The following is a 144,179-nucleotide window of genomic DNA, read 5'->3' as shown; positions in this document are numbered from 1 at the left end:
CCCTGCTAAGGCAGCGGGAGGTGTAGATGTCCATCAGGGAGGGGAGAGGGCAGCCAATGATCCTCTGCGCTGTCCACTACATTCTGTGGCAGAGAATTCCAGAGATTCACCACTCTCTGTGTGAAAAATGTTTTTGTCATCTCAGTCCTAAAAGACTTCCCCTTTATCTTTAAACTGTGACCCCTTGTTCTGGACTTCCCCAACATCGGGAACAATCTTCCTGCATCTAGCCTTTCCAACCCCTTAAGAATTTTGTAAGTTTCTATAAGATCCGCCCTCAATCTTCTAAATTCTAGCGAGTACAAGCCGAGTCTATCCAATCTTTCTTCATATGAAAGTCCTGACATCCCAGGAATCAGTCGGGTGAACCTTCTCTGTACTCCCTCTATGGCAAGAATGTCCTTCCTCAGATTAGGAGACCAAAACCGTACGCAATACTCCAGGTGTGGTCTCTGTAATACTCCAGGTGTGGTCGGCTGCAGGAGGCATCCCCGGGACACAAAGATGGCCGGGCGGGGCCGACCAGACTTTGGACGGTGTCAAAAATGGCGGCATCCACATGTGTAATATATGCAAAAATAATTTTACCGTGCAGTTGCATATCTGACAAATGAAGCTCTATTGAATTCTATTGAATTAGAACCAGCTGGTGGTCTAGTCAGTATATGTTTCATTGAGCAGTTATGTGACAACAATTAGTTATACTTGTACCTGCCGAGAAATCGAGTGAAGCTCCTTCAGGCTCATTCGCACTTGGTTAACGTCACCCATTGAACGTCATGTTGGATGGACGGCTGCAGCAAAGATCAGTCGCCCATGAGGCCCATGTAGCAATGTGCCAGGAAATAGTGGACCCGGCAAACTGCTGATGCTCGTAAACCAAAGACATAGACTGACGAGGTGTCCCACCCTGAAACATTCTCTCCACAGATGCTGCCTGACCTGTTGAGTTATTCCAGCACTTTGTGTTGTTTTAGCCAGTAACTAGGCCTTAAACCAGTGAGGTCCTTCCCCATTGAAGAATGGTGATTTTCCCTCACCATGGTGCACACCCACTATTCCACCCCTCCCACTATTCCACCCCTCTTCCCACTATTCCACCCCTCTTCCCACTATTCCACCCCTCTTCCTTCCCCCACATCCACTTCCACCCATATCCCTTCCTCTGGCTTTAAATTTCACTCCCATTCTCTCCTAATTTTTTCGTTTAATTTAGAGATACAGTGTGGAAACAGGCCCTTCGGCCCATTGGGTTTGTGCCGACCAGCAACCCCCTCATATTGACACTATCGTAGCTACACACACTAGGGACATTTTTTTTTAACATTTACCAAGCCATTTAACCTACAAACCTGTACGTCTTTGGAGAGTGGGAGGAAACCGAAGATCTCGGAGAAAACCATCGCAGGTCACGGGGAGAACGTACAAACTCTGTACAGACAGCACCCGTTGCGAATGGAGGCAAATAGTTAATCGATGATTGGGAGAGTCAAGGACTGAGGAGATATGTTGAGCGTTGAAATCTGGGTAATGCAGGAGGCTGGAGCTTGAGGAGCAGAAATGAACCTTCATCACCAAGCAGCTTCATCAGTGAACGTAGCCAATACATGATGCCAGGTACAATACAGCTGGCAGAGATTTGGATAAACTCACGTCTATGTAAGGTGGTAGGGAGGCAACTGTGGGAGTATTAGAATGGTCAGAATTAGAGACGTCAACAGAGTGGAGTGACAGATAATCTAAGGGTTATGGGGAGATGGCAGAAGAAAAGGGTTGAGAGGTAAAGATAAATCAGCCATGTGGCATCAGCCAAATGGCAGAGCAGATGATGGGCCAAATGGCCTAATTCTGCTCCTAGGAAATATAAACTTATGCACTTATGAAATGGTCAAGTTGCCTGATGTGTGGCAAGTAGAAATAGTTGGGCTTGGTCACACTGGAAATAGGATTTTGGAAAATCTTTAGGGTGAGAGGATGAGAAGCGAATGTTTGTCAGATACAATACCAATGTTGCCTAAATACATGGTACACAAAAATGCTGGAGAAACTCAGCGGGTGCAGCAGCATCTAAGGAGCGAAGGAAATAGGCAACGTTTCGGGCCGAAACACTTCTTCAGACCTTGCCTAAATACATCATGTTGATGAAAAATAGAGGGAGATACAACACACAGTTCAGCCGTCACAAATCAGCAATTCAGTCTCATATCTGTCTAATTTATAACACAGTGACAAATTCAATTGCATATTTGTTTATTGATCTTTTCTCCAAGATATATCGTCATGTTGGCATAGTGTTGTAAAGAATGTGACAAGCTTAATTTAAAACTACAGTGGATGAAGGAAAAAAACTCTTGGGTAACATGATATGAAATATTGACCAGGTTAATACTCCTCCATCTATGATAGCATTGGCCAGGTAGAGAGCATTAAAGTCAGTGAGGATCTTTAGGCTTTCCATGTAGGTGCACAATAAGATCAAACCTTACCCATATGCACCGTGAAAGGTGCTCAACAATGCAGTTTTTTTTTAAAATACGATGTATTGGAGCAAGACTGGGTCAGGCAGCATCTCTGGAGGACATTGGCAGGTGATGTTTCGGGTCAGGACCATTACTCAGATTGATTGTGGAGGGGGGGGAGAAAGCTGGAAGAGAGCTGGGGGCAGGACAAAGGTAGACTAGTGATAGGTGAAGACAAGTGGGGGGGGAGGGGAGGGGGTTAATTGTATGGGGACGCATTAATCAGCAAATGGTTGACGAAGGTCAGAGATGAAAAGAAGGCAAATCGCTTTGAAATAAGGTGAGAAGAAGCGTGAGGAAGCCAGAGGAAGGGGCATAGGTGGAAGATGGAATGGGGATGGGGAAAGTGGGACAGGTTAGTGGGAGAAATGGTTGTGCACCAAGGTAGCAAGGGGGTTAAAAGCAGGGTGGTGATTGTTGTTACGTTTGTCCGATACCCAGAGATTACATTTTGATTTTCATAAAATTGAATGAAAGAACTGAAGTTACAATTCTATTACTGGTGACAGGATAGAATGGAACAAATTAAAATGATAATTAAGATTTTATGATGAAACTAAGTAGAAAACTACACTTAAATGTCATTTTTTCCCCCATTGACACTGAAACCCCAAATATGCCTGATGATAATATTGCTAGCCCAGCCATTATGGACATCCATTTTGCATACAACATTCACCACAGCGGATGCCATAGTTATTGCATGATCCTTTTAGGTGATCAAAATAACATCCAAGACACAAAATGCTGGAGTTACTGGGCCTGTCCCACGGGCATATGGCAAGCGCGACCTAAAGGGCCGGTCCCACCAGCATGCACCTGCATGCGGCAAGCGCGACCTAACCAGAAGCGGGAGCCGCGCGGAGGTTGGCGTCGAGGTGGCTGCGTATATGCCCGTCGAGGTGGTGCGTACGGTGTCGAGGCGGCTGCGGGCTGCCAGGCCGTTGCCGCGCGGAATTCTTAAGCACGGTCAGTTTTTCAGAGCCCCGCGCGATGTCGGGACCAGCTCCGCACAACTCCATACGGCTCCGGCGATCGAAGTGGGACCGGCCCCGCGAGGCCGTACGGCTCAAGTGACCACGTTAGTTCGTGCTTGCCGCATGCAGTCAGTCGCATGCTGGTGGGACCGGCCCTTTAGGTCGCGCTTGCCGCATAGAATCGCATGCTCGTGGGACAGGCCGTTTACTCAGCAGGCCAGACGGTGTCTCTGGGGAACAATGGAGAAGTGATGTTTCAGGTCAGGACTCTTCTTCACCCTGGCCTGGTTTCTTCCCAAACTATCGCACCTGAACTCCAAGTTCAGTAGCACCATGATTATCACAGGGATTACGTGAGTTCTGCTTAGTTTAGTTTAGTTTAGAGATACAGCGCGGAAACAGGCCCTTCCTTCAGCCCACCGAGTCCACTCTGATCAGCCATTCCGGTACACTAACACTATCCTACATAGCAGGGACAATTTTCTATTTGCACCAAAGCCAATTAAACTGCACGTCTTTGGAGTGTGGGAGGAAACCCTAGCACCCGGGGAAAACCCATCCAGTCACGGGGAGAACGTACAAACTCCGTACAGACAGCACCTGTAGTCAGGATCGAACCCGGGTCTCTGGCGCTGTGAGGCTGCAACTCTACTGCTGCGCCACCGTGCTGCTTCTTCCACTCTACCAAGAGATCGTCATCCTGGAGTATTAACTCTACTTATCTCTTCATATCCGTCGCTTGCACTGCTGAGCACTTCCAGCAGCTTCAGTTTTCAGCTGTTTATTTACCCACCGTGATTTGTTTGTGTCTTATTCTCCCCCCTGCAATCTCCAGTCTGGCATTTTTAGATGTGAGGAGAGGTATGAACTTCAACTGTATATTCATTTTCACTTCCCTTCACCTCTAAACTCTGTGGCACCAATTTTGGTCGTGGTGCTGATGAGAAGGTCTGTCTACTCTGCATGAGAAAGAACCATTAATGCCGTCAACTGGCAGATCCATCAGCACGCTGTGTAAATACAGCAATCTCCATCTCAGAACTGCTCAGATGATTGATTTTTCTTTCTTCAGCTTGTAATGGCCTTTAAAAAAAAAAAAGTAGCTGTCATTATCACTCTAATATATAGCGATTTGATTGCTGGATGAGTGTTTCCACAGTCAGGCACTGAGGGTGAATGAACCAGCATTCCTCACTTCATCATCTAAATTACAGCAAGCACTGAGCTGGCACACTGCAGTTCAAGCCTTTGGCTTAGCAACTGTTCCAGCAATTATCTACACAGCTAAGTAATTGCACTGAACAAGTCGATTCTTTTAAAGTTGCCAAGTCATCACAGAATTACTTTCCCTCGCCTACACATCGTGAGAAATGAAGGAACCTGTTGAAATATAAATAATGACAATTTTTTTTTTAAAATGCGGTCAGTCATTCTTTCGTAGAAACGAGCAACTGCAGATGCTGGTTAATACAGAAAAGGACACAAAGTGCTAGTGTAACTCGGCGAGTCAGGCTGCATCTCTGGAGAAAAGGTGATGGTTCGGGTCGAGACCCTTCTTCAGACATTCTTCAGACATTTCAGTCTCAACCCCAAACATCACCTCTTCCTTTTTTCCAGCGATGCTGCCTGACCCGTTGAGTTGCTCTGACTTTTTGTGTCTGTGGTTGATTTAAATCAGCATCTGCAGTTCCTTCCTACACATTGCATCTCTGGATAGGTGGCTCAAGAGCCTTCTTCAGACTGGAGAAGGACATCAACCCGAAAACATCACCAATCCATGCTCTCCAGAGATACTGCCTGACCTGTTGAGTTACTCCAGCACTTTGTGTCCTTTCAGTCATTCTTTAGACTAGTTTAAGTGAAACTGAACGGGGAAAAGTCTTTAATCCAACGAAATTGACTCTTGAACGAACCAATGAGCTTATCCAAATCTCTGCCAGCTGAATTTTTCCAAATCTTCCAATCTACCTTGTTGGAGCACGTTGCATTTTTTTAATCTGCACTTCTCTGCACTCTCTCTGTAGCTGTAACACTATATTCCGAATGATCAGCCATGATCACATTGAATGGCGGTGCTGGCTCGAACGGGCCGAATGGCCTACTCCTGCACCTATTGTCTATTGAACGTTGCTTATTTTTTTTATTTCCATACTGCCTGCTGTGAGTAAATGCTCGGTACAATATGATTAGCCTGGATAGCACATTGTTTCACTCTATCGCGGTACACTTTGACTATAATAAACCCGCAGCAATATACAAGAACCATGACAAGAGCTGGGGAGGAACTTGGTGGCAGGAGTTAGTGCAGGATTAGGAAGCATTACAGTCTATTTGAACTCTGTACTTGTTGCTTGATCATGCTGTAAGTTGTGAGGGTGAGAGTGATTTTGTCTATTTAAAGTTGACTCAACAGGAATAAGTGGCCAGGCCATTACTGACATAGTATAAACTGATGTTGGAGATTTCCCTCACAACTGTTCGGGCATTGCTATCTTCCATGACTATGATGTCAATATATCTAGCTTTGGCTTCAATTAATGATGATAATAATATATTTTTTCAAATGTCCCTGCTAAAATTTCTTTAAACTCTAGACTTTAGAGATACAGTGCAGAAACAGGCCCTTCGGCCCACTTTGTCCATGCCGACCACCGATCACCCCGTACACTAGCACTATCATAAACAAGGGACAGTTTACGATTCTAATCGAAGCCAATTAACCTACAAACCTGCACGTCTTTGGAGTGTATGTGGAAACCGGAGCACCCGGAGAAAACCCACGTGGCCACAGAGGGAACGTACAAACTCCGTACAGACAGCACCCATAGTCAGGATCGAACTCTGATGCCGTTGCGCCACCGTGCTGCTCTAGCCGGGATTGCGATCCTGCCCAACCTTCCTAAAGGGGCTGAGTTGCTGGAGAGTAGGTCCATGCTTGTCAGCAGCTCTGAGGCATTTTTTTTCTAAATGATAAGTAAATGATTGATTCTGCTTAACTCTATACTGAAGAAGGTCCCAGCCCAAAACATCAAACTTCCCTCCACAGATGTGGCTCGACCCAAGCTGGATGGGGTGCAGAGGTGATTTACGAAGATGCTGCCAGGACTCGAAAGCCTGGGCTATAACAAGGGGTTGAGCAGGCCAGGGCTCTCTGCTCCTCGGAGCGCGGCTGAGGGGTGATCTAATAGAGGTGTACAACATCAGAGCCTCTTGCCCAGAGTAGGGGAATCGAGAACCAGAGGACAGAGTTTTACGGTGAAGGGGGAAATATTTAAATAGGAACCTGAGGGGTAACCTTTCCACACAAAGGGTGGTGGGTGTATGGAACGAACTGCCGGAGGACTTAGTTGAGGCAGGTACTATCACAACGTTTAAGAAACATTATGACAGGTACATGGATAGGACGGGTTTAGAGGGATATGGGCCAAAAGCAGGCAGGTGGGACCAGTGTAGATGGGGACATGTTGGTCGGTATGGGCAAGTTGGGCCGAAGGTACTGTTTGCACGTTGTGACTGGATAACTGGATGACTCACAGAGCTTCTCCGACAGATTAGTTGTAGCTTTCTTCCCATCTGATAGCCACAGGCACTTTTAAGCAGAGGTCACAGGGCAGCGTGCAGGAGTGTCAAACTTTTTTCTATATTCTGTAGATACCGAGGGCAAGTTTGAATGAAGGATGGATGCAGGGACCTTCAAGATCTGTGTGATTCAGTTCCATGCTAACGTGGGACTAGAATGACAGTGGAAATGCTACACTCTCTGCAAATTTAAAATGAGCTACACTGCCCAGAAAATGTAAGGCCTAGTTTGGTCTACACCGTTGTGCTGCCCCTATCCATGTTCGTGTCCAACAGGAAAATGGAACCCGATGCCCCTGTCCCACTTAGGAAACCTAAACGGAAACCTCTGGAGACTTTGCGCCCCACCCAAGGTTTCCGTGCGGTTCCCGGAGGTTGCAGGTGGTTGCCGGAGGTTGTAGGTAGTGGAACAGGTAGGGAGACTGACAAAAACCTCCGGGAACCGCACGGAAACATTGGGTGGGGCGCAAAGTCTCCAGAGATTTCCGTTCAGGTTTCCTAAGTGGGACAGGTAAGAAGCAACTTTTTTTTTCTCACAATATTGTCCCAGATTTATTTTATTTAGGTCAACTGTGTTTCCACTCTCACTAAACTAGAGCAGTGGCATGCTTACCATGAGAGAGTTATATACTCCTGATCCGTAGACAATCACAAACGGGCATTACTGCCTGTTCTGGACCTACATAAAAGACAGCTTTGTCTCCTCATTCCTTCACGTCAGCGCAGGTAGCTTTGCTTCACTGTTATCAGAACAAAGCTGGGGGCATGTTATAACCAAAGGGACATCGCTGCTGCAGACTCAACCTTTTAATCTTAACTAAGCCTTTGATGAAAGCTGGATGTCATTTCTCTGCCTAACTTTTTTGTGTTGGTGTGATGAGTTTAATGTTCACTCCTCATGGTCTGGGTCAGGTGGGACACCCTTTCTTTCACACACAATAATGAAATCTTCTTCAAGCAGGTGTGAGATAAGGTGTACCTGAGCTGAAGTCCAAATCGCACTGTCTTTTGTTCACTAAGCCGAGCAATATGATACAGTAAATAACCCCGGCAGATCGAGGTGGAGGAAGTATTGTCCATAGAGTGTGTAGCTCAAATTATGGCTTAGCCTGGTACTACTGGACAATAGACTTCTGATAGAATCCGTTACTCTAATTATCTCAAAGTAATCACTCTCAAAATACAATTTATACGGGAAACTTGCATTCCTGTTTTGGTTTTTCTTCAGTTTTAGAGATACAGCCCAGAAACAGGCCCTTCGGCCCACCGAGTACGTGCCAACCAGCCGTATAAATGCTATCCTAACACACAGTAGGGACAATTTACACATACGCTAAGCCAATTAACCTACATACATGTACGTCTTTGTAGTGTGGGAGGAAACCGAAGACCTCGGAGAAAACCCATGCGGTCACGGGGAGAACGTACAAACTCCGTACAGACAGCACCTGTAGTCGGGATCGAACACGGGTCTCCGGCGTTGCAAGCACTGTAAAGCAGCAACTCTACCGCAGAAATCCAGGCAAAGTGTTAGGACTCAAAGCGTGAGCTTGAAACAGGTCCACCGCCAATTTTACGGCAGCCTTGGTTCCAGAGCCTTTCTGGATTTGTGGAATTGTGGAATTCTTTGCCATAGGAGGCTGTGGAAGCCAAGTCAAAGGATATTTTTAAGGTGGGGATTGACAGATTCTTGATTAGTACAGGTGTCAGGGATTGTGGAAAGAAGGCAGGAGAATGGGGTTGAGAGGGAAAGATAGATCAGCCATGATTGAATGACAGAGTAGACTTGATGGGCCGAATGGCCTAATTCTTCTCCTATAATTCTTCTCATATGAATTGATGGATTATCCATTTTACCGGACCAACAGGGGGTGGAGGGGGGACTAATGAGTATAGCTTTTGCAGAAACAAGGAACTGCAGTTGCTGGTTTACACCATAGGATACAAAGTGCTGGAGTAAGTCAGCGGGTCAGGCAGCACCTCTGGGGCAACATGAATAGATGGAAACCTTACTATTGAATCTTCCTATTACAAATTGCTATGAACATATCATCTAAGCTATATTAACATAGAAACATAGAAACATAGAAAATAGGTGCAGGAGTAGGCCATTCGGCCCTTCGAGCCTGCACCGCCATTCAATATGATCATGGCTGATCATCCAACTCAGTATCTTGCACCTGCCTTCTCTCCATACCCCCTGATCCCTTTAGCCACAAGGGCCACATCTAACTCCCTCTTAAATATAGCTAATGAACTGGCCTCAACTACCTTCTGTGGCAGAGAATTCCAGAGACTCACCACTCTCTGCGTGAAAAGACACAAAGTGCTGGAGTAACTCAATGGGTCAGGCATCATCTCTGGAGAACGTGGATAGGTTTCCATCTATGACCCGTTGAGTTACTCCAGCATTTTGTGTCTTTTAATATACCTTTGGTGGTAGGTTCATAGCAATGTGGGTGTATTCGTGGCTGTCAGTGTGTGGGAGGGCATGGAAGAAGCATACTTGCTGATGGTAAGGAAAGCTGAGAACCACACCTGTTTGGCTGTGGTCTTGCCCTTTAAGTATGAACAGACTTGAAGCACGAGCAATCTCATTATAGACCTGGTGGAGAATGCATTAACCTATTTGTACCTGACACCTAACACCCTCCATCATAACCTGAATTGGGAATGCACTCTTCTTTTATGTGGCGAAGGTTTAATGTTGTAGTTCAACTTGGTTTAGAGATGGACTGCGGAAACAGGCCCTTCAGCCCACCGAGTCCACGCCAACCAGCGAGCTCCGCACACTAGCACCATCCTACACACACTAGGGACAATTTACAATTTTACCAAACCAATTAGCCGACAAACCTGTATATCTGTGGAGTGTGGGAGGAAACCGGAGCGCCCGGGGAAAACCTACCCAGGTCACGGGGATAACAACCGTTTCTGGACAGTTGGTTCAAAGAAGAGAACCTAATTGGGACAATTAAACCTTATATTTAACTTCTATCCAATGGATACAGCACTCTCTCCACTAATGGTATTGACAATCCCCCTCGCCAACCACAAATCTCACATCTATGATTCCACTGACTATGTCCACTGAACCTTCCTATGTCCACTACAACCAGAGAGCAGTCCTGACTTACCATCCACTTCATTGGAGACCCTCGGACTATCTTTGACCGGACTTTACTGGCTTTATCATGCACAAAACGTTATTCATGTTATTCCCTTATCATGTATCTGTACACTGTGGACGGCTCGATTGTAATCATGTATTGTCTTTCCGCTGACTGGTTAGCACGCAACAAAAGCTTTTCATTGTAACTCAGTACAGGTGACAATAAACTAAACTAAAGTAATAGTGGGGTCAAGATGTGGATGAGCAATTAGTATCGTTCAGGGGAGATATGTTCATGGCAATCTGGGGCCATTCTGGCCATCGCTGTATAGGAGGGCATGGAAGAAGGATGTTTGCTGACAGCGCATAAAGGGAGGATTACTGAGGACTGCGATGTTCAGCTGTGGCACGTGATATTGTCCATACATGCAATCAGACAACGCACAAGCAACCAGTTGGATGTGGTGGTGGAGTATGCGTTAACCTATTTGTACCTGAATTGAATGGACCAGACCCAGATCCCGAACTGCTCCAGTTGCCTCTGCTCCCACCTTGCTCACCTGATTCTCAGTGGTGCTGATACTCCACTCTTCGCACCCCCATCATCAGATGACTGCAAGCCTCTTCCTGACCCCAATTCTCTGATGACCAGTTCAACCATCTCACCTCCAAGGTCCGTTCAAGCCTCCTGCCCTCAATGCTTTCCCACCCCACCCACCCCCCAAAAACATCCTTGGTCCTGGAAGCGTGCGAATGATGGAGGGATCAGCAACGGATAATTTCTGCGCACAAGGAAACAGTTAACTGTTCTCCCTCTCCGGTATCCTTCCCTTTTCCTAGGACTTCCTCCCATTTTCTGTGTGTCCTTTGCAACCCTGAGCCCAAGCCAATTCCAAACTTCTCCAAGCTCACAGCTGGTTTGAATAAGAACATAAGGGTAAGGAGTGCAAATGCACATACGCTGATCCTAGATCTGGATCACAACTTACACAGCAAGATAAACAATTCGAATATTACAAATTCTCTTAACCCTCTCTTTCCTGAAAGATTTTGCTACTTACAAAGAGTAAACAAAATGTTCATTGTAATCTGCACGTAATTGCAGTTCAGAATGCTTATCACTTACCAATATCCCATTTAAATTGAAGTCTTGGGCATTTCAGCCGACATAAATGGGTGGCAAAGTACTCCATGCCACTCCTGACCTCCGATAAGTCACATTCTCCAATGTGTATTTCTCCAGGTCCTCCAGTTCCCGCACAGGTCCCAAAGACGTGCGTGTTGATAATTTATACACTGCTGTAAACTTGCCCGTTAGCTGATTGCCTCAAGCCAACCGGAGTTGTTTGAGACGACGTCATTGAAACATTGCTATGGGTCAGAAGGAAGTTGGGATCTACAGGGAATGTGGCCTGGTCCAAACTGGTGACTTTATCACCTTCCTCCATGGGACCAAGAGAGGGGGTGGGATGAGTTCCTCCGGGCACTTTGAGGAGAATGCCACCCCTCCCACAACCCTCATCCCCCAACTGACCTACACGTTGGCCAGCTGCCACAGGACATCCCGGTCCCCTGGAAACAGGTATACTTCACATCTAGGATCAGCGCAGATGGAGGTGGACCAGGGTGAAAGAGAAGCACACGAGATACATTTACTCACCTAACCCGATGGAACTTGATTCAATCTCCACTCCCCCTTGTAACATCAGCACCACAAAACACAGCAGATTAAGATTTAAGCAACTTCTACTATCAATAACAGACCCCCTGTGAAGAGACTGATAGCAATCCATTTTCAGGACTCAGATGCTAATATAAATATCTGCTAGACTTCCGCGTCATTTAGTTTAGTTTAGAGATTCAGCGCAGAAACAGGCCCTTCGGTCCACCAGATCCACTAATGCTATCCTATGCACGCTAGGGACAATGAACAATTTTACCAAAGCCAATTTTCACCTACAAACCTGTACGTCTTTGGCATGTGGGTGAAAACCGGAGCACCCGGAGGAAACCTACATGGGTCATGGGGAGAACATACAACCTCTGTACAAACAACACCCGTGGTCAGGTCTCTGGCCCTGTAAGGCAGCAACTCTACCGCTGTGTCATCTTGCCGCCCTTAAGATGCGATCCAAATGTTTTGCTTTGTCCATTGAGATGCTATTGACTGAGCATCATCCTGAATCCTCTACGTTACGTGATCCAGGGGTTTGGGTTCCATCACAAAGCATTAAATGCAGGAGTGGAAGATTGCAACCTTCACGTGGTCCGCCCTGTTTCGACTAATGCAATCAACTCGACGTGCACAAATGGAAGATCAAATAGAACAAGTTGTCCAACAGCTTTAGGCTGTGCACGCCACACGAAAGAAGAAGAAGAAGAAGAAGAAGCATTAAATACAGACCGAGCAGTTTCATAAGTTCATCCACCAACCTAAGGATTTGGCTGCTTTCGGCTCCTGGCTTCAAGTCAGCGTGGCCATGTACAAGAGCTCCCCTAGTGTTTCCAGTAGAGCCTGCAGGCACACGAGACCCCACACACGCAACATCTAGGTCATTCTGAGTTTAGTCCACTGCACCTCCCTCCTACCCTGGCCTCCGGCTTTCTGTGCTGTAAATATTAGCAACAGCCTGTTTATAATCCGAGTTAGCATTTAGAATATTCCTAGAGGTCAAGTGTTTCTTCCCAAAACTGTTTGTGACGCAGGCTGAGCATTTCTGGTGCAGCCAAGAGATTCACACAGTCACACAGAATTAATGCACACATATATCTTGGCTCCTTATGAAAGCTTGTTTTATTTTTAAACACCTCATTGAATATTTTTCCGTCTGAGTCTATTGGAAAAATTGTCTGCTGGTGAGGTGGGAGGTGCTGCCATTATAATGGGGGGTGGCTTATCTCCCACACACCATGTTGCTCTCAGTGTCGAGGAACTGTTCCACTCATTACTGCAATGGCTGTCACCTTGGCTCCATTAGTAACACTCTCATCTCTGAGTCTGCAGTTCATCTTATTGTAGGCGTGATTGCAAAATCGAGGCTGAACGTCAGAGCAGTACAAGAGAGTGCTCTATATTAACATAGAACTTAGAGCATACAACGTTACTGACACAAAATGCTGGAGTAACTCAGCGGGACAGGCAGCATCTCTGGAGAGAAGGAGTGGTTGACGTTTCGGGTAGAAACATCACCCATTCCTTCTCTCCAGAGATGCTGCCTGTCCCGCTGAGATACTCCAGCTTTTGTGTCAGTTGAAACCAGCATCCGCAGTTCCTTCCTACACAGCATGGTTTGTAGGTTAATTAGCTTGGTACATCTTAGTAGAACATTGCAGGTTGCTGAGACATTGAAACTATGTGCCGTAATTCATGTCTGCAGAGGGCTCTCAGTTAGTGTCTATCTTTGGTTTAAACCAGCATCTGCAGTTCCTTCCTACACATGGAACATTACAGCACTGGAATAGGCAATGCCATGTTAAACTAATCTGCCCATATCCCTCCAATTCCCTGCATATCCACATGCCCATCTAAAAGCCTCATAAATGCCACTACCGTATATCTACCTCCACCACCACCACCAATCCTGGCAGCAGGGTCCAGGCAGACACAGCTCTCTATGTAAATCATTTTGATCAGCTTATCTCCTTTAAACTTTGGCCTTCTCAATTTAAAGCTGTGCATGTTTCCGGCATTTCCACCTCGGGAAATCATTCGGAATGTCCACCCCATCAACGCCTCTCATAATTTTAGCCTCTAGACTTTACTTTAGACTAAAGTCAGATACAGTGAGGAAACAGGCCCTTCAGCTACCGAGTCCGCACTGACCAGCGATCACCCCTTACACTAACACTATCCTACACTCTAGGGGAGATTTTCTCATTTTACCAAAGCCAATTAACCTACAAACCGGTACGTCTTTCAAATGTGGAAGAAAACTGGAGCACCCGGAGAAAACTGACTTGGTCACAGGGAGAACGTACAAACGCTGTACAGACAGCACCCGTAGTCAGGATTGAAGCCAGGCTTCTGTTTCTGGTGAAGCAGCAACTCTACCACTGCGCCACCTCATATATACCTCTATCACTTCTACTCTGAAATGTTTTCAGATTTTAAATTAAAGTCCCTTTTGTAGGTTTGCCACTGCTACACGGGTGGGTTTAAACTAAATAGTGGGGGGGGGAGGAGACAAATTGGAAATACAAGGATGGAGTTAAAGGGAAAGAGAGTGTTGGAAAAGTTAAGAAAGACACCAGAATTAATGGGACAGAAAGCTCACAAAGGGATAGGAAAGTAGGGCCAAGTGAAATAGGAATTGATGTGAAAGGTGATGTGAGTAATGGATTAAAAGTGTTATAGATTAATGCACGGAGTATAAGAAGTAAAGTGGATGAGCTTGAGGCTCAGTTAGAGATTGGTAGATATGACATTGTTGGGATTACAGAGACATGGTGCAGGATGTGGGGTAGCTCTGTGAGTGAGGGATGAAATTCAGTCCCTTGCGAGGGGTGACATAGGGACTGACGATGTAGAGTCGCTGTGGGTAGAACTGAGGAATTGTAAAGGTATGATGACACCAATGGGAGTTAGCTACAGGCCCCCAAACAGCAGCCTGGATATAGGGTGCAAGTTGCAGCAGGAGTTAAAATTGGCATGTAACAAAGGGAATGCCACTGTTGTTATGGGAGATTTCAATATGCAGGTAGACTGGGAAATTCAGGTTAGTTCTGAACTCCAAGAAAGGGAGTTTGTAGAGTGCCTCCTAGATGGATTCTTAGAGCAGCTTGTACAGGAGCCTACCGGAGAGAAGGCAATTCTGGATTTAGGGTTGTCTGATGAACCAGATTTAATAAGGAACTCAAGGTAAAGGAACCACTAGGAGGTAGTGACCATAACATGATAGATTTTAATCTGCAATTTGAGAGGGAGAAGGTTAAATCAGAAGTGTCAGTGTTGCAGTTGAACAAAGGGGACTATGAAGGCATGAGAGAGGAGCTGGCCAAGGTTGGCTGGAAAAGGATCCTAGCAGGAATGACAGTGGAACAGCAATGGCAAGAATTTCTGGGCATAATCCAGAAGATGCAGGATCATTTCATTCCAAAGAGGAAGAAAGATTCTAAAGGGAGTAAGAGGTAACCATGGATACAAGGGAAGTTAGGGATGGAAAAAAACTAAAAGAAAAGGTGTAGCAAATAGTAGCGGGAAGCCAGAGGATTGGGAGACTTTCTAACGACAACAGAAGGTAACACAAAAGGGCAATACGGGGTGAAAAGATGAAGTACGAGGGTAAGGTAACCAAGAATATAAAGAAGGATAGTAAAAGCTTCTTTAGGTTGTTCAGAGATTAGTAAAGACAAATGAGGGTCCTTTGAAGTCAGAAACAGGTAAAATTATTATGGGGAACAAGGAAATGGCAATTGAGTTGAACAGGTACTTTGGTCCTGTCTTCACTAAGGAAGACACAAACAAACTCCCAGATGTACTCGAGGACGGAGGATCTAGGGAGAAATAAATTTGCATTTGGCGAGAAATAGTATTGGGTAGACTGATGGGACTGAAGGCTGATAAATCCCCAGGGCCTGATGGGCTGCATCCCAGGGTACTCGAGGAGGTGGCTCGAGAAATCGTGGCTGCATTGGTGATCATTTTCCAATGTTCTATAGGAGGAGGGTACCTAATGTAGCTAATGGATTGGAGGGTAGCTAATGTTATCCCACTTTTCAAGAAAGGAGCGAGAGAGAAAATGGGGAATTATGGACCAGTTAGCCTGACATCGGTGGTGGGGAAGATGCTGGTCAATTATTACAGAAGCAATAACGGCGCCTTTGGATAGCAGTTAAAGTATTGGTTCAAGTCAGCATGGATTTCTGAAGGGGAAATCCTGCTTGACTAATCTGGAATTTTCTGAGGATGTGACAAGTAACATGGATAAAGGAGAGCCAATGGATGTAGTGTATCTGGACTTTCAGAAAGCCTTTGATAAGGTCCCACACAGGAGATTAGTGGGAAAAAGTAGAGCACATGGTATTGGAGGTAGAGTATTGACATGGACAGAGAATTGGTTGGCAGACAGGAAACAGAGGGTAGGAATAAACGGGTCCCTGTCAGAATGGCATGCGGTGGTGAGTGGAATGCCGCAAGGTTCGGTGCTGGGGCCGCAACTATTTACAATATATATTAATGATTTAGATGATGGAATTAAAAGTAGCACTAGCAAATTTGCAGATGACACTAAGCTGGGTGGCAGTGTGAACTGCGAAGAGGATGCTAGGGATTTGCAGGGTGACTTGGACGGGTTGAGTGAGTGGGCAGATGCATGGCAGATGCAGTATAATGTAGATAAATGTGAGGGTATCCATTTAGGCGGCAAGAACAAGGGGGCAGATTATTATCTCAATGGTGTCAGATTAGGAAAAAGGGAAAAGGAATGAGACCTGGGTGTCCTTGTACACCAGTCACTGAAAGTAAACATGTCGGTACAGCAGGCAGTAAAGAAAGCTAATGGCATGTTGGACTCTGTAACAAGAGGATTTCAGTATAGGAGTAAAGAGGTCCTTCTGCAATTGTACAGGGCCCCGGTGAGACCACGTCTGGAGTATTGTTTGCAGTTTTGGTCTCCTAATTTGAGGAAGGACATCCTTGATATTGAGGCAATGCAGAGTAGGTTCACGAGGTTAATCCCCGGGATGGCGGGGCTGTCATATGAGGAAAGATTGGAAAGACTGGGCTTGTATTCACTGGAATTTAGAAGGATGAGACGGGATCATATAGAAACATATAAAATTATAAAAGGACTGGACAAGCTAGATGCAGGAAAAATGTTCCCAATGTCGGGGGAGTCCATTTAAAACTGAGATGAGAAAAAACTTTTTCACCCAGAGAGTTGTGAATTTGTGAAATTCTCAGCCACAGAAGGCAGTAGAAGCCAAGTCACTGGATGAATTTAAAAGATAGTTAGATAGGGTTCTAGGGGCTAGTGGAATCAAGGGATATGGGGAGAAGGCAGGCGTGGGTTACTGATTGTGGATGATCAGCCATGATCACAATGAATGGTGGTGCTGGCTCGAAGGGCATCTATTTTCTATGTTGCTATGTATGTTCAGGTAAATATCAACTATACATTTATTTACCATGGTTACAAATGATCATGAGAATTCGCAAGATTCATTGATGCTTTTCCAACTGATCCCAATGACTAGAACATAACACCTCACATTACGTCCACCCTCCGCTTTGAACTGTTTCTCCAGGTATTTCATCCAAGAAAGCAAGAAGCTCTCCGGGAATCCTGAACTGTTGATGATGTTCTAGCATTAGCTGAGGAACAAAACTAGTTCAGAATTATGTAGTTATGTATCTTGTTGCTTTTTTGGTACGACTGTTTGGTAAATCAGATTTCAATGTACCTTGGTACACGTGACAGTAAAGGGCCATTGAACCATTGAACATCACCCATCTATTTCCTCCACGGATGCTGCCTGACCCACTGCTGCACAGTGAACCTTGCTCAAGATTCCAGCATCTTCAGTGCCTTGTGTCTTCCTTCACTTCATTAATGTTTGTGGAATCTTGCAACTATCTAAATCAAAAGAACACTTTTTGCATTCCTGCCATAGCGTGAATCTCAGTAGAACATTCCAGGTTGCCTAGACGCTAATACAATGTGCCATCATTCATGTCTGAAGAAGGGTCTCGAACTGAAACATCACCCATTCTTTCTCTCCAGAGACGCTGCCTGCCCCTCTGAGTTACTCCAGCATTTTGTGTCTATCTTCGCTGTAAACCAGCATCTGGAGTTGCTTTCTACACATTAGAGGAAATATTTTCTTTGTTGGAGGAACCCAGGACAAGGAGGCAAATGATTCGAGTCCAACCGCCTGATAGTGAAAGCTGGAAGCACTTTATGTTGAAAGAGGTCGGGAAACTGGATAAAAAAAGTGGACGATAGGGGAAGTTCCTGACTAAAGGGGCAGATCAGTCAAGACCTATCTGCGTGTGTGGGAAGGAACTGCAGATGCTAGTTTATACCGAAGATAGACACAAAGCGCTGGAGTAACTCAGTGGGTCAGGCAGTATGTCTGGAGAAAAAGGATGGGTGACAATTTTGGTCGAGATCCTTCTTCAGAGATGCTGCCTGATCCGCTGAGTTGCTCCAGCACTTTGTGTCTACCCATTCTTTCTTTCATTTACAGGTTTTGCCGTGCTTTGGCTACCCATTGAGTAAATCCAGTATTGTGTGTCTCAGACCTGACTGCATTGTGAAATCAGATTGAAGCTTCTAATAGACCGCTGTTTATAATCCTCTGCCTCTCCTTCTCTTCGGGGGACGGCGTACATTCCACAAGCATCTCTCATCCCCCATGCGTAAGCCCATGAGGATTCAGGGAAATTGGAAATTTTAACCACAAGTAGAATACCAAAGTTCTGGAGTAACTCACTCGTTCGTCCCACTGAGTTACTCCAGCACTTTGTGTCTTTTTTTTATATAAAACAGCATCTGCATTTCCTCGTGTCTAGAATTCCAATGAACCAGGATCTGACACACACACACACGCACACACACACACACACCACACACACGCACGCACGCACACGCACACACACACACACACACACACACACACACACACGCGCGCGCACACACACACACACACACTCACACACACACACACACACACACACACACGCACACGCACACAAACCCACACACACACGCATACACACACACACGCGCACACACACGCACACACACACACACACACACACACACACACACACACACACACACACACACACACACACACACACACACACACACACACACACACACACACACACACACATTTTTTTGCGCGGTTGAGGCAAAACTTGCAGAACAGTCACTATTATCTCAGCAGACATTATGTGGACCTGATGCGAGAATCTACTGATTTTCATTCAGATGAATATCCACTAAGAAGGAATTGCCATTTCCCGTGCCTGTGGCCTCTGTTAATGATCAGTAATGCGTTTTCTTAACATGTTCATTGGGTCAGTGGTGAAGGGCCAGTGCTGTAATATCTGTAATACTTAACCTGTAAAGCATTTGACAGCAAATGTATTTAATAACTGGCAAAAGCTTAAGATCAGCAATTCAATGACCTTTCTTCATGGAAAGTTTTTAATCAAAACTTCACACTTTCAAATTACTTCACATTTTCAGAATGGTTACTCTCATGTTGAATTAATTGTAATATTTTTCCTTTGGCTGTGGGTGTTGATGCCAGAGCCAACATTGCCTTATCTTTAGTTCCCGGGACAAGAGGGTGGCACGGTGGCATAGCGGTAGTGCTACTGCCTTACAGCGCCAGAGACCCGGGTTCAATCCTGACTACGGGTGCTTGTCTGTGCGTAGTTTGTGTGTTCACCCTGGATCAGGGGATCTCCAGGGCTTCTAACATGTGGACCAGACTTTGGACTTTGGACTGCTTGTGTTTTCAGGGGTTCTGTTTGTCATTTTAAACGCGCCAAAATTGTGGCGACTGTGCATTTGAGGTCGTGCAACAGGTTTTCACTGTGCTGGGCATACATGACAATAAAGAACCATTCATCCATTGAAGATAGACACAAAATGCTGGAGTAATTCAGGACAAAATGCTGGACAGGCAGCATCTCTGGATAGAAGGAATGGGTGACGTTTTGGGTCGAGGCCCTTCTTCAGACTGAGAGTCAGTGGAGAGGGAGATGCAGAGATAAGGGTCAGGTGTGAAAACGAGACATCAAAAGAGATGGAGATCAAGGAAAATGTAGAATAGATCATTGTTATCTAGGAGACGGTGAATGAGCCATTAAACCATTGTGCCCATGGGATGAGCTGATGTCACTTCCTTCCAGGGAGGAGCAAAGAAATTAAAGAAACAAAATCACACATGCAGAAATAGATTTGAGCAAAGACTTACTCTGCTTGACTAGTTGTTTAAAAGCATTGGTGACAGTGGCACGTGATGACAGGGGCACCCGGAAAAGGGACCACATCACCCTGATCCTGGCCTCTCTCCACTGGCTCCCTGTGCGGTTCCGTATAAACTTCAAGATCCTCCTCTATGTCTACAAAGCCCTCAATGGGCTTGCCCCCACCTACATAAAAAGTCTTCTCACCCACCACTCCACCTCCAGGCCCCTCAGATCGGCCGACTTGGGGCTGCTGAATATCCCACAGTCTAGGCAAAAGCTCAGGGGCGACCGTGCCTTTGCGGTTGCAGCCCCTAGACTGTGGAACAGCATCCCCCTTCCCATCTGAACTGCCCCCTCCATCGACTCTTTTAAGTCAAGACTACAGACTTATCTATACTCCCAAGCCTTTCCTGACGTCCTCTGAGTGAGGGCTACATGTATATATGTATGTAGTTTGTTTTGTTGTGCTATTCTTATAACAAATGTAAAGCACTTTGGCCAACGAGAGTTGTTTTTTAAATGTGCTATATAAATAAATGTGATTTGACTTGACTTGACATGATCAGTAACCAGCAGAGAGTAACTCAATGACAAACTGGACTGAATTACTCCCCAGCATTGGCTCTTCTAACTATAAATGTACGCCCTTCATATTTCAGTGCACAAAAATGTCACATTGAAAGGTTACCGTGACATGGAAAATTGACTGGACTGTTCAGTGTCTGGATTACTATCGCCGAAGAGACTCTGTTCCAATATCAGGCTCAGACCTGAAGTTGTTACCTGTCACAGGAATCACTTCCTGCAAGTGATTGTGATACTGAAGCTCCACCTAATGGCAGACAATGAAACTACAGTTCAAGGAGAGATGAATATCAAAGCCTGCAGATGCTGGATGTGGAAAATAATACAGAGAATTTCACTTTTTAGTTTAGTTTAGAGATACATTACGGAAACAAGCCCTTCGGCCCTCCGAGCCGAGTTTAATAGCCTGATGGCTGTGGGGAAGTAGCTGTTCCTGAACCTGGACGTTGCAGTCTTCAGGCTCCTGTACCTTCTACCTGAAGGTTGCAGGGAGATGAGTGTGTGGCCAGGATGGTGTGGGTCCTTGATGATGCTGCCAGCTTTTTTGAGGCATCGACTGTGATAGATTCCCTCTATAGAAGGAAGGTCAGAGCCGATGATGGACTGGCCAGTGTTTACTACTTTTTGTAGATTTTTCCGCTCCAGGGCGCTCAAGTTTTCGAACCAAGCCACGATGCAACCGGTCAGCATGCTGTCGTACAGCGTGCACCTGTAGAAGTTAGAGAGAGTCCTCCTTGACATACCGACTCTCCGTAATCTTCTCAGGAAGTAGAGGCGCTGATGTGTTTTCTTTATGATTGCATCAGTGTTCTCGGACCAGGAAAGATCCTCAAAGATGTGCACACCCAGGAATTTGAAGCTCTTGACCCTTTCCACCATCGACCAGTTGATATAAATAGGACTGTGGGTCCCCATCCTACCCCTTCCAAAGTCCACAATCAGTTCCTTGGTTTTGCTGGTGTTGAGGGCCAGGTTATTGCGCTGGCACCATTTGGTCAGTCGGTCGATCTCACTTCTGTACTCTGACTGATACGTCCCACTACAGTGGTGTCGTCAGCGAACTTGATGATGGAGTTTGCACTATGACCGGCTAGTGCCACAGGTCGATAGTCATTGAGGCACGTCACCTTATTCTTCTTGGGAACTGGTATAATTGATGCCCTTTTGAAGCAGGTTGGAACCTCAGTCCTCAGAAGTGAGCGGTTGAAAATGTCCGTAAAATCTCCAGCCAATTGGTCCGCACAGGTTTTTAGAACACAACTGGGTATAACATCAGGCCCAGGCGCTTTTTGAGGGCTCACCCCTCTGAAGGATTTTCTGACATTGGCCTCTGTGACTGACTGAAAAACCATCACAGCGAATGGGGGCTCGAGAAGGCACATCAGTGTTCTCCCTATCAAAGCGTGCGTAAAACGCATTGAGCTCGTCAGGGAGTGATGTTTCGCCGACATTCGAGCTGCCTCCTGATCTCGCCTTGCAATTGCATTCAAGCCCTGCCACAGCTGCCGAACATCCTCCACAGTTTTGAGCTATCACTTATGACCTTATGACTTTATGTGCAATAAAACAGCATTAATGCAGTTTGATTTCCCCATATTCTCTACATTCTGCACACAAGGGATTTCCAGCTGCACACAAGGAACAATTTACAGTGGCCAATTAGCCAGCCAACCAACACCCGCAAGTATCTAGGATGTAGAAAGAAACAAGAGTACTGAGGGAAAAGTCACAGTGATCCCGATTCAGTCCTGACCTCCACACAAACAACAGGGGAGGTCAGGATCGAACCTGGATATTTGAAGCTACGAGGCAGCAACTCTAATGGCAAAAAATGCCAGAAAGACTCTGCAGCTCAGGCGGATCAGTGGAAAGAGAAACAAGGCTAGCTTTTCAAGTCAAACATGAACATGGAAGCTGAGATAAATGAACTGAGGCATACGATGACAGAGATACAAAAGAGACTGAGAAAGTGTTTGGGGCAGGGAGCATGAAGATGAGAAGCAGGGGGAAAAAGTATATGCAGTGAATGTGAAGTAGACAAAGATAGCAATCAGACAACTGGGTAGAGTTTAGCAAGGCAGGTCTCTATCGTGCAATTTTAGTGCAAAATCCTTTTAGATGCAGAAATTTATTATTTGAATTGAAAATATTACTTTGATGAAGGATCTTTGATCTGCAGCCAAAAATAAATATCTGAAGTAATATTCTAGATTAACCATGGCTGAAACTGAACTCAGCAGCGTCTGTTTTAATGTAAATTGCAGGACCTCTTGTATTCACTGGAATTTAGAAGGATAAGAGGGGATCTTATAGAAACATATAAAATTCTTAAGGGATTGGACAGTCTAGATGCAGGAAAAATGTTCCCCCATTTTAGGCCAGTTCAGAACCAGGGGTCACAGTTTGAGAATAAGGGGTAGGCCATTTAGGACTGAGACGAGGAAATTTTTTTTCACAACAGAGAGTTGTGAATTTGTGGAATTCTCTGCCACAGTGGAGGCCAATTCACTGGATGTTTTCAAGAGAGAGTCAGATATAGCTCTTAGGGCTAAGGGAATCAAGGGATATGGGGAAAAAGTAAGGACAGGGTACTGATTCTGGATGATCAGCCATGATCATTTTGAATGGTGGTACTGGCTCGAAGGGCTGAATGGCCTACTCCTGCACCTACTTTCTGTTTCTATGTTTCTATGACCCCTTCAAAGGTTCACATGGTGTGCATGGCACATAATCAAAGCTGTGGCAAAAATGCATTGGGTTCATTATTATTGGTGATGGGGTGAGCCTCATTACATATTCACAACAATTATAATAATTTATGCCAATCAGTGTTCAAAGCTGATTTGATGTCTGCTGCCATTTTGGAGCTGAGTCTCTTTTACACCTTGTCAGATGAATCTAGAGTCAATCGCAGATAATGCCAACCCCACCTCAACAGATTTATTAGCATTGACTAATTGCAGGTTAATTGGCGATTGGCTTTATAAAATACAAAGATTTTTTAAAATTATCCAACAACATCGCGAAACAGAGGATATAGGTTGAAGATGAAGGAGGCAAGACTTAATAGGAATCTGAGGGGTAACCTTTTCACACAAAGGCTGGTGGGTGTATGGAGCGAGCTACTGGAGGAGGTAGTTGAGGCAGGGACTATTGCAACATTTAAGAAACAATTAGACAGGTACACGGATAAGACAGGTTTACAGGGATATGAGCCAAATGCACGTAGGTGGGTCTTGTGTAGATGGGACATGATGGTCGGTGTGGGCAGGTTGGGGGGAAGGCCCTGCTTCCATGCTGCTTGACACCTATGACTTCTTCTTACAATTGCTGCAATTCTTCCGTTGTTTCCTGCAACACAACATCCCGATTTTATTCAAGTTACAGCTGTTACGGAGAGTGGAAAGGCAGCTAATATCATCAGAGACCAACACCACCCTAGCCACACTCTCATCATCTCGCTGCTGCCATTAGGAAGAGGGTATAGAAGCTTGAGAACAGTGACCTCCACATTCAACGGCTTCTTCCCATCAACTATCAGACTCTTGAAACACACTGCACAACCCTAACCACAATCCCACCTCAGCAAGATTCAAGATTCAAGATTCAAGATTCAAGAGAGTTTATTGTCATGTGTCCCAGATAGGATAATGAAATTCTTGCTTTGCTTCAGCACAACAGAATTTTGTAGGCATAAATAAATACATATTAGATCAGTTTGTCCATATACCATTGAATATATATATATATATATATATATATACAGACACACATAAATAAGTGCAATAGGCTATTAAAGTTATGATTTTTGTTTGAATCAAGTTTAATAGTCTGATGGCTGTGGGGAAGTAGCTATTCCTGAACCTGGATGTTGCAGTCTTCAGGCTCCTGAACCTTCTACCTGAAGATGAGTGTGTGGCCAGGATGGTGTGGGTTCTTGATGATGCTGCCAGCTTTTTTGAGGCAGCGACTGTGGTAGATCCCCTTGATGGTAGGGAGGTCAGAGCCAATGATGGACTGGGCAGTGTTTACAACTTTTTGCAGTCTTTTCCGCTCCTGGGCGCACAAGTTGCCGAACCAAGCCACGATGCAACCGGTCAGCATGCTCTCTACTGTGCACCTGTTTATTATGGACTTTGTTTAGGTTGTACTGCACACTTTGTTTTGCACTAGGATAGTCGGGTTAAATACAATACCGTTTATTTGTCATTTGAACCTCACATGAAGTTCAAAGGAAATTTGGTTTCTGCAGTCATACAAGAAAAGAACCAAGACACACACACCAACACAATCTACACAAACATCCATCACAGTGAATCTCCTCCTCACTGTGATGGAAGGCAAAGTCTTGTCTCTCCCCTGCTCTCCATTCCACTCCCAAAGTCGAGGTCAAAGCCCTCGGCGGGCGCTAGCAAGTCCCACGGCGACTTAAAGCCGCGCCGGGCGATGTAAGGCCCTGCTCTGGGTCTTGATGTTGGAGCCCCCGGCGGGCGCTAGCAAGTCCGCGGCCATTTAAAGCCGTGCCGGGCGATGTAAGGCCCCGCTCCAGGTCACTCTCAACCCCGCAATTCGAGCGGGAGAAGTCGCCGTTGCTGGTGCCCCGCAAAGTGGTCTCCCACTGGGGACCCGCGAGCTCCCGGTGTCACCATCCACCAGAGTCGGGTCGCAGCAGCGCGCCACCGCAGCTCTCCACGCTTCGAAGCCGGCCAGTTCCACGATGGTAGGTCCGCAGCTCTGCCAGCTCCGTGACTTGAGCTGTCGTTCCGGTTGGAGGCCGATCCACAGTGCTAGGCCCCAACGGCAACGGAGACCCGACAGGGGTAAGGTCGGGTCCCCGTACAGGGAAGAGATCTAAATGTTTCCCCCGCCCCCCACACATACACAGTCAAAACCCCACCACAAACTATACACTCAACAGGACAATAAAATAAAAAAAAGACAGACGGACTGCAGAGGCCGCTGCGACATCGGTCGTGCCGCCATCAAGTTACCCAGTAGTACTGATAATATATTGAATTATTGATTACTGTATTATTTGATATGCTGTTGCCTTAATGTCCCTGTAAAGTCGCAGCAAGTAAGAGGTTAATTGTTCCATTCCCAGTACAATTGACTCTTGACTTTCATGAGTTTGTCTAAATACCTTTTAAACGTCTGAACCCTTCCTATCGAGACATAAAACCTTGGGTCCATTCAGATCACTATCCTACACACTAGGAACTATTTTACCAAAGCCATTTAAACTACAAAAATGTATGCCTTTGAATGTGAAATGTAACGAGAGGACCTGGAGAAAACCCACGCAGGTCACGGGGAGAATGTACAAGCTCTGTACAGACAGCGCCTATAGTCAGGATCGAACCCGGGTCTCTGCCGCTGCGAGGTAGCAACTCTACCACGTGCCGACCAAATAATTGGTCCCAGTAAATCACTAACTTCCATTATCTTACTGAGAGAAAGATAAGGATGCATTGGGTGGTCAGAAGCTCAGTCGTTAGGCCATTTACCAATTCAAAATGTGAATAAGTAGGTTGGTGAGAGGGCACAGGCAATGATGTCTGAATCAGTCTGATGAAGGGTCTTGACTCGAAACGCCACCCATGCCGTGGCCAGACTGAAGCCTGAACCCAGGACTAGATGAATAGTTATATTCTCTGACCTATGGACCTACCCCCTAAGTTGTATTATTGATAGTTTATCCTATTTTTCTAATTTCTTTCTTACTTTCTTTATTTTTCCTATGTATAAATATAAATAAATAATTAGAGGCAATGTTAATAGGTAACCGATAAAGGAGGATCCCAGCTACTTTGGTAACTGGGTCCCTGGAAACCTGGATATTTAATATGTAACCATTAAACAAAGTCTGTATTGGTTTGGACTATGATATGCAGATGCCTCTAATAAAAATGTATTTTAAAAATAAAGTTGTTAGGCCATTTACCAACTAAAAATGCAAATAAGTAGGTTGGTGAGAGGGCACAGGCAATGATGTCTGAATCAGTCTGATGAAGGGTCTCGACTCGAAACGCCACCCATTCCTTCTCCCCAGAGATGCTGCCTGACCCGCTGAGTTACTCCAGCATTTTGTATCGATCTTCAGTGCCAACAGTCCCTTCCCACACAATGTTCACTCGATTGGTATTGCCATGGTTTATACACCAGGTGGCAGCAGAGATCCATTATTGTAATGGCTGAGTACCAAGCAGATGCCATGGTGAAGCCAGAGTAGAGATTCTTTTCTGCCTTAAAGTACAAAATAGGTAAAACATATTCTCTTTTCAACCACTCTTTCTCTCTCACTATGTTATTGACATAAAATATATCATTAAAATATATAATTAAGAATATCATTATCATAGGCGGCACAGCGACTGCCTCACAGTGCCAGGGACCCAGGTTCAATCATGACATCGGGTGCTGTCTATGTGGAGTTTGCACGTTCTCCCTGTCGTGGGTTTCCTACAGGTGCTCCCGTTTCCTCTCACATCCCAAAGACGAGCAGGTTCGTGGGCTAATTGGACTCTTATAAATTGCCCCCAATGTGTAGGGAGTAGATGAGCAAATGGGATAACTTAGAATGAATGTGGACAGGTTGAATGTGTCGCTTTGGATACAGTGGGCTAAAGGGCTTGTTTCTATGCTGTGTCTAAACCAAACTTCATCTTATTGTTGCTGTCTGGTGCATGGCAATGAAGAAGCTGGAAGATTGATCAACCTCATGAAGGAACTAGACATTATACTTTCAGATGAAGTCGTTATACAATTAGGATGGAGATGGGAAGGCATTCATTTGATCAAAGGGATCACGAACCTGGAATTCTCCATCTCTAAGACTTATCCAAAGACATACAGGTTTGTTGGTTAATTGGCTTTTGCAAATTGTCCCCAGTGTGCAGGATAGTGCTAATGCATGGGATGATCGCTGATCAGCGTGGACTCAATGGGCCGAAGGATCTGTTACCACGCTGTATCTCTAAAGTCTGAGGTAAAGGTAAAGCAAAACCTGTTCTGCCATTCACTAACAATTGTCATTTTGGGCAGCACAGTGGTAGAGTTGCTGCCTTATAGCGCCAATAGACAACAGGTGCAGGAGTAGGCCATTCGGCCCTTCAAGCCAGCACGCCATTCAATGTGATCATGGCTGATCATCCACAATCAGTACCCCGTTCCTGCCTTCTCCCCATATCCCCCGACTCCTCTATCTTTAAGAGCCCTATCTAGCTCTCCCTTCAAAGTATCCAGAGAACCGGCCTCTGAGGCAGAGAATTCCACAGCCAAAAATCCAGCTTCGATCCTGACCATGGGTGCTGTCTGTACGAAGTTTGTACGTTCTATCCATGACTGCGTGGGTTTCCTGCAGGAGCTCCGGTTTCCTCCCACATTCCAAACACATGCAGGTTTGTGATTACTTGGCTTCGATAAAGATTTAGTGTTTAGGATAGTGTTAGCGTGCAGGGAAAGTGCTGGTCGGCGTGGACTTAGTAGGCCAAAGGGCCTGTTTCCACGTTGTATCTCTAATCTAAACATCAGAACAGATGTTTTCTCTCTGTGACATTTCGCAGCAGGAATCTCATACGGTTTGGAAGAATCTGAGTGGGAGACAGTGACTCAGTGTGAATTTGTGATGCTTCTTGAGTTTAATACGTAGATTATGCAGAGGAGAAGGAACAATATCAGCCTGTTTGTTGCCTGTGTGGAGGTGTGGGCTTTCAGATGTGATGTTGAGCAGGACTTGTACCAACCTGTGCAGAAACATGCAAATGACCTCATGTCATTACTTGACAAGAAGCAGCAATAACAGGAAAAGCTAATTTGGGAGGACACAAAAAATAAGTTTGGTCATAATCTTTTTAAAATGGTGAGAGTCACAAGAAGTTTAGCAGGCCAGTTTTTACAGAGAAGTGAGATAACTAATGCATCTAATTGGTTCTGGTAACCAGAATGGATCAGTCAGTAGGCACCCATGTGTTTATATCTCCCCCTTAAAACTCTGGCGTTCCAGATAAAACAATCCAAGTTTGTCCAACTTCTCGCTGTAGCTAACACCCCCTCACGCAGGTAGCAGTCTGCATCCTATCCAAAGCCTCCATATCTTTCCTGCAATAGGGGCGACTAGAACTGCATGTAATACTCTAAATGCCACAGTTCTGGTAAGAAGGTAGACAAAAATCAGATCAGATCATATCGAATGGCGGTGCAGGCTCGAAGGGCCAAATGGCCTACTCCTGCACCTATTTTCTATGTTTCTATGTTAAAATGTTGGAGAAACTCAGCGGGTGAGGCAGCATCTATGGAGCGAAGGAAATAGGCAACGTTTTGGGTCAAAACCCTTCTTCAGACTGATGTGAGGATGGGAGAGGGGGGGGGGGGGGGGGAAGAAAGGAAGTGGAGGAGCCAGAGGGCTGAGGGAGAGCCGAGAAGGGGAGGAGAAAGTAAAAACTGCCTGAAATTAGAGAAGTCAATGTTCATACTGTCCAAGCAAAATATGAGGTGCTGCTCCTCCAATTTACGGTGGTCCTCACTCTGGCCATGGAGGAGGCCCAGGACAGAAAGGTCGGATTTTGGAATGGGAGGGGGAGTTGAAGTGCTGAACCACCAGGAGATCAGGTTGGTTATTGCGAACCGGGCGGAGGTGTTGGGCGAAGCGATCGCCAAGCCTACGCTTGGTCTCACCGATGTAGAGCAGCTGACACCTAGAGCAGCGGATGCAATAGATGAGGTTGGAGGAGGTGCATGTGAACCTCTGCTGCACCTGGAAAAACTGCTTGGGTCCTTGAATGCAGTCAAGGGGAGAGGTAAAGCGACAAGTGGTAGCATTTCTTGCGGTTGCAAAAGAAAGTGCCCGGAGAGGGGGTGGTTCGGGTGGGAAAGGACGAATTGACCAGGAAGTTACGGAGGGAGCAGTTTCTGCAGAAAGCCGACAGGTTGGTAGTCATTCAAGCAGGCTGGAGAGGCATTCTTTGGCACTGGTATAATGGTGGATCTTTAGAAGCAGGCAGGGACCACGGACTTGGCCACGGAGAGGTTGAATATTGTGATCTACAAACCTAATGTCTAATACAGCAGCGCATGGACAGTATACTACTCTTATTAAAAGTCAAACAGCACAATCATAAATGTTCTAGCAGGAATCTATAGATTAGAAACTTTGGCTGAGATTCAATGATTCAATTCAATGATTCTTTATGGTCATGTGTGCCTAGGTGCAGTGAAATGCTTTGTTTTCCATACAACCTGGTAAAGATCATACAGCAGACTTCGCCTAGACACAAGTACACAGTACACAAGTGCCGCCACATTTCTAGTGCCGACAATGTTACAAAATGTTCATCAAACAGTCCTGAACAGAGGTATGCAGGAAGGAACTGTAGATTAAAAGTCATTTTATACTGATTGTATTGGGAAGGTGATTATAGGGTGATGGGTTGTATATATGACTAAGATTCTGTATAGTATATGAGGGGCTTTTCTTTTCTTTTAATTTTTTTCTCTCTTTTTTGTATGGCTATGTAAATATTTGATTAGTTTATAAATGTAAATAATTTGGTGTACATAGCTGCTGGTGTACATATGGTGTACATATAGCTGCTAAATTTGTATAAGATAATTACAAGCAGTTGAATAAGGGGTGGGAATTAATAAGCTTTGGCTTCTTCCTGCTCCTTTTCGGACACATATGATTTCATTTATTTATAGATATCGTTTATGACACTTTATAAATATTCTTGTTTTGTTTTTGTATGTCGTTTCACACTTGCTTTTTATTCTTTTATTCTGTCGAAATAAAGAATCAAATAAATAAATAGATGGAGATTCTGGTTTAATCTGAAGATAGACACAAAAAGCTGGAATAACTCAGCGGGACAGGCAGCATCCCTGGAGAAAAGGAATGGGTGATGCTTCGGGTCTAGACCCTTCTTCGGACTGAAACCACTGTATTGAGACTACATTATCTCCGTATGGTTCACAATGCTAAATTTACCAACTAAGATGTTGTAATAACAGGAATCCCCCCTTATAGTGAAAAGAAAGATCTCAGGAGACTTCAAGTTTGAAGCAAAATTTATTAAAATGATCTGTACATTTTTCTGAGCAGATTGTTGAGAAAAAAATATATTTTTAATATATGACAATATAAAAAAATTCCCATACAAATATTTCTCAAATTCTGCAGGAACGCAACATATGTACAGTTGGCAACAAAACTCATTAAGTTTTAAATACCTGAGATCAGACGTGTTCTCAATATTAAATAGAACGTGTGCCATTAAGTTCTTACAGACATTCCATTCCCTGAATACTCACTCACACACACTTCTCACCAATAAAACACTCCATCTTCAATATCTATAAGCAGAACATACATTAACTCTTCACACAAAATGCATTCCTTGTGTCAATTTCTTTCCCCTGCAAGAGATTACAATACTGTAGTAATAATGCTGCAATTACACCAACTGTGAATGCTCGCTGTACATTTTCCATTTGCTAACTGTTATGAACAAAATATCATGCAAACTGCACTTGTCAATTCTCACTACACTATCCCAGAGAGCAAAGCTCTGTACAGTTCACTCATGGAATGTCAGAAAAATATATCAAATCACTTGCCAAGGTCCCTTTTACCTAATGCCCGTTGCATTTCTTCATTTTACAAGGAGCAGTTGGTAACTTCAGTTCGAGAAAGGGCTGGTGCTTGGGAAAGCCCATTGTACGACACACCATGTCATGACTATGCAAGCCAGACTCCAAATAACCTGCTTAAATAGTTCCTAAAATCAAAGCTCCACAACATCTCACCATATTCCCGTGATAGCTGCCTTCCTTTGCCTGACATTGTCACAATAATAGCATTTTGCATTTCATTGTTACACTACTTCACATTTGTTTAATACAAAGTTAAATGCTATTCACAGGAAGAAGACGTTTACTTTAAGAGGCAGTACAGACTTTATCTGGAGGTTACAAGTAACTTTTCACTGTTTCTCATTAAATGCTTACAACTGGTGCATCTCTAATGTTCCAGTTTTTTTTTAAACGCACACCTTTCCTCCCTCTAGGAGCTTTTCCTTTGAATATTTGCCCTAATTCTTTTTCTTTGAACTAATTAATTCATCTTCGTTGGACTTAAAAGTATAACCTATCTTTTCTGTGGTCTGTTTGATCATCTTCTGGCTCCCAGATGCAAGTTACGAACAAATAAATTTGCAAAAATACAGATCAAGCCTACGCACCTTGTTATTTTTTTTTACCCGAGGACCTGACCAAGGATTTGCATCTGAAACAGGTGCACTCGAAGAGATGGGCAAGTCCACGACATCAATTAACTTGACAAACGGTTTTGGCTCTGAGCTTGGTTTAATTGAACTGAGCTGAAAGTATAATTTCCAGGTGCTGAAAGAACCAGAGATCCAATGATCAAGGGCAATTGTAACGTTTCGTGACTGGCACCTCATTGAAAGAGCTTTCAAGTTCATAGCCAAGCAGCAAGAATTGTGCTCATCTTAAACCAGCAAAGCAATGATAGGAATGGCAAATGATGCTCACAAAGATGGTGGAAATATCAAGAAATCATTAATCCAACAAGTCTTCAATCTCTGGTCTCATATCATCTGTGACGGAATTTTAATGTATGCCTATCACTAAAGGGCAAACATTTGGATCTCAGTTGCAGATCAGGTACCAGCCTAAATCTTGTATGTTTAACCAAGGAATAGGGCAACCAAGGGACCGAGAGAACAGAAAAAAGGGAGGCAAATACATTTATGTGTTTTGTACATGTGGAAATACCGCTGTCACGCTGAATCTGACGCTCTCTGTTAAGGTGCCCTGTGTCTTGAAATGCTGTGTTAAAATATTAGTGCAGTATTCCATTAGAAAAACGGTTACAAATAACCTCAAATAGTTTAAACATCTCGATTTGCTACACAGAACTGCTTATGTCACTTCAGCTGGGGGTGGGAGATTGCAACCTTCACGTGGTCCGCCCTGTTTCGACGAATGCAATCGACCTGGCATGCACAATCAAATAAGATCAAATAGGACAAGTTGTCCGACAACTTTAGGCTGTGGCACGCCATACGCAAGAAGAAGACTTCAGCTGGTATACGTCAACAGTAAATGCAATAAACACATTACTCCATTTCAAATTTCAATTCAACAACCTTTCACAGAGCCCACAATAACATTCCCCCACATGCACAGTAAGAAAAACTCCTATACATTAAATTCTACATCCCTCTCGCATTTCCTTATTCCATTGCTTACCAACCTCAATCCCATTTACAAGCTACTTCCTGTCATGCATATCTTTTCCCAGCTGAATATGTTGCAAGAAATAGCACTGTGTGCAGCTCTACATCGAAATCATACTTGGCCAAGCTGGGATAATAAAATTACAACAACTTTGAGCTCAAATTAAGATGCTCATCTTCTTTGCCGCAGGTACATAGGTGCAAGAACGTCCAATGTTAAGGGGTGAGAGTCAGGGGATATGGGGAGAAGGCAGGAACGGGGTACAGATTGGGGATGATCAGCCATGATCACATTGAATGGCGGTGCTGGCACGAAGGGCCGAATGGCCTTCTCCTGCACCTATTGTCTATTGTCGATTGAGAGCCACCGAAGAACAAGATACAGAACAGCCTCATTTCATCGCAAAAGCCGATCGCACTATTTTTTAATATTCTAACCATTTAAAGGCCGAGGATTTCAAAGATGGTGGTTGGAGTCAGAATGCTCGGTATCTTACATAAACAGTTGGATGTTCTAACAGGAAAGCTGCAAGATTGGAATTCATCAGATGTGATACATGATGGATTGCAGGGCCACCTTCATCTGAACCTCTGATATATCTTGTCTCGCTGGTATAGAAGACCTTTTGCCATTAAATGGCAGCTTCCACCATGCACACTCAACATAAACACCTTCCTTCTGTATGAAGTGTCAGTCCATTACAGATTTTGATCGCTAGCCCTTACGGGGGGTTACGTGGCAGAAAGGAGTCCCGTATCCTGGCAACCTCCACAGCACAAAGATATCCCGAGACCTTGTTGTACCATTCAGGAGACCTGCCCCTGGAAAATAAATAGGAAAGAAGAAAGGTTAAGAACAAGAAAAGGCTGTTTATCCTCCCAAAGTACATCCCATCATTCCCTCATTTTTCAATTATATCACATCCATCCACATTTCAATTAAGTATTTCTTGCACTGAACCTGCAGTCAGTCCTTCATTCCAAGCATGCATCTCCCTCCCGTTAAAGCAATCTTCGGAACCACCGTTTTAAAATTCGTCACCATTAATTTATGTTTCGTTTAGTTTGGAGATACACAGTGCGTATCGGCCCACCAAGTCCGTGATGACTAGCAATCCCCGCACAGTAACGCTATTCTACACACCCTAGGGGCAATTTATAATTTTACCAAATCAATTAGCCTACAAACCTTTATGTCTTTGGTGTGTGTGTGAGGAAACTGGAGACCCCAGAGAAAACCCACACAGGTCACAGGGAGAATGTACAAACTCCGCATAGGCAGCACCCGTGTTAGGATCGAACCCGGGTCTCTGGCGCTGACACTGTAAGGCAGCAATTCTACCGCTGCGCCACCGTACCACCCCTTATGTGTTCTACATCTCACTTATGAGATAGTAATATTCTACTGTACTAATGGCTTGTAATAAATGCTATCCAGGACATTTCCACTAATATTCTATTGAAGTCACGACTGAAAAATCAGGAGACATTCAACGTTAAAATATTAGGAATTGCATGGACAGCCCAGGATGGGAATCCAGCTCTGCATTTGTCATTCAGTAACCATGACCCAACACTGCACAGGATAGTCCTCAAACTCTGTCAGCCCTGTTTATTGGGCATCATTAAGGCTGAAATAATTCAGCAATTATTTGTGGGTTTATACAATCCAATTTTGGGCATCTGAAGACAAATGGATGATGAGCATCAGGCCGTGAGTGATTTTTAATGTAGATCTAATGGGAAATGAGTCTCTGCCACCTGAGCTTAGAAACAATTGTTTCTTAGCTTAGAAAGATTGTTAAGGGTTTGGACATGCGAGAGGCAGGAAACATGTTCCCGATGTTGGGGGAGTCCAGAACCAGGGGCCACAGTTTAAGAATAAGGGGCAAGCCATTTAGAACGGAGACGAGGAAACACTTTTTCTCACAGAGAGTGGTGAGTTTGTGGAATTCTCTGCCTCAGAGGGCGGTGGATGCAGGTTCTCTGGGTGCTTTCAAGAGAGAGCTAGATAGGGCTCTTAAAGATTGCGGAGTCAGGGGATATGGGGAGAAGGCAGGAACGGGGTACTGATTGGGGATGATCAGCCATGATCACATTGAATGGCGGTGCTGGCTCGAAGGGCAGAATGGCCTACTCCTGCACCTATTGTCTATTGCTGCTCTGCAGGATAAGGGTAGGTGTTCTAACATTGGGTCCGAGGCACATTAATTTGGAGGACACCGTGTTATAGGAAAGGTGTTGTCAAGCTGGAAAGGGGGCAGAGAAGATTGATTGGAATTTTGCCAGGACTCGAGGGCCTGAGCTATAGGGGGCAGATGAGCAGGCTAGGACTTTACTCCTTGGAGCGCAGGAGAATGAGAGGTGATCTTATAGAAGTGTACAAAATGTACAGAGTCTCTGGCCCAGTGCAGAGGAAATCGAGAACCAGTGGCCATAGGTTTAAGGTGAGGGGAGAAAGATTTAATAGCAGCCCGAGAGGTAACTTTTTTGTTACACAAAGGGTGGTGGGTGTATCAAATGAGGTGTTGGAGGAGGTAGTTGAGGCAGGTATTATGGCAAGAAACATTTAGACAGGTACATGGACCTGACAGGGTTAAGGGGATATGGGCAAAATGCAGGCAGGTGGGACGAGTGTAGATGGGGCATGTTGGTTGATGTGGGCATGTTGGGCCACTCTGCCGGTTACCATGCTGTACAACTCCTTGAATCTATGATTCAAAGGAGAAGATGCTTTATTTATTTTTTACTGCTCGACTTGACCAGAAGCTAAATCCATAGTAATATCCCTTACATTGAGCAAAAAAGATAAACAGTGAGAAAAAGTATTGAAAAACATATACGTTATTATCTAACCCCATAGGTCGACATCACGGAAGTTGCTTATCATTCTCAGATATGCAAGGTGATTTCACTTGATCAAGTGACCTGAATCCTTGAAACTCTACCAGTAATGACGGTATGACATGTTATGCCAGTGCATGACATCTATTCCAGCCAAAGGTACACAAAATTGCTGGAGAAACTCAGCGGGTGCAGCAGCATCTATGGAGCGAGGAAAATAGGCGACGTTTCAGGCCGAAACCCTTCTTCAGACTGATGAGGGGTGGGAGGGGAGAAGGAAGGAAAAAGGGGAGGAGGAGGAGCCCGAGGGCGGGGGGATGGGAGGAGACAGCTCGAGGGTTAAGGAAGGGGAGGAGACAGCAAGGGCTAGCAAAATTGGGAGAATTCAACATTCATGCCATCAGGATGCGAGCTGCCCAGGCGGAATATGAGGTGCTGTTCCTCCAATTTCCGGTGTTGCTCACTCTGGCAATAGAGGAGACCCAGGACAGAGAGGTCGGATTGGGATTGGGAGGGGGAGTTGAAGTGCTGAGCCACCGGGAGTTCAGGTAGGTTATTGCGGACTGAGCGGAGGTGTTCGGCGAAACGATCGCCCAACCGCCGCTTAGTCTCCCCGATGTAAATCAGCTGACTTCTAGAACAGCGGATGCAGTAGATGAGGTTGGAGGAGATACAGGTGAACCTTTGTCACACCTATTCCAGCCAGCTCCCCCTGCCCAGTGTGATCACATTCCTGTTCTTCATGGAGGCAGAGAAAGGGGAAGAACAAATCACACACCTCAGATCAGTTCGGGAGATGTGCGTGAGCCGGGAGCGACCTGGACCACAAGGTTCAACCAGGTACTGGGAGCTCAACACCACTGCTCGTACACCTCCCTCCAGCTGCACCGAGTCACACTCAATGGAGGCTGCTACCAGAACGCACAAGTCCTTCGGCAAATCTGCCCGCCAGGTCCTGAAACGGGAGTAAACAAAGTGTTGTGGCGGATTAGAAACTGGATGTTTAAACCAAAATAAGAATTTCATTGTGTTTAAGAAGGAACTGCAGATGCTGGAAAATCCAAAGGTACACAAAAATGCTGTAGAAACTCAGCGGGTGCAGCAGCATCTATGGGGCGAAGGAAATAGGCAACGTTTCGGCCCGAAACGTTGCCTATTTCCTTCGCTCCATAGATGCTGCTGCACCCGCTGAGTTTCTGCAGCATTTTTGTGTACCATAAGAATTTCATTGTTCTGTTTCATGACAATTAAACATTCTCGACTCTTGGCTAACCAGCACAAGTAAATGAAATGAAGGCATCCTCTGTTCACTGATAACAAGGGCTCATGTGAATTAAATTTGATGCCATTTCAGTTCAGTTCTTGTACGAATGTGCCCTTGACATAAAATTATACTGCTTGTGGATACCACTGGACAAAGAGGGGGGCACATGGTATTTAGATATGAAATGTTTGTGTGACAAGCCTACATCAGCAGAATCAGTCTTTGAATTTAAAAAGTAGTTTGGTTTAGAGATACAGCGGATCTTTGGTGCACCGAGTCCGCGCCGACCAGCGATCCCCGCACATCAAAACTAACCTACACACACTGGGGACAATTTACAAAGTTACACCAAGCCAATTAACTTACAAACCTGTACATCCTTGAAGTGTGGGAGGAAACGGGAGAAAACCCATGCCGGTCATGGGGAGAATGTATAAACTCCAACAGACAAGCACTTGTAGTCTGGATCGAACCCAGGTCCCTAGCGCTGTAAAGCAGCAACTCTAACGCTGCGCCACCGTGCTGCCCTCGACCAGATATTTTCAATAGTGTAATGCCCCTGTCCCACTTAGGAAACCTGAACAGAAACCTCTGGAGACTTTGCGCCCCACCCAAGGTTTCCGTGCGGTTCCCGGAGGTTTTTGGTCAGTCTCCCTACCTGCAACCTCCGGCAACCACCTGCAACCTCCGGGAACCGCACGGAAACCTTGGGTGGGGCGCAAAGTCTCCAGAGGTCTCCGTTCAGGTTTCCCAAGTGGGACAGGGGCATTACCCATCAATCCACAGGCTATGTACTTGAGGTCCATGAGCAAGTTTCGTGTCCATCTTCCACATTTCAAATGTTGACATCGCTGTCATCGTCCATCCTGAAAAGGACGCAAGCTTCTGGCGACAATCAGCGGGAGCCATCACTTGTCGCAATAGATGATGGTGGTAGCAGAATTAGCTCGGGATACTTCCAGTTGCCAGCTCTGCGACGTGAACGCTTCTGCTATGGGGCCAGTGGTGCACTGCAGGGGTCAGTGCTGAATTCACTGTTATATTCTATATCGACAATTTGGATGACAATGTACTTAACATTGTTAGTAAATTTGCAGATCACATAAAAATTGGTGGCATAGGGGATAGTGGGAAATGATATAGAAGTTTGCAACAGGATCTCGATTAGTTAGGAAGAAGGGCCAGGAAATGGCAAATGTGAAGTATTGCATTTTGCCATGTCAAACCTGAGCAGGACTTGCATCAGAAATGGCAGAGCCCTGGAGAGAGCTGTAGAACAGCGAGATATAGGAGTACAGGTTTATGGTTCCCTGTAAGGGGCAATTACGGTGGACAGGGTGGTGAAGAGAGCCTCTGGCATACTAGCCTTCATTAAGGAGAGTATTGAGTACAAAAATTCAACATCATGATACAGCTGCAGAAGTTATTGGTGAGACCACACTTCGGGTAATGGGTATTGTTCAGCTCGCCCAGCTATAGGAAGGATGCCATTAAGTTGGAAAGAGTGCAGAATAGATTCACTGCGACGTGTGGGCTTGGATTGCCACTGAGTATTGCCACCATTCTCTTTTATTGCAGATTTCAAAAACTAATTGCTGTACTGCCGGTTCCATTCTCCTCTCACGATCTCCCTCTGGTTACAGCTTCTCCAGACAGATCCGATATATTAATAATCATATCAGAAAGTCCACTACCTTCACTTAGATGGCACCTACAGCATTTGTGTCACTTGGATTATCTTGGTCTCTCTTCCAGAGAGGTTTTCCCTAGCTCTCTTCTGCCAACCTGGAACAAGCTTGTTATCACACTTTTCCTGTTCTGATGAAAGATCATTGACCTGAATGTTACCTCGATTTCTCTCTCTACAGCTGCTGCCCGACCTGCTGAGTACCTCCATCATTCTCTCGTTTCATCTCAGGATGTTCAACGTCAGAACCTTTTTTTGCTTTTTGATGGTTAATATTATGTTTCACTCAAGGTTAAGACAAATCTCAATCATTATAATACTGAAAATGCATTTACGTGATTGAAAGTCGACAGAGTGAAATTATTAGTATATTAGTGTTTATCAAGAAAATACTGAACCATTCAAATAGCCTTCAGCCCAAATCTAATACTCATAATCAAGAAAGGACATACGAACACAAACTGTTCAAATTGCTTAGGCTTAAAATAGATAGGGTAGACAGTCAGAACATTCCCAGGGTGGAAATGTCAAAGGCTAGAGGGCATAGTTGTAAGATTAAAGGGGCAAATGTTACAGATGTGTGGGGTAATGTTTGTTAAAACAGTGTGGTGGGCACCTGGAACATGCTGCTTGGGGTGGTGGTGGGGGCAGATATAAAAGTGGTGTTTAAGAGTTTTTTTAGATAGGTACATGGAAATGCAGGGTATGGATCAAGAGTAAGGAGATGAGATTAGTTTAGCACAGCATCATGTTAGGCACAGAATTTGAGGGCCGAAGGGCCTTTCCCATGCTGGACTTTTCTATGTTCTCTATTAATCACTAGATTCCTCAATTTGGCCAACAGTAAATCAGAAGTGCAATGTCATAAGTGATAGGTGCAGAATTAGGCCTTTCAGCCCATCAAGTCTTCTCCACCATTCAATCACGGTTGGTCTATCTCTCCCTGTAACACACTAAGTAACACACTATTTGGGATACATACAATTCCCACTGCTGCCAACGTGCTAACTGGCCTTACCTCAGAATTACAAAGTCCCTCCTGGGATGCGGTGCCATGCTGTCCAGGGCATAATGGCAGATCTCAGTATTTTTGTCCAAATGCTCCACAATTTTCCCCATCAACACGTCATCGTCCCAGAGGTGTCGCTCGCGGAGCAGGCGGTTTAACACAGAGTTTGGCGGCGCTTCTACTTCAGTCATTACCTTCCATAAACGAAGGGGATATCCATCACCGACCTACCAATACAAGGACACAGAGTGAAACGTTATGGTCACTGCATTGAGAGAGGAATTCTCGACTGCTGCTATTGCAATTAACCCCACAAACAAAAGGCATCGTATCAGTGATTGGAAAAAACATTGCAAAATCTATCTTGGATGTAATCAAAATCACTCTTCCCTGGTTTCATCAGAGACCCACATCACCCTGGCCACACACTCATTTCACTCCTGCCATCGGGAAGAAGATATAGGAACCTGAAAACTGCAACATCAGGAACAGCTTCTTCCCAATTTCTGGTGAAATTGACCTTCAAATTGAAGGCCCGTCTACCCAAAACATAATTAATTATTACTGAACATTTAATGAACATGTAGAATGTGATCATCACATTGAATGGAATTGCTGCATCTTCCTGACATTAAATCTAATAATTGCACCTCTCACGTAACTCCATGTTTATTGCAATTTTCATTCTATTAATATTTACCAGTGTTCTCCACTATACTGCCGCAAGTGTTATGAAGTGTTGTACAAAAGTACATATGGTCACAGGACTAAAGATATCTACCAAGTAACTCGAACTGTTCCTCCGATACCTTTAAGATAAATACCAAAAAACACATAACTTCAAGACTCTCATTCTTTGGCCACTACAGTACATCAATGGTACAGCATTCAAAAGCTATCAGTAGAATAATATTAACTAAATAATAGTGTTATATCAATGAACCTTGGTGCGACATTGTTACCTCACCCTTGCAAAAGGTGCCACCATGTCAAAAGCAAGTTGGTTTCTTCATCAGCGTAAAAATTGAACCTCATTAAACTTATTTTTATAAATTTGTCAGCAGAGTTACAGAAAATTAATAAAATTGATTCCACTTTGTTAATGAACCTGGATTATAGATTTAGCAGATAGAACCATAATGTATTTTTCTAATGGATATTTAACTGAACTCATATTTAAACAGAAGATTATTATTCTGTTGTGCATCATGCATATTTACTGCCTAGTGATTGAATGAATTGAAGAATTGCAATGTGTTATTCCTCAAGCAATGTTGGATTTTAATTTGATTTAGTGGGAGCGAGAGAGAGAGAGAGAGAGAGAGAGCGAGAGAGAGCGAGAGAGAGCGAGAGAGAGAGCGAGAGAGAGAGCGAGAGAGAGAGCGAGAGAGAGAGAGAGAGAGAGAGCGAGAGAGAGAGCGAGAGAGAGAGCGAGAGAGAGAGAGAGAGAAAGAGAGCTCCCGCACTCCAAAGATGTACAGGTGTGTAGGTTAATTGACTGTTTTAATTGTAAAATGTTCCTAGTGTGTGTAGGATGTTGTTAGTGTGCGGGGGTCGCTGGTTGGCGCTCTCAGTGGGCTGAAGGGCCGGTTTCCACACTGTATCTCTGATCTAAACAAAAAGAGGGAAATGGGATTGTTCCGTTTAGCTGAAGTCCTGTATGCAATCCACCAGCATAACCACTGGCTGTGGAGACAAAGAGAAACTGCTCTATTGAGAGTTCAGTATCTGTAGACCATTTTGCTTTGCTACGGTCAATGACCGTCTGAGTTGCACACTTGGAATGTCTGAGATCATCCAATGTCTACCCAGATACATCGCCAAGATAAAAAGAAAACTGGAAGGGATCCAAACACTCGTTTACACAATAGGATGATTCCAGTAACAAATACTGAGTCTGTCACCATTTATTAAACAGACAGTGACTTTTCTGCTGGTTTTCTTACTGTTGTTTATGCATCCCTAAGTTTGGTGGCTGCTTTGGACATATGTTTCCCGTTAGGTTTGTCTGCGGGGTCAAGCAATTATAAATGTTAGACACAAAATGCTGGATGGAGTAACTCAGCGGGACAGGCAACATCTCGGGAGAGAAGTGACGTTTCAGGTCGAGACCCTTCTTCTGCCCTGTTTATGACTTGTGATTACGGACACATTCTGATGTATAGCAAACCAGTCCATGAAAGTCCCAGTCTGTGTTAGCCAGGGTTGCTCTTCCTTGCTACAACAGCTGTGCATGAGGGAAGGATTAGATTAGATTCACCAGCAAGGATTCCTGCTCCTGATCACTATCCATTTGTAGCCAGATGGAAGCTGAATTCTGAACATAGGGCAGAATGAATAAAAGGTGGAGCAGAGGTGAAAAGGGGAGAGAACGGAGAAGATAATAGATTGAGAGATAAAAAGAATATAAACAAATATAAAAGAATATAAATATATTCCCGAACCGAAACGTCACCCATTCCTTCTCTCCATAGATGCTGCCTCAACTGCTGAATTACTCCAGCATTGTGTGTCTACCTTCGATTTTATCTAACATCTGCGGTTCTTTCTTGCACACTAGTGCAGATGGGGCATCTTTGTTGAAATGGGCAAGTTGGGCTGAAGGGCCTGTTTCCATGCTGTATAACTCTGTGTATAAACTCTAAGGCTTGTCCCACTTTCCAGAGTTATTCACGAATTCTCCCGAGTTTTCAAACTCGCAGAATGTTCGTAACGAGTCCGTAGGAGGCCATTGGAGTCCGTGTATATATCGTAGCGGCTCGTTATGCCAGCTGTAGGTACTCGGGGCTATTTTTTCCACTCGTGGACATTTTTCATCAGGCTGGAAAAAACGTCCCGACTTTCCTGATGCCCCGAGTACCTACGGCTGGCATAATGAGCCGCTACGATATATCCACAGACTCCTACGGACTCGTTACGAACATTCTGTGAGTTTGAAAACTCGGGGGAATTCGTGAACAACTCAGTAGAATTTGTGAACAACTCGGGAAAGTGGGACAGACCCTTTAGTATGTTTAATATGTATAATATGTATAATAATATTAAAGTAATAATGATTAATGTATAAATGATGTATGTATGTATAAACTTCAGGACTAATCTTCCAAAATTCCATTGAATACCTTTTTGTAGGAAAGCTCAGTGTTCACAGGTCCGACAGTGCTGGTCCAGCCTTTAAACTTCTCTCCCGCCTCTCTCAGTAGAGCCTGGATTGTGTCCTCCATGTGGGTCATGTAGTCCTTGACCATGCCACTGGGATGTCTCCTGAAACCCTCCATGGGAAACAGGTGAGCATCAGCAGCAATGTAGGAGTTCCGAGACTGCACCATGATATCATGGGGGATCTAATGGAAAGAAGAACAATGATGTAACAAAACATCTTACATTTCGGAATAGTCATATTCTTTCCAGTAGAAAGATATAGGTCGCTCCTTCAGGCATTCTAAGAACTATGTTTAAAATGCACCCATGCTTCTTACTGTAACACAGCATAAATGAGCATAAAATTCAATCCCGTGTTGTCTTTACTGATTACCGTCGCCCAAAAATATCAATCAATCATATTTAGTTTAGTTTAGAAATACAGTGCAGAAACAGGCCCTTCGGCCCACAGAGTCCACACCAGCCAGCGATCCCCATACACTAACACTATCCTACACACACTAGGGACAATTTACAATTTTACCAAAGCCAATTCGCCTACAAACCTGTACGTCTTTGGAGTGTGGGAGGAAACCGAAGGACCCACAGAAAACCCACGAGGTCATGGGGAGAACATACAAACTCCATACAGACAGCGCCCATAGTCAGGATCGAACCAGGGTCTCTGGTGCTGCAAGGCAGCACCTCTACCTCTGTGCCATTGTGCCACCAACATTATTGATATACAAAAAATCTGCTTATGCTGAATAATCAAAAAAAAAAAAAAACAACAGTTCAGGTAGAACCTGTGGAAAGAGAAATAGTTGACGTTTCAGGACAACGTTAAGTGTTAATTGTAAACTATTTGTCAAAACTCAAATGCTCCCATTCCTTGCTGTGTTTTTCCAGTACCTCGTGTTTTTGTTGTATATGTAACATGCAGCGTAACAAGTAATGAAATCAGGGCCTTGATTTTAATGCAGTAAGGCCCTGCAAGAGTTCCAAGCTTGTCGTTCACCCAACTCTTGCCACACATTCCCCTCCACCCATCCTTGGCCAAATATATCAAAGCACATAATGGTTCGTCCCTGGAACCTGCAAGGATCCTGGTCGATACATAGTTCAAAAGTCTAATACCATTATCCAAGGAAGGGTGGTGGATTGGAGGAGAGGGAGGGAGGGGGGAGGTGGGTGCTGAGAAGTGAACGACTACATCTTAGTGTAGTATAGTTTAGAGATACAGCACGGATACAAACCCTTCGGCCCACTGAGCCTGCACCAACCAGCATTCCCGTGCACTAAACACTAGGGCCAATTTCGAATTCTTGGGCCAAAAGCCAATTAACCTATAAACCTGCATGTCTTTAGAGTGTGGAAGGAAACCGGAGCAGCCGGAGAAAACCAACGAGCCCATGGGGAGAACGTACAAACTCCATACAGGCACAGAACCCGTAGTCAGGCTCAATCCTGGGTCTCTGGTGCTGTAAGGCAGCAACTCTAGCGCTGCGACACCGTGGATTGTAACAGAGGACGTAAAATTTATGGGAGAGTTCACTGATGGAGTATTTTATAAAGGTAATAAGGGGGAATCTGCAGATAAAATATTTCTAAATCATTCAGTTCATGTTCATTTTATTAGTGTCATCCTGGAACTGGAGCAGTGCCATCTTCTGAGAACCAAAATTCGTTTTGGGGTACCTGGAACAGTTTCTTGCACTCTGTGATCATGTGGCCCAGTCCCTTAGTTGCAGCCAGATTCTCACTGAGGTCCCTCTGGTCGGGCTTGCTGAGAACACCTCTCTTGCGGATCATTCTAGAATAAGGCAAGAGAAAGGTGAGAACATTCAGAAAAGCCGGGCAGACGTGCATGGGACATACAAGCGCGTACGTAAGGCTAAACTGTACCAGTTGCGCATATGATCACATTAACACACAAATCTTTCACTTCTCAGAAAAATGTGCTTGCTCAGTTAGTTGCAGAGAGTTGTGGATCTAGCCCAGTGCATCACACAGACCAGACTCCCCACCATTGACTCCATCTAAACCTCACGCTGCCATGGATAAGCAGCCAACATAATCTTCCCCACACAGGCCATTCCTTCTTCTCCCACTCCCGTCATGCAGAAGATAGTCTGCGAACAAAAGCTTTTCACTGTACCTCGGTTCATAAGACAATAATAATAATAATAATAATAAACCTAAATCTAAACCAAAGGAGTTAGAGGTTGTTTTTCCTCAGATTGATCTTTTTCTTTGCATGGTGGTACAAATGTTTTAAATGCTGCTGTGTTCCTCCTGCTCTCCTGCTTTTCCAAATCAATAGCAAGCATGGGAGGGAAATCAGTTGCCACTTTTAGATCCACGATCCATGTTTTCTTGGTTCTTGGTTTCTTGGTCCTCCAAAATATTCCAAATTGAAGGGAGGGCTTAAGCCAGAAAGGGTTATTGGGAAGAAAGAGCTACTTTAATTTTAGTCGCATCTGGTTGGGTAACTATAGTTGGGTGGAGATAATTCCATGCTTTAATTGTGCGGGGGAAGGACGGATTGCTGTATACATCTGTCTTTGTAGCTGGGATCACAAATTGGATCGAATACCCTCGTCTGCTCCTAATTGGTTTGGGGTAGGTCTTGTAGTCTATGTCGAGCTGACCATTTAACATTTTGTAAAAACAGGTCAAACGGTGAGCTTCACGTCTGTCTTGGAGAGGGTTCCACCCCAGAGAATTCAGAAGTTTGGTGACACTCGCTTCTCTCTCTCTCTCTCTCTCTCTCACACACACACACACACACACACGTGTTAGTAACAAATCGAGCTGCCTGTCTTTGGACACGTTCGATGGAAGAAATGTTTTTATTTGTGTATGGGTCCCATGCTGCAACTGCGTGGTCCAAATGAGGTTTTACTCTTCATTTCTAGATTTGTCCCATTCAGCACCACTCTCCCTTGTCATTTCTAAGATTAAGTTCTTAAACCCCGCTCTCCAATCTGGACACTCGTAGGATGACACTACAATGAAGTATTGAATTACTAATCTGAATAACACTTTTTACTCTTCCATTTTGTGGGTCACTCCATTTGCAGAAGAAGGCAATGGTTGGCCCAACTTGACCATGCTGACCATTGCCCCATCTACAATGGTCCCAACTGGTCCACAATCCTCTAAACCTTTCCCAATCCGTGTACCTGCCTAAATCTTGATTTATTATACTTTCATTCCTGTTCTTTACAACCTTAGGAGCCTGCAAGATTGCTTTTGGACTTTAAGACGTTTGCCTTCCATCACAGTGAGGAGGTGTCTGGTAGACTCACTGTGGTGGATGTTAAACTGTGTTCATTATGTGTTCTGTTATTTTATTCTCTGTCATGACTGCAAGGTACGTAATTTCATTCAAACTAAAAGTGGGTAGTAAAACTAAAACTAAAAGTTTGAATGTAGTTTGAATGACAATAAAGGATACTTTATACTTTGATCGATCAAGCAGATTTCTTAAATGACAAGTAAAGTGGAGCCGAGGGGATGACTGCTGACAGTAACAGACCGGCAGCATGTCCGCCTTTGCTGTCACGTGCTACCAGCAACAGAGTGGTAGTGAACCTTAGAGCTCACCTTGGTGAGGAACTTTCTTTCTTCGGTACATTGAGGTGGAACAGCGACGGCGCGAGGCACACAGCCAGATTCCCGGCCGTCATCTGGTTTTGTTGCACCGATGCAATGTCACTGAGGAAGTACAACAATGACTGAAGAACCTCACGGTTCTCATCCGGCATCAGCACAATGGCGGCCTGAACAGCTTGGAGACGTTGATCCAATGGTACATCTGAGGAAGGGAAAGAAGTCATTTTACAGATGGGTCGACACGTCCTTATTGCTTTAGCCTTTGAAATCAGGACAACTATCTAATAATTACTCCAAGCATGGGGCCATAGAGTCATGGAGTGATACAGTGTGGAAACAGGCCCTTCAGCCCAACTTTCCCACACTGTCCAACATGTCCCAGCTACAAGGTAGACAAAAGTGCTGGAGAAACTCAGCGGGTGCAGCAGCATCTATGGAGTGAAGGATATAGGCAACGTTTCGGGCCGAAAGATCCCAGCTACACATGTCCCACCTGCCCATGTCCCTCCAAACCCGTCCTATCCACGCAAACTAGAAAATGAACTGCAAAACCCAGCAAGGTTCTGTGAACTACATCTGGACTACAAAGAACAAATGAATGAAAAGTACAAAAAGAAAAAAGTCAGACACCAACAATGATCAAGGAAAGGTGGGGCCCACAATGGTCCATTGTTGGCTGCTGAGGTGATAACGAGGGGAGACAAACAGTGAGACTAATCAGGACGACGGTGAAACTATTAGGACGACTAGGTTGGGGGAGGGACGGAGAGAGAGGAGTTACTTGAAATTAGATAAATCAATATTCATACCATTGGATGAAATTAATCTAGGATGATCTTAATCTAATGCCTAGTGGTCAGCTTTCCACTGTAAAAATTAACACATTAGTAATAATATCTCTTATGAAAAAGGAAATCGCACAAAGTTACAGTGGTCACATTGCCACTTCAAGGAAGAGAGAATATGCAAGCCAAACCCACCGAGTGGACTGTTGCTAGTTAAAAGGACTTTAAATGGAAGCCATGTTATCTCCAAGCAGTGTTATCTCACAGCTTGATGCAACACAGCAAAAACAGCTGCTTACATTTTGCAAAATGCATGATCATGATAAGATGTGTTATAATTATTACTAAGATCAAGTGGTAATAAGAGCAATTTATTGATGGTACTCACACTGGTAGATCTGTAGAACAGTTTCTATCAGTTTGCCGGTGAAGATAGGTTCTGGGAGGTCTCGGAAATACTGCTTCAGCAAGTCTGCTACATCGAATGGTGATTGACCCTGGTAATTAACATTGTCAGGATTGTACTCATTCATCTGCCTCAGGACCTGGATTCGCGATTTCACGCCCGACTTCCTGAAAATTCCAACCTGTGTAAAAACATAATTAAAATTAGAGTGCATCACTCCACTCTAATCAATTTAAACTTGTTTTTTAAATTGAAGATAACCGATGTAAATGTACAACACTAGCAGCAGGGAAATGTGCAGGAAGGAACAGCAGATGCTGGTTTACACCAAAGATAGACACAAATTGTTGGAGTAACTCAGTGGGGCAGGCAGCATCTCTGGAGCGAAGGAATCGGTGACGTTTCAGGTCGAGACCCTTCTTCGGGGTTCCCTCTCTCCTGACTCTCAGTCTGAAGAAGGGTCTCAATCCGAAACGTCACCTACTCCAGAGATGCTGCCTGTCCCGCTGAGTTACTCCAGCATTTTGTGTCTACACTAGCAGCAGGGAACTGGTCAATGCCTTCACAAGATGGCATTTCAGTCTAAGGAGAGAGTAGATATTCAAACACAGTAACAGCAAGGTACACAAAAATGCTGGAGAAACTCAGCGGGTGCAGCAGCATCTATGGAGCTCCATAGATGCTGCTGCACCCGCTGAGTTACTCCAGCATTTTTGTGTACCTTCGATCTTCCAGCATCTGCAGTTCCTTCTTGAACACAGTAACAGCAAGGACAGGACGCCCAAGGGGAGACATTATTGAGATGTACAAGATCGAGAGGAACATGGATAAAGTGAAAGTTTACAGTTAGAGGATTCGAAAATTAGAGAACAGAAATAATCTATTGCCGAACGAAGGGTCCCTGTGGAACCTCTACAATTTAGGGATACCAGTGTGGAAGCCTACAAAATATCTAACGCAGTAACTTCTGAAGTTAACCATATCTAGAGAACAAACGTATTGGGAAGACTACGACTGGTGCAGATTAGCAGCGGGACACGGCGACATACCTGGCCCATGCACTGACCACGCAGGTAACGCATGGCTTGTTGGATGCTTTGAGGTAAGGGCTGCCCCGACCTCTTGACGTTCACTATGGGCGGAACTCCAAATACATTTTTGCCTCGGTAATCTGGTTCCCTGCTTCGTTTCATAAATTTAGGAACACCCCTGCAGATGCAAAATAAATAAAGCAAATTAATAAATCACCAAAATGTTACCAGACGGTTGAAAGATATAGACAATTAAAATATCAAAAAATGTAATTGCTGACAATATTCCTTTTTCTACTGTATATAGTTATTTTATTTATCTCTCCCTTATGCCTTCAGCTGTTTTAATCTCACTCATTCTTTTCAAGTTCATACCATAAAGACTCTGCACAAAATGAATTTCAGCAGCAGTTTCGTCCGAGGGAGAACTTCACATGACATTGGGTATTTGAATCGATTTCCTCCCGTTTGCTTTCCTTTTTTTTTAAATATGTATAAGAGACACTGCGTGGAAGCAGGTCAGTTCACGCTGACGAACAATCATCCATTCACACTAGTTCGGTCCTACACTGTAGAGGGAATTTACACAATCCAATTAACCTACAAACCCGCACGTCTTTGGAATGCGGGACAAAATCGGAGCGCTCAAAGAAAACCCACGCGATCACGGGGAGAACGTACGAACTCCGTACAGAGAGCGCCCATAGTCAGGATCGATCCCAAGTCTCTGGCACTGTAAAGGGTCTGTCCCACTTTCATAACCTAATTCATGACCTCTGCCGAGTTTGCCCTTGACTCATACTCGCAGCATGGTTGTCACAAGGTCGCAGGTAGGTCGTAGCAGTCTGTGATGCTAGTCGTAGGTACTCGTGGCATCAAGTAGGTCGGGGCGTTTTTTCTACCCTGATGAAAAATGTTCACGAGTAAAAAAAGGTCATGAATTAGGTTGTGAAAGTGGGACAGGCCCTTAAGGCAGCAACTCTGTTGGCTCAAGCAGCACTGTCTGTTCCAGATAGCATGGGTCAGATGCCTAGTCAGGCTGAAGTGAGACCAAGCAAGATTCGTTGGATCAATTATATAGTCCTTCAGTCCCAAGCTATTATAGTATCTACATATCTACCTCATTGGAGACTATCTGACTATCTTTAATCAAACTTTACTGTATTTTATCTTGTACTAAATATTATTCCCTTTATCATGTGTCTGTACACTGTGGATGGCTCGATTGTGATCATGCATTGTCTTTCCGTTGACTGGTCAACACGCAACAAAAGCTTTTCGCTGTACCTCGGTGCACGTGACAATAAACTGAACTTCATAAACTAAAAACTTCAGCTGTTCAAAGATTGGTATTTACAGGTGCAAGGGGAAAATAGAGCACTGCAGAAGATCACTCGGAACTTAAAGTCCAAAGATTAAAGGGACATGAAACTTAAATACATCATCTCACATTGGGAGATGTCTTGCTCGTCTTAGAACCGGGCAGAATTTCCAGGTCAAAGAGCCACTTAGTGCAAGACTCAACACTAGTTCCTTGCTTCTAGTCTGCTGGAAGACTGCGGCTGATCTCTCCTATTTCTCTCGAGTACCTGGGCTTGCACTGGAGATTTACGTCCACTGCTTTGCCCGATTTTCCTGTTCACGATTAAAGCACCAAGAAAACCTGGCAATGGTGCAATGGTTCTTTACTGTCACATGTGCAAAGTGTAAACGAACAGTGAAATCCAGTCCAGTAGAGTATTGCCATACCATCTCCGATCAGCAATTGTACGGAAACAGTCCACTGAGCCTGCAAGCAAGAGGCACCACGTTTTGGCGCCATTTTCCAAGTCCAGGCCATGCTCCAGTGGTTATGAGCGGTGCCCGATTTAGGCAAACCCCCGGGCTGTTGCGGCCCTTCACCCGTCGCCTTCCTGTCGACCAACAACCGACGTCACACTCCATGCCCATCCACCTTTGGTTCCCAGGAGGGTCTCCCACAGTCAACATTGAAGGTGCAGTAGGCCCCAACCGCAGTCCCAACTCTTTTTCTACCACCCAGGCTCCATTCTCCCAGTGTTTTGTCATTGAGGGGTGAGCAGAGGCACAAGGAGCGAGCAATGGGAGAGGAGCGGGGTCAGTAGGAGAGGAGGGGGGGGTGGTGGAACCGGGGTCAGGCCCACTGCACCCTCGAGGTCAGCTGCGGTTGGCGCCCCCAGAGAAACAAAGGTGGACAGGCGAGGAGAGGACGTCATTGTTGCTCCTCGAGGGACAAGCAGCAGCGGCTTAGAGGACGTCCCCTTCCAGACTACAGTCCACTGGGTCCTCCAGGTATGGGCCGATCGGATCGGTGGCTACACACTGCAGGCCAATCTGCTGGGTCCTCCAACTCTGTGGCTTCCCCTGTGGGTCGCGGTGCCCGCCCTCTGCGAGCCTTCAACCTACGCAGCTCCCAACCCCAACGTGGCCACGGTACGGTTGAATTTCAAGCCCTTCAGCCTTCCGATTTCTAGGTTTGTTCCAGTAGACACAGGCCAACCCGTTCCTCCAGCACAGACTGCTTGCATCCGTCCCACTGCCTCAACACAAAGAATTCCATTCCAAGCTGTTTCCACCCTTTGTGAACTTTCAAACAATTCCACATTTCCCCTTCTCACACAGCTGTGCTCTGACCCAGTCTATCTCCATCCACTGAGGAACCCATCTGCACTGTTCCAAGGGTCAAAGGCTATGCTTGGACAGACTCCAAGTCTTGTGGATTCCTGTTATTGTACATTCCTTGCCTGGTAACAGTAGAAGCAAAGAGACAATAGCAGGGAACATATCTAATCGGATGCTTATTATCCTCAAGGAAATGTCGGGGATGAATCCTCTCAACACACCGGGACACCGTCCAGTGACACTGTATGTTGCCAGATCCCGCAAGCACTGCGGAGATTGGAATTAATCAAACGCACGAGGAAGCGATTGTTCTGATAGTTACATAAATAATCTGATTTCACTGCCGCCCCGAGGCCACAGGTTAAAGTTTTACCAAACACCATTAGGCTATTTCGCGGAATAATGAAGCACGGAGCAAACCCCAAGATCCATGTCTCTCATACACTTCCTGAGGGATGATAGTCACATCCCAAGTGGAAGATGTCTGGCAGCTTGTTTTTCCATCTGACGTTTCGACCAAAGCATTATCTATCAAAACAGAGCAACAAAACACACTGTCCCAGTGGCCAAAGTGACCATCCTTCAGGGTTGGACTGATTCCCATTCTGCACTGAATACACAGCAGAACCTTGGGTGGTGCAGCGGTAGAGCTGCTGCCTTCCAGCACTTACAGCGCCGGAGACCCGGGTTCGATACCAACTACGGGCGCTGTCTGTACCAAGTTTGTATGTTCTCCCGTGATCTTCGGTTTGCTCCCACACCCCAAAGACATACAGGTTTGTAGGTTCAAATGTAAATTGTCCCTAGTGTGTCGGATAGAGTTAATGTGTTGCGGGGGGGGGGGGTCGCTGGTCGCTGGTCCGTGGGCCGTAGGGCCTGTTTCCACATTGTATCGCTACACTGAACTAAATTAAACTCCTTCTGTTGAAGGCATTTCCACAGTGCTATAGGGAGGGACTATCAGCGTTTAGACATAATGATGGTGTAGGAACAGGGACATATTTCCAATTCAGGATGGGTTTCAAGGTGAGAGGGGAACGATTTAATAGGAGCCTATGGGGCAACTTTTTCCACAAAGAAGGTGGTGGGTATATGGAATGAGCTACCAGAGGAGGCAGTTGAGCATTTAAACAGCATTTAAAATGCATTTGGACTGGAACATGGATGGGAAAGGTTTAGAGGGATTAGGGCCAAACGGGCAGGTGGGACTAGTGTAGATGGGGCAGCTTGGTCAGCATGGGCAAGTTGGGCCGAAGGGCCTGTTTCCATGCTGTGTGAGGAAACATGCAAACACTCCACAAGCCGTGCTGGAGTTCAGGATTGAACCCAAGTCACTGGAACTGTGAGGCGGCAGACCCAGTACATGTACCACCCACCATGTCACATAGAAAATAGGTGGAGTAGGCCATTCGGCCCATCGAGCCTGCACCGCCATTCAATATGATCATGGTTGATCATCCAACTCAGTATCCCATCCCTGCCTTCTCCCCATACCCCCTGATCCCTTTAGCCACAAGGGCCACATCTAACTCCCTCTTAAATATAGCCAATGAACTGGCCTCAACTACCTTCTGCGGCAGAGAATTCCACAGATCCACCACTCTCTGTGTGAAAAATGTTTTTCTCATCTCGGTCCTAAAAGATTTCCCCCTTATCCTTAAACTGTGACCCTTGTTCTGGACTTCCCCAACATTGGGGACAATCTTCCTGCATCTAGCCTGTCCAACCCCGTTAAGAATTTTGTATGGTGGGTTGTGCCTGCTGCTTCACATGCTTTCTTCAGATGCCATACATTCAATTCTAATTATAGTTAGTTGTAAGTCTGAATTAGCAACAAAAATCAAGCACATGTGGGACTAATCTCACTAATCTCTTCAACTCCTCATTGTCCCAAGGAATTGTCCCCTCCGCTTTGAAAACTGCTGCTGTTACACCAATCTTAAAGAAACCTGGTCTTGATCCCTCCTCTCTCATTAACTACCGCCCAATCTCAAACCTCCCCTTTCTTTCAAAAACCCTGGAGCGTATCATTGCGTCGCAACTTCATTCCCACCTCCTTGCGTATAACCTACTTGAACCCCTCCAATCTGGCTTTCGCCCCCTCCATAGCACAGAAACTGCTCTCCTCAAAGTCATCAACGACCTCCTCACCTCTGCTGACACTGGTTCCCTCAACATCCTCGACCTGAGCGCAGCCTTCGATACAGTGAACCATTACATCCTGCTCATCAGACTCAAAGACCTCGGCATTGAAGGCTTTGCACTCAGCTGGCTCCGTTCCTACCTTTCCAACAGATCCCACTTCATCTCTCTCCACAACCACACCTCTGCTACAGCCACAGTCACTCAAGGCGTTCCCCAAGGCTCCGTACTCGGCCCCCTCCTCTTCATCATCTACATACTCCCCCTTGGTCAGATACTCCGCAACTTCAATCTGGACTTCCACTGTTACGCTGATGACACCCAGATCTACCTCGGCACCAAATCCCCCCACAACCCCCCCCCCCCCCCCTCTCCCATATCAACTCCTGTTTGTCAGCTATAAAAACCTGGATGCAACATAACTCCTCAAACTCAACAGCGATAAGACAGAATTCCTCCTCATAGGCTCCAAAGCCACACTCAGCAAAATCAATAACCCCACTCTCACCATCGACGGCACCACTGTCTCCCCATCTCCCCAGGCCCGCAACCTTGGCGTGATCTTTGATTCCACCCTCTCCCTTGAGCCTCACATCCGCCATGTCATTAAAACCTCCTTCTTTCATCTCCGCAACATCGCCAAACTCAGACCCTCTCTCACACCGCCCGCTGCTGAAAGACTCATCCATGCCTTCATCTCCTCCCGACTGGACTATTGCAACTCACTTCTCCTTGGCATCAGCTCCACCTACATCAACCGACTCCAACTGGTACAGAACGCAGCCGCCCGACTCATCACCCACACCAAATCCTGGCATCACATCACTCCAGTCCTCAAACAACTTCACTGGCTTCCCATCTCCCACCGGATCACCTACAAAATCCTGATCCTCGCCTACAAAGCCCTCCACCATCTGGCCCCCCCATATCTCACTGACCTCCTCTCTCCCTACCAACCCTCACAGTCCAACCTCCGCAGTTTTGGGGACAGAGCCTTCGCCAGGGCAGCTCCCAGGCTCTGGAACTCCCTCCCCCAACTGATCCGCAATTCCGTGTCCCTCACTATCTTCCTGTCCCGCCTCAAGACCCATCTCTTCACCTCTGCCTATCCTTAGCCCCAGGTGCCGTCCCTTTTCATCTGTGCATTAATTGCCTCATACTGTGTTTTGTATTGAATTCTGTATTTACTTTGTGTACTAGTCATGTCTCTACTATTTATTTCATTCCCCTTACATGTTTTTCCTCTACCTGCTAAATTTTTGTAAGGTGTCCTTGAGACTCTTGAAAGGCGCCCATAAATAAAATGTATTATTATTATTATTACTGTGGTGTCTCGCTTATCTCTAATTGCCTGCAGTCTGATACCTGGCAGACGCGGTGTGGTTTAGTTTAGCTTAGAGATAATGTGGAAACAGGCACATCAGCCTAGCGAGTCCACACCGACCAATGATCACCCGGACACATGTTCTATGTTATCCCAGTTTTGTACACTAGGGGGCCATTAACCTACAAACCTGCATGCCTTTGAAATGTGGTTGGGAATCCGAGCACCCAGAGAAAGCATATGTGGTCACGGGGAGAACGTACAAAATCCATACAGTCAGCCCTGTAGTCAGGTAGACACAAAAAGCTGGAGTAACTCAGCGGGTGAGGCAGCAACTATGGAGAGAAGGCATGGGTGATGTTTCGGGTCGAGACCCTTCTTCAGACTGATGTCGGGGAGGGGGTGGGACAAAGATAGAAAATAGGTGGAGACAGTGGGACTAGTAGGGGAACTGGGAAAGGGGAGGGGAGGGAGAGAGAAAGCAAGGTCTATCAGAAATTAGGGATGTCAACGTTCATACCGCTGGGATATAAACTACTCAAGTGAAATATGAGGTGCTGTTCCTCCAATTTGCGCTGGGCCTCATTCTGACAATGGAGGAGGCCCAGGACAGAAAGGTCAGATTGGGAATGGGAGGGCGAGTTGAAGCGCTGAGCAACCGGGAGATCAGGTAGGTTACGAGCAGAGGTGTTCAGCAAAATGATCGCCGAGCCTGCGCTTGGTCTCGCCGATGTAGAGAAGCTGACACCTGGATACAGTAGTCAGGATTGAACCTGGGTCTCAGGTGCTGAAAGGTAGCAAGTCTACCAATGCGCCACCGTGCCACCCCAGTGAGTGAGAACAAATGGCGAGATCCCTGCCCACTCTGTCCGAGCCCTCGTTACTAACCAGTTCCAGCCCTGCTTGCTGCGGACAGCGTATTTCTCCATGATGGCAGTGAGACGCAGTAAGGAGAATCGCTGCAGCAGGTTGAGCTGAGCTGCTGACTGCCGGTTGATTTCCATTGAAGCAGAATTCAGGCTGGGGCGGTGGGAGTTCTGGAAACTGTGCCAACGTAGCTTCCTAAAGAAAAGTACACACAGATTAACTGGGGATGCCAAAGACCACATTAACCAACACCACACAGGGTCAAGGTCATTGAATCACATAGACATACAGCGTGGAAACTGGCGCTTCGGACCAACTTGCCCACACCAGCGAACGTGCCCCCTTTACACTAATCACACCCACCTGCGTTTGCCCCATACCCCGCCAAACCTGTCCCATTGATGTATCTATCTAATTGTTTCTTAAACATTGCAATCAATGCTCCCTGCCTCAACTACCTGCTCTAAGACCACATACACCCACCACCCAATCAGCGTTCCTTCACAGATACACAGAAGGCAAGCATTCTTGCCAGCTACGTTTTTCATTACAGCTGCATCGTGGAGGATCTCAGGGTACGTCACAGTGAAGGCTACACATTAGGCCTTATTGCAGATTCCCAGGATGTCTTTTGTTCCTCTTGAAATGGAATCTATATATTTGGCCTCACAATTACCATGTGAACAGGCTGGCATCTTTATCTATGTGAGCTACAGCTGAATTTTCTCACTCCATCTTATTCAGAGCCGTTTACAACTATATCTGTGCTAGAATAATGAGTCTAATTACATGTAAAGTGTTCCTGTATTTGATGTTCTTGGTCGTGGATCAATGAATTACCTGCCATGAATGGGTTCATGCCCATCAAAGCACAAACAGAGCAGTCCTGAACTACTATTTATCTCACTGGAGACCCTTGGACTATCTTTGATTGGACTTTACTGGCTTTATTATAATAATAATAATAATAATAATAATAATATTATTATCTTGACCGAGGTAGCAGTAATGGTACAATGTCTCTCTCGGCGAGAGTAAAGTTTCAATTTCAGTGTAGGACATGGGAGCACAGTACACATCAGAAGGAAATGAGGAAATATAATAGAGTTGCGTCATATAATAGTGTTGTACACCATCTATTAACAAATTTATTATCATGTGATCACAAGGCATTGATGAGCACGAGTTACTCTGTGGAATCTGGATCTCTTGAATGCAGGACAACACCTCTATAGGAAACCATTGAGAAACATAGAAAATAGGTGCAGAGTAAGGCCATTCGGCCCTTAGACCATTCAATATGATCATGGCTGATCATCCAGAATCAGTACCCTGTTTCTGCTTTCTCCCCATTTTCCTTGATTCCATTAACCCGAAGAGCTATACCTAACTCTCTCTTGAATACATCCAATGAATTGGCCCCTACTGTGGCAGAGAATTCCACAGATTCACAACTCTCTGGCTGAAAAAAATGTTCCTCATCTCAGTCCTAAAGATTTAAGATGAAGGAGATAGAAATCTTGAAATAACTTGATCTTATTTAACAATCACCAGTGAACCTTTGAAATCAAAATGCAGGAGATTAAATTAATAATACAATCTTTTAAATTGAATCATTGAATAATAGAAGCAACCTGCACTTTGATCTGCGTCTGGTGTCTGTGACCATCAATAGAATATCAGAAGTCACTACCTGTTAGGTCTGGTTAATGAAGCCCCGACTCCAGAGTCCCTCCGGTCCCTCATCTCCATTTCTTCAACTTCATTTAGTGAATTCCCAATGCTGTCAAAATCACTGGCAGTTGTCCCCACATCAGACATTGAGCGGTCTTCAAAGTTCGCACTTTGCAAAGGGAACACCGTTTCTCCAGTAGAGTCAGACTCAGTGTCGTTGTAATCAGAGCATATCATTTTTGACCAACTGTCCACTTTCTGCTTTATTCCATTGACGTGCTTCAAAACATCATCCAGTTGTTTGAAGTAGTTCTCAGACCCATCTACGTCGTGAGATGGGTTAGTCTCCGGCACATTGTCGTAGAAACTCTGCCTGCTATCCACGGAGCTGCAGGAACCGCTCCGTCCCTGAAAGCAGAGTCCTTGGAAATTGTTGCTGCTGCCACTGTTAGACATCCCAAAGGAGCCGAGCCCAGATCTCCATTTGACCAAGTGGTTGTCAGCACCTGGACACAGGCTCTCTATGGAGAGGGCTTTGGGAAAGGTTCCCAACTTGTGATTTGAAGGGATACGGACAACGTACTCTTCCTGAGAACACAAATCATCTAGTCTATTGTGATTGGAGGCCCTGAAGCCCATTTCATAGTCTTCCAGGTACAGTGCACAATGCTTTGAGCTGTGGCCCCTTCTAGAAATGCCCGAGCAGTGTTCTACACATCCACACTCAGCAAGTGAAGGCACGCCGGAATGAGTTAAGGTATCCGTCAATCCCTTGGGGTTCTTGCTCCCAGTTTGCAAAGGGCTGGAGCTCTGTAATGTTTCATTAAATTGTTGCAATACTACCTTGACGTGCTTTGGCTCCTTGTTCTTGGATTTGGTCCGGAGGGACTTAAACCGAATGGACTCAATCCGTCGGAGAAAGCTCTTGGTCCTCTGTTTCCTGGGGATCTCCGTGAAGTGCGGAGTGGTTTGATCTCCGGTGGGAACATGGAGCTTGTCGTGCGTGCAGTTGTGAGGATGCTCTGCTGATTGGGACTGAGCCACCGGGACGCTCCCAGGGTTTTCCTTTGGCGGCGACTGATTGTCGACGGTTCGGCCGACCAACGCTTCCTGGATGCTCCCGGTGCTGGCGCTACTGTGCACCGGGCTGGCTTCCCGATCGCTGAACTCTGACAGAACGCTCTCACGGCTGGCAGATTCCTTCATTATCGAGCTGCGGACCTCGCCTTGGGTCAATGTGAAGTCAGCAGCTGCCAGGCGCGACCACCTCCCGCTCTCTCGCTGAAATGCCCAACGGTCACTGATGGCACAGACGTCGTCCTCATCAGAATCATCAACCTACAACGATAATAGCAGTGTTATGACAGGGCCACATCGTGAAGAAAGAACACTAGGGAACAATGGAGGCGATTCTGATTCCCCCCCCCACCTGATAGAACATAAAACAGCACAGGAACAGACTCTTTGGGCCACAACGTTTGTGCCAAACATGATGCCAAGTGATCTCATAAATGCATACATGGTCCATATCCCTCCACTCCCGGCTCTATCTACGAGCCTCTTAAACACCACTATCGTATCTGCCTCCACCACCACTCCAGGCAATCCATTCCAGGTCTCCACTACTCTGTTAAAAAATAAAAAATAAAAAATAAAAATAAACTTGCCCTGCACATCTCCATTAAAATGTCCCCTCTCGTCTTATAGCTCTGCCCACTAGTGTTGGACATTTACATCCAGGGAAAAAGGATTGGGCTGTCTACTCTATCTACTGTATGCCACTCATGTTGATAGACTTCCAACAGGTCTCCCCTTTACCTCCGACATTCCAGAGAAAACTATCCAAGTCTATCCAACCTCTCCCTGTAGCCGAAACCCCTCTAATCCAGGCAACATCCTCGTAGTCCTCCTCTGCGAACTCGCAAAAGCTTCCACATCTTTCCTGTAATGGGCGACCAGATCTGCACGTAATACTCAGAGTAAACTACTCTGCTGAGAGGAATCGCCCATATAAGGTGCCTGAAACATGCTGTTATGTGTGGTGGTGGAGGCAGATACGATAATGATGTTTAAGTGGTTTCTATATAGGAACATGGATATGCAGAGAATGAAGGGATATGGATCATAGAAACATAGAAAAAAGGTGCAGGAGTTGGCCATTCGAGCCAGCACCGCCATTCAATATGATCATTGCTGATCATCTAAAATCAGTACCCAGTTCCTGCTTTTTCCCCACATACCTTGATTCCTTTAGCCCCAAGAGCAAAATCTATCTCTCTCTTGAAAACATCCAGTGAATTGGCCTCCACTGCCTTCTGTTGCAGAGAATTCCACAGATTCACAACTCTCTGGGTGAAGACATTTTTCCTCACCTTAGTCCGAATTGGCCTCCCCATTATTCTTAAACTGTGACCCCCCTGGTTCTAGACTCCGCTAACATCAGGAACATTTTTCCTGCATCTAGCCGGTCCAATCCTTTAAGAATTTTATATTTTATGTGTAAGCAGATGAGATTAGTTTATCTTGGCATAATGTTCGATGTAGACTTTGTGGGCGGAAGGCCCTTTTCCTGTGTTTTTGCATGTTCTATAATCCTCCACCATGTCTTTTCTGGTATCCTCACCCAACCATTCCCGACTAGACTTTTACCGATAATGCTGAGGTTTATGATCAGTAACTTGACACCAACCCCCATCCCACCCTGTGTTACACTGTAGCTTCTTTGGAGCAAGGTCTGGAAAGTTACCACCATCCGTCTCAGCAGCTGCTAAAAGACATTCAACTCCTGTTTCACTCATAACATATTTCTGTACCAGAGTATTGGAGTTCCCCCTCCTCCGACCATTCTACTGCTCCATGAATAAAAATTAAAATCTCGCAGTCAGACCGATACGTTCCTCCGATGTCCACAACGACATTCTTGCCACCCACTTGAGGTTTCTATGCCCAAACCCGATGCTAGCAATACCACCTTGCTGTCAGCTCCATGCTTAGTCATACCTTCACAAACAAATGGAAATAGAAGCAGGACTAGGCCACTCGACTCCTCAAGCCTGGCCCCACCATTCAATATGAGCCTGGCCCATGGCTTATCCATGCTCACCTCTGTGCCAGTTCAGAGATACAGTGCAGAAACAGGTCCTTCGGCCCACCGAGTCCGCACCGACCAGCGATCCCTGTACACTACCCTACATGCATGGGATAATTCACGATTTCTTTTACCAAAGCCAATTAACCTAAAAACCTACACGTCTTTGGGATGTGGGAGGAAACCGGAGCACTTGGAGAAAACCCATACAGCCGCAGGGAGAATGTCCAAACTCAGTACAGACAGCACCTGTAGTCAGGATCAAACGCGGGTCTCTGCCGTTGTAAAACAGTGACCACTGTGCCACTGTTCTGTCCCAAACTGTGCCGTCAATCCTCAATCAATAATTTGATGATCTATCAAATACTTATCGATATCTATCTCAAGTATATCTCATGATCGGTTTCACCACCCTCAGGGGAGGGATTTACAGTGATTCCACCCACTTTGAGAAGACATTTCTACGCGCACCAGTTTTCAGTGACCAGGGGCCTTGTTTTGTAGCTGTGTCCCCTTGTTCACAACTCTCCCACCAGTGAAAATAATTCAAGCTCCACTTCGTCACGCCACCCGAGGAACTTATATGTTTGAATAATATCACCGCCTCATTCCTCCCAATTGCAAGGATCACTAATCCAACCAGTGTAGACTGTCGTGACAGAACAACTCTCATCCCAACATATAACCTGGTGAATCGCCTTTGGATTGTCTCCAATGCTACTACTTCCATTTAACAGTGTGTGGTATTTTGAGTGTGTTTTCACCAACTCCCTGCACAATTGCAGGAAAACCTCCTAAATCTTCTTTTTTTGCAGTAAAATCCAATATTCTGTTCATCCTTCTAACTACTACTTGGACATGCCTGCTAACATCTGGTGAATCATGTACCAGGACACTTAGATCCCCCTGAACTTCACTGGTTTACAGTTTCTCTCCATTTAGATGCTGGCTCCTGATTGCCTACAGCAGCAAGCTAAAGGAGGGCTGGTTTAAGATCACTAAAGTGGGGTAATAAAGTTAAAGTTTTGACACAAAATGCTGGAGTAACTCAGCGGGTCATGCAGCATCTCTAGAGAGAAGGAACCCCTGCAGAGTTACTCCAGCATTTTGTGTCTATCTTTGGTGTGAACCAGCATCTTCAGCTGCTTCCCACACAAGTCAAAGCCTTGTCCTGATGCTAAGATAGGAAAGATTGTCGCCATGTGAAATTCTTCAAGTATGCCAATTTCACTACTGTATCACTGTGACTGCACTCATACAAAATCCAAAGGTGAACATCTATCTAGATGCAGTGGAATAGTGAGAGGCTATTTCTTTCAGATCTGGATGTAGATGGAGAGTAGCTGTACTGGCACTAAACCATGAGAATGGGCTGGAGAACACAACATAACATCTCCTACATTGATGTAGTACTCAGTTTAGTTTATTGTCACATGTACCAAGGTACAGTGAAAAGCTTTTGTTGAGTGCTAACCAGTCAACGGAAAAACAATACACGATTACAATCGAGCCGTCCACAGTGTACAGGTACGTGATAAAGGGAACAATGTTTTATCGGCAAGGTCCGATTAAAGATAGTCTGAGGGTCTCCAATGAGGTGGATAGCAGCTCAGGACTGCAGGACTGCTCTCTAGTTGTTGGGTAGGATGGTTCAGTTGATCAGCCATGATTGAATGGCGGAGTAGAACTTGATGGGCCGAATGGCCTTATTCCACTCCTATGTCTTATGGCCTTATGATAGCATCTGGGAATAAACAGTCCTTGAATCTGGATGGGTGGAAAAAGGTCTCCATGTCTTTGGGACCTGACAGAACACCAAGGTTCTCATTTCTTGCACAAGGCTTAGGGGTGCAGTCGCAAGCTCTATAATGCTCCTGTTCCACTTAGGAAACCTGAACGGAAACCTCTGGAGACTTTGCGCCCCACCCAAGGTTTACGTGCGGTTCCCGGAGATTGCAGGTGGTTGCCGGAGGTTGCACGTGGTGGAAGCAGGTAGGGAGACTGACAAAAACCTCCAGGAACCTCTGGGAACCACATGGAAATCTTGGGTGGGGCACAAAGTCTCCAGAGGTTTCCCGTTCAGGTTTCCTAAGTGGGACAGGGGCACAACGATACATAACCCATAGTGCAGAATAGTTGTTGGTAGACTGCCAACTTATGGTACAGGTTCTGCTATACATGACAACTTCACCCAGACTGTTCCCATCATTGTGATTTTCTTTCGCCAACTCAACTATAACAAACATGAAAAAAGATTCCTTTGTTCAAAAAAAAAGTCTATGGAATTAGATTTTACATTTTGAAGACCCAGATAATGGGTATGAAAATAGAACAGTGGGCCGGTGCAGTCATTCATGTGTGCTTACCAGTTTCCTGTTAGTGTTGGCATCAGTCTTTACATTGGCACATTTGTTCAGAATCACCAGGCGCCTGTCAAAAAATACAATCAGGTTAATGCAAGGATATTTCATCACAAACTGACACAGCAAAGACTCAAGTCCACTGAAAATTCTCTTAAAATCGGGGCTCTTTTGCACAGTAAGGGCAGAATATTACCGAGAGCCACAGGAGTGAGGTATTACCTCTCACCCCCTCCCATTTTACCTTGTTCGAATTGAATACTTTATTGTCACGTGCGAAGTCAGTGAAATTCTGAGCTTGCATTCCTTGCAACGGTATGCAAATAGCCGCCCATAAAGGGCACTTACACATTCACAAATCCCCCGCTGTTCTTACTTTTGCTGCAATATATTCAGAATTCGACATCAAGAATGTGTCTACATTCCCTCTCCATTTTTCATCGAAACTCATTGAATAGTAATCAAAAAATCAAAGATGCATTTCACCCATCTGGCCGATCCAATTCCACTCCAAAAATTATCTCTGCCGAGATTAGTTAACACAGCACAGACCAAAGATCAAACCTAGCAGCCTCTTCATCACTCGTAAATCTATCTCTTCAGTCAAGAGGAAGCACCAGAACTCTTAATATTCTTTCATTAGAACGGCATGAATTTGGAAGGTTTATTTTCAAAATATAATTCCTGCCGATTGACGCATTTCCGGAGAAGAACGCTGGAGAAATTCAAAAACTAAATTCCCTGAATAATCCCTGCTCTCAGAAAAGGAACACAAATTCTATTCAGGACCATTTCCCTCATGGTTTCCTCCACTACCATTCCTGATCCCGAGTGTTTAAATAATCAACCCTTTTAGAACTAAATTACTCACACAAATCATGAATCACAAGAAGGGTCTCGACCCGAAACATCACCTATTCCTTTTTTCCCCCAGGGCTGCCGAGTTACTCCAGCTTTATGTGTCTACTCACCAATCATGCTTACTGTATAATTGACTGTTTATTTTCTATATGTTTAGTTTCTCCTCTTAGCCATACTTTTGATGTACACTGTACATACTTTGGATACACTGTAAATGACTCCATTGTAATCATGTATTGTCTTTCCGCTGACTGGTTAGTGTGCAACAATAGCGTTTCACTGTACCTCGACTACTGCACGTGACAATAAACTAAACTGAACTGAACTGATGATAGACACAAAAAGCTGGAGTAATTCAGCAGGACAGGCAGCAACTCTGGAGAGAATGGAATGGGTGATGTTTCGGGTCGAGACCCTTCTTCAGACTGGAATTTGAAGGAGATGACCAAGTTCTTCAGCATCTCCTTTGGAACAAAGTAGAATCCAGCAACATCGCTCCCAAGAGTTGTGAGGAAGCAATTAAATGGCCGACAAGCTTTTCTAATTATAAATATAATTAAATAACTATAAATAATTGTAAAGTTTAGAAAAACTGATTATAATGCAAGATGATCGCTTTCTGTTTCAGGATGTCAAATGCAAAAGAAGTGCTCGAAATACACAGCAAATCTGTGGAGAGACTAGCAGACCCTCAGTGAGATGTGAAGGGGCCACACATTCAATATTAACTCATCTTCACTTTACGGTGAAGATGAACCTGGCTTACTGAATGTTTCCAGCAACACCTGCTTCACTGAGAAACCCCTGACATAGCTCTAATTACATGTACCTTGTGGACCATTCCTGCATTGGAGTCAGCCATTCAGAACATGGTCTCCAGAATCGCTTGCCGTTTCAGAAACTCTTTATAAATGAAATGTACCAGAAATGTGAGTTTATATTGCCCACAATGTCTAAACCATTTGAAATGGCCATCTAATTATGCTCAGCTCAAAAACAAATGATCCATGCGAGTGTTCAAATGGGGAAACTATCAGCTGAAACGTTGCCAGGGGTGGTGGAGGATGCAGATATGATAGTGGCGTTGAGGAGGCTTTTAGATAGGCACATGGAAGAGCAGGGAATAGAGGGGTATGGATCTTGTAGAGTCAGATGAGATCAGTTTAACCTGGCATCATGTTCGGCACAAGCATTGTGGGCCGAAGGGCCTGTGCTGTTCTAATTTCTATGTTCGCACAGCTGTCCACAGGGTTCTTTGGCATTTGGTGTATGGGAGATATGCAGCTGAATTAGTTCAAATTTGAAACCAGGCCATCGGAGCATGATGGATGTTAGCACAAATCCAGGAGTCAGGCAGCAGTCTTGAGCAACCATCTAATTGAAATGTGAATTTATCAATGCCTACGTACAACCTCACCCCATAATCTAAAGGAAGTGGTAAACTGCCTATCCAAGCCTGTAAAATTGACATTTCTGCAAACATCCTTGGCTGAGAGATGATGATAGGGGAGAGAAAATATCATGTACAGGCACTGGTGATTTCTGATCATGCTTCATCCCTTAGAGCAACCGTTGTTGGTAGAGGGTTGAAATCGAAAGGCTACCCTTGAATAAACATGAGATCACGCAAAGTGGAAGAAACTGAATTTTAAAATAACTGATTTGAATCATTTGCTGACCACAACAGCAGGACAGAAATGTCGTGACAAAACCACAGCAAAAAGCAAGAAGTGAGCTTTGCTTACGTCAAGATTAATATCTAGTCTCCTGATGCAAAATTAAAAAAGCTTTGCTTAGGTCAGGTTTAAAATCTAGTCTCCTGACAAAGTTATACAGATTTAGACAGTATTACTAAAACCTGCAAACTAGCCAGCCCAAAAAAAAACAAAAAACAAAAAAAAATTACTCTGCGTTGGATTGCAACCTTGTCGTGGTCGGGGAGCTTGTGTGTCTCAGTTACCCCAGAGCTATGCCAGCGGGAGATTCGTCTCCTGTTAAGGTCTCCCATGCTGGACAGGTCGAAAGGTAGAGGCGAGACGAAGAGTGATCCAATGGTCCTCCAGGTTGGGGGTTGAGCACAGGGCTAACAACCCTGTCTCGTAAAACAAATATGTTATGGAAACAGCAACGGATGGAATCAACACTACTGAGTGGAGGACCTTCGTTACTGCCCTACATGTCAGGAGGCATAATAGGCAGTAAGTAAGTAAGCCAGTAGGAAATGGTGACATAATCAATGAGACACAGAAATAAAATCCACCAATGCTCTGTCTGTTATAATAGAAGCAAAACACTGCAGATCCAGAGCATATGAAACAAAACATCAAATATGCAGTAAATAGTCAGCAGGTCTGCAGCAATTCCCTTTGGAGGGTGGCACAGTGGTCGAGTTACTGCCATACAGCGCCAGAGAACCGGTTTCGATCCTGACTAAGGGTGCTGTCTGTACAGAGTTTGCACAATCTCCCCATGGCCATGTGGATTTTCTCCAGGTGCTCCGGTTTACTCCCACCTGCAGGGATTGTAGATTATTTGCCTTCGTTAAATTGGCCCTAGTGTGTAGGATAGAAGAATTGTACGGGTGATCGCTGGCCAGCATGGACTCGGTAGGCCAAAGGGCCCGTTTCCACGCTGTATCTCTAAATTAAACTATATTGTGAGACAAGAGACAGAGCCAACAGTTTGGATCAGTGACCACTCATCAGACATATTAGAATCTGTGTCTGTATACAATAATTTGTATCATTAAGCACTTAAGTAAACATGTTTTTATTTATAGTCTGGGCATTAATCATGCGGCACGGTGGCGCAGCAGTAGACCTGCTGCCTTCCAGCACCTGTGATCCAGGTTTGATCCTGACTATGGGTGCAGTCTGTGTGGAGTTTGCATGTTCTCCCCATGAGCTGCATGGGTTTTCTCTGGGTGCTCCGGGTTCCTCAAACACTCCAAAGACGTACTGGTTTGTAGACGGATTGGCTTCAGTAAAAATGTGAATTGTCCCCGGTGTGTGTAGTATAGTGTGAATTTGCGGGGATCGCTGGTCGGCATGGACTCAGTGGGCCAAAGAGCCCGTTTCCCCGCTGTATCCCAAAACTAAAACTATACTAAATATATCTAGGAAGAGGCAAAGAGAGAAATGTTCAGGGATCACAAGAAACAGTCTGACTCACTGCATTAAGTTATTGAGATAACTCAGTTACTGCTTTCCTTCCTGTGTGCCCCTCGCCTGGTAGTCAATTCATTATTCTGTCCCATTCTGACTACAAGTCCAGGGCAAGGGGTCACAGCTTAAGGATAGAGGGGAAATCCTTTAGGACCGAGATGAGAAAACCATTTTTCACACAGAGAGTGGTGAATCTCTGGAACTCTCTGCAACAGAAGTTCATTGGCTATATTTAAGAGGGAGTTAGATGTGGCCCTTGTGGCTAAAGGGATCAGGGGGTATGGAGAGAAGGCAGGTACGGGATACCGAGTTGGATGATCAGCCATGATCATATTGAATGGCAGTGCAGGGTCGAAGGGCCGAATGGCCTACTCCTGCACCTATTTACTATGTTTCTATGTTAATCATACCAAACACCATTTGTTCCGGCTTCAGTCAGGTGTCTGAGGTTTTGACTGGAAGCAAGCAGGTGTCACGTGAATGCATGAAAATCAGGAGCCCACAAGGCCATTTTATGATGCAAATGTTTTAACACGGTGGAACAGAAGCCCCTCTCATTTGGCGAGTTGTAGCCTCACAGAATTGGTTCTAGGTACTGACTCACCAGCTCAGCGTGAATATTTGGCACAAGACGCATTTCAAAAATATTTACTGCCAGCCATAGTCATGCGGCAATGATTTCCTTCCACTGCCAAAGACTGACCACACGGCAGAAGTCATTGACAACAGGAAATTAAATCATTTGCGGCCCCATCACCAACATACACTTGCTAACTTGGATAGACACAAAACGCTGCAGTAACTCAGCGGGTCAGGCAGCGTCTCTGGAGAAAAGGAATAGGGGACGTTTTGGGTCAAGACCCTTCATCAGACTTGGTTGCAATTCACAATAACTCCCCAGCAGAAATCACTAACATCACTAATTACTCATCTACTCACATTCATTTCTGCACCCGTGATCATTGTGGAACTACAGTTTCATTTGGTAGATAAACATATAGATTTATATCTACAGGGACATATCAATGTATTGTGTTTACAGATAGTTGTATTTGCAGAAGAACCGCAGACACGTCTGGTTCTCCAACGAGTATGCAGAAGTGCTTCTGCAAGCAGAGAGATTAGGGAAGAGCTTCTGTGTGGGATGCAGAGACAATGGCCCATGTGCAAAAACAATTCAGCAACTGCACTAGGAATAGTCAGGGCCCTCAAACATTCCCACACAAAGCAACTCAGAACAAAATCTTAAGATAAGACACAAAAAGTACTGGAGTAACTCACCGGTTCAGAAAGCAACATTGGAGAAAATGGACACCTGATGATTTGGGTCAGGACCCTTCTTCAGATTCAAGAGTCTGAAGAAGGGTCTCGTTCCGAAATGTCGCTGATGCTGACTGATCGGCTGAGTTACACCAGCATTTAGTGTCAATCTTTGGTGTAAACCAGCTTGTGCAGTTTATTTTTATTACATCTTATTGGAACAAAATGGTGATCTTTCCAAAACATACACAAGGAGTTAGTCACAACTTCCAGGAGTATCTCTGGATCAGTATATCTGATAATTAATTATTTCCTCTCTCACTCTGTTATGCGTTTACTAATGATGCCAAAAGTACATCATCTCATGCGTCTCATCTTTACGTCAGTTGAATGTTACATTTTCCCCACTGTAGGTCTCACCTAGAATCTAGCTGCTTGGCGCAAGCAGCTCACCACACTTTGGTGGAAATCGGGGTAACTAAGGGTCATTCTCACTTCTTGCATACTCTTTGAAGCAGAAGGCAAGCTTCAGCAAAACAAAGCAAACAAAACAGTGACCTTCCCTCTCCCCGAGAGGAGGAAGCTTTGCTTGATACTGAGGAAGGAGGCCATACACAGCGGCAGAGATGAGGAAGTTTGTGAGCAGCTGCATTTACAAATTCCTGATAATATTTCGGACCATTTCCCTGGTACCCACATTGTCTGTCAGCAAATCGTGACTTGAAACCAGCTCAGACTTACCACAGTGGCTGAAAATTACATGTAAATTCGAACCCTGCAACCTCCGCTCCAATATCCCAACCTTTTTTTCTCTTCCACGTACATCAGAAGAGAAACAAAATGTCAGCACATGGTTTCCACAAGGTCCCCAATGGCTAAAGATTCTATTGGGCCAACTCTTCAAAGAAGAAAGTTTCAAATGTGTGTGTGCAGAACATGGATGCAGATGGAGTCCACCATTTTCAAACATTAAGGATTTAGGCAACTTTCAGCTTATTATATACGGATACACTGGAGCTACTTGCAGCAGAGAACACACAAGGACAATTTATACATCAATTACACTTGCTCCGATATCAATGCCAATCACTATAGTTTCAGTTCAGTTTACTGTGGCATGAGTGAAAAGCTTTCATTGCGTGCTATCCAGTCACTGACCTTAATGTGCACATGCAATTGGTGACTGAAGCAAAGTGACCCACTATGTCTGTGGGTAATTCTAATGCATCAAAGCCCGGGACCTATGGGAAGTGCCGCGCTCACTTGTCACTGCTACCAGTGGGAAGATGGTACAGGAGTACGAGGACCATTACCTCCAGGTTCAAGAACAGCTTCTTCCCACTAATCATCAGGTTCTTGAATCACATTGCACAACCCTAACCCAACAGCCACAACCGTACCAAACCACTATGGACTGTGCACGATCACGGCTGCTCTACATACTATGGTTTTTGCACCATCAAACCATAGTTTACTTAGAATAACTGACCACTTATTGTATATTGCGCAGGAAGGAACTGCAGATGCTGGTTTACCCCGAAGAGAGATTCAAAATGCTGGAGTAACTCAGCGGGACAGAGAGGGTCTCTGGTGAGAAGGAATGGGTGACGATTTGGGTGGAGAGCCTTCTTCAGACCTGGAGGTAATGGTTCTTGGGCTCCTGTACCATCTTCCCATTTGGTAGCAGTGAGAGGAGATCGTGGCCTGGGTGGTCTGGGTCTTTGATATTAGTTGCCTTCTTGAGGCGGTACTCCCTGTAGATTCTGGGCTATGATGCATTAGAATCACCCACAGGCATAGTGGGTATATTCATTGTCGTTTTTGATTCTAATGGATCTGTAAAGCTACAGCATGCATCTTCCCCTTTGTTCGATCTATTGGAGTTGGGTTTGAATTGGTTGATGTATGGGATGTGTTTGTAGAGCATGCAAAACAAAGCTTTCCACTGTACCTAGTTACTTGCAAGAACAATAAACCTTAACCTGTCCCAGTTCATATCCAATGCAGATGACAAATAAACATTTCTGATTCTGATCTTGATCGATGGAGAAGCAAAGGGCACAATTTATAAAGCCTAACAGCAGTTACCTGCACACAGATTTCAATGAATCCTTGTCGAGAAAATCATGATCATTCTTGACAGCTGTGATGTCAATAGGAAAATGGGAGTCTGAAAAATAAGGAATAAAATCATTCATCTAAGTGCAGTATTCAGACTTCAGAGATACAGTGCTGAAACAGGCCCTTCAGCCCACCAAGTCTACACTGACCAGCGATCACCCCTTACACTAACCTAAAATACACTCTAGGGACAATTTTACAACTTCCTGTAGTAAATTAACCTACAACCCTGTACATCTTTGGAGTGTGGGAGGAAACCAGAGCACCCGGAGCAAACCCACGTGGTCCCAGGAGGAACGCACACATTCTGTACAGACAGCATTCGTGGTTAGGATTGAACCCAGGTCTCTAGTGCTGTAAGGCAGCATCTCTACTGCTGTGCCACCGTGCGATCCATAGTGCTGTGACTATTCTCATGGAGCTGGTGTTACAGTCTCATGGGGTCAGTTGGATATAGAACTGTCATCAACATTCTAGCATTGTGACTGCAGCACGTAAAATAGAAAATGGTAACGACCTTGGTGTCACGGAAATGATCTAAACAGGACCCGTCCTGTTTCATTCAGTACAGATTAAAAAGGCTGTCTAGAGCAGTTAATGTCTCGGTAGACACAGATGAAGTGAAGGAACAGTGTGAGCACTGAGCTGCAATCTCAGGACAGAACTGCACACAATGAAGGTTGCTTTGTATGGGCAGTGGTCTAAGGGAAACCAAAGGGCAACGTAAGCTCAACATAATTTCAGCGCTTTCCCCCAACTTTGCAGGCAGTCCAGTTCAAACGGAGATTTAACAAATGCCACACTGGAATGTATAGGCAGCAATGACTGGGATTTCCTTTTCCCGGGATGGAAGCAATTTTCCCAAAGGGAGCAACAACATGTGCTTTCGTTGAGGGGCAAGCTGTTAGCCCGAGGGTGAGAGTTGAGTAAGAGAGAGGAGAACTGGCGAAAGATCAGTTCTCTGCATGCTTTACTTCCAGTAATTGTTCCCTGCCGACCCTCCCAGGGTCACACAGAGTTACTGTCAAGCCTTTATTGCACTTAAAATGTTTGCTTTAATCAAATATATAAAGTGCCCACATAAAGGTTTTGTATAGAATTTTAAAACAGGAAGCTCCATTATAATAGATAATAAATATTTAAAACAAAAGTAAATCGAGAAGTTAACCATTTGTTAACTCCGGATTATTAGTTCTGAAAGTAGGGAGCAGGCACTCCATGACTTGTCAGGGATCTCAAAGCCACAAGATAGGAATGCTGGAATCTCAATGAAGTAGGGAATTAATTTAAAAAAAAAAAACCTGGCACTTGCCTGTACCAGTTTAACTTCAACTCTATCTTTAGCTCTTAAAGAGCAGGTTAAAGAGTAGGACAGCACAGTGATGCTGTGGCAGAGTTGTTACCATACAGCGCCAGAGACCCGGGTTCGATCCCGACTCTGTACGAACTTTATACATTCTCCCACTGACCTGTGTGGGCTTTCTCTGGGAGCTCCGGTTTCCTCCCACACTCCAAAGATGTACAGGTTTGTAGGCTAATTAAGTTTGGTAAAATTGTAAATGGTCTCCTAGTGTGTGCAGGGTAGTGTTAGTGTGCGGGGATCGCTGGTCGGCACAGACTCGGTGGGCCGAAGGGCCTGTTTTCGCACTCCATCTCTAAACTAAGCTAAACCAAGCAGGTGAACTCCAGCTGCAGATGAAGTGATTCTTCAGAAGCCAATGTGGCTCGAGAGTATCTACTGATACTGTGGAAAGGGAAGGCTGGTCCAGGTCCTGGGAGACGAGTACCTAGATCATCAAGCCAGGTAGCAGAATGGTCTCGAGAAAACACCACCTCCACTAACGATGACTGCAGAACTCAACGCGAGGAGATTAGCATTCAGGGCATGGCTGTACCACCAAATAAGCTTTTGGCCTATGGTGGATATTGAAGAGATGCTACAGGTTGGAAACAGGTCAATATCATGCCCACATACAAAATGGACAGCACAGTGGCGCAACGGTAGAGTTGCTGTCTTACAGCGCGAGAGAACCTGGTTCGATCCTGACTACAGCTACTGTCTGCACAGAGTTTGTACATTCTCTCTGTAACCGCAAAGGTTTTCTCCCACACTCCAAAGATGTACAGGTTTGTAGGTTAATACGCCTCTGCAAATTGAGCCTAGCGTGCAGGGAGTGGAAGCGTAAATGGGATAATATACTGTAGAACTAGTGTGAGCAGGTAACCGATGGTCTGCCGGTTTCCATGATGTATCTTTCAATCAATCGATCATTCAATGCCCGTCTCTAAGTGTCCTGGGGGAAGCAGTAATGAGCTATTTTGGACTGTTACAATCCCTGTGGCCTCCCAGCCGTTATGTTACTTAAGAAACATCCACTTGGGTAAAAAATAGAGAAGAGCAACTGATGGAAACAGAGGAGGCACAAAGACGGCTTCTGATTTCGGGGACAATACCACACATCCTGGGGGTTGGCATTGTTCTCAGACGGCAGATTTAAAACTAATTTCTCAGGGCCACAGTTTCCCCTTCGTCCTCTCCCTTTCAAAACACAAATAAATAAGGCCTGCGGCCACACCCACCTTCATGGAGCTGTGCATACTGAGGAAATCCTGCTGCCCGCAGCCAATCACATGCGTCTTTAGCCTCCTGCTCTGTAACAAAAAGAGTTAGTCAATTAACTGTTTAAGAAGGAACTGCAAATGCTGGAAAATCGAAGGTACACAAAAACGCTGGAGAAACTCAGCAGGTGCAGCAGCATCTATGGATCGAAGGAAAAAGGCAACGTTTCGGGCCGATACCCAAAGGAAAAAGGCAACGTTTCGGGCCAAAACCCAAAGGAAAAAGGCAACGTTTCGGGCCGAAACCCAAAGGAAAAAGGCAACGTTTCGGGCCGAAACCCAAAGGAAAAAGGCAACGTTTCGGGCCGAAACCCAGAGGGTTTCGGGCTGAAACGTTGCCTTTTTCCTTCGCTCCATAGATGCTGCTGCACCCGCTGAGTTTCTCCAGCATTTTTTGTGTAGTCAATTAACTGTTGCTCAGCCACACAGCTACGATATGCAAAGTATTTGACACAGAAATGAAGGTCATTTATTGCACAGATTCAGATCAGTTGGCCTATTAGCTCCACATAAACTTCCTCTCACCTCCCTTCATCTATCCTGCACAGTGGCGCAGCGGTAGAGTTGCTGCTTAAGAGTCCCGGGTTCAGTCCTGACTATGGGTGCTGTCTGTATGGAGTTTGGACGTTCTCCCTGTGACCGCGTGGGTTCTCCTCGGACGCACCAGTTTCCTCCCACATTCCTCCCAAGATGTGGAGGTTTGTAGGCTAAAATCGATTTTAACCAGCATCTGCAGTTCTTTCTTACAGGTTCGTAGGTGAATTGGCTTCTGTAAATTGGCCCCGGTGTGTAGAATTGAACTAGTGTGCATTTAACCATTGATCGGTGTGGAATCAGGGGGCCGAAGGGCCTGTTCCAACACTGTATCTCTAAGCTAAACTAAAATCCTGTTTTGTTTTCTCTTTTTTTCCCATTTCCCTTCTAAAACTTCTCTTTAACTTCAATATTCCCTGCGCCATCTGATCTTTGTGGTCTTGCATACCTCGGCGTTATCACGCTTCCTCATCCCCTTAAAACCACCACAGTGCGTTTGCTCCTTTCCTGGGACATGAGCAGTTTAGAGTCTGGACTGTGTAGGAAGGAATTGCAGATGCTGGTTTAAACCAAAGAGAGATGCAAAAAGCTGGAGTAACTCAGCGGTTCAGAAAGTGTCTCTGGAGACCCTTTTCTCCAGATGCACAGTCTGACCCGTCGAGTTGAAATGAAATGAAATGATTCAATTTATTGTCATTGTCAGTGTACAGTACAGAGACAACGAAATGCATTGAGTTACTCCAGCTTTTTGTGAATATCTTTAGAGCCTCTTCCGCCTCTCTCCGACGACTTTCTTAATGAAAGCTTGGGATATTTTAAAACCAAGACTTCCTGATTTCTCCTTTACATATGGTGTCTGGTATTACATTGGCTCCAGCTTGCACATTAAACAAAAGCTTTTCAATTTGCCTTTGCAGCTGGAGGAACGAGTCGGTCCCACCACAGGGGGGTTTGCACTCTTTCCACCCGCTATCATGTTGAACTCCCACCATATGATCCCAATGGACTCTGAATAGTACGTAGATTGCTGTGGGTGTCGCTATTCTGAATGATTGGACTGAAGAGAATGTAACCCCAGCACTATGAGAATAGTGCAGTTGTCTCCCAATGTAAGATTGGCTGCCCACATGGTCGGGGGGGAGAGTGGGCTGTTGTCACATGTTCTTCTCTTCTGCGTACCCTGCTAACATTCAGAAGAGAATTGAACATTCTTCAATTTCACAACAATTCAAACAATGTAAGGTTTAGAGGCGTTAGAGTCTGCATAGTCATACAGTCAGGAATGCCACCATCATAGCACTGAGAATGCAAAGAATTATCAGGCAACCGAATCATCCCACCACAACCAAAGAGCAGTGCTGACCTACTATCTACCTCATTGGTGACCCTCACACTGTCCTTGATCGGACTTTGCTGGCTTTACCTTGCACTAACCGTTATTCCCTCATGTATCTATACACTGTACAGGCTCGATTGTAATCATGTATTGTCTTTCTGCTGACTGGATGGCACGCAACAATAGCTTTTCACTGTACCTTGGTACACGTAACAACAAACTATACTAGAACTGAAAACTCAATACATCCCAGGTGGAGATACCACAGTCTAGCCGATAATTTACCACGAAAACCAACAGATAGACAGCACTGTGTGAGGTATTGTTTAACATTGTCCCAGCTTCTCCTCCTCTTTTGAAGATGTTGGATGCAATTCCAAGGCACCAAGCCAGCCTCCTGCACAAGGTTTAATGACTGGCAGCAGAATGCACAACCATTGAAGGGCAACCACAAGCTTTCATTCCCCCAGGATACATTGAATTGTCAATTACAACCGATTCTTTCGCTTCAGCCCACACCGATCCCAGCGCAGTGAGAACAAGATCACAAGGTGTTACAGCTGGAGCCAATGTGATTAGACCAAGTCGCAGAAGAGTCTCAACCCCAAAAGTCACATTTTTTCTTTCTCCAGAGCTGCTGACTGACCCACCAAGTTACTGCAGCATGTTGTGTCTATCTGCAGTACTGAATCATCCTGCCCTTAAGAAATTACCAGCATTCAGAAGGATTGATCAAAGGGAAGTCAGAGACTTACCAGCAGTATTTCATGCCCGCAGTATTTGAACAAGTTTGTTTCAAAACAAGTTTATTTCCAAAGACATCTCACCTAAATTGATGCCACATTCAGACACCACCAGGGTGCAGGGGGCAGTTCAAATTCATGAAAACACACCAGCACAAACCCTCGATTCTGAAACGATGGTTCCAGCTGTTTACTTTCAATTTTATTGCAAATCAGAAGAACTCAAATGTTTGATTTGCAACTTTGTCTGTATCCTACTTCTCCCCTTTGAGAAACATTCCCTCCAAGAGCTCACTTAGGATTAAAAACTCATATTAAACTCTGGTGGACTGATTCTTGTTCCACTAAGGGATTTGTCTCATGTTTCAGAATACACTTTAATCATTTTCTAAAGTAAAAATTATGTCCGGTTTATTTTAAGTAGCTAGTAAATGAGACTCTCCATGAAAAAAAAAAAAAGCAATTAGCCTGCACTCACTATTAAAATCTAGACATCGGGCAGCATGGTGGCGCAGTGGTAGAGTCGCTGCCTGACTAAGAGTTCCTGACTAGGAGTTCTTGACTAGGAGTATTGTCTGTACAGAGTTTATGTATTCTCCCACCTGCGTGGGTTTTCTCCGAGTGCACCGGTTTCTTCCCACACTCCAAAAACGTACAGGATTGTAGGTTAAAAGACTTTGCCTTCCATCACAGTGAGGAGGAGGTTCACAGTGATTGATGTTCGTGTGAATTAAATTGGTTGTGTGTCTAGTAGAAATCGTTTTTGTTTGTATGACTGTAGAAACAGAGTTTCGTTTGAACGTCACCGAGGTTCAAATGACAATAAATATTGTATTGTATTGTATTGTTCATTGGCTTTAATAAAATTGTAAATTGTCCCGAGTAGTGCACGGGGTGATCGCTGATCGGTACGTACTTGGTGGGCCGAAGGGGTTGTTTCCGCGCTGTATCTCTAAAGTCTAATTTGCCCATAGGATGTACGGAACGGATGAAAAAACTAAATAACATGGAACTAGTGTGAACAAGTAATTGTTGGTCAGTGTGGACTCAGTGGGATGAAGGGCCTGTTTCCGTGCTGTATCTCTAAAGTCTCAATTTGCTCTAATGTGTAGGGTAGTGTTAGCATATGGGGTGATTGTTGGTCGGCATGGACTTCAACCAAAGGGGCCTGTATCTCTGAAGTCATGTCTAAAGACCGGCTTATTTTAAGTAACCAGTAAATGAGTCTCTTGATGAAAAATAAGCAATCAGTCTATACACTCACTATTAAAATCAAGACTTTGATATAATTCCGATTTGGACTAAGTCCTTGGCTCTCTAATCATTCTGTATTATTCATTAACTGGAGTCTAGTATGTGTCTCCCATGCCATGCCCCGCACTAATAATTATTTCCTAGAGCTGAATTTATTTTTACTATCTCCACCCTATAACTAACTAAAATATGCAGCAGGGTCAGATGGATACTCGATGGTTGGCATGGACGTGGTGGGCCAAAAGACTCATTTCTATGCTCAATGACGCACGAAATAGAGGAGTTTGGACGTTATCCTGCAATGCCTTCCAACCACAAGACATTCCTAAGGAGACAGGTATAACCGGATACTCAAAACGGAGAGAGCCCAAAATAGAACATTTTCCCACTAGTTAAGCATTCATACCACAGAGGACCCAGTTAACATAAATAAATGGCATCAACTAGATGGCATTTTATGAAAGGAAACCTACGTTTCTCTTGGCAAGGATTCAGTGGAAAGGGGATTCACTGCATTACGTGTGGAATTTGGAAAAACATACAGCTTACCTCACTCACCCTGCCAAGAAAGCAGTCATTCATCCAATTACTCCCCTCTCTTCACTGCACAAGTACACTCAACTGTTGCTGGGCAAATAATAATGGAAAAGGATACAATTCCCAATAAGCGACCAGAGATGAAGCCACTACGAATGCATCTTGATTCAACTTAGCAATTTAAAAAAAAATGCAATATGTGCATTCACCATTGTTGCGTCAGACTATAATGCCCCTGTCCCACTTAGGAAACCTGAACGGAAACCTCTGGAGACTTTGCGCCCCACCCAAGGTTTCCGTGCGGTTCCCGGAGGTTGCAGGTGGTTGCCGGAGGTTGCAGGTAGTGGAAGCAGGTAGGGAGACTGACAAAAACCTCCGGGAACCGCACGGGAACCTTGGGTGGGGCGCAAAGTCTCCAGAGGTTTCCGTTCAGGTTTCCTAAGTGGGACAGGGGCATTAACATGCACAAGACGACTTTTGGCAAAGGGCGTTTTGCCCCGAATAGGGGAATGGCGAACCAGAAGACATAGTATTAAGGCGGGGGGGGGGGGGAACCATAGGGTTCTTCTGCATTATGTCTTGCTAGATAGTGGGTGCATTTAGTCTCAGCTGAATATATCACCATCTATTATATTTTGTGGGCAGTCTCTGAAGTAAATATATGCTTTATTTCAATGTGGAATCTTTGTCCTTGGGGTTATTTCAGGACTCATTTACAAATATTGAATTTGTAAATTTGGGTCACCTATTAGTGAACGGTCTTCTAACCTGTAACACATAGTCATCGCGTTGTTTATGCTGCTGGTGTGCGCATATGATGAAATATGATGAAAGAATGGATCGACTGGGCTTATATTCACTGGAATTTAGAAGGATGAGAGGAGATCTTAGAGAAACATACACAATTTGTAAGGGATTGGACAGGCTAGATGCAGGAAAAATGTTCCCGATGTTGCAGGAAGTCCAGAACTAGGGGTCACAGTTTAAGAATAAGAGGCAGGCCATTTAGGACTGAGATGAGGGAAAAAAAAATTCACCCGGAGAGTTGTGAATCTGTGGAATTCTCTGCCACAGAAGGCAGTGGAGGCTAATTCATTGGATGTATTTGAGAGAGTTGGGTATAGCTGTTAGGGCTAACAGAATCAAGGGATATGGGGGAGAAAGCAGTAACGGGGTACTGAACCTGAATGATCAGCCATGATCATAGTGAATGGTAGTGCTGGCTCAAAGGGCCGAATGACCTACTCCAGCACCATTTTCTATGTTTCTATGTTTCAAACAACATCCGAACAATGAAGGCAGCCAGTGCACTTGAGCCTTGAGTTGGTTTGTCATTCGTGAACAATAGCCAGCTAACTTCAAGATATTTCACTCACTGTTACAAAAACAGAAGCTGATGCTATTTTCCTGCCTCCCTCGGTTTCAATTTCCACGTTTAAGAAACAGATGTCGTGGGAAAGGAAGCCACATTTGTTTATGTATGATTATAAAAGGATGCAAACTTTTATCAAAAGGATGGTTCAAGGCAATTCAGGACAACAGAACATTGTTGGCTACACGTGTGGTCTGTAAAAATTGTAACTTTCCATAACAGCAGGCTGCAAGTTTTGGCCACAATACTCAAGTTGGCTTGCGCTCTCCTCAGCTTTTTATCTTGAACTGCTTCAGGTTGGCCTTGTCTGATTATTTTTTCCTCAACAGACAGTATATAATGAAACTGCTTCTTCCAAAGGAGCCAGAATAAGGACAAAAACATTCTCATTGGAAATATTCGCCAAATCTTAAAATGAACATTTAACTGAATTGACTGAAAGCGTAGAAACAGGCCCTTCAGCCCACCGAGTCCACACCAACCATCGATCACCCATTCACACTAGTTCAGCATTATCCAACTTTCTCATCCACTCCCTACACAATAGAGGCGAATGGGCTAAGTGTTCGGCTGGCGACTGGAAGGTAGCCGGTTCGAATCCCGCTTGGAGTGCATACTATCTGTCGTTGTGTCCTTGGGGCAAGACATTTCACCCACCTTTGCCTGTGTGTAAATGTAATGTAATTATGCGAATGCAAATTAGGTCAATGCAAGTTGACTAAAAATGTGCTATATAAATAAGATTATTATTATCCACTCCCTATACGATAGAGGCGATTTATAGAGGCCAATTAACCGCGTGTCTTTGGGACCAGGTCGGAAACTGACACAACTAGAGGAAACATAAAAACATAAACATAGAAAATAGGTGCAGTAGTAGACCATTCGGCACATTGAATGTCCAGCACCGACATTCAATATCATCCAAAATCAGTACCCCATTCCTGCTTTCACCATCCATATCCCTTGATTCCATTAGCAAGCCCACTTAGTCACAGGGAAAACGTGCAAACTCCACACAAACAGCCACACAAACAGCACCCAAGGTCAGGATTGAATTCAGATCTCTGGCATTGAGGCAGCAGTTCCGACAGCTGCTCCACTGAGTGGACCAAAATATTACAGTCCTATAAATAGCAATAATGCTTCACACGCATATTAGATTACAGATAGATGCTTCCAACTCTTGGTCCTCAACAATAGAGGAATAAATAATAACCACAAATAGACATTCCTCATCCATACTCCTTTTTCCTTCCCTTATACATCTTTTATATATATTTACTTCTTCCATTCACATTGCTTTCTCTCAATTATGCAGGGCTGCCAACATTGGGTGAGAGTTAAGAGTGAGAAATTGCGAGGGTGCGTAACATACCGAGGGGTGGATAAGTGGGGGGGGGGGGGGGGGTGTGTCCCTCCTCCCTCGGTAGGGAGCTTTCACATTTTTCAGCTTGAAATTGTGCAATCTGGTGCATACTGTCACGAGTCTTTTAACTTGCACTTGAATGCAACATTTATGCATTAAATTGGATTAGGTACGAATAAGGTTAGGCTAAATTACATTCCTAATTAAATTCCACAGTAGAGCCAGGCTCTGATCAATAGGTGCAGCACATGAATGACTATATTCATGTATAGAAATTAGATTATAATTCATGCTGTTATACATAGAGAAAAAAAACCCCAGAGAAACAAGGCAAGAGTCGGACTTCCATCATTGTTCTGCACAAATAAATCAATCAACCTTACCCTTTGACTATAGAAACAAGATGAAAATAATGCCACATGTTCAATCGTATATCATTCAATGAAATTAAGATATATGTAAAACATATATATATGGAAAAGGCTCTTCAGCTACCAAGTCCACACTGATCAGCAATCTATCATACACCAGTTCGATCCTACACACCAGGGACAATTTACAGAAGCCAATTAACCTACAAACCTGCACTTCTTTCGGATGTGGGAGAAACCGGAATATCCAGAGAAAACCCATATGGTAGTAAGGCAGTAACTCTACCACTGAGCCACCATGCCACCCCATTAAATTCTTTTTTTCTGTAATATATTTATTATGGTGTCATGTCAATAAAGATGAACACATGATTCTGATTTCTGCCCTTAGTTGCAAAACACTCATCTCCAGTCATTGTGTTTTATGGCTGGTGGAGGTTGGTGCTGGAACCTATCACACCATCTGCACGGGAAAAACTAAACTACATTTTTTCCCCCAAAATCATCCGGCGGGCTGGTAGTTTGGCAGCCCTGCTTTAAACCAATGCCCTCTAGTGCTTGAATCACATATCCTGGGAAAAAACTATGCATTCACCTTATATATTCCCCTCGTGATTTTTACTCGCCTCTAAAACAATTTTTGCTTTATTTTGAACTTTCAGCACCTGCAGATTTTTGAGTGTGAGAAATTTGTGATCAGCGTGAGAGGCTGAGAATTTTGTGAAATGCGTGGCTCATGCTCAATGCGTGAGAATTGGCAGCCCTGATGATGAGATGCAGCATGGAATCAGGCCATTAAACCCACACCAACCATCGATCACCCATTCACACTAGTTCTTTGGGACTTTTTTTCCACCATCTCATCCACCCCCTACATATCAGGAGGCAATTACACAGAGGCCAATTAAACTCGCACAAACGCGCACATCTTTGGCATGTGGCAGGAAACCGGAGCACCCAGAGGAAACCCACGCAGTCAGAGGGAGAATGGGAAAACTCCACATAGATATTGCACCCCAGGTCAGGTGGGTGACCTTGTCTCCGGTGCTGTGGGGTCGCAGCTCTACCAGCAGTGCCACATTCTTATCCTGCTTAAATAATGATCAATATAATGTTAAGATGTCGCAGCTCTGCAACAAGGGTAGTGATAGACTTCTACTAAATCCATATAGCATATTGATTTAAGAGACTCCCTGCAAAGTCACCGATTTGTTGATGTACTTTTATCCATTGGGAGGTGCTGGGAACATTGACACATGCATAAAGAGGTTAGGGTCCAGTCAGAGAGAGACAGCAATCTCTCACAAGTTATCATTGGGCTATATATTGATAGCCTGAATAAGAGATGGGAGAACGGCCAAGACCAAAACTGAGATTATGAAATTATTTTGCACATTAATAAGCATAGGTGCTCCTAAAAGCTTTAACAAGGACAGGAATAACCCAAACTTGACCCTGAAAGCTGCAGTGAACACCGAGGAACTTGGAGAAGATGTATTTGGATTACAATGATCCAAATCTTAAAACACATGATACAACACGATATATAGACAATATATAGAGGGGCCCCGGCCTGAAACGTCACCCATCCTTTTCCTCCAGAGATGCTGCCTGACCTACTGAGTTACCTCAGCTCTTTGGTATACATTCACTGGAATTTAGAAGGATGAAGGGAAGATCTTATAGATGTGTATAAAATTATAAAAAGGACTAGACAAGCTAGATGCAGGAAAATTGATCCCAATGTTGGGGGATTCCAAAACCAGTGGCCACAGTCTAAGAATAAAGGGCAGACCATTTAAAATTGAGATGAAAAAAAAAAAAAAAGTTTTCACCCAGAGAGTTGTGAATTTGTGGAATTCTCTGCCACAGAAGGCAGTAGAGTCCAATTCACTGGTGAATTTAAAAGAGAGTTAGAAAGAGCTCTTGGGGCTAGCAGAATAAAGGGATATGGGGAGAAGGCAGGCATGGGTTACCGATTGTGGATGATCACAATGAATGCCGGTGCAGGCTTGAAGGGCCAAATGGCCTCCTCCTGCACCTTATTTTCTATGTCTCTATGTTTTTACAACACAATAACTCTTTAGTTTAGTTTAGAGATACAGCGTGGGGACCTAGACCGTGCCGACCAGTGGTCCCTGCATACTAACACTAGACACATTTTACAATTTTACCAAGCCAATTAGCCTACAAACCTGTACGTCTTTGGAGTGTGGGAGGAAACCAGATGTTTCAGAGAGAACGTACAAACTCCGAACAGACAGCCTTCATAGTCAGGATGAAACCCGGGTCACTGGAGCTGTAAGGCAGTAACACTACCGTTGCACCACCATGCCACACAGCTCTTGTCTGATAAAGATTCCACAAGAAAATATAAAAATACAAGGCAGTCTCACTCTTTCTAAGGATTACGTGCAAATCATTAAGCAACTTAGCCCATTCACATACTCTCCGGTGTTCCTTATGCTTAATCAACGCTATGTATGGTCTACAAAGATCATCAGGCAAAGCTCCATCATATTTACCTCCTTATATCCTCAGATCTCCTTTAGTGAACCTGGCCTCCAAACAACATTCTCCTCGAGTCCCAACAGCTCAGGAGCCACTGAAGCCTGTGAACAACTTTATCAGCCCACATCCAATCTAGTAATCAACTATTGCTTTGAAGTTAAATATACTTAACCTTGTCATTAAACGGCAATGTGCCATGTGCTAGGTCAGGAGGTCTTTAGTCTTCAGGGAGGATTCCATTCATTGGTCCTCTATTTCAAATGTGTCCAGACTAGGAGATATCAGGATAGACACAAAATGCTGGAGTAATTCAGGCAGCATCTGTGGGTAGAAGGAATGGGTGACGTTTCGTGTCGCGACCTCATCTGTGGGTGACGTCTCGGGTCGAGACCCTTCTTCAGAATGATGTTAGGGATTGCTCAATCCCCGAGGGGGAAACAAACATTTTACCAAGGACCAAGATGTTTCTCTATTGTGTTAGCTGCCTAAAGGACTATCGCAACTCATTCATAGACATTTGAAACGGTTCTGCATGGTCGGCTGCTCTGGAAGGTTAGGTGACATGGGAACCAAGGAGAGGTAGCTAAATGGATAGAAAACTGGCTTCAAGGAAGGAAGCAGAAGGTAATGATAGAAGGTTGTTTTCCAAACAGGAGGCCTGTGACTAGTGGTGAGCCTCAGGATGCAGTGCTGGGCCCATTGCTGTATGTCATTTGCTTTGGTGTGGTTTGCTAGCTGTACTGTGGCTGAGAGGAGGGTGCTGCAGAGAGTTATAAAAACTGCACAGAGCATTACAAACAATCAACTGCCCTCCTTGGATGATATATATAGGGCCCCGATGCTCGCGCTGGGCCACAAACATCAAGCAGGACACATCCCACCCTGCCAACCACCTTTTCACTCTGCTACCCTCTGGGAAGCAATTCAGGTCTCTGAAGGCTCGCACCGGTAGACTAAACAATAGTTTCTACCCATGTCTGATAAAAGAACTTAATTCCAACAGAGAACACTGGGGAAGCAAAATGTAATTCCAAGAAATGCCGGTAAATTCTTTTAAATTATTTTTAAATACTTATTTATTATTTTACTAATAAGTGTACATATGTGTCAATGGTTGTCGTGTTTGTATTTTTTAACCTGAGGAGATGCAATGGAATTTCGTTGCACAGTATTGTGCAATGACAATAAGTGCATTCATTCATTCATTCATTTACAGCAATGATTTGAATGAGAACGCACAACACATAATTAGTAAGTTTGCAGGTGACACTAAAGTGGGTGGTCTTGTAGATCGTGAAAATGGTTGTCAAACATTACAGGATCTTGATCGGTTGAGCCAATGGGATGAGGAATGGTTGATAGAGATTAATGTAGAGAGGTGCAAAGTGTTACATTTTAGGAAGTCTAACCAGGGCAAGACCTTCACAGTGAATGGCAGGGCTCTGGGGAGTGCTGTAGACCAGAGGGATCTCGGAGTACAGGTACATAGTTCCTTGAAAGTGGCATCACAGGTAAATATGGTAATCAAGAAGGCTTTCAGCACATTGGCATTTAAAAATCAGAGTATTGAGTATAGAAGTTGGGAGGTCATGTTACAATTGTACAAGACATTGATGAGGCCACAATTAGGCTAGTGTTCAGTTTTGATCACCCTGTCAGAGGAAAGATGTTATTACACAGGAATGGATGCAGAGAAGATTTACAAGGATGTTGCCAGGACCTGAGCTATAGGGAGTGGTTAGTCAGGCTGGGACTTTATTCCTTGGAGAGCAGGAGGGTGAGGGGTGATCTTGTAGAGATGTGTAAGGTCATGAGAGGAATAGATGAGGTAAACGCACAGAGTCTTTTACCCAGAGTAGGTGAGACAAGAACCTGAGGACATAGGTTTAAGGTGAGAGGGAAAGATTTAATAGGAACTGGAGGGTTTTCCCCTACAAGAGTGGGAGGTAAATAGAACGTGCTGCCAGAGGAGGTATTTGAGACAGGTACTATCACAACATTTAAAAAATATTTGGACAAGTACATGGATAGGATAGGTTTAGAGGGATATGGGCCAAATGCAGGGAGGTGGGACTAGTGTAGATGGGGCATACTGGTCAGTATGGGTCAAAGTTAGGCCAAAGGGCCTGTTTCCACACTGTAAGACTGACTCTGTACCAATCTACATGCAAAGAGTCACCTTGCTCCCGCACCATGTTGCAAGTCAAAAAAGGTCCAAAATCCATTACATTGCTGAGAACAATGTTCTGCACTCTCTACCTTACCTTTTACTCTATCTGTTATACTCGAGTTTGACTTGACAGTATTTACATTTAGTATATCTGATCTGTTTGGATATCGTGCAAAACAAAGTTAACCTATGACAATATTAACCTAAACTGAAACAATAACCCAAGATCTTTGACCACAATACTGCCATAACTTCAGCACGAGTAAAATACAATGGTCAGTAACTCTCTGGCTCGCCCCTTAAGAATAAGGTAGACAAAAATGCTGGAGAAACCTGGGAGCGTGGCCATGATACTCAAGACCTTGAAAATTTCCACTAACTTTATACCTTTTCCCAATTCCCTCATCAATAGGAGGAAGAGGGCAGGACAAAAATGCATTTCAGGGAAGGGTTCTTTCTATCTTCTGTAGGAAAGAACAGCAGATGCTGGTTTAATTCAAAGGTAGACATAAAATGCGAGAGTATCTCAGCGGGACAGGCGGCATCTCTGGAGAGAAGGAAAGGGCGACGTTTTGGGTCGAGTCCCTTCTTCAGACTGATGTTCTTTCTGAATTGGTTCTATCTTAGTTGCTTGGTTCCCTCGCCTCACCCCCTCCCTTCCCCTTGCAGACGCCAGCTGCCCTTTAAAGAATGTCCAGCCTTTTCAGATGTCAGCATCTGCAGTATTTGATTTTTTTGGAATGGTTTGAAGCAGACTAATACTCAACCCATTTCCAACCTTCTCTATTTTCATTTCAGAGGCTGGGCACGGTGGCTTGTCGACGGCAATTTTTGCAAACCACAGTCTAGATCCGGGTGAGACTTAAGACAGGGTTACTATTTACTGTCTAATAACCAGTATCTGGTCTTCAGAAGATGCGGAATAGACCTGCTCGTGCAGTCTAGCAGCTTGGGACAGATTACAGTTGCGTTTCTGTGCTTATGTTTTGCCTGCCAAACATGCTTTGAAGAAATGCCCATTGAGAGAAAGTGATGTTAGACAAACAAAATGCTGGAGTAACTCAGCGGGTCAGGCAGCCTCTCTGGAGAAAAGGAATGGGTGACGTTTTGGGTCAAGATCCTTCTTCAGTCCGAGAGTCAGGGGAAAGGGAAACAGGCGATGATATTGAGATACATAGAACAAATTAATGAAAGATATATAAAAAAGTAACGATGGTCAAGGAAACAGGCCATTGTTGGCTGTGGGCCGTGGTAACGAGTTATACAGACAATGAAAATCAACAGGACAACAGTGAAACTAGTACGGCGAATAGTGTGGGGAGAGGAGATTCAAAGGTTGAAGTTAGAAACATCAATATTCATGCCACTGGGTTATAAGCTGCCCAAGCTAAATACCAGGACGGAAAGGTCAGTGTGGGAATGGGAAGGGGAGTTAAAGCATTTGTGAAAGTGATGTACGTTTCCATACCCTGCTGTGATACCCGACCCAGTGGGAAATGAATAGATCAAATGATCACAGACTCACAAAGAACTGCAGGTACTGAAATCTCGGAGCAAAACACAAAGTGCTGGATGAACTCAGAGAGTCAGGCAGCATCTGCAAAGGGAATGGACAGGTGACGTTTCGGGCCGGGACACTTCTCCAGACTCAAGGCTTCAGCGTGAAGGGCCCCCAAACTGAAACGTCCCTATCCATTGCCACCACCCCCACAGATGCTGCCTGACGCTCTGAATTACTCCAGTACTCAGTGTTCAGCTCAAATGATTATTTCTCACCCCTATCCGCCCCTTCCTCCCACCTTATTACCCCATGGCCACATATCCCATCCCACCCGCATCCCTCACGGCCAACAAAGAAAAGAATCAATTATCCAGCTCCCGAATTCGGGAATACGGTGCGTCTATTTTGTCTGAAGAATGTGACTCCAGACAGATGCTTTAGAAAGAACTCAGCAGCCAATTCCAACCTGATTTACTGCCGTCCCTCACGATCATCCCACCATCCGGATTCACAAGGCTACAGCCCCGACAACAAGTAGATCTAAAGTCACCGCTGCTCTCCACGATTCTAATTTGATGCCAAGTAATTCCATGGCAAAGCTGAGGAAAAAGCCGACTTCAGGCTGAGTGACTTCAAATAAACTCAGCAGTGCTGATGGGAGTGACTTATTGCAGCGTGTCATCACTCTCTCTCTCTTCATCCCTCTCTCTCTCTCTATCCCTCTCTCTCTCTCTATCCCTCTCTCTCTCTCTCTCTCTCTCTCTCTCTCTCTCTCTCTCTCTATCCCTCTCTCTCCCTCTCTCTATCCCTCTCCCTCTCTCTATCCCTCTCTCTATCCCTCTCTCTATCCCTCTAAACCTTTCCTGTCCATCTACCTTTTAAATGTTATTATACTTTCTCTCTCAACTACCTCCTCTGGCAGCACATTCTGTATACCCACAATCAGTGAAAAAGTTGCCCTTCAGATTCCAATTAAATCTTTCTCCTCTCACCTTAAACCTATGTCCTCTGCTTCTGGGTTCCCTTACTCCGGGTCAAAGACTGTGCGTCGACTATCTATTTCCCTCAAGATCTTATACACTTCTACAAGATCACTGCTTAAACTCCGAGGCTCCAAGGAATGTAATCCTAGCTTGCTCAAACTTTCCCTATAGCTCAGGCCCTCAAGTACTGGCAATGTCCTGGTTAATCTTCGCTGCATTCTTTCCAGCTAATGAAATGCTTATGAGATATTGGTTAGAAAGTTTTAGTTTAGTTTAGAGAAACAGCATGAAAAGGTCCTTCAACCCAATTAAATCTTTCTCCTCTCACCTTAAACCCATGTCCTCAGGCTCTTGACTCCAATGCTCTGGGTCTAAGACTCTGTGCATCTACCTTATCTATTCACCTCATGCTCTTATACATCTCGAAGTCAAACTCCTATGCTCTAAAGAATACAGTCCTAGCCTGCTCCCTCAAGCTCTGACAGCATCCTTGTAATATGCGTGTCAGTGTAAAATACACTTCAGTTTGAAGTGCCCCTCTGAAATCTATCAAATTTAAGTTCCTTCAAGTCCCTCGACCTAGTACCGTGATAGAACATAAAAATAAACCAAATGCCACAGAGATCAGTCTTCAATGAGCATACATAGCTGATGTGGCACGGACTCCTTTTCCAAAGTCCCAAGAGATATAACCATATAACAATTACAGCACAGAAACAGGCCATCTCGGCCCTTCAAGTCCGTGCCGAACATTTATTTTCGCCTGGTCCCATCTACCTGCACTCAGACCATAACCCTCCATTCCTATCCCGTCCATATACCTATCCAATTTATTTTTAAATGATAAAATCGAACCTGCCTCCACCACTTCCACTGGAAGCTCATTCCACACAGCTACCACTCTCTGAGTAAAGAAGTTGCCCCTCATGTTACCCCTAAACTTCTGTCCCTTAATTCTCAAGCCGTGTCCTCTTGTTTGAATCTTCCCTACTCTTAATGGGAAAAGCTTATCCACGTCAACTCTGTCTATCCCTCTCATCATTTTAAAGACCTCTATCAAGTCCCCCCCTTAACCTTCTGCGCTCCAAAGAATAAAGACCTAACTTGTTCAACCTTGATACGTCTGCATGTGGTAGCACAGTTGAACGGTGCCTAGAACGCATCTTGCTAGTTACAGGTTGAGATGGTACTTACTTCAGAAGGATAAAAGATAGAATAAACCATGCCAGGATTTAAACCTTGAATCTTCAACCAGGTTACTGGGGTTTGAGCCCCCGCATCAATGGTGCTAAAAACATCTCTGGAAACGGCAGCAAAGACCTTGTGCTGAAGATTTTAAAATCGCATCCAAATTTGATAAAATAAAATATCCCTGAAGCAGGTTAGCTGTTGGATTTAACAGGAAACACAAACCACTTTGCCATTACAATGTGAGGATGTGGAGCAACGTATTATGTCCTTCACCAGCTTCCTCACCAGATAAGTGACATGTAAAAACAATGAAAAATAACACAATCCCTCTACATGGGACTTAGGCTTCAGAATGCAGAGAAATGCCACAAACTACACGAGGAAAGGTGTGGCAAATTGGGAGGAGCTTGCATGCCTTAATTACATTGGGGATTTCCAGTCATTCCCAAGTAGCTACCTCTGTAGGATGTAGATAAAGACCAAACATGATCTATGAGTGAACCGTGACGATGGATGAGGCACCACAATTGGCCACACTATCCTGGGCAAGGGGGAAAGCAATGGCTCCCATTCGCCATTCCCAAATGCTGTCAAACAGACCTGGTGGAAACGGGAATTTCTTTAGCCAGAGGGTGGCGAATCTGTGGAATTCATTGCCACGGGCAGTGGTGGAGGCCAAGTCATTGGGTATATTTGAAGTGGTGATTGATAAGTTCTTGATTAATACGGGCGGGAGCAGGAGGCAGGAGCATGGAGCTGAGAGGGAAAAATAGATCAGCCATCATCGAATGGTGGTAGACTCAAATTCTGCTCCAATCTTTTATAGTCTTATGGTATTTAGCACAAGTTAGACATCAATCACCTTAGCGCCTCAGCATTCCACGGAGGAGATCATCTAGACCAGTTTACAGTACGTTAATGGAAAATCAGAGTTTAGAAATGTGCACAACTTTATTCAAAATCTGCTACATACAAATATTAATTTAACACCTGGTTGAATTTTTATGGAAGAGCTGCTTAAATTTAAAACAGCTTATGACTTAGACATAGTGACCCATTAGTTGACGAGCTATTCCATGCTGACAAACATTTTCTTTACATCATGCAAGACTTCTACGTCGAAAAAACTTAGACCAATCCCATCATGATTTCTGCTGTTAAGATCCACATGGATAAAACAGACCATAACAGACCACCGATTGTTAATAACTAGCGAATAGTAAATGAGCAGCTAAAAGAATGGTGTGGAAACAGAAACCACACTTAGTACAATATTGTACATATTTGAGCTGCCATTTGTAGATGATACTTTGGGAATAATGTTTAGGGAGAATTGTTTAGTTTAGCTCAGAGATACAGTGCAGAAACAGGCCCCTTCTGCCCACCAGGTCCGCGCCGACCACGATTCCTGCATATTAACACTATCCTACACACACACACACTAAGGACAATTTTTACATTTACCAAGCCAATTGCACTTAAGTAACAGCTTCAAATTTACAGAGCAAGTCAATTTAATTAAACTCAGAGATAATTAGGTGAAGAAGCCATTTCTGCAAAACCAACTACAAAATGATGAATAACAATGTTGTCACAATTCCCTGCCACAACGTACCGTACAATTTACTCATCACTAGCTGTGTATGCATTACATTTTAGAAGAAAATTCTTGTCCATTATCCAGACCTTAATTCATCAATTAATAATCCAAGGTCTGGCTCTATGCATGGGCACACATTCATGGATGTACATGCATGAGCACACATGCACAAACACGAGCTCCCTGACATACACCACACACACGCACAAATAAGCATGCACGCATACATATGCTCCCACACACAATCACCCAGTCACAAAAACATGCATGCACACTCAGTCACACTTATGCACACACTCGTGTCCACGCAGGCAACACTAACATGAACAAGCGCGCACACACACACACACACATGCACAGACCGTCTGTGTCTCACACAGACAGTCAAGAATGAGAACTAACTGAATGTAATTTTTTTAGGTAATGTCAGCCTTCCTGTAAAAAAAAAAATTAAGCTTCATCCATGAATATTCTTTGCAATTGTATACACCCCCACTGGCTGCATCCCAAAACATTCCATCTGGAATTTCACCCGGATGCCTGAATGAAACTCATTATTCATTCCCTGAGAAGTGGGACCCACCTTTTAATCAACCAATCAGTTTTATGTTTCCCCCCCCCCCGCCACCCCCCCCCCCCCCCCCCCCCTGTTCCCAACACTTAGGGAGTGACCTCATACATGGGAAGTGGAAAGAAAAAAACCTATTTGAACGTAGTCATTGAGTCTTTACTCACAGAGCTTGCTTCTAATTACGTGGGTCATCCTGGCGCCAAAGCTGAAACCCAGCCCAAAGCAGTGACCCGGTGTTTAAATTTAGATGGGCAGCAACTGCTCTACACTGCAGTCACACCCCTACACACAACCAAACACACGCACGCAGAAAGGTACATTGACAGGCTCATGCAAGTACACACACACACACACACTTATTATGTAAAATAATATGTGTGTTATGATTGTGTTTATAATTTGTTTGGTTGTTTTGTTGTTCCGCGAGCATTGCCACTTTCATTTCACTGCACATCTCGTATGTGTATGTGACAAATAAACTTGACTTGACTTGACACACACAGGTGTAGAGACAGTTTCATGCAAGTACACACAGAATCGTACACCCCCACAAACATCCACTCAGAAAGGTACATAGACAGGAACATGTAGACACACACACACAGAAAGGTGCATAGACACTGGAACTCACACATAGATACACAGACACTCACACATACACATGTACACACACTCATATACACACACACACACACACACAGGCAGATATACATACAGATGCACAGACTCGTGCACACACACGCAAATGTTCGCAATCTATTACATAAGAACGGAAGAATTTTTAGGAGCAGGAAAAAGCCATTAGTCCTAACAAGGCACACCTTCACTCTAGATCAACTCCATCTATTTCCTTCTCAACCCGTCCCTTGTACAGAAGCACATTTAATTATAACATGCAAATCATTTTGCCCCCACCCACCCTCCCCGCCCTTAACTTTCAATTTTCTCCTCCACTTTTCTCCTCAAAGGCGTTTGGCTCCAGTTGGGCCTTCAAAGTATTACCCTCTAAACCCCAGCTAAGTAGCCATTCATTAATAATGCGCACACTGATCATTTGCGGAATAATTAATTTCAGATAACATTGCAGTAGATTCCGGGGCTGCTCACCCCTGTTTGATAACAACTGATAACATTCTGACCTATCGTGACTCCGACCCATTTTCTATAGTTGACAATAGGATGGGGGATGAGAGAAAAGAGTCCGGGGAAGAGAAATATAGACCAGTCCTTGCCACAGAGTATGATTATCCCACTACTGGAATAGTCCTATTTTAAGGAAAATGCTAGAAGCCTGTGGTGGGGACAGAAGCCCTCATTACATCAAAACAAAAGTGCCTGGATGTGTGCCCGATGTCCTATAATCTTTGACAGCATAGACTGTGAGCTGGGAAGTTGCATTCATCCAAATATATCTATTTTTAGCGAGATTGGAAGTGGTGGGCAGAACGGTCTTTTTTTCTGAGCTGTAAATGTCCACAAATCTCTGACTCCATGCCCTAATGAAATGCCAGCACTAATGCAGTTCAAAAATTGAACTTTTTTTCTGGAGCAGGCTATTCAAAGAATTGGAACATATGGAAAACCTCTTTCTGAAGTGGTGATGTGTCCTTGTGCAAAAAAATGTTTGGGAAAAAAAAAAAAAAAAAAAAAATTCTTGATATTCTACCAAAAGGGACAAGGCTTCCCAGGCAGTTTCCTTCCTCATTCAATCAGGCCAGATTGGGGGGGGTTAGAGGAGGGGGGGGGGGGGGGGCAGTGGAGGAAGCTGCTGGGAATATTTTTCGCAAAGATACTCAGACGAACTGTCCTGTGAATCATGTGCCTCAGAAAGTGTGCACGGCAGACAGGGCTTCATAAATAGAAACAGCCCTCGGAAACACAGGGCTGAGGGAAGAAGGCTTGCTTTTCAAAGCAAGGATTTAAGAATTTAACTCTTTAGTTGCATTATTGTCTTGGTTCAAATGACAGCATTCAATATGTTGAATCCGAAAAGTGTGGCTTTGTTTCACACCACGATGTAAGCAATCTCCCTCCATCATTCACACCCAGTTCCAGGAGTATGGACGTATATTATCGGTCCTTCATCACCATTGGATCTAAATCCTGGATATCCCTGTCCAGCAGCACTTAGTGGTTGCAGGTAGTGGAAGCAGGTAGGGAGACTGACAAAAAAACCTCCAGGAACCGGGAAACCGCAAAGCAGGGAAGGGTTTCCTTGGGACAGGGGCATTAGAGACGGGAATAAATGCTGATCTTACTGTTGACGCCCAGATCACAAAATTGAATGTGAAAATAATACCAAGGGAGTGATTTAGTTTAGTTGAGTTTATTGTCACGTGTTCCAAAATACAATGAAAAGCTTTTGTTGCACGTTAACCGGGCACGTGAGCCACTAATTCAATATCGGAAATGTTCCCTTCACCCTCCCTCCCTCGTATAGTTTGGTGCTTAAGAAGTTCAAGTTCCAGTCAAAATTTTTGATTCTGAATCATCTTTGCTCAAAGGCTGTCCCTGGGTAGCAGCACAAGTTGTAGTGAAATTAAGGCAAAGCTAGTGTGAATAAATGCGGATGAAAGTGTAGAGGGGTTATGTGAAGATTGGTGGAAGATATGCACGAGAAGCACAAAACAAATAACAACAAAAAGAACAGTCCATATGTCGATTTGATCCACGTCGGAAATTACACAAAAGTCACTCAATATGGTGACCATGCCTCCACAGTATTGTAACGAATGGTATCAGAACCACACGAGACGGATCAGAACGGTAACTAAAACTGGAGCGATTGTGTAGGACTTGTGCATTTACAGTCATAGTCATACAGCGTGGAAACAGCCCCTTTGGTCCAACTTGCCCACATCAACCAACATGTCCCATCCTCACTTGTCCCACCTGCCTACATTTACTCATATCCTTCTAAACCTGTCCTATCCATGTACCTGTCTAAATGGTTCTTAAACGTTGCAATAGTACCAGCCTCAACTACCTCCTCCGGAAGCTTGTCCATACACCCACCACCCTTTGTGTGAAAAAATTACCTCTCAAGTTCCTATTAAATCTTTCCCCCCTCACCGTAAACCTATGTCCTCTGGTTCTGGATTCCCCAACTCTGGCCAAGAGACTCTGTGCGTCTACCCGATCTATTCCTCTCATGATTTTGTACACCTCTATAAGATCACCCCTCATCCTCCTGCGCTCCAAGGAATAGAGTATCCTAGCCTGCTCAACCTCTCGTTAATAAGGCAGATTAGAATTTAATAATATTATGGGAGCTCATTTATCTGTAGGTGTGTCCATAAATTGGGTGAAGATAATCTGGGAATGGGCTGTTGATTAACCATGATCTATGCTCACAAAAAAAGAATAGTTTCGATTTAATGAAATGTAATGTTCAGAAAGTAATTTGTACAAATACTTGATCTTCTGGTATCAAAGATTGAACCAAGAACCTGCAAATTGTTGTCATTTCGTTCCCATAATTTCAGTCCAAAAGCCTAAGGAGTCCATGATACCCATTGATTTTGTTGGCAGTCACAGAGTTTGAACTGGCTGAAAAAAATCAACTCACACATTTACCAAATAGACTAGAAACATTGAAGAGTACCAAATGAGCCAAAAAAAAAAAAATCGTACCCAATGAGCCAAAATTAATTACAAAGCTCTGTACCAAAATCAATGCCGTGTGCAGATGGCCATGGTGTGAATAACTAGGATTCTTTCCAGTCTAATATAATTAGTTATATTATTCTTCCAGCTCCACTGAACAACTATCACTTTTAGCTGGAATACATAGCTCATTAATTTGCAACAGAACGCAAAGGGCAGCAGAGCTACTGTTGTGAATAAACAGGAAGCTCTATCGTTTGAGCAAGTTATAATGCCAAAAATGATCTGAAATGGAAACATTCCCTTCCTAACAACACCCAGAACAGAAATCACATAAGCCTTCACCCTGCTGTTAACGTCAGGTGTGAAGAGCACCAGTGATGTATATAGAAAACAGTCAGTACCTCAAGTAAAAAAGTCCCTGTCAATTCACAGTAACAAATCCTTATCCTAATGATTGTATGGCCACTCTGTTAATTACAAGATAGATTTTATCAATGTAAATTCAAATATAATCCATCCCTATATGTACCATATAACAGAATAGGGAAAGCAAAATTATATTCAAGACCCTGGACACTGCATGTTTAATAGACAATAGATGCAGGAGTAGGCCATTTGGCCCTTCGAGCCAGCACCACCATTCAGTGATCATGGCTGATTTAAAGGGGTTACCTTTGGAACATCAATAGATCTGCTTCCATAGAAACATAGAAAATAGGTGCAGGAGTAGGCCATTCGGCCCTTCGAGCCTGCACCGCCATTCAATATGATCATGGCTGATCATCCAACTCAGTATCCCGTACCTGCCTTCTCTCCATACCCCCTGATCCCCTTAGCCACAAGGGCCACATCTAACTCCCTCTTAAATATAGCCAATGAACTGGCCTCAACTACCCTCTGTGGCAGAGAGTTCCAGAGATTCACCACTCTCTGTGTGAAAAAAGTTCTTCTCATCTCGGTTTTAAAGGATTTCCCCTTTATCCTTAAGCTGTGACCCCTTGTCCTGGACTTCCCTAACATCGGGAACAATCTTCCTGCATCTAGCCTTCCAACCCCTTAAGAATTTTGTAAGTTTCTATAAGATCCCCTCTCAATCTTCTAAATTCTAGAGAGTATAAACCAAGTCTAACCAATCTTTCTTCATAAGACAGTCCATCATTCTATTGAGCAATGCATTCCAGATACCAACAAGGTGCTGAATATTAAGTCTTCTGCTAATCAAGAAAGTCTACATATATCGAGTTGTTTGGCGAGTCGAGACGGTGAGTAAGTAAAATTGTTTTATTTTGAAAACGAAAACAACGAAATTACTCAAATCGCTAGAGACAGCCAAATACACGATGTTGATTCCACACGTGTGGCGCTAGAATAAATCAATGCAATAACAAACCCCGCGAAAACAAACACCCGCACTCATGTGGCTTCTCCAGCCAATCACAAGGGTTCAATAACCCAGGGCCACCACCAGGTGTCGCTACAGGACCCGCCCCCCCTCCCCCCTTCCTACATCAGGCTGACCAAAACTGAATGCAAGACACCGTGCAGCCTCACCTATACCTTGTACTATAACAGAACTTCCCAACTTCTATACTCAACTATGTGAATGAAGGCCGGCATGTCAAAAGCCTTCTTCACCACCCTACCCCCAACCCTAGCCACCTATGATGCCATTTTCAGAGAACTATGTACATGTCGCCATAGATTCCTCTGCTCTACAACACTCCCCAGGCCATACCATTCACTGTGAAGATCCTGTCCCGATTTGACTTTTCAAAGAGTAACACCTCACACTTATCTGAATTAAACTCCAGTAACACAGAGGGAGGTGGGTGTACGGAACAAGCTGCCAGAGGAGGTAGAGGAGGCTGGGATTATCCCATTGTTTAAGAAACAGTTGGACGGGTACATGGATAGGACAGATTTGGAGGGTTATGAACCAAGAGCAGGTAAGTGGGACTACGGTAGCTGGGACATTGTTGGCCGGTGTGAGCGAGTTGGGCCGAAGGGCCCGTTTCCTCACTGTATTAATCTATGACTATGACTCTAACCATTCCTCAGGCCGCTTGCCTACCTTAACAAGATCCTGTTGCAATTCGTAGCAACTATCTTCACTCTCAATGATACCACCTATTTTAGTATCATCTGCAAACTTACTAATCATGCCTTGTACATTCTCAACAGCGATCCTCGAGGCATACCTCTTGTCATAGGCCTCCAGTCCGAAAAACACCCTTCCACCACCAACCTGTGCCACATACCATAACGCCAGCTGGTTCTCCCTGGATCACTTTCAATCTAAAAACATGTGTAACCGAGTGTAATACTGTAGTAACTAATGAGCAGTAACATATGCTATGACCAATTTTAATAGGAGGATATCCCCCATCCATTCTGACAGGTCAGAAAGAAAACATTAGAATGAAGACCGTTTCAGAAAAATTAGTCAAGTTCTTGTGCATGGACTGTATAATGATTAATTTGTGTGAAAAACATATACATTGGAAACCTACAAAACTACCCTAAAAAAGGGAGATTATTAATATAAGAAACCGACAAACCGAAGCTCGAGTATCCCAGGTATATTTTCTAATTTGAGTATTTTATTTAATGGTCATATGTACCGAGGATGGTCCTTATACAATTCTTTCAGCTTTCACTTGAAGTGCAATCAAATTTGATATGGAAAAAGCGATTTCACAGAACAAATGAACATAGAACCGAAGAAGGGTCCCGACCCAAAATGTTACCTAATGTTCTCCAGAGATGCTGACTGACACGCTGCATTGCTCCAGCATTTTGTGTTCGCTTTTTGTAAACCAGTATCTGCACTTGCTTGTTTCTACATTCTGCAGGTAGAACAAAGCTTGAGTATAGGGAAAATAAGAAGTTAACCAAAGCAACTTTACTGCAGTTCATTGCAAATTGCAATTAGAATCGAAAATAGGATAGAAAGCACGTCTATTGTCTTGGGCAAGAAAGTGTGTTTTTTGCAAATTGTGTACATTTGACATTCCTTCTATATAGAGCTATGTTACATTCACACAATAACTATGAATATAGGCAAGTTCAATGTTGATAAATACAGTCATTTGTTCCCAAGTGCATTGCTGTTGCACCATAGGTTATAATGGGTCATTACTGTTCTGTGTAGTGATGACGTCAACCTCTAGTATGTGAATTAGAAACATATTCAGTAACATAATTAGCAGCAATTTCTAGCTTTCCATTTAAGAACAATGAGAGCCCTCAAAATACGAAATGATGGAACTAGAAAGAAAATTGGCAAAAAAAAAAAACTATTTATAAAATGGAAGAATGCATTTTTTTTTATTTTTTTAACTTTTTGTTCATTGTCTCAGGATTGTAACTTATACAGCCAATACTGGATAAGGTGTGGGCTAAATCCTTTCACCCCACACCCAACTTGAATTGTTCCATATAAAAGTACTCTTAGAAATATTTTTAAGAAACACATTTTTTTTAAAACGTCACTGATTGCGGGCTAGATATTATGAAAAGTTGAACACTGGTTAAAGAGGGTTTTTTTTTTTAAATGTATCGCTGCTTCTCTTTCATGCAGGCGCAAACTGCATTCTCCTATGGCGACCTTTTGACTGCGAGGAAATTGGAATCAAAGAGCCCTCTCACAGGCTGAACTTCTCACAGGAAATTGGAAAGAGACGCATAGACTGCCCATGAATTACCTATTGACAGGATCCCGGAACAAGGCCCGCAGTGTGTGGAGCCAAGGATGACGGCTGCCTGCTCATTCCTTCGGCCTCTAAGAGCCTCATTGTTGGTACAGTGCTTGCAAGGAGTAAAGGACGTGCCAATGTGTTGCAGCAAGGAAGAGGCTAACACACAATACACTTTCCCCTCTCCTTCCCATTTCAGGTTGCTATGAATGCTCCAAGGCACCCCCCCCCCCTATTTGGTACGGACATGTTACGACCAGGGATGGTTATTTTTAGGATAAACTAGTCCTCGTCTAAAGAGTTTGGAGATACAGCATGGAAACGGACCCTTCGGCCCACCAAGTCCACACCGACCATTGATCACACTAGTTCTATGTTATTCCACCTTCTCATGCATTGGAGGCAATTTCACACAGGCCAATCAACCTACAAACCCTCACCTCCTTGGGACGTGGGAGGAAACCGGTGCTCCTGGAGGAAACCCACACGATCACAGGGAGAACGTTCAAACTCCACACAGCCCGAGGTCAGGATCAAAGCCGGGTCTCTGGCGCTGTGAGGCAGCAGCTCTACCTGCTGCACCACTGTGCTGCCCTAACAGGACAATTGCTCATAAATGCAAGTTAGCCAAATTTATTGCTTCACATAACTACCCCTGTTGTAGAATGTGTGTGGGGAACATAGAAGAGTGCAGAAAAGGAACAGGCCATACCCCCCCCCCACCCCCACCGAGATTTTTTCCCAATAATTTGTATTTTTATTTCAGATTTCCAACATCTGCAGTTTTTAAAAAATAATTTGAGTGTGGAGAACTTGATCATGGTTAGAGTTGGACTGAGCTCTAAACATACCCAAATCATGCAGATATCATTCTAAAGTGATCAGATGGGCAAGGCCTCTACCCTATTAAGGATCAGGTGATGAAATGCATCTCTCAATTCAAGGGAAGTGTGATTATAGTTCAGATTAAATTTCAAGGAGCATGTGATGTTAAACTATATGGATGTAGACCACTGTAGGCTTCTGCAGGTATAAAACATTCTTATTCTCAGTGAGGGAAGGTAAAGTATTTGCAGATATCTGAAGGAAATCCAACTTCTCCACAGCACAGTTTCATTTACATTTGGCTTTAAAGTTTCCATGAAAAACACTTTCAACAAATTGTCCAGGTTGGACATGGGTTCACTGTGGAAACCTGTCCCTTATTTAATATCAGACGATAACCGCTCTCATAGAAGAACGTGTGAATACAAATGATATACAAGGTTCACCTTGACCAGACTAAGAATTGGACCTGAGGAATTGTGTTGACATTTTCCTCAGGGCAACACAATGGTACAGCGGTAGAGTTGCTGTCTTACAGCGCCAGAGACCCAGGTTCAATCCTGACTACGGGTGTTGTCTGTGTGGAGTGTGTACGTTCTCCCAGTGTGGGTTTTCTCTGAGTGCTCTGGTTTCCTCATGAAGACCTACAGATTTGTAGGTTAATTGGCTTCAGTAAAAATTGAAAAACGTCCCTGGTGTGTAATGTGTGGATTGATCGCTGGTCAGCATGGGCTCGATGGGCCGAGCGGCCTTTCTGCACTGTATCTCTAAAGTCTAAAGTAAATTCTCTGCATCCACCCATTGTATACTTGACTAGGATTGCATGATGTTGGAATGCTCAAAATAAAGCATATTCCATTCTCCAATTGATTATGCTGTTTGGTGTGGGCAAGTGGATTGCTTCCTGCTGTATGACACTAAAACTCTAATGTTTAAAATTAACTGATGGGCTGACTTTGATCTAAGGATGTAGCATTGTTGATAATCTTAACTCAAACTTTTTAGATTGCCCACTGAGCTGAGGGTAGAGTCTCTTTTTTGTTTCTATGCTCAGATGCTGCCTGAATTATTAAATATTTCCAGCTTGTGTTATATCAGATTTCCAGCACCTGCAGTGTTTTGTTTGCTTGCTTTATTTAACATTCAAGAGCCGGTGGCTCAATACACGTGATCCTTACACACATCACGTCCCAACACCCACTCACCACATGACTTATTTGCATAACTGCTCTCCCTTTGAGGAAAATGTATGTAAACATTTTGCACAGACAGCCAATAATGACTCAGCATGTGTACTGTCTTCCTTAGTCAGTCTGATCTCTTCAATGAGGGCGACATGGAGGTGCAGCGGTAGAGTTAAGCCCCTGTCCCACTTAGGAAACCTGAACGGAAACCTCAGGAGACTTTGCGCTCCACCCAAGGTTTCAGTGCGGTTCCCGGAGGTCTTTGTCAGTCTCCCTACCTGCTTCCACTACCTGCAACCTCCGGGAACCGCATGGAAACCTTGGGTGGAGCGCAAAGTCTCCTGAGGTTTCTGTTCAGGTTTCCTAAGTGGGACAGGGGCATTACTGCCTTTCAGCGCCAGAGACCCCGGTTCGATCCTGACTACGGGTGCTGTATGGAATATATACGTTGTGTGACCTGTGACCGCATTCGTTTTACACAGGTGCTCCGGAGTTTCCTCCCACGCTCCAGCCAGACAGGTTTGTAGGTTAATTGGCTTCGATAAAATTGTCCCTAGTGTGTAGCATAGTATACGGGGTGATCTGCTGGGTCAGTGTGGACTCGGTGGGCCAAAGGACTAGTCCCTAAACTTGTGGACTTGTTACTGACATTTTTTGTTTCTTGAACTGAGGAAAACTCTGTTGAATTCATTGCTGTTCTGTGATTCTTCAAAAGAGCTTGATTCTCAATGGATCTCAGAAATAGATTCACCCCAATACGTTACTTCAGGGTGTTGAGACTCTGCTGTTTATTGAGCTCACGTACAGAAAACCTTGCATGAGCATAAGCAGTTGCAATACATGTCCTTGAGGCCACAGAGCATTTTTGCCAGCTTCCATGCACATCTGCAGCTCACCCATGGGCACGCTAGAATCCAAAAGTGCATTAGTTACACATAACACCTATACTTTAAATTACCACAAAAAAAGTTTTTTTACCACATTCCAAAGATGTGCAGGTCGGCATGTCAACTGTTCATTGCAAAATGCCCCTAGTATATAAGTGAATGGTAGAATCTGGGGGTACATTGAACTGTAGAGCACAGGAACAGGCCCTTCGGCCCACAATGTCTATGCCTAACACAGGATGCCAAGTTGAACTGATATCATATCATCTGCCTGCACATGGTCCATATCCCTCTAATCCCTGCACTTCCATGCGATCTAAATGCCTCTTACACGAAACGCCTGTTATTGTACAGATTAAGGTATACTCTGTTACGTCGTGGTACTATAACTCGACACCTCTTAAATGCCACTATCTCCATATCTGCCCCATGCCACTATTATATCTGCCTCCACCACCACCCCAGCAATGCATTCCAGCCCCCCCCCCCCCCCCCCCCCATCCACTAGTCTCGGTAGTTGACAGAATGTACGGAGGATGAGATTAACTAGGATTAGTATAAACGGGCGATCGATGGTCGGCACGGACTCACTTTCTGCAGCTTATTACTCTATGACTCCAGAAACTCTCTGCACTTTCCAAAATAATTTCTAGTACATTAAAATGAACATGTCCTTTGTTGAGAAATCAAAGAGCAAAACTCCCAAAGTGACGCCACCTAAGTTTTATGGAAAGGCTTGGAACAAACTGTAATTCTCTCACAGTATCATTAGTCTCTCATATCCTGAAACTGTGCCCGACTTGGAGAAGTGAAATCACCATTGAAATCAACGGTGAGCATCTGGTGGTTGGGCCGTAGTCCAAGGATACGGACTTAAATGACCTGAACGTAGTTAGATGAAACAATGGCTCATCCAGGAGGAAGGCAGACAGCACAGAGACATTGGAGAGAGTCAAGAGAGGTTGCCAAAGGAGATAATAACCTGGATTTGGCTGGAATCTGCACCTCCAAATGATCATATCAAGGGATGATACATTGCTAAGGAAGAGGTAGGGTAGTGTTAATGTGCGGGGATCATCATCGTGGGCCGAAGGGCCTGTTTCCATGCTGTATCTCTAAACTAAACTAAAGGTGACAGACCAGGATATATCCTGTTAGAATTCCAGGAGGTAATAACGAGGGCCACGAAGAGAGGTCGTTGCAGGAGATTCTGTGTCTACAATTGGAAAAGTGGAAGCACGAGGGTGGTAGAGCCACTTCCTCACACTGCCAGAAACATGGGTTCGGTCCTGACCTCGGGTGCTATCTGTGTGGAGACTGTGGGGTGCCAGAGGTTATGGGGAGAAGGCAGGAGAATGGGGTTAGGGGGGATAGATCAGCCATGATTGAATGGCGGAGTAGACTTGATGGGCCAAATGGCCTAATTCTGCCCCTATCACTTATGATCTTACAGGTTTGCATGTTCTCCCCAGTGATGCATGGTCATCCTGCGCTCTGGTTTCCTCCCACAACCCAAGGACAGGCGGGTTGGGGAGGTCAATTGGCTCAGAGTGTGTAGGGAGCAGATGAGAATGTGGGATAACACAGAACTAGTGCGAACGGGTGTCCGATGGTCGGTGAGCTGTGGGACCTGTTTCTATACTGCATCTTTCAATCAATCGATCATGGGAAAGAAATTACACATAGTAGATGTGTAAACCCTTTGAAGGGTTTCGGCCCGAAACGTTGCCTATTTCCTTCGCTCCATAGATACTGTTGCATCCGCTGAGTTTCTCCAGCTTTTTTGTGTAACCATGGGAAAGAAATTGTTGGATGAAGAAGGAAAGATGCTGAAGGAAGCTGGTGAGATCAACAACATACAGAAGAGAAAAGTATAATAAGACAAAGGAGAGAAATAGATAAAGCAGAAGGTGACGGTTAGAAGCTGGGAGGGAGAAGCCCATCCCTCAAGCTATTGTTTTTGTGACATCTTATCATGATTGGCATAGGCAGTGACATGGAATGTTGAAGTAGTTTCCTTGCTGTCAGTAGCTGTATGTTGCCAACCTTTACATACTTGCTGTGTTGCCTCTGAATCACATGAGAGAAGAATCTACTATGTGGAAAGTTGATGTCAGACTTGAAAAGATTTGGATTGAAACCATCAGCCATGGGTGAGGTTTTAAATGCCAGTCCGGCCCAAAACAGAGAGCTAAAACAGTACTCCAATCGAAACACAAAACATGGCTAAAGGAAACAAGACCTGCATGCTAAACAAGAATGGTGGCAGCACAGAAAGAGCCACACCGCCCATCCCCAAAGGAGAAGAGAAACTCAAGAATTGGCTCAGATATTTTGTAGAGAACAAAGTGCTGGAATATTGGGCATAATCTCTGGAAGTGTTCAACAAGGAACTGCAGATGCTGGAAAATCGAAGGTACACAAAACTGCTGGAGAAACTCAGCGGGTGCAGCAGCATCTATGGAGCGAAGGAAATAGGCAACATTTCGGGCCAAACCCCTTCTTCATCTCTGGAAGACGAGGTGGGCGACACTTTGGGTCAAGTTCTCTTCTTCAGACTGTAGCCTGACCCGTTGAGTTACTCCAGCACGTTGTGGAGTGCTAAATCTCCTCAAAGTATGGCCTACTTTGAAGAAGTTCACCTCCTCACTCGAAGGTGAGAGCTTCTTTCAATGCCCCCCCTCCCCTCCCCCCTCTGTGATTCCCTGCGCCCCTGTTCTGCTACAATTCTACAGAGATTACAAATCTTCAGGCAACTAGCCATTTTTTCAGTAAACTCTTGGACAAGAAGAATTGTATGGTCCATGGTTTCTCAGCCTGACTCTTGGCATACAAGTCAAGTTGAGAAACCACGGATCACTGCAATTCTCCTCGGGTCAAAAAGCTTAGCTGAGAAATGATTAGTTGCCCGAGGATTATTTATCTTTGGTCCCAACACGACATGTCACCTATCAATGTTCTCCAGACCCGCTGAGTTACTCCAGTACTCTGTGTCAGATTTTGTGAACCAGCATTTGCTTATACCTCCTTCACTTATGTACTTTTCAACCAAAATACCAATTGCTGATCAGAAGCAGGAATCATTCAAGGACAAGTTACAGAGAAAGGTTGAACAAGTTAGGGCTTTATTCTTTGGAGTGCAGAAGGTTAAGGGGGGACTTGATAGAGGTTTTTAAAATGATGAGAGGGATAGACAGAGTTGACGTGGAAAAGTTTTTCCCACTGAGAGTAGGGAAGATTCAAACAAGGGGACATGACTTGAGAATTAAGGGACTGAAGTTTAGGGGTAACATGAGGGGGAACTTCTTTACTCAGAGAGTGGTAGCTGTGTGGAATGAGCTTCCAGTGAAGGTGGTGGAGGCAGGTTCGTTTTTATCATTTAAAAATAAATTGGATAGTTATATGGATGGGAAGGGAATGGAGGGTTATGGTCTGAGCGCAGGTGTATGGGACTAGGGGAGATTATGTGTTCGGCACGGACCAGAAGGGTCGAGATGGCCTGTTTCCGTGCTGTAATTGTTATATGGTTATATGACAACAGCAGCAAGCATCATCTACACCCTACCACAACCAAAGACATACAGGCATGTAGGTAAATTGGCTTGGTAAATGTAAACATTGTCAGTAGTGCGTGTAGGATAGTGTTTATATGCCAAGATCACTGGTTGGTGCAGACCCAGTGGGCCGAAGGGCCTGTTTCCACATTGTATCTCTAAACTAAACAATAACCTGGTGATTGGCACAAATTAGAGTCCAAATTATGAACCATCCAAGTCAACATCTCTTTGATGCGCAGTGATTGTGCTCACCATCCAAGCCCTGTTTATGGACATTTGGCTCTGCACCTCCAAATGAGCACACCAAGGGGTGGCATGTGGTTAAGGAAGAGGAGACAGGCAATATCCTATTGGAACTCCAGAGATAAGAGTGAAGGCCAGGAAGAGAATATTTGAACATCAAGATTCAAGTCATGTCTTTCTCACACAAATAAATATCAGACTAGTTGCTGTGAAGTGTCTTTTTCATTTATCAGAAATCTCATCTGAGGGACACACTGTAACCTCAAAGGACAGAACGCAGAGAGTTTTTACTAAATTTGCTGCAAGCTTGTAAATTTTTCAGCTCTGTGCATCGACATTAACTGAGAAAGTAGGCAATGTAATGGCAGATTACATTTAATACAGACAGGTGCAGAATGATGCATTTTGAAAAGTCAAAACAGGAAGGACTGATGCAGTGAACGATAAGGCCCTGGGGAGTGTGGTAGAACAGAGAGTCCTAGATCCTCAAGTACATGGTTCCCTAAAAGTGGTGATTCAGGTAGAAAAGATGGTAAAGAAGGTGTACGCTTTACAGGCACGTGCCGTGAGTAACTAGTCAGGGTAGGCAGTCAGTCAGTCGGCCTTAAAAAATCTTGAAAACCGCGGATGCGCAGATTGTGCAGATCTCCCCGGCGAGCTGTCAGTCGGCTTTTAAAAGAAACCTGCGCTGCACATGCACGCAGTCCACGGTGTAAAGGCAGAATTTCAGCTGCCCCTATAGACCATTGCCACTGACGGCTTGAAGCAGCATCAACAGCTCATGAGTAGCACATACTTCCGCGTGTTAAATGTACTGCGGATGAAAGGCACTGGAGCATTATGCCTACCCAAGAGATTGATCTCTTAGGAAAGCACAATTCTCCCGTGCCTTTACTATTAATATTTAATAATTACCATTTTATAATTTTAGTCAGGGTAGGCACTGCCTACCTTGCCGACCCTACCCTGACGGCCCGCTTTCCTTCTTTGGAGAAGGCGTTGGGTGCAAGAATTGGAGTATCACGTTTCACAACATTGCTAAGATCACACCTGGAATATTGCACTCTGTTCTGGTCACCATATTAAAGGAAAGATGTGATTGCACCCGAGAGAGTGCTGAGAAGGATGTTGCATGACAGGAGTGCTCGAGTTATATGGAGAGGCTGGAATGGTTTTCCTTGTAGTAAAGAAGACTGAGGGGTGATATTATAGACATTTATAAAATCATGTAGGGGGTGGACAGTTACCATATTTTTCCCAGAGTAGGGAAGTCTAAAACTAGAGGGATAGATTTGAAGTGAGAAGGGAAAGATTTAAAGGACCTGGGGTGGGTTTTTCCACACACAGAGAGTATATGGAGTGTGTTGCTGGAGGAAGTGGTAGAGGCAGGTTCAATTAGAATGCGTAAAAAATATTTGGACAGGTTCATGAGCTAGCAAGTGGGACCAACTCAGGAAGGTACCATGTATGAGTTCGGCCAAAGAGTCTGTGGTCGTGCTGCATAGCTCTATGACTATTATTTTTCCAAGTCTATTTTGGAAAAAACCTTAATCGTCATCAACCACAGATTAAATTGAAAGCTGTGACCATTCAAAAATATTTCTTCCCCAGTTCTTTCCCTGTTCAATCAAATGAAATGAGAATAGAAAGTCACGTGCAAAGAATAGCGGGATTGGACTGTCCGCACTCTGCTGAAACTTTCAACTTCACGATTTGGATTCCTGGATTTATTATAACATAATCCAAAGGAGATAGAAATAAATAATTCACCTGGTTTGTTAAATCTAGTAAGTCAACACTGGTAAAACCAGAACGTACAGCAGTGAAGACATGGAAGTGTCAGAACAAGCAAGGGTTTTATCATTGTAGACACAAAATGCTGGAGTAACTCAGCGGGCCAGACAGCATCTCTGGATAGATGGAATGGGTGAGGTTTCGGGTCGAGACCCTTCGTTTTTAAATTGCTGAACTAGACAGAATATACTGGAATAACTCAGCGGGCCAGACAGCATCTCTGGATAGAAGGAATGGGTGATGTTTCGGGTCGAGACCCTTATTCAACTTCTCCTTCGACTTCTCCAACTTCAAGGCATAGCCATAGGCACCCATATGGGCCCCAGCTATGCCTGCCTCTTTGTAGGGTACATCGAACAATCCCTGGGAGTTGACAGTTCCACAATGAAGATGGATGGGGAGAGAATTCGACAACAAAGTTGCTATAATAGACAGCATTAGAGGTCAATGTGAAGATGTTAAAGATTTAAAAAGAGGACATCATTTATCCCTCCGATCTAGACTATTTAACCTGCACTCAGGCCAAAGCACACGAGAAGTTGAGAAGTGTTTCAAATCTCTACCACAGTTCTAAGCAATGGCTGAATGAAGAAGTGGCTTTCCCATCAGGGAGATGCAGAGCTACAGATGGAGCTACGACAGATGCAGCCTTGGTGGGAAATCCAAGACTTTTCTTGCAGAGTCAGGAGAAGGAGGGTGCACCGAGTTATGTTAAATCTGCTGCGACCATTTCTGCCGGGCAGGAGATGAGATCATCAGAAAGCCCCTTAGCTACGAATGCTGCACCGTTTGTTGTTTTCTTTCACATGGTTTTCTTCCCAGTTCCTCTTTTTGCCGGGGAAGTGATGCAGAACTTACGCATCTGATCATTAGACTCCCCACTCATCTCATCACATTATTCAAAAACTGTTATTTACATTACGGTCAGAAGCCTCCCACTTAATGAATACTGTATGTCTTTCAGGCACCATCTTGTACAATGGTCCTTTGGCACTATTGTTCAACATTTGCTATAACCTAACAATGCTTAATTCTCAACTGTTGTGTGCGTCTCGTTCAACTCCCATTACCATGTGCACCACTACTAAATTAATAAATTTGTATCTAATCAGGAGTCTTTACAAATTTGTACAAGATGCACTTGGCTACCACGTAACATCAGCTGCATTACATTACAGGTAGGAGACCATCTGATTATGGCAGTTGCGTAGCATAGAGCTGCTGCCTCACGGTGCCAGAGACCCGGGTTCCACCCTGATCTCGGGTGCTGTCTGTGTGTGGCGTTTGCACGTTCTCCCCATGATCTTGTGGGTTTCATCCGGGTGCTCCGGTTTCCTCCCACATCCCAAAGGTTTGTTGGTTAATTGGCGTCTGTAAAATACCCTTAATATGCAGAACATAGAACGAGTGTGAACTGGTGATCGATGGTCGGCGTTGCCTGGTTCCACGCTGTTTCTCCAAAATGACAATGATAGGATTTGATCCCCACTTCTGAAGGGTACAAGGACACTTTAAGCAAAGGTTTGTGGGCACATGGAATGAGCTGCAAGAGGAAATAGTTGAGGCAGGTACGATCACAACATATATAAAACATTTGGACAGGTACATGGATAGGAAAGGTTTAGAGGGATATAGGCCAAACATCGGCAAGTGGGACTAATGCAGTTGGTCAGCGTGGGCAAGTTGGGCTGAAGGGCCTGCTTCCACGCTGCATGGCTCTATAAGTGTGGCTTCCAGCAATCACTGGCCCACTGGAGAATACATCCAGCAGTCATGTCTGGGATGTAGATTTTCCCAGGATTCAGCTTCCTCTCACTGATACCCTGCAGCAGGATCAAGTTGCAACAAGTCCTGCCGTTTATCCTCAAGCACTTCGGTGCAAGATACAACAAGGACAATTGGTCACCTTCATGTCCTTCATACAATTGGGAATTTTTTTTTAAATCAAAAGACAAATAGAGGAATATAAAGAAGAATAGAGAATTTCAGTGGTGTACAAAAAGTTTTGAGACTGGTGAGTCATGAAGATGTTAAAGATCACATGCCTGTGGCCACAAACCTTTGTGGATTGTTATTGCTTCTCATTCTGACGTGTATATAACGCAAGTGCAGTCCGCAGGGCCTTCCACCTCCAAGCATCCCATTTGTTCAAAAATGCCTCATAAACCCGCAGGTTGAGAAGTTGCTTCCACGGAGATTGAAATGAATAGGGGAGCCCTAATGAACATGCGCGTCTATCACCTGCCAACACCCATGGTTGGTCACAGATAAAATGTAGCACATCACTTGCATTGGACTGGAAGGAATCTGATCTGTGAAATGTATTCTAGAAACATAGAAAATAGGTGCAGGTGGAGGCCATTCGGCCCCTCGAGCCAGCACCGTCATTCATTGTGATCATGGCTGTTCTCACCAACACAAACCAAACAATAGAATTCCTAAAACATCGCTTCTGGTCAGACTTCAGGAATCTACATAATACTCGAGGAATATACATTTGAGTACTTGAACCTTCTCAGATATTGCTTTTATGTTGCAGAAGATAAGATTTTGTGCTCTGTATCGTCATGTGGCTCAGTAACTCTACACTCTTCTCATTCTCCTGTTCAGGACCCGCTCCTGCTTCTGTGTTCCTTGTCATTTGAAGGTTAAATTACAGAGGATTGCCCAAAGGTAAAAGCATATTTTCTGACACCTCAAAGGAGATTTCCCTTACGACTAACTTAAAACCCTCTGAAAATGAATTCATAGCTCTAGGCCTCGTTGGTAATGGGCCTAATGATAAAGTGCTTCAGTGACAGCAGCAATAAGGTATATCCACAGATAAATCCTCTCCTTACAACAACCCAAATAAGGCACTTAACTGCTATTAGTATTTCTGGTTCCTACCGATATCTTACAATGATATTTACAGCCCGAGTTGCGTGTAGGGTTCCCTATAAAGGTGCAGGAAATTGTCAGATGTTACAAATGACACAGCAACAATGTTTTGCTGAAACAAAGAACTGCAGATGCTGGTTTGTACCAAAGATAAGACGCAAACTGCTGGAGTAACTCAACGGGTCAGGAAACATCTCTGGAGAAAGAGGTGGGTGGCGTTTCGGGTCGGGACCTTTCTTCAATAATAATAATAATAATAATCTTTATTTATATAGCACTTTTCAACAAAACCAGTATTTGAACCAAAGTGCTTTACAGAGATTGATTAAATTAATTGAACAGATCAAATGTCAATAAATCCATAAAAACAAAAAAGAGAAAAAAGACACAGAACAGTACACTATAGAAATCAACAAGAAACGTCCCCCCACAGCAGAATTCACTGTGAGGGAAGGCGCTAAAATTATCCAGTTCTCCCCCTCATAGTCCACCCGAGGTCGGGGTCTATATGTGGCCTCCTCAGCCAACTCGATGTTCTCAGGCCCTCTGCCGCGAAGCCGGATCATCGCCGTCGGGTGAACGATTTTTCAGCGGCCTGGACTGAAGCGGCCGCTTCCTCCCTGAAGACTGCAATGTCCAAAGTTCTCAGGCCGCGCTGGCCGGACCGCTGACACTGGCGAACTCGGACACCAGGCCCCGCGGTGTTGAAATCCAGTGCCGCCCGCCCGCGGCTGGACGCTCTGCAGCCGCAGCACAGCGATGTTCCCAGTGCTCCGGAGCTTACCCGAAGGCGACCCGGTAAGGCATCGCCCGCTCCACGTTGGTGTTGGTGTCCCAGCATCTGTACCGCCGGCGAAGCCCCGCAGTCCCGGCAGGAAACGCCGCTCCAGCGCTGCTCCAGCTCGACGGTAGGCCGCACAGAGAGGACGAAGAAGCGGTTTGGAAGAAAACCGCTTCTCCGACCAGGTAGGACTGGGATTTAAACAGTTTCCCCCTTCCCCCCCCCCACCCACCACATAAAAGAAGACTTCCAACTAAGGACTAAAAATAAAAATAAAAAAGGGAGAAAGGACGGACTGCAGGAGGAGCGGCCATACACGACGGCGCATCACCCCCGCAGTCCGCCATCTTGATTAAAAATAAATATTAGCATGGAAAAAATATTAGCCAAAATTGTAGATCTCCTAGACAATGGTGAATTTACACCAGCTATTAATTAGTCTAGATTGGAGGTGGTCTATATTTGTCCAGGCTAAATAAGATTTTAATTTAATATGAAATGGAACCATAGTGGTAAAGTACTCGGGAAGCTCTTGCAAACAACCTATTCATAACCAGGTAATATTTAAGTATTCAATGCTTGAGAAATTTTAACCAGGGTAAAGAAGCGCATTTACAGTAAAGTGCCATATAACCTTTTGCATCCATCCAAGCAGCAAAATATAACTTTTGTTTAATATCTCATATGAAAAACAGCATTTCTCACAGTGCAGCACTCCTTCAGTAATACAAAGGAATGTCAATCTAGATTTCAGTAAAGCCTAATTACACGCAGTTGTATATTTAATTGCACATCTGGATGAAAAGAAGCTTTCACCCAAACATAAATTAATGAAGGGGACTGCTTCCTAAAGAACCCTCCATTATGCAAAGATTTGTTCAGGGGGAGATACAGTAAATTCCTGAGGATAGTATTTGCCATTGATGAACTTTTCTTGCCATCCATCTCCTGCATGTATCAAACTAAAACAAATATTTTATCAACTGATCGTTTACACAAGAGCTCAGGTGCTTTACAAAGTTTTAAAAAAAAATTTATAAACACACACTCGCATTGATATAAATGCTTGCTTACTTAACAGAAAACAGAATGGGGTGGGGGGGGGGGGGGACAATAAACTTTCCCTCTGATGGAGCCCTCAGTCACATTTACTCCATTTACTGCATGCCTGTTCTCAAGCCTTTTCTCACGAGACAGAACAGTGTGTTCACTATCACCCCACTACCTTCTCCTTCCAATCTATCATCCTTCACTAATTCTGCCAGCTTCAAACTGGTCCCACAAGTCGCATCGTCCCCTCTTGGATAGAGTGTACATAGGGAGAGGATGTTTCCACTAGTAGGAGAGACTAGGATTAGCGACCATAACCTCTTAATTAAAGAACGTTCCTTTAGGAAGGAGACGAGGAGGAATTTCTTTAGTCAGAAGGTTGCGGAGGTCGTCAATGGAAGTTAAGTCAAGGCAGAGATAGATAGATTCTTGATTGGTACGGGTGTCAGGAGTTAAGGGAAGAAGACAGGAGAATGGGATTAGGAGGGAGAGATAGATCAGCTACATAGAGCCCAAGTGCAAATTGGAAGAATATAATTCATGTATTCCATTTGTAGTTACAACCCAAAGGTATGAACTTTGAAGTTTCTAACTTCCAAAAAGACAGTGAAACACATTTCCCCACCCCCCACCACCTGCAATTGAAAGTCTCCAAATGCATTTCATTCCCATTGTTTAAATAAATAACACCTCTATTAAATGAAAACTTAAAATAAATGATAGTTCATATTGGTGAAGATTTATTAAATTAACATGTACTTATCCGGGAGTGGGGAGTGCGCAGATTTTGTTGTTCCCCATTCACTTGATACCAGTGGCTGCATATATTTCCTCTCTCGGGAGTCCAGATTACCCATATCTTCTCCACCGTTACAATACACCCATTCCTCTTTCAACTGGGTTACACAGCTCTGGGTCCCCATTACTGCAGACTAGCTCCCCAGCTTACCCCACTCCTCCCCCCGCCCCACCATCAGAGGCCAGGTTAACCTTCTTCCTCGAACCCATACATTCCCTGGGTTTCTCCAGATCTGCCCCAATCTCCCCTGCAGCCAAGGCTACCCATCCCATATAATAGACAATAGGTGCAGGAGTAGGCCCTTCGAGCCAGCACCACCATTCAATGTAATCATGGCTGATCATCCACAATCAGTACTCCGCTCCTGCCTTCTCTCCATAACCCTTGACTCCGCCATCTTTAAGAGCTCTGTCTGGCTCTCTCTTGAAAGCATCCACAGAGCCAACCTCCACCGCCCTCTGAGGCAGAGAATTCCACAACTCACAACTCTGTGTGAAAAAGTTTTTCCTCATCTCCGTTCTAAATGGCTTACCCCTTATTCTTAAATTGTGGCCCCTGGTTCTGGACTCCCCCAACATCGGGAACACGTTTCCTGCCTCTAGCGTGTCCAAACCCATAATCTTATATGTTTCAATAAGATCCCCTCACATCCTTCTAAATTCCAGAGTATACAAGCTCCCGCCATACCGGGAACTAACCTGGTGAACCTACACTGCACTCCCTCACTAGCAAGAATGTCCTTCCTCAAATTGGGAGATTGGCACATAATACTCCAGGTGTGGTCTCACTAGGGTCCTGTACAACTGCAGAAGGACCTCTTTGCTCCTATACTCAACTCCTCTTGTTATGAAGGCCAACATGCCATTTGCCTTCTTCACTGTCTGCTGTACCTGCATGCTTACTTTCATTGACTGATGAGCAAGGACCCCCAGATCCCATTGTACTTCCCCTTTTCCCCCACCTTGACTTCATTTAGAAAATCTGCCTTCCTGTTTTTGCCACCAAAGTGGATAACCTCACACTTATCCACATTAAACTGCATCTGCCCACTCACCCAACCTGTCACCCTGCATCCTCTTCACAGTTCACACTGCCACCCAGCTTTGTGTCATCTGCAAATTTGCTAATGTTACTTTTACTCCCACGGTTGTCCTTCTCCTCCGTTCTCAGAGGTACCCTGCTACCTTTCCCCACCCCCATTCCATGCTTCAATTATGCCAGACCCATTTCTTCTCTCCACTGCTAAGGGTTACTCCTCTCCCCAGATGTGACAGCTACCATTCACCCTCTCTGCCATCCCCCAAAAGACTTGCTTATACTGTTTCTGCCCCCAGTTCCCCACTCCTGCTCCTTCTCTCCAGACGCGTCTTCACCAGGAAATGACTGAGAAATGGTTTCCCCCTTACCCTTCCCACAGAAAAAGATTAAGAAACCTCCAAAACATACTTTTTAGACTAAAAATAACAAAAAGATGAAAAACAGAGACTGTAGGCAGAGGCTGCCATCATACGATGCCCCTGGAGAAATATGTATCTTTAAGAGCCCCATCAAGCTCCCTCTTGAAAGTATCCAGAGAACCGGCCTCCACCGCCCTCTGAAGCAGAGAATTCCACAGATTCACAACTCTGTGTGAAAAAGTGTTTCATCATCTCCGTTCTAAATGTCTTACCCCTTATTCTTAAACTGCGGCCTCCTCTCCCACAACTCTGTACCAATGTTAGCACTGACCCATTCCTTCCCCCCCCCCCCCCCCCCCCCCCCCCCCCCCCAGCACACTCATCTTACTCCCTCCACTGCCACTTTGAAGTTCTCCTTCTCACTGAGACCATCTCTCACCCCCGCCCACTCCATCTTTTCCAGCTTTCTTGTCCCTTCCCACCACCATAATCAACCTGGGGAAACCACCCAAAACATCTCCTATCCATGTTCTCCAGAGATGCTGACTGACCCACTGAATACTCCAGCACTTTGTGCGTGTTTTTTTTGGTACAGTAGCATCTGCAGTTTCTTGTTTCTACATTTTCCTCCATCGCTTTTGTGATCTGTGCAAAAGTCCAGTTTCTGCAGCTCCTTGTTGGCCTCACCCTCGCTGCCAGGGTTACCCCGGCTCCTCAACCCCATTCCCAGTTACCTTACCCCGCCCCGCAGCCGGTGTTACCGTTGCCAGAGTCGTCAGCGCCTACCTATACTTCCACCCCGTTACTGGGGTTGTTTCACTCCTCACCCCCACCCCCGTTATCGTGATCACCTCACTCTACATCCCCTTCCCCCCATTTCTAGGATTCACCTCCCCCCCGTTGCCAGCTTACACCACGCCCCCGTTGTTCGGATGAGATCATAAGAGTTAGGAGCAAAACTAGACGATTCGGCCCATCAAGTCTACTCCGCCATTCAATCACGGCGGATCTATCTCTCCCTCCTAACCCCATACATCTCCCCGTTTTAACGGTTATCCCCGCCCCCGTTGTCCTGGTTTATCTCACTCTACTACCACCATTCTTCCCCCCTCCTTGCAGAGTGTGGTAACCACGGGTGTGGGGTGAAGCCTTGCAACGGGGTGGGATAGTAGAGCGAGGTAACCCGCATCTGCAGTTCTTTGTTACTACGTTTTCTTCCAAAGCTTTGTGATCTGTGCAAAAGTCCAGCTTCTCCATCTCCTTGTGCCCTCGCCCTCTTTGCCGGGGTTACCCCGCTCCGGCTCCGGCTCCTCGCCCCCGCCCCCGCCCCGCGGTTGCCAGCGTTACCCCGCTCCCTCGCCCCCTCGCTCCCTCGCTCACCTCCTCCCCGTTGGAAATTGGAACGTGGTCCTGGCCTGAAATGTCAGACCTCCTTCAGACCTGAAGAAAGGTCCTGTCCCGAAACGTCACCTATCTATCCTTTATCTCCAGAGATGCTGTCTGACCGGCTGAGTAACTCCAGCACTTTGTGTCTATCTTCGGTATACAACAGCATCTGCAGTTACTTTCTACATATATTGAGGTCTCATTGATCATATTAAGTACAGATCATAAGCCTTACAGGAATATGCAGTAGCTCGTGACTAAACTGCCAACATTTCCCCATAAAGCTGCCACCAAGTTCAGGATTTCTGCATGCTCACATTGAAATGTGGAAGCCTTGTGAGTGCTATACATTCTTTGCTTGCTTTTTCTTGGCAGCATTCCACTTACAGATCCATCATCTGCTCCTGTACTGAAGCCTAAGATGCAGCAATTCCCCACCAGTAACACTGAGAATCTGCCGGGTGAAGTAGTGCTAAGATAGACTATGTTAAATATTAGGTCATATTAGCTGAATATAGTTCAGTTTTATGCATTATTTTAAGTGGGTTTGTTGGAATTGGTTGGTATTGCAAATAGTAAGGAGGCCAGCAGCCAAGCCCAGCCCTGCTCATCCCAGAGAGCCAGAGAGGAGGGTGAAGAGATTAAAGATGGCGTCACCAAACGCGTGTTGCTCCAGAACTTTGTGTCTTATCTTTGGTACAAACCAAAGCAAAGAGGGGGGTGTGGGGAGGGGGGAGGTATCGGCTGCAGGAGGCAGCACAGTGCACCACAACAATGGAGGCCCCGCAATAGCCTGGGGCTTGACTAGATCGGGGGCCACTCCAAGACACCGAGCGCTCAGTCTGGATGAGACCTGAAATGGCATGAACGGTGGAGCAGCGATGGTGAACTCCAACATCTACGCTTGGCCAGGCCAGGCCAACCCGCCAACGCTGCCAAGACAACAGGCCTTTGTAGCCAAGTTACAAACTCTGGACTCATGACAACATGAACTCGAAAATGGCACCAAACCTGGCGACGTCTGTACACTATTACAACGTACTATTACTTAACACTTGTACTAAATCTGATGTGATTATGTACAGGAATACTCTTACTGAACTGTATATAAATTTCGCTGGACTAAAAAGTACCATTGAACTTAAAATTGTGTTAAAAGTCACTGAATGTTTCGAACCCTCAGAAGCACTCAGAAACACTCGTATTAAGCTGGTTTGACAGCTGACTAAGCCAAGGAGGGGCAAGACATGGATTAGCTACAATTGGTTCATAGGATTCATTTGTTTTACCACTCTCCTCACCAGCCCCATTGCATGTGCTCATAAGTGAGCACATTTATCAACTAAAGTCTTGATGCTAGTCAGGGAATCGCCAGTGATGACTGCACCGGCAATGGGATGGAAGTTAACACCATGGGATCTGCAAAATGAAACTTCAAACCTAACATTCAAGTTAGCAGCAAGCATGGCTGGCTGAAGGTTCTGGAGCTATATCTCTATCAGAATATATGCCCAATTATCACTACGTGTCTCCTTAAGTAATATTGATTTTATAGACTGCTTCCAGCTGCTGCATTTGGGAGATGGATTTGAATTCACTGAGTTGCCATACATCATTGCACTAGAGCTGTCAGAGTTAGGATCACGCTCCTTCTGCTGCAGATAATAAACACAAAGAGCTCTCAATGGGTAATGTTCAGAAGAGCAGACAATCCCAGTGTCCTGGCCATTATGGGCTCCACCCTTCCTTGGTCATCTGTTGCTGGCCCTGCTTTGTTCTGGCCTTTTCCCACCCCTCTACTTTCAGTCCGAGAAAGGGTGCTGACCCAAAACATCACCCCTCCTTTTTCTCCAGAGATGCTGCCTGACCCAGTTGAGTTACTCCAGCACTTTGTGTCTATTTTCTATTAATGGCGGCACACCCTGGCTAATAATGTCCTGGCACAATCAGTGAAAACAAAACATGTAATATCTGGGTCAATGCGTAGGAAGGAATGGCAGGTGGTATTATCTTGGTCCACCTTTCCAATAATACTCCAAATACACACCTAATGTGAAATGTGTTATATTTATGACGATGAACTCATTCATAAAGTCGCATTGATACAAGTGCAAAATGTTTGAAATTATACATCCACCACCGAGATGGTCCAGCACCTCCTTTAATCCAGACAAAATTACACGAGAACACTTGAAACCTCCCCGAGGTCCTCCCGCACCTAGGCCGGGTGAGATGGTCTATCTTAACCTCACATGGGTTTCCGTGGTCGATCGGTGGGTCACATTTGCCCCCTGCGGCTGGGGCTCTGGAGACAGCAGTCCCATTCCCATAACGGATTTCCAAGGATGACTTTGCTGGTTAGTATCTCAGCCCCTCGACAGCCGCCCTAGGCAGACTGTTCCCGTACCATCGGATTCCTCTCGGAGGCCCTGACCTCTGTTGGTCTGGCAAAACGGATAATCCATCAAGGTGCTGGAGCCAAGGGTGCCAGAAAATCGGTGGTGGACGGGTATTCGCATACAAGCTGAGATATGGAACATAGGGTCGAGGGGAGCATAACCAGGCCTGACCCTATTCTCTGTCAAGGTCATGAGTCCACCCAACCTACTACAAACCTCCTAGATGCCGTTGGATTGTGACCTGGGACGGCTAAATTCTCAGCTCCTTGAATCAAAGTTGTCAAAGCCAATAGCAACAGCTCAAGTACAAATTCAGGAGAGGAATAGATCAGGTAGATGCACAGAGTCTCTTGTCCAGAGTAGGGGACTTGAGAATCAGAGGACATGGGTTTAAGTTGGAGGTGGTGGCGGTGAAGATTTAATAGGAATCTGAGGAGTAACTTTTTCACACAAAGGGTGTGGGAATGACCTGCCAGTGGAGGTAGTTGAGACAGGGTTGTTGCAATGTTTCAGAAACAATTAAGACAGGCAAGTGGGACTAGTGTAGATGGGACATGATGGCTGGTGTGGGCAAGTTGGGCTGAAGTATCACAGTTTCCACACTGTAACACTCTATGTCTCTAGGTACTGCCCCATCTTCTGAGGCCAGCCAACCAAATCAAATTTCTTCGAAATACTCTTAATCATCTTTAAGATGTAGATTTGAGATATGGGGGTGCGCACTAAGCAGTGGTTTACAGTTTGGTATAAACTTTCCAAGCTGTCAGTGTTTAACAGTTAACGTCGGCGTTAAGTGAAAACGAAAACACCAGATGTCAGAAAGTTAAACTTTCATCTTGACGAAACCCTTACAGTGACGCTGAAGGTACATTTCAAATCCCCATCACGCTTTTCCAACAAGTCACAGAGTCCTACAGTTAAGACCATTCCACTTGTGTACCATGAATCATATTTTTATGTTGCCAAATCAAACGTTCTGTAATGAATGAAGAGATGGGATCGGTGCAAAGGCAAACCATGCGGATAAACTATCGCGGGCACTGGTGTATAATCAAGTCAAAGATGAGTTGATATTTACTTTTCGCCGAATGCCGCAGCATTGAATGTTGAAAAGTTGATGTTGTCCGATACTTCCAGTCGAAGCTGGGACTTTAGTGCCACGGGGCGATTTATACCAGACGGCAGCATGGAGCGAGAAGGAAAAAAATCCCTCGGGTGCCCCGCTCTTGTGTTAAACAGACACTTTATAAACTATCAGCCAGAAAACATAACTCTCAGAAACTCTTTTAAAACTCACACGCTCCTATCCAAGTCAGTGTCTTGTCACTGTTTGGGAAGAAGTTTCCACCCATTCGTTTGACAACAGGACGGGTTTTTAAATGAAAGAAGATTCTGTCCTTACCTATTGCTCTTCGGTTGCTCATTTTGCCGAGGAATGTTGTCAGGCTCTTAAAGTGGAAGCTGCGGGATCTCCTGACCGCGTTGGGCGGCTCTGATGCATCCATGGCAGTAGCAGCCGTGGGCTGGGTAGACTTGTGAATGTCCTGTGGGCAGCGCTGGGCATCGTCCGTGCCCGGGGCACTCGGCGAGGGGGGTCTCTGTCTGTTTCTCTCTGTGTGTGTGTGTCCCAGCCAGGCAGCGCTCTGGGGAAAGGGGAAGGACTGAGTCACTTCGCCTTCATTGGAACAAACGGTTTCTTTACGCAGCTGCGGGGAGTTTGAAATCAACAAGTCAAAGTGAGATCATGTGTCATTTGTCAGCTTGGGGCCTCCTCCACACCCACTCTCGCACGTCCCCGCGGCCACTTACCACGTAATGGTTAGATTAGTGGATTCAGTCTGCAGTAGGGTCTCGACCCGAAATGTTCCCCCATTCCCTCTCTCCATAGATCCTGCCTCACCCGCTGAGTTTCACCAGCATTTTGTGTCTACCTTAGATTAGAGGAGAACCGTCACACTGATCCGAGGGGAACTAGCATTTATTTCCAGAGGACTGGAATACAAAATCAGGGATTCAATGCTGATGCTCTACAAGGCGCTGGTCAGACAGCCTTTGGAGTATCGTGAGCAATTTGGGGGGCATGTCCGAGGAAGGATGTGGTGGCTCTGGAGATGGTCCAGAGGAGGTTTACCAGAATTATCCCAGGAATGAGTGGGTTAAATAACGTGTGATGCGCGTTTGACGGCAACGGGTTTCTCTACTCGCTGGAGTTTGGAAGGATGAGGGAGGGGAGGAGGAGGAGAGGAGGAGAGGAGGAGGAGAGGAGGAGGAGAGGAGGGGAGGGGAGGGGCATTGAAACTTACCGAATAGGGAAAGGCTTAGATAGAGTGGATGTGGAGAGGATGTTTCCACTAATGGGAGAGTCTAGGACCAAAGGTAATAATCTCAGAATTAAAGGGTGTTCATTGAGGAAGATGAGGAGGAATTTATTTAATCCGAGGGTGGTGAATCTGTGGAATTCATTGCCACAGAAGGCTGTGCAGTCCGTCAATGGATATTTTAAGGTAGAGATAGATAGATTCTTGATTAGCACAGGGGTCATGGGGACAAAGTAGGAGAATGGGGTTAGGAGGGAAAGATAGATCAACCATGATTGAATGGCGGAGGAGACTTGATGGGCCTAATTCTGCTCCTATCACTAATGAACTGATGCCAATAACTTATTCTCCTCCCCTATCCACATCTCATCATTAAAATTTCTTTCTATAATTATTTCTTTTTTTTTTCCCCTTCCTGAAAAAAACACCCTATCACCAACGAGAGAGCGGTCCTGAGCTACCATCTGCCTCATTGGAGATCCTCAGGCTATCTTTAATCAGACTACTGGACCTTATCTTGCACTAATCATTATTCCCTTTATCCTTTATCCGTATGCTGTAGATGGATAAGTTTTGACCAATTTTCATGCAACCTGTATATTCATACAAACAGCACCCCCATTTTTGGTGGATGCTGGATAGCTGAAAGTAAACTGTGGTTGTGTTTCTTGTATTTAGTTTTCCTCATTTCTATAACAATTTACTTGGGTGCAACTTCTTAAGTCATCAGCAACCCATATAAATAGCCAATCTTGTGTTTTTATTCCAAATAGTGAATGTTGCCAGGAAAGTGAACATTATGATAGAAAGAAATAGGCACATCTTTGGTTCTCTTTGAAAGTCAAAAATGATTAGATAGCAAAGAGGAGCTGGAACATCAAATGATTTTTCTGCATCTCAGAATACTGACCTTATTGAATAGTTGGAATTGATCAGGCAACCACTTGCACTGGGGAATGGCTGTCGTTTATGGCTCAGTCTTGTATTATAATCTGTCTTCAACTGCACCTGAGGTAAATATGCACCATAAAGAAAAGATTTGTAATTTGTTACGTATTTAATTTCAAGTTCATGGAATTAATGATGACTCAGATATTTCACCATAACACATGCACAGTTATGAAACCTGCGTGTAATTTGACACTCTCTTCAAATTATTAATTCTTCTTTTCAGAACTTGGAAAGCTAACTTGCCCCATTTGCTGATCCCCTGTCCATGTTTTCCGACTACCTCAGGTTAAGGGGCTGTCCCACTGTACGAGCGAATTCAAGAGTTCTCCCAAGTTTCCACTGATTCGAACTTGGAGAATTATGGTAATAGCCGCTCGTAGGTACTCGGGGCTCTCGTGGACATTTTTCAACATGTTGAAAAATCTTCACGAGTCTTCCCGTTTTCCGAGTACCGGCCGTTAGCGTTACGAGCCGCTAAGAGACGTCCCGAGCTCCGACGTACCCGCAACGTACATTCTACGTGCTTACCACGAGTTTGATTTTTTTTTAACTTGGGGGAGTTCTTGAATTAGCACGTACAGTGGGACAGCCCCTTTCGGAAGCCGAATGGCCCTCCACAGCACAAATCTGAGACCAACTTCTAAAAAAGCATGTGTAGGAAGGATCTGCAGATGTTGGTTTAAATCGAAGATAGACATAAAATCCCAGAGTAACTCAGCGGGAAAGGCAGCATCTCTGCAGAGAAGGAATCCCTTTTCTCCAGAGATGCTGCCTGTCCCACTGAGTTACTCCAGCATTTTGTGTCTACTTCTAAAAGAGCATGTCAACTTTATCAAATGGTTCCCCTTTGAACTGTCTGAACTTTTCTTCATGGATTTGGGAATTTCACTGCTATAAACCAATTCCTCCCGATAACAAGATCCCCATGTATTGTTCCCATTCTGGCTTAAAAGATAGTTTTGTTTAGGTTAGTTTGGTTTAGAGATACAGCGTGGAAATGGGCCCCATTGGCCCACCAAGTCCACGCAGACCAGCAGCCACCCATACACTATTTCTATCCTACACACCAGGGGCAATTTACAGAAGCCAAATTAACCTACAAATCTGCGTGTCTTTGGAAGGTGGGAGGAAACCGGAGCACCCGCAGAAAATCCACGCTGCCACAGGGACAACATGCAAACTCTACACCGACAGCACCCGAGGTCAGGATCGAACTCAGGTTACTGGCGTTGTAGGCAATAACTCTACCACTGCGCCACTGTGCCTCCATCTTGTAAATACAAATGTATTATTTCTGTTCAAAGTTCATTTCTTGTGCAACAGAAGTGATTGAAATTGATTCCGATCAAGTACTTCAGTTGATTATTTCCTTCCTGCTCCATCTGTAATCTCGTAGCTCTGCACACGTCTGGAAACAAAACTGCTTTCTACTAATCTCTGTGGTTGCCACATCACACTGAGGATGTACTGACTGTTAAACTATAGGAACTAACGTGATTTCTAAACCTGCAAGACAGCAGTCCATTGAAACAAACTGCAAGTAAGTTGGCCTTTCAGCTCAATGCATCCACATAGGCCAGTTACCACCACTCTCCATCTGACACTCATCTCATTCATTTTACTCTTGAGCTGTTATCAAGAGTCAAGAGTGTTTTATTGTCATTTGTCCCGGACTGGACAATGAAATTCTTACTTGCTGCAGGAAATTCAGTCATTTATCTGCAGTCTTTATAGCAGAGAAGATGAATATAACTTCAATAAGTTAGTTTAATCATCTATAACCAAGCATATCCAACCTTGCATTGGTCTATACGAAACAGCAGGCTAGTGCTCCCGTCTAAGCTCATTTATTTTCATGTTGGCGGCTTTTTGATCAGAGGTCAATGCAGTGACAGGTTCCTTTGGGACCCGTTAATAAATGGCATGTTCATAAATTTGTATCTGATCTCCAATTTATTAATCACTGACTGCGTGGGCACACTGCAGAGCCTTGCCAATTGCTATCCAGGACTCTAGATGGGATACACACAATTCTCAGTCACTTCTTCCAGTGTATAGGAAGGCACAGTTGCGCAGCAGTAAAGCTGCTGCCTTACAGCACCAGAGACTCAAGTTCGATCCTGACTATGGGCGTTGTCTGTACAGAGTTTGTACGTTCTCCCTGTGACCGCATGGTTTTCTCTGGGTGTTCTGGTTTCCTCCCAAACTACAAACACATACAGGTTTGGAGGTTAATTGTCCCTAGTGTGTGTAGGATAGTGCTCTGCCCCTGTCCTACATAGGAAACCTGAACAGAAACCTCTGGAGACTTTGCACCCCACCCAAGGTTCCCGGAGGTTTTTGTCAGTCTCCCTACCTGCTTCCACTACCTGCAACCTCCGGCAACCACCTGCAACCTCCGGCAACCGCACGGAAACCTTGGGTGGGGCGCAAAGTCACGCGAGGGTTCCGTTCAGGTTTCCTAAGTGGGACAGGGGCATTAGTGGGGCGATTGCTAGTCGGCACGGACTCGGGTGGCCAAAGGACCTGTTTCTGCACTGTATCTGTAAAGTCTCTAAAGTCTAAATTAAAGTATTAAAAATAATACATGGTTATCCCACTCGAATTATCCTGTTTATTTGCCAGCTTCACAATCACCTTCTCACACCTCTGAGAAGTTGAACCTGTGTACAGTGTGATTCGGTCTGAAAGATTCAGCATGGAAACAGCCCTTTGGCCCACCAAGTCCACACTAACCACTGATCACCCATTCTCCCTAGTTCTATGCTATCCCACTTTCCCATCCGCTCCCTACGCACCAGGGGCAATTTACAGAGGCCACAAACCCACAAATCTTCAGGATGAGAGGGAAAACTGGAGCACCCGGAGATAACCCACGCAGTCACAAGGAGAACATGCAAACTCCACACGGACAGCTCCCAAGGTCAGGATCGAACCCGTGTCTCTGGTGCTGTGAGGCAGCAGCTCTAGCAGCTGTGCCACTGTACATAGTGACAGAATACACGGAGTCTTCATTGTCCTTTACGCTCAATGTTTAGTTGCCATGAATTAGTGGCTCAAATTTCATTTCTGGAATCCATATCCAAGATAGATACCAGATTTCTATAGTCACTCCATCATTTTAATGTTGATAGCAGCAAGTAAGGTCGCCAACCGAAGTGAAGAGAAAAAGGGATCTAAGCTCCAGCAACAGAATGTAAAGTATTAATTAGCTCCTCTTTTTCTGCACTGGCTTCCCTCCCAACAGCTAACAATCCAATCTGCCTGAAGGGTTTGTGATTTGGAGGGAGTCGACTCATTAGGGTGTAGTTGTCCCTGGGTTTTGCCAGCACTTCCAGTCTCTGTCAAAAGACTTACCTCGTGTTGCAACCCGGTGACTCAAGATGATCTATTTGACTATGAAGGGCACTGCAGATGAACAAAGGTCCAGTCTGAAGAAGGGTCTCAACCCGAAACGTCACCCATTCCTTCCCTTCAGAGATGCTGCCTGTCCCGCTGAGTTACTCCAGCTTTTTGTGTGTATCTTCACTGCAGATGAACTTGGTTCATCGTTTCCCCCCCCCCCCCCCCCCCAACCCCCTCCCCCGTTTTGATAAATGTTGCAGTGGTCACTGGAGTGGGATTGCACGCCTGTTCTATCTTTGTTTCCCCTCAGGTAGTTGTCACCTTGTTGTCGCTGCTGCAGCGGTGAGCAACTAAATTAGTTCAGACCAGGGATCATAGCTGCACTGTATGAAGTTATTCTGCAGCATTTGTTTCAGTGAGCATCATGTGATAAATGCTACAATTAAATTGAAGGAACTCAGGCTTTCATATCAGCCCTGCTCAATTGTAGGCTGGAATGATCTGTACTGGGTCACAATCTGATACTTTTCCACATTTGAGGTAAACATGGCTTTTTATTTTTGGTGAAGATCAAAATTATCTCCGCTCAAAATCGGAATGGAGACATAAGTAACTGCAGACGCTGGAATGTCTAATAAAATGCAGAGTGCTGGAGTAACACAGCGGGTCAGGCAGCATCTGTGGAAGGAATGGAGAGGCCTTTTTGTGTGTATCTTCACTGCAGATGAACTTGGTTCATCGTTTCCCCCCCCCCCCCCAACCCAGAGAGAAAAGATCGGGACCTTCCTTCAGACTGATCGGAGTAGGGGAGAGAAAGCTGGAGAAGAGGTGGGGGAGGGACAAAGCCTGGCAGTTGATAGGTTGATACAGGTGAGGGAGGAGTTAAATAGGAGTTAAATTGACCGATGTGTGGACAAAGGCTGGAGATGCAAAAGTAGACAAAAGAGCGTTAAATAAGGAGAGTAGGAATGGAAATGCGGAGGAAGAGATATAGGTGGAAAGGTTAGGGTGGGGGCGGGTGGAGTAAGAAAGATGGGCGGAATACTGGGAAAACGTGTATGATGAAGAGCTCTCTCCTGGGCCTCCTCCATTGCCAGAGTGAGGCCACAGGCAACACAGAGAAACAACACTTCATATTCCACTTGGGCAAGCTCATGACCCAAAGGTGTGAACATTGAATTCTCCAATTTGGAGTAACACACCCCTTCCCCTCTCTTCTCATCCTCTCTCATCCACTATCTTGCCCAGTTTCCCCACAATCATCTCCTTGCACCTATATCATCCCCTCCCACCCCCCCCCTTCCCCCTGACCACATTTCACTTCTCGTCTCTCCACATCTGACAACCTTTGTCTCCTTTCCACCTATCGTCTTTATCCATCCATTTGCCAGTCAACCCCCACTGACTGTTGTCCACCTTTCACTTAAGGGCGTCACTGTGGCGCAGCGGTAGAATTACTGTCTTACAGCATCGGAGGCCTGGGTTCGATCCTGATTATGAGTGCTGTCTGTACAGAGTTTTGTTCATTCTCCTCGTGACCTATAGGTTTTCTCCAGGTGCTCTGGTTTCCTTCCACACTCCAAAGACATCTTCTGCAAAGTGGAAAGTGTCCCTACTGTGTAGGATAGTGTTAGTGTACACTGATCGCTGGTCAGCGCAGACTCTGTGGGGCAAAGAGCCTGTTTCCATGCTGTATCTCTAAACTAAACTAAACTAAACTAACCAGGCTTTATCCCAGCTCTGCCTCTTGTCCAGCTTTCTCCCCTCCCCCCCACACACTCACTCCAATCAGTCTGAAGAAGGATACTGACCTGAGACATTTCCCATCTCTTCCTTCTGCAGATGCTGCCTGACCCGCTGAGTTACTCCAGCACTGTGTTCTATTCTAAATCAATTGGTGGTTGTAAGTGCATCTTGAGTATTGTGTACACCACTTTATTGAAAATATGTTAAAACTAATGAATAGAAGAAGGGTCTCGACCCCGAAACGTCGCCCATTTCCTTCGCTCTGTAGATGCTGCCTCACCCGCTGAATTTCTCCAGCATTTTTGTCTACCTTAAAACTAATAAAGGTATGGAAAGAAACCGTCTGCTGGAATGATTGGATTAGATTGGATTTTAATTATGATTGTGCAATTTGTTCATGAGCATTGATGTAATGGGCAATTTTGAGGAGTAGAACATGACTTCCTGTCCAAAAGAGTAGAATTAGATGATATATATATCTGCTTGATCTATGGTACCAAATTGATCTATGGTACCAATTATTTCAGTAATAGACCGGTCAACTGATGGAACAGGCTCTCTGCGTGAACTAATGTACAGCAGCACAGCAATGATTGATTAAAGTGTAATTACAAAGATTGATTGCTCGCATGGATAACGTGAGCAATCCCATGTGGCCAATGAAGCGAATGGTTCACAAAGTTTTCCTCCGCAAAGACTTTCCTCACCTCCTGTATAGTCTTTTTGCAAACAAATTAACGGTGATTAATTATGGTGATAAATCAGTGAATGAATTGCCATATTGTGTGACTGCCAGGAAGGTGCATTTCTAATTCAGCAATTCCTTGGCTGTTTAATGTTCCCCTCATAGAAAACAGGATCAGGAGCAGGCCATTAGTATATGGAATGATGAGAGGCATAGATCGAACCTTCAGTCAGAACCTTTTACCTCAGGTAAAAAAATAGGCAGCACTAGGGAGCCTAACTATAAAGTGAGAATGGAAAGGTTGAACAGAGATGTGCGGGGCAAGTTTTTTTACACAGAGAGTAGTGGGGGCCTGGGACACATTGTCAGGAGTGGTGGTGGAGGCGGATAAGATAGTGAACGTTCAGGTAGACACATGCAACATGCAGGTGCAGCAGGCAGTGAAGAAAGCGAATGGTATGTTAGCATTCATAGCAAAAGGATTTAAGTATAGGAGCAGGGAGGTTCTACTGCAGTTGTACAGGGCCTTGGTGAGACCACACCTGGAGTATTGCGTACAGTTTTGGTCTCCTAATCTGAGGAAGGACATTCTTGCCATAGAGGGATTACCGAGAAGGTTCACCAGACTGATTCCTGGGATGGCAGGATTTTCATATGAAGAAAGACTGGATAGACTCGGCTTGTACTCGCTAGAATTTAGAAGATTGAGGGGGGATCTTATAGAAACGTACAAAATTCTTAAGAGGTTGGACAAGCTAGATGCAGGAAGATTGGTCCCGATGTTGGGGAAGTCCAGAACAAGGGGTCATAGTTTAAGGATAAGGGGGGAAGTCTTTTAGGACTGAGATGAGAAAAAAAAATTTCACACAGAGTGGTGAATCTGTGGAATTTTCTGCCACAGAACGTAATTAAGTCCAGTTCATTTGTTATATTTAAGAGGGAGGTAGATGTGGCCCTTGTGGCTAAAGGGATCAGGGGGTATGGAGAGAAGGCAGGTACAGGATACTGAGTTGGATGATCAGCCATGATCATATTGAATGGCGGTGCAGGCTCGAAGGGCCGAATGGACTACTCCTGCACCTATTTTCTATGTTTCTATGTTTCTATGAATAAAGAGATATGGATCATGTACAGGCAGATACGATCAGTTCAACTTGGTACCATGTTCAGCACAAACATTGTGGGCTGAAGGGTCTGTTTCCCATGCTGTACTGTTCTATATATTCAGCCCTTTGAGCCTGCTACATGTTCACTATGGTAATGCCTGATCACCTTCAACAATACCATTTTGCTCATGATCTCCCCATACTCCGTGATTCGTGATGAATCAAGAATTTATCCATTTCTTTCTTAAAATATTCATCAACTTGACCTTGATATCCTGTGGTGGGTAATTTCACAGTTGCACCATCCCCTGACAAAACCTTTCCACATCTCAATCCCAAATCTCTTGCCCTGTAAACCCATCATTCCAGACACTACAGCCATGAGAAACATTCTCCCCATATCCAGTCAGCCTGTGCGCATCAGAACTTTGCCAGTTTGAGTTTAGTTTGGTTTATTATTGTCACGTGTACCGAGGTACAGTGAAAAGCTTTTTTGTTGCATGCTATCCAGTCAGCGGAAAGACTATACATTATTACAATCATACCGTCCACTGTATACAGATACAGGATAAGGGGAATAATGTTTAGTGTGAGATAAAGTCCAGTAAAGTCTGATTAAAGATAGTCCAAGGGTCTCCAATTAATTTATTTATTTGTTTAAGAAGGAACTGCAGATGCTGGAAAATCGAAGGTACACAAAAATGCTGGAGAAACTCGGCGGGTGCAGCAGCATCTATGGAGCGAAGGAAATTTCCTTCCAATTAATTAATCTCCAATTAATTTAGTTTTGTTTAGAGATACAGCGTGAAACTGGCCCTTCGGCCCACCAGGTCCATGCTATTCAATGATCACCCGTTCACCAGTTCTATCCTGCACACTGGGGACAATTTACAGAAGCCAATTAACCTACGAACCTGCGCGTGTTTGGAGTGTGGGAGGAAACCGGAGCACCCAGAGAAAGCCCACGCGGTCACAGGGAGAATGTGTAAATTCCGCACACACACAGCACCCAAGGTCAGGATCAAAGCCAGGTCCCTGGCACTGTAAAGCAGCAACGTTACCAATGTGCCACTGTGCCACCCTGCAGTTAGATCCTCTCTTATTCTTCTGAGCTCCAGTGAATAGAAACCTCATCGGTATGGTGGTGCAGTAATTAGTACTGCTGCCTCGAAATTCCAGGGATCTATAGATCCAGTACTGTCTGTAGGCAATCACCCCTATGATGGCATAGGTTTCCCTCAGAGGTTCCCTGAGAGTGTAGGATAGTGTTAGTGTGCGGGGCGGCTGGTCGGCACGGACTCGGTGGGCCAAAGGGTCTGTTTCTGCATTGTGACTCTAAACTAAAACTGTACTAAATATATCTAGGAAGAGGCAGAGAGAAAGGTTCAGGGAACACAAGCAAGGCAGGCTGACTTTCACTGCATTAAGTTATACAAACAACTAAACTAAATGTAAAATGTTCCCAGTGTGTGTAGGATAGTGTTAGTGTGCTGGGATCACCGGTCTGTGCTGACTCGGTGGGCCGAAGGGCCTATTTCTGCACTGTATCTCTAAACTAAACTAAACTAAACTAAACTAAACTAAAGTGGGCTTTTCTCATCAAATGCTGGAGTGGAATTTCTTTAACTTTAACTGTCTGGTAAGCACTAACTTAGTATGTAAAAAGGGGAATGTGCCAAGGCACTCAGAAGCCACTGAACTCCATCTGCTCAGTGACCTTTTCCACTGACTGATCTCAGGGTCCACATCCCAACTCTATACGTTGTTTCCCTGCTTCCTTAGGCCAGCCTGGGTTTTCTCAAAGGCCTCAAGTGAAAGGAGTGTCACTCGGAGCACTTCCTGCGATACTTATCATTCCTGTCTGTTTCCTTCCTTCCTTCCAGCCTCCAAACAGACCGCACATTTCTATTAAATGTTTTTTTTTGCACATTTTCTGCTAGGATAGGAACTGTGTCAAACAGTGGGCAGGACCGTTAGTTCGCTGGATGTGTGCTTTTATTGGGCAGGGTGTGTCCTACATCACAGACCCACGGGTAAAATGAGTAAAATATGCACATTAACATCAGCAGCATGGTGTCGAAGTGATAGTGTTGCTGCCCCACAACGCCAGGGACCAGGGCCGATCCTAACTATGGGTGCTCATAAGTGAGAGGAAGAGAATTAGGCCATTTGGCCCATCAAGTCTATTCTGTCATTCAATCATGGCTGATCTAACATAGAAACATAGAAAAATAGGTGCAGGAATAGGCCATTCGGCCCTTCAAGCCAGCACCGCCATTCAATATGATCATGGCTGATCATCTAAAATCAGTACCCCATTCCTGTTTGTTCCCCATATCCCTTGATTCCTTTAGCCCTAAGAGCTAAATCTATCTCTCTCTTGAAAACATCCAGTGAATTGGCCTCCACTGCCTTCTGTGGCAGAGAATTCCACAGATTCACAAATCTCTGGGTGAAGAGGTTTTTCATCATCTCAATCCTAAATGGCCTACCCCGTATTCTTAAACTGTGACCCCTGGTTCTGGACTGCCCCAACATCGGGAATGATTTTCCTGCATCAAGCCTGTCCAATCCTTTAAGAATGGTATGTGTTTCTATAAGATCCCCTCTTATCCTTCTAAATTCCAGTGAATACAAGCCCAGTCGACCCATTCTTGACACAAAATGCTGAAGTAACTCAGTGGGAAAGGCAGCATCTCTGGAGAGAAGGAATAAGTGATGTTTCGGGTCAAGTCCCTTCTTCAGACTGATCTAAGTCTCCCCCTCAACCCCATTCTCCTGCCTTCTCCCCATAAGCCCTGACACCCTTATGAATCAAGAATCTATCTATCTCTCCCTTAAAAATACCCATTGGCCTCCACAACCCTCTATGGCAATGAATTCAACAGATTCCCCACCCTCTGACTAAAGATATTCCTCCCCATCTCCTTCTGAAAGGTATGTCTTTTTATTCTGAGGCTGTGACCTCTGGTCCTAGACTCTCCCATTAGTGGAAACATCTTCTCCACATCCACTCTATCCAAGCCTATCACTATTTGGTAAGTTTCAATAAGGTCCCTCATTCTTCTAAACTCCAGCGCGTAGTGCCCCAGTGCTGTCAAACACTCATTATAAGTTAACCCACTAATCTCTGGAATCATTCTCATAAACCTCCCCTGGAACCTCTCCAGCTCCAGCACATCAATGGAGTCCAAAATTGCTCACAAAACTCTAAATACAGTCTGACCAACATCTTATAAAGCATTACATCTCTGTTTTTGTATTCTAGTCCTCTAGAAATAAATGTCAGCTCTCCCGCAACCTGCGTGGGTTTTTTTCAGGGAGCTCCGGTTTCCTGCCACACATCCAAGGATGTACATGTTTGTAGGGCAATTGGCTTGGTATAATTGTAAATTGTCCCTAGTGTGTCTAGGATAGTGTTAGTGTGTGTTTGTTGATGCGGACTCGGTGGGCTGAAGGGCCTGTTTGTGCACCGTCTCTCTAAACTAAATTACACTAAACTAAAGATGAGATGATTCAAGGAGCAGGTGTATGGCACCAATCTCAGATTGTAAACACCTACGAACAGGTTAAAATGCATGAAGGCAGGTTTAGAAATTTTACAATGTATGATTTATGAATTTAAAAAAGCTCAACTGAGTCCAGTTTGTAAGTGTATGTGCAATTTGAAGTTTAACTCTGATATCAAATGTCTTGAATAATCCCTTGATATTTATTGGCAAGGTTCACAGTAAAAGAATGTTATCTTGGGTGAGCTACGAATGGAGCAACTAAAGATTTGGCTGGGAGAGGGGCCAGGAGAGGAAATAAAAATGAAGCAAAATAAATAGTGTAGCTATTTATGTAACCATGTAGCCATGGAATGTAACTCTACCATCATTGTCCCTAGTGGGGTGTTAAGAGATGGAGAACGAGTGCATGGATAGGAAAGGTTCAGAGGATATGGGCCAAATGCGAGCAGGTGGGACTAGCTTGGATGAAGTGTCTTGGTCGGCATGGACAAGTTGGCCCAAAGGTTCCCCTTCTGTACAGTACGACTCTGACTCGAAGTCAGGGTGTTTGTGATCTCAGATCCTTGACAAACGCCCGAACCAGATGATAACAACGTTCATTTGAAATGACTTTGTTTCACACCCAAAATCCAGTGCCCTTGTTTGTGGGTAAGGATTACTTAGAGTTAACGCTCTATCTTACATCCAAGTCACCGAAAAGGCCTTTGTAACATTTTACTGTGGATGCTCCAATGTGTGAAAGTCTTGATAGAAACATAGAAACATAGAAAATAGATGCAGGAGTAGTCCATTCGGCCCTTCGAGCCTGCACCGCCATTCAATATGATCATGGCTGATCATCCAACTCAGTATCCTGTACCTGCCTTCTCTCCATACCCTCTGATCCCTTTAGCCACAAGGGCCACATCTAACTCCCTCTTAAATATAGCCAATGAACTGGCCTCAACTACATTCTGTGGCAGAGAATTCCAGAGATTCACCACTCTCTGTGTGAAAAATGTTTTTCTCATCTCGGTCCTAAAAGATTTCCCCCTTATCCTTAAACTGTGACCCCTTGTTCTGGACTTCCCCAACATCGGGAACAAAGATTCTAAATGAATTGTTAACTCCATCGCTCTCTTGCCACAGATACTGGCTTATCTGCTGAGTATTTCCAATATTTTCTCATGTGATAGGAGCAGAATGAGGCCATTTGGCCCATCGGGTCTCCTCCGCCATTCAATCATGGCTGATCTATCACTCCCTCCCAACCCCATTCTCCTGCCTTCTCCCATAACCCCTGACACCTGTACTAATCAATAATCAATCTATCCATCTATCTCTGCCTTTAAAATAGCTATTGACAGCGTCCACTGTGGCCTTCAGCGTCCACCCTTCCGTGCCAATGAATTCCACAGACTCACCACCCTCTGACTAAAGAAATTCCTCCTCATCTCTGCTCTAAAGGAACGTCCTTTTATTCTGAGGCTACGACCTATGGTCCTGGACTCTCCCACTAGTGAAACATCGTATCCACATCTACCCTATCCAAGCCTTTCACTTTTCTGTTTTTAATATTAGATTATTTTAAACTTTTGGATTATTTTTATTAAGGAGCTTTGGGTCAAATGTTACTCCTTACTGCATTCCCGGCTAAATATTCTCATTGAGCAGTACCACTGCTAGATAGGTAGGTGGGCAAATGAGAAAAATGAGTCTGCAGAATCGTACTGTATTTGATAAGGGGAAATTCAGTCAGCACCCTGAAAGCAGAAGGCAGCGTGACATTCATGCAGCAAGCAAAAAGGGGATGTGGCGGCCAATGTGTACACTTCTGTAAAATGTAGTCTCAGCGATGGTAATCGTGAAAGTACCGCATTGTTTTAAAAATCTCCCACTTCTCACCGTGGATGGGAATTTGCCATCTTTGATCAGTGTGACCCCAGGCTCACCCACTGTTGCCCCTTTAGTTCACGAGCAATCCGGGATGGACAATAAACAATGGCATTGTCAGTGACCACCATATCACAGAAATAAATAAATGTATTAAAATGTTTTACATCATCTTCCAAAATGTATTGAAATTAATCTGTAAGCTCCTGAAAATTCAGTTGTGGGTTAACAAATCATGACTCTAACTTTAGCGTAGACTTCGACTCTGCCCCAGGTTCGGTTTCACTTGTTCTCAAAAGCCACAATGACCTGATTGCAGCTTCCTTCATTTGCAGCTAAACGCAGAGTTAGAGCTGCTGGGAACTTTGCTGCTACTGAGGGGAGTAAATGCTGTGTTGTGACACGCAGCATGATGTCAAAGAAACCAAAGAGTCAGTGCGCACTGCTAAAGAGGGAAGAGGCTTCCCAAAATATTTTCCATGAGGTAAAATGAAAGATTCCCAGGGAGATTTGAGCTATCTTACTCCAGGTAGAGATTGCCTGTGAAGGAGGTGTGTCTACTGGATCAAACTTCTTTCACCAGCGAGCCATGAGTAACATTGTTGGTGCTGCATCATTGCTGCGGTTCTCGGTCTCGTGGCAGACGGGTGTGCGGCACGACCCTGCAGTGTGTCTCGACCAACACGTCACCCGTCCATGCTACCCAGAAATACTGCCTGACCTGTTGAGTTACTCTAGCACTTGTGTCCTTCATCATTGCACAAGTGTCGATCGAAACAATTGCTTGTCAATTTCAATGCCTCCACAGTATAACTAGCAACCTGTGTTCTTAAAGCGAGTGGTGGCTGATCACGGAGGGGAAACTCTGTCCACAACAACTGTAATAACGAGGATTTACTGTATATCAATGGAGCTTCATTGGCTATTGTGTGTTGAACTTGCCTGCCCTTCCATTGCAATTTAACTGACCTTTCACCATCTTTTACCAGATACCTAAACAATGAGAAATGGGTTTAAAAAAACAAACAATGTGTAAAAAACATCCGTGACCAATAGATGTTTTCAGTCTAATTCCACCTTAAGGTGCCACATCTCTTCTACTGAATAACGTGCCTGTTCCACGGATATCAATAACCACATCTCATCCCACTTATACAAAAGTAAATGGTGAATGTTAGCAAAGTATTTGGCCATGAGGAACATCAGAGCCTCACAAAAATTCTACCCACACCGATTAATCACACATATTTACAGCAGGATTAACTGAAATACAATGTTTTTTTTTCCTTCTCTAGCTCAAGGGATTAAATTAATGGTGGTGGTGGCTCTTTGGAAGGTGACCTTCCTTAACTAACCCAGCGCAGAGGAAGGGTAGCACGGTGGCACAGCAGTAGAGTTGCTGCCTTACAGCGCCAGAGACTTGGGTTTGATCCTGATGACGGGTGCTTGTCTGTATGGAGTTTGGACGTTTTCCCTGCGTGGGTCTTCCACGGGTACTCAGGTTACCTCCAACATCCCTAAGACGTACAGGTTTGGAGTTTAATTCGCTTGGTAAAACTGTCAAATGTCCCGAGGGTGTCCCTTGTAATGTGCAGGGACCGCTGGTCGACACGGACTCGGTGGGCTGAAGAGCTTGTTTCCGCGCTGTGTCCCTAAACTAAACTAAACTAAATTGTATCTAACTTGGAAGACACAAGGAATTGAAGAAGCATGTTTACAAAACAAGGCACAAAGTGCTGGAGTAACTCAGCGGGTCACGCAGGAGCTCTGGAGGTGACTTTTCAGGACTGAACCTTTCTTCAGTAGCCTTCTTAAAAGTGTAACTAATGATCACATTGATTCAAAGAGATACTGAGATTACTGCCCCTTCAGATATTGGGCACTGTAGCTTAACTGATGGAGTAAAAGAGTGTCATTATCATCTGTTCCTGGAGCCTTTTCAAGTCAGCACAATAGGATATTCACAGTAATGTCTTCAGGCAGGTTGTTTAAAAATATAAAGTTCTAGCGTACGAGATTTTATTTTGCTTCTCCCCTTCTTTCCACGCCTGACATACTGCTGAGCTTGGAACAGAAATCGCCGACTGGCAGCTTTCATTGTAATTCATGGGGGGGAGAAAGGCTGGAATTCCTTCAAAATGAACAGAATCAGGACAGAGAGAGCACTGTACGTTGACTGCGTCATCACATATTTTATAAGCCACGTGTTGGAGTAACGAAAAAAAAATTATAATAACAAACAACGGAGTGTGAATTCCTACTCGATGAACATTCCCTTTAAACAGGAAAAACACCGTGAAAGTCGAGGCTGGTCGCATGAAGCAAATATTCAATATCCAAAGATAGACACAAAATGCTGGATTAACTCAGCAGGTCAGGCAGCATCTCTGGAGAAAAGGAACAGGTGACGTTTCGGGTCGAGACTCTTCTTCAGACTAGAGTCAGGGGAAAGGGAAACGAGAGATATAGAAGGTGATGTAGAGAGATATAGAACAAATGAATGGAAGATATGCAAATAAGTAACAATGATAAAGGAAACAGGTCCTTGTTGGCTGTTTGTTAGGTGAGAATGAGAAGCTGGTGCAATTTGGATGGGGAAGGGAAGGAGAGAGAGGGAATGTAGCGTTTACTTGGTTAGAGATATCAATATTCATAACACTGGGTTGTAAGCCATATTTGCATTCTCAGAAGAAACAAAATGTATATAAACATATATAAAATGTATATAAAATGTATATGTTGTCCGTAGCACCCTAAATAATCTCACTAAAGGACTGAATCCTCTCATAGTTATGCTGATAATGTGATTAGCCACTGCTTCTCTGAGAAATTCTTTTCACTAACCACTTGAGTCCAACAAACGTTCCACACAAGTAGGGAAAGTTAACCAGTACTCATCATTCAATTAATAAAAGAGATTGAATAAAACTCATATTCCATTGAGTCATACAGCGTGGAAACAGGCCCTGCAGCCTAACTTGCCCACAGCAACAAACATGTCCCATCTACACTTGTCCCACCTTCCTGCATTTGGCCCATATCTGTCGAAACCCGTTCTATCAATGTACCTGTCTAAATGTTTTCTTAAACGTCTCATGAAACTCTGTCAAATCACGACGCAAAGAGTTCTGTTCATGGACCCAATCAAATCCTAAGAATTACCAGGCATTTGTCCAAAGAGTTTGCAATATCAGTAAGCATGACAGTCTGCCTTTGACTTCCTGACTTTATATATTCCTGGCCTCTCCCCACTCCCTTCTCCTCACTTAACAAACCCAATCCACGTTACAGTCATGCAGACTTGAACTAATGCTTAGAATAAGCTCCTCGGGTTAGAGTGTTGCAATATATTATGCATTTAATTATATTGTGAAAAATAGAACATGTGGCTACAAACCAAAGTGACGATACTAGAGGGATAGCTGCAAGAGAGAAAGGCGGGTGACTGGTGCGTGTGGTTTCTGTACCAAAGTGTAAATAAAGTCTTTCACAGGCTGAAAAGTTAGCAGGCTGAAAAGTGCACGAAGGAGGTTATATTTAGAAAGATGCTGATCTATATACATAAATAAGAGTCAAGAGTCAAGAGAGTTTTACTGACATTCATCCGGAAACAGAACATTGAAATTCTTACTTGGAATGTCTTTAATATTTATTGAAATTTATAATGAAACATAATTTGTTGTTGTTTCATGAACGTTAAATGTTTTAGTATTATATGTATATATATATTATCCAATTGTCTAAATGAGAAATATCAGTAAGCATGATATGCTCTGGAATTCTCTGCCACAGAATGTAGTTGAGGCCAGTTCATTGGCTATATTTAAGAGGGAGTTAGATGTGGCCCTTGTGGCTAAAGGGATCAGGGGGTATGGAGAGAAGGCAGGTACAGGATACTGAGTTGGATGATCAGTTGGATAATGGCTTACTCCTGCACCTATTTTCTATGTTTCTATCCCTTCTAAATACTGATTGGGGATGATCAGCCATGATCACATTGATCGAAGGGCTGAATGCCCTACTGCTGCACCTATTGTCTAAATGAGAAATATTTTCGACTGTCAAAACATCTCGATATCCACTTCTTTCCCCTTTCTTCCCAACTTTGCATTGTTTCATTGCAATATGTCCTCAAATGGAACATTGGAATTCTTACTTGTTTTTTACATTCCAAGAAGAACTTTTAATATTTTAATATCATAAATCTATCACCCCTTATAAATGCAAAATATTTTTTAACTGTCAAAACATCTCGATGTCCCTTCTTTTCCCCCTTCGTCATCAAACCATGCTGATCATTCCAACTTTACTATCTGCTGTAACCATGATTTAACCTTACAACAGATGCTTCATTCTACTGACAGGAGTTTCTGTACTTTCCCTGGTACATTTGCCCAGCGGTCAGGGACCTAATCTGTTCTGTAGAGGACATAGATTCTTCAGAGTTGTTGTTACTAGCAACAATCCCTACCAATACCCCTGCAGTGAAAATCACAAATGACACATCTCGGTGCAGTTTGCAACCACACGGAATGTAGATTCTTATGGCACAACTCAAAGCGAAGGTAGAGTATGACTATTTCCGGGACTTGGTGGTAGGAGTGAAATGTAGAACATAAAACATAGAACAGTGCAGCACTGGAACAGGCCCTTCAGCCCACAATGTCTGTGCCAAACATGGTGCCACATTAAACTGATCTCATTTACCTCCGCACTATCCATTCCTTGCACTTCCGTGTGCCTATCTAAAGGTGGGTTAAGCACCACTATTGTATCCACCTCCAGCACCACCCCCTGCCGATGCACTGCAGGCCCCCTCCACTCTCTGTGTATTGAACTTGTCCTGCACATCTCCATTGAACTTTCCCACTCTCACCTTATAGCTGTGCACTCTAGTGTTGGACATTGCCACACTGGGAAAAAGGTTCTGACTGTTCCACCCCATCTCTGCCTCGCATCATTTTATATACTTCTATATCTTGATGTATTCAAGAGAAAGTTAGATTTAGCTGTTGGAGCTAATGGAAATCAAGGGATATGAGGAGAAGGCAGGAATGGCGTACTGATTTTGGATGATCAGCCATGATCACATTGAATGGCAATGCTGCTTCAAAAGAATGAATGGCCTACTCCTGCACCTATTTTCTATGTTTCTATCAAGACTTCCCTCAATCCCCGACGTTCCAGAGAAAACAATAGAAGTTTATCCTTCTCATTGTAACTGAAACCCTCTAAACCAGGCAGCATTCTGGGAAGCCTCCTCTGCTCCCTCTCCAAAACCTCCACATCCTTTCTGTAGGGGTGACCAGAACTGCCGCACAACACTCCAAATAAGATTTGAAAGATTTATTGGCAGAGGCAAGGGAAACTGCGAAATGAGTGACATGCATGGCTCGGCCTTATCGAGGTGGCAGAGAGATAAAAATCAAGGAAGTCATACACTTTTTGTGTATGAAGGAACTGCGGATACTGAAGGTTTTCGGGCAGCACGGTGGCGCAGCTGTAGAGTTGCTGCTTTTAATTGTAATTGTAATTGTAAATCTTTATTGTCATTTCCTGAGTATTCGCATACCCAGAGGAAACAAAAAAACGTTGCTCAACCAGTGTCCATTCAGTTTGCATTAAAAAATAAATAGGAATTAAAATTTAAAAAAATACATGTCATGAACAAATTTAACACTCTACTAAACATTCAACAGCCGTTCCGACCGGCAGCGGCACAACAGTGGCTCTGCTGCAGTGTGGGGGTTTGTGCGCGATACTTGGCAGGGGGCAAAGTCCATTTAACAGTCTTATAGCCTGTGGGAAGAAGCTGAGGAGCATCCTGCTGGTTTTGCAGCTAATGCTCCTGTACCTCTTCCCAGATGGGAGGATGGAGAAAATGTCATGCGATGGGTGGTAAGGGTCTTTGATGATGGAGATGGCTCTGTTGATACATCTCTTCTTGTATATGTCCAGCAGGAAGGGGAGTGGAGCACCAATAATCCTGCTTGCGGTCTTCACTATCCTGTCCAGTTGGTGCCGTTCGTACGCCTTGCAGCTCCCGAACCAGGAAGTGATGCCGTATGTCAGTGTGCTCTCGACAGTCCCCCTATAAAAAGTCCGTAGGTGTGTGGTGGGGAGGCCTGCTTTACATAGTCTTCGGAGAGGGTGAAGTCGCTGCTGGGCTCTCTTGACCAGAGCTGTGGTGTTGGCCGTGGACGTCAGGTCATCAGACAGATGTAGTCCTAAGAACTTCATGCTGCTGACCCTTTCCACATCAGCTCCGTCGATGTGCAGAGGTGTATGGTGTTGTTTCCCTGCCCTCCTGAAGTCAACCACCATCTCCTTAGTTTTTCCCACGTTAAGAATGAGGTTGTGGGATTTGCACCAACATGTGAGCAGCTCCACCTCCATCCTGTATGCCGATTCATCATTGTCACTGATGAGACCCACTACTGTTGTGTCATCAGCGAACTTGTTGATGAAGTTGTTATTGAGTCTGGCAGTACAGTCGTGTGTCAGCAGACTAAACAGAAGGGGGCTTAGGACACAGCCTTGGGGTGAGCCAGTGCTCACGGCTATGGTTTTTGATGTCCTACTGCCCACCCTGACTGTCTGCTGCCGTTGCGACAGAAAGTTCAGGACCCAGTTGCATGTGCCAGCATCAACCCCCAACAGCTCCAACTTCTCCACCAGCTGCTGCGGAATGATTGTATTGAAAGCAGAGCTGAAGTCTATGAAGAGGATCCTGGCATAGGTATTTTTCCGATCGAGATGTGACAATACGATGTTCAGTGTTGTTGAGACTGCGTCCTCTGTGGATCGGTTGGCTCTGTAGGCGAACTGCAGTGGGTCTAGGTCGGCAGGTAGACTATTTTTGATGTGCTGCATAACTAGTCGCTCAAAACACTTCATTACAATGGTCTTTACAGCGCCAGAGACCCGAGTTCTGTCCTGACTACGGGTGCTGTCTGCACAGAGTTTGTACATTCTCCCCGTGACCCCGTGGGTTTTCTCCACGTGCTTTGGTCTCCTCCCACACCCTAAAGACATCCAGGATTGTCGGTTAATTGGCTTCAGTAAAGATTGTAAATTGCCCCGAGTGTGTAGGCTAGAGTGTGGGGGTCGCTGGTCGGCATGGATTCAGTGGGCAGAAGGGCCTGTTTCTGTGCTGTATTTCTAAACTAAACTAAACTTTCAATGGACCAAAACACAATGCTGCAGGTGTGGCCTCGCCAACTGCATTTTAAATCTGCAATCCCCTCACAATACAGGCCAATATTCCACTTGCTTTCTTAATTACTTGCTGCACCTGCCTGCTAATCTTTTTGGTTTTCATGCACAAGAACCTCGAGATCTCCCTGCACTCCAATCATTTGCTGTTCCTTTCCATTTAGATAAGGCAATGCCTTATGATAGGACCTTATGCATCCCTACTTTATGATTCATTTTCCAAGTACTCACCCACTCAACCTATCTACATCCTACTGTAGAGTTCAAATGGAGTATGAAGAAGGGTCTCGACCAGAAATGCCACCCATTCCTTCTATCCAGAAAGCTGCCTGTCCCACTGAGTTACCCCAGCATTTTGTGTCTATCTTTGGATATCTTTCACTCTATCCCCTCCTCCCAGTCATTCTAATAGAAACTGAATAAGAAGGATCCAAGGATTAATTTTGGGGCACACCCAGTTGAGATTCATTTTATTGGACTGTGTCTTCTGTGGGATGACTAATCTCAATTTCATGTTAACACGCTTGCCCCCAGTTCAAACAATAAATTACTAGTTCAAGAGCAGATAATGTGCTCATGGCAACATCCCACAAATAAAGACGAGTAAATGATCAATTAACCCATTTGTTGTGCTTAAGAGGGGAATACCATGGAACGATAATATGATTGCAACACAGAGGGAGCTCAATCTGCTCATCATATTCCGTGTAGACTTGTGGAGTAGAATTGATGGGCTGTATGGCCTAATTCTGCTCATATAACTTATGAACTTAACCATGCTGTCTCTCTATCAGAACAAGACTCACCAGCTCTTTCTCTTTTTTCTTCAACGTATATTTATCTAATTTTCTCTTGAAAACCATACGGAACCAACCGTCACCACATCAGCAGGAAGTGCATTCCTGATTCCAACCACAACCAATGTTAAAAAGTTTTTCCTCAAATCTGTTTTAACTATCTTCTCCTTTACTTCATATATGTGACCATCAATACTTCCACCAAAGAGAACAGCCTGCTACTATCCACTCTGTCCATTTTATATGAAACCTTCTCTTAGCCATTCCTCAATAAATGGAATAAGCGAGTTCGGTATTCCGACTGCGCATGCCCAGGTCATAGATCACTCGCTATAAACATTCTCGGCAACTGTGGTGCTGCGTTGTGTGCAGGATGCGTTTAGTCTGTGGTCGGGGTCGGGCCAGGGCCCCGGTCTCCAGCACTGCAGGCATTGTTGAGAGGCTGCTGGGCCGTCCCCTCCTGGGTGTCCCATCCCTGTCCAGGGATGGCCCTGCTGGCCTTGGACTTGCAGCCGGCGCGGAGTGGTTAACGCTGGCTCCGGCTTGGCTCTGCCTGTCCCGCCAGGTTGGCCGGCAGCCCTGGACCGTCCTGACGGGTTGGCCGGCAGTTCGCGGCTGGCCCGGAGCGGTGACGGCCCCGGACTTGCAGCCGGCGCAGAGCGGGGACGCTGGTTCTAGCTCGGCTCTGCTGTGGGGGACGGGGACGGCCCAGTGGTGGTTCGGCAACGCTTACGGCACTGGGGACCCGGGTTCCATCCTGGCTGCGGATGAGGCGCAGGTCTGTATGCGTGCTCTCCCGTCTCCCACGCACTTCTGCCCCCTCTCTCTAGCTGTTACACCACACTCTCCCGCTATCTGGAACCCCTGTTCCTCAGATTAAATATATTTTTACACATAAATCATGAATAAAGATAAGAATTTTATATAGCCAGTGCTTCATTCGCTTTTTCTTTATAACGAGTGACCTTTGACAAATCCCATGAGTCCTTGCGTTTTTTGGAATACCGAACTCGCTTATTACGGAGTACATTTCAGTAAATAGGACCTTTCCTTGTACTGTAAATACGTCATTCCAGGAATTATTCTTAGTTTAGTTTAGAGATACAGTGTGGAAATAGTCTCTTCGGCCCACCGAGTCCGCCCCAACCAGCAATCACACCATACTATCCTACACACTATCCTACACACTATCCTACACACCATCCTACACACTTGGAACAAGTTACTATTTTTACCGATTGCCCCATTACATGGAATGATGTGGAGACTTTGGAGAGGATGCAGAAGAGCTTTACCAGAATGTTGCCAGGATTAGAGGATATTAACCATTAGGATAGGTTGAACAAACTCGGATTGTTTTCTCTGCAAAGACAGAAGTAGACACGAGATCATATCGAATTATAGCGCAGGTGCACCAGGCAGTGAAGAAAGCGAATGGTATGTTAGCTTTCATAGCAAAAGGATTTGAGTATAGGAGCAGGGAGGTTCTACTGCAGTTGTACAGGGTCTTGGTGAGACCACACCTGGAGTATTGCGTACAGTTTTGGTCGCCAAATCTGAGGAAGGACATTATTGCCATAAAGGGAGTGCAGAGAAGGTTCACCAGACTGATTCCTGGGATGTCAGGACTGTCTTATGAAGAAAGACTGGATAGACTTGGTTTATACTCTCTAGAATTTAGGAGATTGAGAGGGGATCTTATAGAAACTTACAAAATTCTTAAGGGGTTGGACAGGCTAGATGCAGGAAGATTGCTCCCGATGTTGGGGAAGTCCAGGACAAGGATAAGGGGGAAATCCTTTAAAACCGAGATGAGAAGAACTTTTTTCACACAGAGAGTGGTGAATCTCTGGAACTCTCTGCCACAGAGGGTAGTCGAGGCCAGTTCATTGGCTATATTTAAGAGGGATGTGGCCCTTGTGGCTAAGGGGATCAGAGGGTATGGAGAGAAGGCAGGTACGGGATACTGAGTTGGATGATCAGCCATGATCATATTGAATGGCGGTGCAGGCTCGAAGGGCCGAATGGCCTACTCCTGCACCTAATTTCTATGTTTCTATGTTTCTATATATAAAATGATGAGTGGCATAGATAGGATAGACAGTCAGAACCTTTGTCCCAGGGTGGAAATGTCAAGGACTAAAGGACATTGATTGAAGGTCAGAGGGGCAAAGGTGAAAGAAGATGTGCAGGGCAAGGGTTTTATCACACAGAGAGTGGTGGATGACGTGATACTGCTGCTCGGGGATGATACTGGAGGCAGATACAAGAGGGGTATTCTTGAGGTGTTTTTGTAGGCACATGGAAGTGCAGGGAATGGATGGATATGGATCACGTGCAGGCAGATGAAATTACTTTATCTTTGCTTCATATTTGGCATGGACATTTGTAGACCATAGGGCCTGTTTCTATGCTCTACGTTTCTATGTTCATTAGGTTCCCCAGTTATACAAAGGTCTACGTTGTTGTGCACTACCATCGGAGCCAAAAAAATATTGAACAGGATAGTGGGGGGGGGGGGACTGGAATTCTCAATTACAAAGTGGCTTATTGTCCCAAATGGTCTTTTCTACCAAATATTTCTGTTGTTATGTCATATGTGTAACTATGCAGCTATTAATCTATTCAGCATGGGGACCTACATTCCTACATTCAACATTCTTTCCATTTTTTCCTGGCATTCTACCTCCGTGCAGCCCTGTGTGTTCACTATTTCCAAAGCCAAGCATCAACCATGATATAAGAAAGAACTGCAGATGCTGGTTTAAATTGAAGGTGGACACAAAATGCTGGAGTAACTCAGCGGGACAGGCAGCGTCTCTGGAGAGAAGGAACGGGTGACGTTACGGATCGAGACCTTTCTTCAGACTGGAAATCTTTTTATCTATTTCTGTTCTGCTACATTTCAATCAAAAACCTTTGGTCTCGTTTAGTTCTCAAAATGTCCTGCCTGCAAATTAGCTTCAGATAAATAGGTGGATATAGTCAGTCCTGGGAATGTCTATCTGTTGCATTTCCATTCATTATCTTTCCATTTATCATCTGAACACAAAAAAGGGGGAAGTGTCTTGTGAAGAATACACAATATTGTGGGCTGTAAACCATATTGCCCATGGAAGCACATTAAAACCTACCAGGTCCAGTGAACTGTAGGCATGGATTTCATCACTACACCTCACAGAAGGCTGTGCATGTATTAGAATCACACATCACATTAATGTCCCCAGTAGATCACATTGCT

The 144,179-nt window shown here is 44.6% G+C and overlaps 1 protein-coding gene across 2 annotated transcripts; it reads right to left on the bottom strand.

The window, feature by feature from the left end:
- Positions 1–30,752: 30,752 nt before the first annotated feature.
- stard8 (StAR-related lipid transfer (START) domain containing 8) lies at positions 30,753–119,367 on the bottom strand. Of its 2 annotated transcripts, none has more exons than XM_055643633.1 (14): positions 118,794–119,367; positions 72,824–72,895; positions 70,211–70,292; positions 62,844–62,907; positions 57,409–58,727; positions 55,737–55,910; positions 48,761–48,920; positions 47,694–47,892; positions 46,512–46,722; positions 44,601–44,715; positions 42,884–43,105; positions 39,771–39,988; positions 36,580–36,756; positions 30,753–33,779 (listed from the first exon to the last, which is right to left on the bottom strand). In XM_055643633.1, the coding sequence occupies exons 1-14, from the start codon at positions 118,894–118,896 to the stop codon at positions 33,680–33,682; spliced, it is 3,216 nt and encodes a 1,071-aa protein (XP_055499608.1). In that variant the 5' UTR covers positions 118,897–119,367; the 3' UTR covers positions 30,753–33,679. The 2 variants fall into 2 exon arrangements, with proteins under 2 accessions (XP_055499608.1, XP_055499609.1); XM_055643634.1 differs by lacking the exon at positions 118,794–119,367 and adding an exon at positions 87,027–87,247.
- Positions 119,368–144,179: the final 24,812 nt, after the last annotated feature.

Source organism: Leucoraja erinacea, chromosome 12 (genome assembly GCF_028641065.1).
Source record: "Leucoraja erinacea ecotype New England chromosome 12, Leri_hhj_1, whole genome shotgun sequence".
In the NCBI taxonomy this organism is placed as follows: domain Eukaryota; kingdom Metazoa; phylum Chordata; class Chondrichthyes; order Rajiformes; family Rajidae; genus Leucoraja; species Leucoraja erinaceus.
This window is presented reverse-complemented; position numbering and strand designations above follow the sequence as displayed.

Bases quoted from the DNA above. Each gene is read 5' to 3' on its own strand.
- stard8 (XM_055643633.1), bottom strand. From the start codon at position 118,896: ATGGATGCATCAGAGCCGCCCAACGCGGTCAGGAGATCCCGCAGCTTC. The intron at 47,893-48,760 runs GTATGTCGCCGT...GTTTTTACACAG, and splicing joins GTGGTCAGTGCATGGGCCAG to GTTGGAATTTTCAGGAAGTC. The intron at 43,106-44,600 runs GTACCCCAAAAC...TCTTTCCATTAG, and splicing joins AGTGCAAGAAACTGTTCCAG to ATCCCCCATGATATCATGGT.